This window comes from Melanostigma gelatinosum, assembly GCF_949748355.1.
Source record: "Melanostigma gelatinosum genome assembly, chromosome: 10".
Classification (NCBI taxonomy): Eukaryota; Metazoa; Chordata; class Actinopteri; order Perciformes; family Zoarcidae; genus Melanostigma; species Melanostigma gelatinosum.
This window is the reverse complement of record NC_136643.1, coordinates 16,032,869-16,169,453: the sequence shown is the minus strand read 5'-3', so window position 1 is coordinate 16,169,453 and position 136,585 is coordinate 16,032,869. Positions and strand designations below refer to the sequence as shown.

The 136,585-nt window shown below is 41.9% G+C and overlaps 10 protein-coding genes and 1 long non-coding RNA gene across 11 annotated transcripts; 7 read left to right on the top strand and 4 right to left on the bottom strand.

Annotated features, from left to right (window-relative positions):
- Nucleotides 1-6,407: 6,407 nt before the first annotated feature.
- sp5a (Sp5 transcription factor a) lies at nucleotides 6,408-8,460 on the top strand. Its single transcript, XM_079277737.1, has 2 exons — nucleotides 6,408-6,571; nucleotides 6,907-8,460. Exons 1-2 carry the CDS (start codon nucleotides 6,521-6,523, stop codon nucleotides 7,984-7,986), a joined length of 1,131 nt encoding a protein of 376 aa, XP_079133863.1. The 5' UTR covers nucleotides 6,408-6,520; the 3' UTR covers nucleotides 7,987-8,460.
- Nucleotides 8,461-14,972: 6,512 nt separating this feature from the next.
- Nucleotides 14,973-31,502, top strand: LOC306783595 (glutamate decarboxylase 1-like). Its single transcript, XM_079277303.1, has 18 exons — nucleotides 14,973-15,038; nucleotides 19,189-19,285; nucleotides 20,098-20,310; nucleotides 21,960-22,022; nucleotides 23,031-23,186; nucleotides 23,555-23,797; nucleotides 23,972-24,062; nucleotides 26,519-26,631; nucleotides 26,739-26,854; nucleotides 27,268-27,347; nucleotides 27,437-27,491; nucleotides 27,772-27,888; nucleotides 28,002-28,066; nucleotides 28,213-28,291; nucleotides 28,420-28,569; nucleotides 28,682-28,789; nucleotides 29,122-29,211; nucleotides 29,384-31,502. Exons 3-18 carry the CDS (start codon nucleotides 20,235-20,237, stop codon nucleotides 29,555-29,557), a joined length of 1,776 nt encoding a protein of 591 aa, XP_079133429.1. The 5' UTR covers nucleotides 14,973-15,038; nucleotides 19,189-19,285; nucleotides 20,098-20,234; the 3' UTR covers nucleotides 29,558-31,502.
- Nucleotides 17,080-21,389, bottom strand: LOC306783597. The gene is made up of 3 exons (XR_013772304.1): nucleotides 21,131-21,389; nucleotides 19,116-19,267; nucleotides 17,080-18,528 (listed from the first exon to the last, which is right to left on the bottom strand). It is a non-coding gene; the product is annotated as an uncharacterized lncRNA (long non-coding RNA).
- Nucleotides 31,503-36,144: 4,642 nt separating the features above from the next.
- LOC306783596 (Golgi reassembly-stacking protein 2-like) lies at nucleotides 36,145-41,854 on the top strand. The gene is made up of 10 exons (XM_079277304.1): nucleotides 36,145-36,268; nucleotides 37,454-37,534; nucleotides 38,401-38,604; nucleotides 38,756-38,842; nucleotides 38,931-39,061; nucleotides 39,614-39,746; nucleotides 39,831-39,966; nucleotides 40,094-40,177; nucleotides 40,315-40,431; nucleotides 40,878-41,854. Exons 1-10 carry the CDS (start codon nucleotides 36,206-36,208, stop codon nucleotides 41,084-41,086), a joined length of 1,245 nt encoding a protein of 414 aa, XP_079133430.1. The 5' UTR covers nucleotides 36,145-36,205; the 3' UTR covers nucleotides 41,087-41,854.
- A 185-nt stretch (nucleotides 41,855-42,039) lies between these two features.
- On the bottom strand, nucleotides 42,040-52,169 carry tlk1a (tousled-like kinase 1a). Its single transcript, XM_079277447.1, is given in 24 exon segments — nucleotides 42,040-43,090; nucleotides 43,208-43,315; nucleotides 43,408-43,519; nucleotides 44,075-44,210; nucleotides 44,324-44,493; nucleotides 44,590-44,679; nucleotides 44,879-44,970; nucleotides 45,076-45,157; nucleotides 45,314-45,411; nucleotides 45,871-45,937; nucleotides 46,043-46,231; nucleotides 46,367-46,503; nucleotides 46,611-46,721; nucleotides 46,891-46,983; nucleotides 47,109-47,195; nucleotides 47,289-47,384; nucleotides 47,562-47,605; nucleotides 47,702-47,777; nucleotides 48,076-48,114; nucleotides 48,519-48,590; nucleotides 48,694-48,815; nucleotides 51,886-51,935; nucleotides 51,937-51,962; nucleotides 51,964-52,169. Coding segments are annotated over 24 exon segments (2,310 nt in total). The 5' UTR covers nucleotides 52,006-52,169; the 3' UTR covers nucleotides 42,040-42,919.
- A 742-nt stretch (nucleotides 52,170-52,911) lies between these two features.
- On the bottom strand, nucleotides 52,912-57,967 carry mettl8 (methyltransferase 8, methylcytidine). Its single transcript, XM_079277448.1, has 10 exons — nucleotides 57,897-57,967; nucleotides 56,889-57,045; nucleotides 56,551-56,642; nucleotides 56,102-56,466; nucleotides 55,878-55,927; nucleotides 54,993-55,053; nucleotides 54,248-54,387; nucleotides 53,905-54,011; nucleotides 53,711-53,776; nucleotides 52,912-53,154 (listed from the first exon to the last, which is right to left on the bottom strand). Exons 2-10 carry the CDS (start codon nucleotides 57,038-57,040, stop codon nucleotides 53,000-53,002), a joined length of 1,188 nt encoding a protein of 395 aa, XP_079133574.1. The 5' UTR covers nucleotides 57,041-57,045; nucleotides 57,897-57,967; the 3' UTR covers nucleotides 52,912-52,999.
- On the top strand, nucleotides 57,599-62,760 carry dcaf17 (ddb1 and cul4 associated factor 17). Its single transcript, XM_079277449.1, has 14 exons — nucleotides 57,599-58,124; nucleotides 58,211-58,314; nucleotides 58,622-58,712; nucleotides 58,808-58,944; nucleotides 59,053-59,131; nucleotides 59,615-59,704; nucleotides 59,789-59,896; nucleotides 60,064-60,166; nucleotides 60,289-60,431; nucleotides 61,417-61,526; nucleotides 61,619-61,706; nucleotides 61,879-61,962; nucleotides 62,147-62,302; nucleotides 62,393-62,760. Exons 1-14 carry the CDS (start codon nucleotides 57,996-57,998, stop codon nucleotides 62,498-62,500), a joined length of 1,530 nt encoding a protein of 509 aa, XP_079133575.1. The 5' UTR covers nucleotides 57,599-57,995; the 3' UTR covers nucleotides 62,501-62,760.
- Nucleotides 62,761-63,610: 850 nt separating this feature from the next.
- On the top strand, nucleotides 63,611-72,194 carry cybrd1 (cytochrome b reductase 1). The gene is made up of 4 exons (XM_079277730.1): nucleotides 63,611-63,884; nucleotides 70,707-70,915; nucleotides 71,325-71,479; nucleotides 71,583-72,194. Exons 1-4 carry the CDS (start codon nucleotides 63,692-63,694, stop codon nucleotides 71,860-71,862), a joined length of 837 nt encoding a protein of 278 aa, XP_079133856.1. The 5' UTR covers nucleotides 63,611-63,691; the 3' UTR covers nucleotides 71,863-72,194.
- Nucleotides 72,195-72,578: 384 nt separating this feature from the next.
- Nucleotides 72,579-88,460, top strand: LOC306783360 (dynein, cytoplasmic 1, intermediate chain 2a-like). Its single transcript, XM_079276967.1, has 16 exons — nucleotides 72,579-72,639; nucleotides 73,311-73,428; nucleotides 74,505-74,619; nucleotides 75,230-75,317; nucleotides 76,736-76,851; nucleotides 81,236-81,322; nucleotides 81,514-81,676; nucleotides 81,776-81,875; nucleotides 82,699-82,824; nucleotides 84,064-84,210; nucleotides 84,295-84,408; nucleotides 84,918-85,051; nucleotides 86,067-86,211; nucleotides 87,042-87,182; nucleotides 87,343-87,468; nucleotides 87,745-88,460. Exons 2-16 carry the CDS (start codon nucleotides 73,321-73,323, stop codon nucleotides 87,856-87,858), a joined length of 1,824 nt encoding a protein of 607 aa, XP_079133093.1. The 5' UTR covers nucleotides 72,579-72,639; nucleotides 73,311-73,320; the 3' UTR covers nucleotides 87,859-88,460.
- Nucleotides 88,461-88,612: 152 nt separating this feature from the next.
- LOC306783359 (electrogenic aspartate/glutamate antiporter SLC25A12, mitochondrial-like) lies at nucleotides 88,613-106,298 on the bottom strand. The gene is made up of 18 exons (XM_079276966.1): nucleotides 106,179-106,298; nucleotides 105,673-105,726; nucleotides 104,105-104,247; nucleotides 102,460-102,575; nucleotides 101,567-101,706; nucleotides 99,935-100,081; nucleotides 99,415-99,553; nucleotides 98,255-98,348; nucleotides 97,453-97,537; nucleotides 96,129-96,210; nucleotides 94,803-94,961; nucleotides 93,791-93,843; nucleotides 93,489-93,569; nucleotides 91,476-91,616; nucleotides 89,963-90,101; nucleotides 89,520-89,678; nucleotides 89,285-89,375; nucleotides 88,613-89,203 (listed from the first exon to the last, which is right to left on the bottom strand). Exons 1-18 carry the CDS (start codon nucleotides 106,188-106,190, stop codon nucleotides 88,996-88,998), a joined length of 2,043 nt encoding a protein of 680 aa, XP_079133092.1. The 5' UTR covers nucleotides 106,191-106,298; the 3' UTR covers nucleotides 88,613-88,995.
- Nucleotides 106,299-108,979: 2,681 nt separating this feature from the next.
- On the top strand, nucleotides 108,980-120,787 carry hat1 (histone acetyltransferase 1). Its single transcript, XM_079277539.1, has 11 exons — nucleotides 108,980-109,039; nucleotides 109,573-109,644; nucleotides 109,752-109,827; nucleotides 110,877-110,997; nucleotides 114,923-115,099; nucleotides 115,258-115,379; nucleotides 115,929-116,033; nucleotides 116,397-116,503; nucleotides 117,064-117,215; nucleotides 118,210-118,326; nucleotides 120,148-120,787. The coding sequence occupies exons 1-11, from the start codon at nucleotides 109,033-109,035 to the stop codon at nucleotides 120,316-120,318; spliced, it is 1,227 nt and encodes a 408-aa protein (XP_079133665.1). The 5' UTR covers nucleotides 108,980-109,032; the 3' UTR covers nucleotides 120,319-120,787.
- The last annotated feature ends 15,798 nt before the right edge of the window (nucleotides 120,788-136,585 follow it).

Sequence of the window (136,585 nt, the reverse complement as noted above, 5' to 3'; positions counted from 1 at the left end):
TAAAGAAGCATACTTACCTCTTCACCTAATAGTGATGTCTCACTTCAAAGAGAGAGCACGATTAGGCCAACATTGTCCTGTTTCTATATCCTTTGAGTTCAAAGGGAGAGTTTGAATACCGGTATTTCATGTGCAGCCTTTTCAAATACTGTTTTAATGCAGTTTACGTGCTTTTGATATCCCGATGTGTCCGATTTTTCACCACAGTCGAATACATCACACTATATTATGATTGCATACCAACGTTTTTTTAAGTAAAGATTGAATGCGGGTTTACCTGGACCAGGTGTTGCCTCCTGTCGTGGTTGTGTCATACATTGAATGTGCTGTAATTACATTGAATGTGTTGTAATTCACTGTCCTGTTCTACACATGACATCATTGCACGTCTGTCCATCCTGGGAGAGGGATCCCTCCTCTATTGCTCTCCCACAGGTTTCTTCCTCTTTCCTCCCCGTTAAAGGGTTTTTTTTGGGGAGTTTTTCCTGTTCTGATGTGAGGGTTCCGGGACAAGAGGATGTCAAATGTGTACATATTGTAAAGCCCTCTGAGGCAAATTTGTGATTTTGGGCTATACAAAAATAAATTGAATTGAATTGAATGCCAAGTCTTGTTTTGTCATAGTTTTTGTTCCCACCAACTTCAACCACAGGGAACATACAGACACCTAGCTACAAACCTAGCATTGTGAAGCTCTTTACTGGCTAATGATTGGTGCCAAAGAAAGCGACATACATGAGCGTCAACCAGATGTCAGATGTGTGTTGAGGGCTCTGAGCAAAAGAACATTCCCAAAAGACGGCATTAATAAAGAAACTGGTTGAGCCGGGTAGAGACAGAGAGAGCGGCATAGAGGAAGAAGGAGATAAAAGAGTCTGTTGAGTAGGCTGCATACATCAAAGGTCTCCTAATGACAAGGGATGCCATTAGGGTTACAGTGGCTTTTGTTTCAGCTTCCTCACACCTGCAGTTTGTTGAGGGCACTTTATGCAGTGTTTTCTTGTAAACATTTGCATGAGTATGAACGGTATGCATGAGGGGATAAGAGTTTGTTCCCGGCTGCTAATCTTGGTGGTGACCAAGTGTTTTGGTCAGAAAGAGCTTCCTTCACATTTGCATGAAAGAAATGTTACCATTCAGTTGCTTCCTTTAACTATAAAACCAGAAAAGGTTTACAGAGAACAATATAAAACAGAAAAGGGAAAAGCTGTTATCCTCTCTATACGCCATGAAAGACACTGACATTAAAGTTTTCTCTGTGCCTCCGGTGCTGGAATGGGATTTGACAAATCAGAGCGTGAAATTGTGATTAGCCTCTCTCAGTTTGTAGACGGAGTGGGCCACTCGCAGACTTGGCATGGCCAAAGGTGTAACCTGTTTTGTTTTGCCCCGGTGCTGCTTTCCCAGATGGTGGGACCAGCTGCCATTGAATAAACGCTGGACGGGTAACAGTGTGAGAATTACCACGGCCTTGTTTCAGTTTGGGATGCATTACAAAAAGCTTGTCTTTTTACCACTGCCGGGAGGAGCCAGGACATATCACCTGGTGTTCAACCAAACAACCTTTTGATTGAGGTCAGAATACAGTAATGTCCAGTACAACAGCAAAAAAAAAAGAAAAAATGTGTTGCTATTTTTTTGTCCATGGAGACCCCCATACTGTCATAGAACAGTCATTTAATTTCATGCCTCTTAGGATCACCTGCTCCATGCATTTTAAATTCATATTTTTAGGCTAAATGAGTGGGTTGACATGAGCAACACAGTAGAGGAACAAGTTCCTTCACTGACAGATGTAAAAGGGTGATCTTATAGGCACTTATAGGCATTTGTCTATATATGTGTGTGTGTGTATGTGTGTGTGTGTGTGTGTGTGTGTGTGTGTGTGTGTGTGTGTGTGTGTGTACCGGTGTATATATATATATATGTGTGTGAATATACATATATATATATATGGATTTCCTTCATAATTTTACATGTTGTAGTGTTAAGATAAAGGTCAATTTCTCCATACACGTTATTTCCCCAAAGTAAAATCTTTAATTACTTAAATTAACACATTAATATTGATTTTTTTAGCCCACTACAACAAAGAAAGTTACAAACCTGAACAAATACCATTTACTGCTGAAGTGAAAGAATATATATTAAAACATATGTATAAAAAACCTGCAAACCACCTGTTTTAAATGCTGACAACCTCTGAATATCTGAGGATCGTTTGGTTCACGTCATCACTGTATATACGGCGATCTTATTATTGTAATAATTCCTGGGAGAGCACTGCAGGCTGTAACCTTGAACATCGCTAGAGGGGGGGGAGTTTCCCTCTTTAGGGCTGGATTAATGCATCCAGGGTGGGCTGAGAGAAGGTAAAATGACCTGTCCCGCCTTTTCGTGACCCCAGGCCAATCCTGCACATTGCCAGGGCTTTGCTCTTTGCTCTTGTATATGCAGAGATCCCCAGCTTCATAGGCTCGGAAGAGAGACAGAGAAGGAGGGGGGGGGGGGAGAGTTGTATCGCATTGCAGGGGAAATTAGTGAGACCAAAGTTGGAGTTTCTGTGTGTTGGGGGCTGCGAACAATGGCAGCTTTCTGTCTGACAGCTACTTCAAAGGTCTGCTGAGTGACTGCTCTGAGTTATACATTGTTGTAGATCACTGAGGAAATTCACAGATGTTTTCTCATACGAGACACCATTATAGCGGCTCAAGTACCCAGTAGCCTCGAGCATTTCTCCCTCTCTCTCTCTCGCTCTCCCACACATTCAAATTCAAACTCACTCTCACTCTCTCACATGCACCCTCAAACCCCCCCCCCCCCACACCAACCATCCCCATCCTCTCTGATATCTCTCGTATGAGACAGATGTGGAACCTGTTTTCTCTCCAGCTGTCCAGAGAATATGGAAAGTTTAAAAAAGGGTTCGTATTGTGACGTTGCCCCCTGACTCTGTCAAATCCACCGTTCTCGCTGTCAGTTCGGTCAAAATGTCAAGATCACAAAGCAGCTCCATTTTCTCAGATGCGTATTGGTCAAAACAATTATATCAAGTATATATGTCACTGAAATAAAATGATGTTAATTGAAAACTGGAGAATAGCGAAAAGTATTCAGAGTGTGCTGCATGTTCAGGATTGTCAATGCAGTTTTTCTCTCTCTTCTGCAGATTGCCTTTGTCAACTTTGAACTGGATCTAAACAAAACTCAGCAACACGTTTGACATCTGCTGTATATCTATATTTATTTCTAGTAAACTGACATTTTATATGAGTCAAATAAATGTGTTTAAACCGCTGACTTTTGAGCATTGTGTGTTTTTCTTCTTCACCTGTTGACCTTTTAGTAAATGCTTCATGTTGTTTTGCAGGAAATTCATATTTCTGATCCGAATACGAACACCAGAAACTGACATATGACTTTTTCTTTCATGTATGTAGAAAAATACCTGCTTCACTTTGCTGTTCTACAGCTGCAACAACTGTATGAGCTTTGTTTCCTGTAACCACTGCTTTAAATATTCTGCTAATCCCTAAATGCAGCTTCAAACACATCTACCGGTAAACAGTATTTCTATTGATCGACTCTGCTTTATGCTTTAGAGTACTGCATGAAATAGACGGATGGTACAGACTGATTCCATGTTCAAACCTTTGAGGCAAAAAGTATTTCAGTGGGGGTTCCTCCAAGTTAATTTTCCCATCAAATACGGCAGGAAAAATTTCTTTTAGCCAAACCACTGCTGAGGTGACCCTGTAAAACGTGAGGCATGGCCGTAAGGCGGTAACGGTTTGGAGCAAGGAAATTACCTCGGGGACTGGACATTGTGTCAAGCACACAGTCATGAATTTCTTACAAACTATATCAAAGTCCTGCTCAGCCAAATCCATCCCTCCGCTGAAGTCCCATTGAGATGCATTAAAATGTAAGAACTTGCATTTAGGGCTGAACCGAGTATCTCAAAGGAAGATATCAATAATTTGGTAATTCTGATGGTTTACAAAATTCATCCAGTTGTCACATATGTCTGAAATGTGCCTTTGCAGAGCATGACAGCTCACATGTAGAGCTGATTTAAGTGAAAATCCACCCTGAATCAGAATTAATATCTGCTATTTGAATATCCTCAGATCAGTGCAGCTGTTCAGGATCATAGCAAATCTTACTTCTGTTTTAGGGTGGATTTCCGCTTTACTTTAACAGTTGTCTGGTTTGACATCAGAGAGCAGATTACAACGTTTGACATTTATCTGACATTTAAACCTGGAAGTAAAAACTGACAGCACTTTTCTGCAAAAATACAAACTTTTAAAGTAGACCGTAAAAATATCTACTGCAGTGACACCAGTAATTTAATTGGTAACAGCTGGTTAACTGAGTATGCAGCATTCGGTCATTTTATAATCCTCTTTTCACCTGTTTTGAGCTCCACTGTGTCAAAATCCCAGGAGTATGTATTACTAACTTATCAGATAAACACCAGTCGAAAGAATTTTTACAACCTGGCAACCTAAAACTTGTTGTTAATGATCTGAAAAAACATTTATAATTTACAATTTATAATTCTGTTTCAACTTGTTTTGACACTGGCTGATATAATTTTGTTATAACATTAATAAATGTCCATGGAGTTTTCTATCTCTTTTTTGTGCTGGTGGAGGATAAACATCAGCATAAGGGATTTTTCACAACTTGGCAACCCGAAAGTTGTTCATCTGCTTAGAACTGATTTATAAAGCATTTATTAACCATTAAGTAATAAGTTATGAACTGCCGTATTGAAAGGTGGTACAAATATTTCTTGATCATGAAAAAACTTCCATTCAACATTTAGAATGTGACGTCTGTAAGATGGTTTTGTGTAACTTATAAAAGTATTCACACGCTCTTGTAAAAGGGCGATTTAATACAACGTGGCTCAGGATTCAAAGTAGTGACCTTCCTGTTTTCTGCATATTTTTATATGTTCTGCACAATAAACTTCATCACCTACTATAACTTGATGTAAACAAGGTAATCGCCACTACTTCTTATTTTTAATCAGTCAACACTGTGAGTACACCACTCCTGCAGCCAGTTTTGTAGTTTAACATGGCTCCAGTGCAGCCCAGCAGGACTCCCCCTTTCCCTCATGACTGTGTGTAAAGCCGTGGGAGAGGACTGGGAACATTAATCCCTTCAAAGGAACAGATCTAATTCAAAATCTGCCGCTCCAAACTAGTTGAGAGGACAGTGATTGTTTCTTCAGGGAAGCCAGATAAAGATCAGAGAGTTGAGATAGAAAACTACAACTTTCATTTTGACTGCTCTGCCACAAAAGTTTGAATATTATCTTATGAAAACTGCATACTTTTGCCCACATTAAATGTTCCGTAACATAAACAGTACAAAATATGGTATTACAGTTCAGCCTTTGTGTTAAAGCCTTACATTATAAATACCTCTGTTTAGGTTGGATGCTTCAGTGCACGAGATCCTGTGTTGAACTTCCTCCCCAGACCCAACAAAAGGACAAGTTCATAAGGAATCATAATTGAGACATCGCCATTTCAAGTGCTGTTTTTGGCACCTGATTTAAAACAGAGGTTTCCCTTTTGTATCATGTTAAGTCACATGTTATAATTTGAATTAGCTGATGGGAATTTGCCCTAAGGCTCTAAGCTTACATTTTGATGTTCAACAAAGAGAGAGGGGGGGGGAAAAAAGCTGAATAAGGTTCTGATAGAACAAATGATTAAATGAGTGAAGGAGAATTAAGTTTTTAAACAATTCTGAGAGGGTATAATTAAGTGTTTAATGCTGTGTTGTAGTTCAAAGGAACAACAAAGAAAATGTAATTCAAATTAGAAATGTAAAAGAGACGCAGATTGTTGAGAGATGAGAACTTTGTGTTGAGTCACTTGATTTGGTCTCTTTCCTCCATCAAACAGTCAGGCAACGCTCTTAGAGATCTCCAGAGATAACAATGTCACATTGTCACATAGGGTTCTGCTACAAATCCTTAATTACAAAAAGAGGATCAGATGACTACAGCGTCCAATACCGGGGTCTCCAGGCGGCATGGGGGTCTTTGATCAAGAAAATCCAATTATTTGTGTATATACATTTCCCACATAGTGATTACTTCATTAATTGTCCCGCCTTTATCTCCTCCCTTCCCATCCCCCCTAATAATCAGCTCCTTTATCCAGACCAACAAACACACCATAGGAGCTTTGTGGATTCAAAGGATTTGCTTTCCCCTCTCAAAGAGCCGCTATTCTTTGATGATTGGGCAGCGGCAAACTTCAAAGTAATAAATCTTATTTCTGACTGGCTGGCGGCCCACCAAAGTCCTTATCAAATTCTAAGAAGTGATCCCTCACTCTTCAGATAGACCAAGGATATCTCGGAGAGAGGAAGCGCTGAGGAGTGGAGACCTGCTCGACGCGATATTTTTGTACTGCGAATGCACATATTTATCTAAATTAGTGCTTTTATTTTGTATTTCTTTTCATCGAGACGGAGGAGGACGTTTGCCATGGCAGCAGTGGCTGTACTGCGGAATGAAACACTCCAGGCTTTTCTCCAGGTTTGTGCGCAAGTTTCTGGTTACTTTTGACGACTTTAGTAACTCGTAAACTTACTCGTCCGAGATGATTTACGTCCGGGTAAACGAGTCTTTTAATCGTCTAGTGTCATATCATTTTTATTCCTGACGCTTATTGTTTGCGTCTGAATGACTTCCGCTGCAACATTAAGACAACTTTAAATGTCACAGCATCGCGATTCAGGCGACATGGATCGATGTCGTACAGATGCTATTTAAAACGTACTTCATTTAGACAATGCAGATGTGTTTTTTCCCTTCGTAAAGTGTGTTGAATAATGATTGTAATATAGACAATGTGTGTCTCGGTTATGCAGGATCGCACTCCAAACTCTTCTCCAGAGAACTGTAAGCACTCTCCGCTGGCTCTCCTGGCTGCCACTTGTAACCGGATCGGGCATCACCACGGATCGAACCACGCAGATTTCCTCCAGGTCCCTTACGACCCAACTCTGGGCTCCCCATCGCGTTTATTTCACCCGTGGACTAACGAGGGAACGCCTCAGAGCAGCCTGGCCAGCAACTCAACTTTCGGACTATCCTCCAAGCCCCAGCTGTCTGCGCACATCCAGAGCTCCTTCAGCTCGCACCACCACGAACTGCCCCTCACCCCTCCGGCGGACCCCTCGTACCCCTATGACTTCTCCCCCGTGAAGATGCTACCATGCTCCATGCAGTCTCTGCAGTCCTCCTGTCCTCCCACCTACGTCCCCGCCGTCAGCTACGCGGCCCAGACTCCCATCCCGCCCGCCATGCCAAGTTTTGTGACGGGCCACTCCGGCCTTGTGCACCAGCAGCAGAGACAGTTATCCCCGAACCCTGGAGAGGATATTCCATGGTGGAGCCTTCAGCAGGGGAACCACGTCACTCACTCTTCCTCCCTCGGCCCCCATCGCTTCCAGCTGCAGAGGGGTCTGGTTCTGGGACATACGGACTTTGCGCAGTACCAGACGCAAATCGCGGCTCTGCTGCACACAAAGTCTCCTCTCGCGACCGCGCGGCGGTGCAGGAGGTGCCGGTGCCCGAACTGCCAGTCGTCCACGTCCAGCGACGAGCCCGGGAAGAAGAAACAACACATTTGTCACATACCGGGTTGTGGGAAAGTTTACGGGAAAACTTCTCACCTCAAAGCGCACCTGCGGTGGCACTCTGGGGAGCGGCCGTTTGTGTGCAACTGGCTGTTCTGTGGCAAGAGTTTCACCAGGTCGGACGAGCTGCAGAGACACCTGAGGACTCACACGGGGGAGAAGCGCTTTGTTTGCCCGGACTGCTGCAAGAGGTTCATGAGGAGTGACCACTTGGCGAAACATGTGAAAACTCACCAGAACAAAAAAACCAAGTGCCACGAGAAGACACTTGACCATGTCAAAAGGGAGGACACGAGGAATATGTTGTAACACACCTTGTAGTCATGTTAAACAGTAGAAGTCACTAGTGCAATACAGTCAGTCCCACGTTAGTTCAAGTACTCAGTGAGCTGCATTTTTAGGGTATTTTTTTTGTTTATTTTGTTGGTTTCTTACATCCTGAGAATAGTTTCTAACATTGCTGGTCTGTGTAGCACATTTTTTTTGTATATATACACATATATATATAAAGTTTCATGAGTTAATTTGGGACCATGGAGAACTTCTGGCTCGTGAGTTTGAATTCACTGTCAATATCATGTGAAGGAAGACAAGTGTTCAACTTGTGTTTTGATCATTGTCTTCGGTGGAAGAGCTCACTCCGCTGTAAATTATATTTAATAGCTTTTGTTGAATGAAAGTGTCCGTTTTTTGCTCCATTTGGGGTGTTTTTAAGCATGCTCTTGAAAAGATCTGCTATTGTTGATATGACCCAAATACTGTGTGAGAATAAAGATTATAACATTTTCCTCAACTCTAAACTCGAATAAGTCATTTGATATTAAGTCGTTATGCCTTATATGGGCGACGAGACAATCAGGTTTTATGTGGAAAGAAACTGATTCAGTGTTACCTGGATTAGTGTGCCTTGTGAATTGTAAAAACCCAGCCGTTCATTTCCAACTATTTTGTTTTTTAAAATCTAAAATATAAGTGATTTGAAGACTTTGAGGAAAAGTGTGCTAATATTTAGTTTCCAGCTGTTGGTAATTGCTAAAAAAAAGGGAGTATTTCAACCAAAATAAAACAATACTTAATAATACTGTGTCTAGTCTGGAAATAAAATACATTTTTTTTAAATCCAAACTTTTGACCTTCTTCTACTGCTGCTGCTGTTGCTGTTGTTCAACCTTTAACATAAGCAATGCGATGTAGTGACAGAAGTTGAGTTGGTCTTGACTGTATTTGAAAATCTTCACAGAAATCATTAGAAATGTACATACACTGTTTAAAAATGTACCGAACAATGTTAAACCCTCAAATACAGCCATGCGAGCCTTGGAATTTGGCCGCCAACTGAGGAAAAACTGACATAAAGCGTGAAAGAGATCCATCAACCGTAGACCTGAGCGCTTCAAAGGTGCTGGTATCTTCAAACTAAATTGAATTAAACCCCAAACTCTACCTTTTCAGTAAACTTCTGTCAATTATGAGGTGAGAGGTTTTACTAAAAATGTACTTTCCGGAGATAAAAAATGCGAACAACCCTTTAAAATAAATACAATGTCACATCAAGTTCTTTGGAGAACATCACACGTTTTCTTCACAGTTGATGTGAATTGTTCTACCATTAAACTCAACTGTGGGACTGCTGTAATTTGTTAATGCACTCTGATAGATGCGGTCTATTTGTCCTGTGCCTCTGCTTGTGCATTCTACTTTTACCTCTGAGGACTTTGCAGTGACACCGTAGGCTGAGATGAGACCCATTAGCCGAGAAACACTTTCAGCTGGAAAACCACTGTTACTCACAAGAACCTGCAGCGTGTTTAATGTCTCTCCTGTCTGACAGAGTCACTCAGAGCCTTAATGGACAGTTAACGACAGGCCAGTTTTCTGACCAAACTCATTGGCAAAGAACTCAGTCTTCTTTCTTCTTCTTTTTTTGTCCAACAGAGTGGAGAAATAATTGCATTTATAGGGCAGGTTGCACACTGACTACACCCTAACGCCTACATTAAGTGCCATGTAACATTGACTTAAAGTGCAGTAAACTAACCACTACTTGAAGATCATTATTGTATTGTGACTTCCTCCACCCAGATGTTCACATGGCGACTAGGGATTTAAAGTAACCTGCGGGGGACAAAATAACTTGATTTTCTAACCTTGAGGCAACTTCTTCCAACTAATCAACCCAGAAAAGTGTGGAACCTTTCAGTAACTAATAGATCTGACCGATAGTACAAACTCAATTCTTAGAGAGTAGCATTACTGCCTGTCAGCAGGTTTCCTGTCTTATGAGAGATCAGTGAAAATGTCAGAATGAAGAGAACAACCGCTGCCATTCATTGGCGTTTCGAGCTGTCAGTTATCTGCCTCAACAGCGCCCCCTTTTGTAAGTAGCCTCAGTGGTTCATTAGAGCAGACAAATATTATTGTGACAAATATAACCGACAACCACACAAGTCCATTTGTATTCAGAAAAAATACAACTAATATAAAACCAATTCCTACATAATAAACACAAGCAGTAGCGCTAGACGACAATTCAATGTAAGTTAGTTTTGCAGGTGTTCTTAATGTTTGTTTACATTGGATTTATACTTTTTAATTGTCATTAAATGAAAAAGACAATACAGAGTTGTCATCTACAAGTGAATTATATAAAATATAATGAATGCACATAAATATTTGTGATTGGACCTTTAAAACAAAAAAAAACTTTGTCTGCTGCAGTTATTTATCAACTATAGTTGATGGACCAGATCTGTTATGTCATACCGAACTGTATACTATACTGTTTTGTAGATGCAGCCTTGTTGTACAAGTGCTGCTACAGTAACTAACCTTATGTATCCAGTTTTACCAAATCTCAAGAACGGACAATCTGCCCCAATATTAACATACGTTCATGACAAGAAGAGGAGGATACGAAGGAAAGGCCGACAGTAATATGATGAGATGTGACCATTTGAACTGTAAAGTCTTCATCTGCAAATTTTATGATCCTATTATAAAAGGCTGCCTGTGGATGGATATGTTGAATGCAGCAGACTGGCTCCGCACAAAAGCATTGTTCGTCTCTGATTTGTCTTCATTGTCCAAGATGCAGTCACTCTGTTTTAACACCGTCGGAAGCTATAATGCATAATTAGTAATAGAAAGGACATCGTATGTCGAGGCTTATGGGTTTATTTTCTTAAAATGAAAAAGATTTGTTCACTTCAAATAATCACATTACAAATGCCTGTCCATGTATGATTTTAAATGATTTCACTTCTACTGTCAAATAGAAAGAAAAGCATCATTAATATTATATAATTATTGAAGAATAAATGATCATTCCTATTTAAATCATATTCAATTGTTTAAAACAAACTGCATTGTAGTTGTAAGCGGATACTTTTCAAAGTGTTAAATGTTGACATTTTCAACATTTACTGTAACTGCTGTGAGGCATCTATTGAACTTGTCTTTACACACTGAAAGTATGCCAACACAACGGCCAGTACCATGGGTGGACAATGGTAACAGTGATGGTATTATTCTCTATATTTATGGTAATTTACCCAAACTAAAACATGGTAGGGTTGTGAACTTTTTCTTTTTAACAAAAGTAAAAAAAAAAAAATTTTAAACGTCACGTGCATATCATTTTTGTACAATTCATTTATTTTGGTTTTAGGGTAAAACTTGAGCTTGTTGTGTCTAACACCGGGTCATATCCAGTTTGGTAATGTAAACTAAAATTCTGTGCTTTATTGACCCAAACTGGGTCAATCTCTAAAGCAATACTATTTCTAGTATGTGAACAGATATTCAATAGTCCATATAGAGAATATTATATAACATTCATACTCGTAAAAGATATGTCTTCGTGTGTACTATATTCATTATTTAAATTATATTCACTCGCTATATTGATTAAGTATTTATTTATTTGTAAATGCTTTTTCTCTCTCCACTTCTCAAACACCATCTGCTGATGAAGGCCATGGGATGCAGCGTAACAGCTGGTGTCAAATAAGTGAACCGTGTGTAAAGAATTTTTTGTCAAAGTATTTTCAGGATTGCTGAAAGGAGAGTGTAGTTTAATATTTCTCTTTCATTTTCAAATGTTAACTGCCATTTTTAGGACTCACATAGATAACTTCGAACCTCAAAATGTGAAATTGAACGATTCGTTGCAGTCAGGTGAGCTTTTGGGGATCAGGTTCAGTCAGCAGAGGGACGAACTCTTTCATCAGACGTGATCCGACTTCACTGTGTCACTGGCACTGCAGAGGCTTTTCAAAATAAAATGACTCACAAGCAGTGGCATGAATCAAATCCCTGATGTCAACAGCTGTGCTTCTCTCTGTGGAAGAGGGTTATGTACTGCTGATGTTACTTAAGGATGGCAAGTGGAAAAGGTTTGTCTGGACGTTTAGATAAATAATGATTCAATCTGTGAGTGGACTGTCTGAGAAGCGTCTCTGTAGCCCTGCAAATGCCTCTGTGTCAGTTTAAAGCCACTGGAATAGTTCAGTAATACAGTAATAGTATTTGAATATGTATCACTAACTGTGCAACAATGAATGTTAAAGTTCAGACAAGTACATAAAACACAAACCTTATTGTTAAGATGTTAACAGTGCAAAAGATCTGATTGCTGCACAGAAATAGGATGGAAATAATCACCTTTTTCCAAACCGAGCCTTTAAGTAAAATATGACACGACTGGTGAACCATCGTACTAAGATCAGTCACAAAGTCTTGAGTCATGAAACATTGAAGAGTCACTTACAAGACAATATTTGGACTTTTCAAGTGTCATATAGATAACTTTAAGAAGGAGACGAACAAAAGGGAGGCAAAATGTAAAAAACACTTAAAGGGGAGTCAACCAATCAACCAATTGACCCCTAAGGGCAGTTGGTTGTGCAACAGTGAAACAGAAATACAGCACAAAAACACATATAATACAAAATATATAGTATACAGGTTCAGCTCAGTTCTGGAGTTAAAATAATATTCAGCTAATTTTGCTTCTAAACTATGCCAAAAGTACATAGTAGCTCAGTTTCCGGCACACCACTTGGTTGATTTCGTATTACTTGTAACAAACCACAGTAAAGCTGCCTGCTTGGTAGAAAAATGTTGTCCTGTTGACCCAAAAAGGGACCTTTTAATCGTGGGGAACTGGCTCTCTGACAGGCGCGGGACAAGAGATAAATGTACGAACAAATCTTTAACACAGAATCCTACAGCTGAATAGACGATACAACGAATCCCCGCTGCGACTGAATCGGAAGCTTTTAGCTGTGACGTATACAGTACGTTACCTCCTCCATGTGAAATTCTGCAAAGAAAAACAACAACACATAAACATGGAGGCGGAGGCAATGGCCCCTTCCTCACTTTGTACCCCACTTACTTCCGGCGCCTTGCTCGGACCCCACACTTCAACCTCTGCCTTCATTTTGATCTCAACTACACACCTGTAAAGTTAGTCGACGTCTCCGAGACAACAATGTGCCATGAAGACTCACAGAGACCAACAGGGTAAAAACAACAGCAGCCACACATTGTCACTGGTAATGATGTGATGTCATTAATAAACATTGTTTCAGCAGCAAGTACCCCAAAACAACATATGTTTACCTTCAAGTGAAAGTCAGGTCATAAAGTCTGTATGGGAGCAGGTCGGGGTGGGAGGACGGATGACTTTTAACCATGTTTATTATAGTTACCATCAAATGATGTCATCCTGTCACAGAGGCGTGAGATCAGAAAACAACACATCAGCGATATGTAATGCGTTCCTTGTTTGTGTTTGAATGACGACACAATTTTTGGGCTTTGATAAAAGTGAACGAACTCGATCGTCGGTAACGACGAATCTGAGTGAACAAAGTCAGAGAACTAGGTCAGAGAAGTGATTCGTAATTTCCATCTCTGGCCCGGACTAAGGAATGATCAGTGTAGCTTCTTTCACAGGCAACCTACTCTTTAAAGTGGACTTTGTGTGAAAGATTCAAGCTCAGCTCTTCTGTGAGTTCACACAGGAGCTTTAAGGGTCTCTAGCTGTGAGAAGGCGATAGGAGGTTTTCATGTCTCACAGGAGACCAGTTTAAAGTGCACCCAGTGGTTAGGACAACACAACAGACTCGTTCTGTTAAAGACAATAAACCTTGTTTTGTAGCGAGATGACCTCGTATTGAATCCCATCTGCAAAGCCCAGCAGCAGGAGAATGAAGCAGTAAAAAAGCCCAGTTGTTCCTTAGTTCTTCTACACGTGTTACTTTACTTTAGAGATGTCATTGCTTTATAATTTCATGGAGACATGAAGGTTTATTTTCCATTGTTAAATAATTCCTCTGATTGTAAGTAGCAATTTTGAGTAATTTACATTTTTATGAGAAAATTAAAGGATTGTACTTTTGCGTATTTTAATTGGCTTTTAAGGAGAAAGGGGGTATTTGGTATTTAAACCATGAAGAATTGTTAAATTAGATTCTAACTTTGACTTGTTATATCAAGACATTGTTGGGATAAAGAGCACATTTCATGGCAGTTCTGATTTAAAATGGTTACTCTTGAATGGAGGCTGCATGTTTTATACATCAGTGCAGTGATTAAAATGGAATTAAAACATATCGTTTTTTTCATAACTGGTTTCCACCTCTTTATTGAGCAAATAAATATGTTTAGATCCAGATAAGCATTTACATATAGCTTCCCAATATGCCCAACAATGCAACGCAGTACAGGTAGCTATGTTTTTATCCCGAGCAATCAGGATCCAACCTTGTTTACTGTCTTTGAGCTTAAACCTTGGTCAAATGGAGAGGTAACATCCCTGTCGTTAAAAAAAAGGACATGTCTTCATGTTCTATAACCTCCTATACATCCATGTCCCTCTCTCTAGCCTCACTGGCTCTGGCTCAGGTAAGAAAACCCACCTACGAGCACATCTAAAGCGCTCCAATAAACACGTTATTTCAATATTTTGAGTCCTGTGTAATTATTGTCAGGTCAAAAGTAGAATATTTGAGGTATAAAGTGATGGGAAATGTAAACAAGCAAAGTGCAAGAACAGCAAAATTATACTTAAGTACCACACTTATTTGTAATGTAATTGGATTAAGTTATAGTCCACCACTGTCATCACATTCACATTACTTTGTGATTTCTGTGTCCCCTAAAAAACAGAAACAAGACATCATTGTACAAATCTTCCTTTCAGATCAGTCAGGTTGCAGCTTTTCTCTCACCATTGTCATGTGACCATGTCATGTGACTTGTACAGGAAGTAAGTGCTCAGAATCAAACAGCTTTTCAGCCACAACAATCTGTCTGTTCCTGCCTGCATCCTCAGTCCTGTGGTCGCATTGTCTGTATGTATTGCTTTATTTTCATCATGCCTATTTTTCTGACGTGTTTTTAGTACATTGTGTTAATTTCCTGAGTTTGTGTTGATTGTTTGATGTTTTCTTACCTCCTTTTGTGAATGTAATCTCATTGAGATACACTTTGTGTTGCTGTTTTAGTTTCACCCTTTCCTAACTATTACATAGGTTTATAAAAGAACTGTAAAATGTATAGTGAGCGCTGGTCAGAGCACATGTGTGTGTAGAGGACAGTACCATGAGTGATGTGAAGAGGTGAGGAGTTACTGTCCAAGTGAACAATTGACTCCAAATTACATTACGTGAGATTAACAATTAGTATACTGAACGAGTGTTGAATTGGAACAACTATTGTTGACCTTATTATACTTAAGTTGTACTAAAGTAAGACAAATGGTTCACTTTAAGTAGGTTTAGTGCACTTGACTGGACTAAAATGGGACTATTATTCAAATACATTCGATATATATTTATTATTGCACTTTGAGCATACTCAAAATGTACTGGTAATAGACAACTAATATATTAATATTAAATTAATACCAAACTCGTACCAAAATAGTACACTCTAAGGGAAATTGGTAGTGCATTTTAATGTAGTCTGCTGTACTTTGAAATATGTTACAAATACACTACGCAGAATATAATTGCAAGTAGCTAATATTTAAGTACCGGTCATTAGAAATGAGTGAGTTAATGAGACTCAGTGCTTTTACACAGGTTAAGGACCTGTGTAAAAGTACCAATACCACACTGTGATAATACTCTAACAAGTAAACGTTGCATTAAGAACCCCGACCACTAAAGTACTTGTTTTGCAGAAAATCGGCCGCTGTGACTTATGAAAAAATGATATTATTAATACAGATGCATCAGTGTGTAAGCAGAATGCTGTTGTTGTAGCTGGTCCATGTGGAGCTAGTTATACTTCATATACAGTTGGAGAGGTCATGAGATGATAATGATGCTGGAACAAAGAAAAAACAAAGTTCTGGTACATAAATCCTGATTCATTTTTTATCTTTTTAAACCTTTGGTAAAATATAGGTGAGTGTACTTCTTTAATTCTCACAACACAACAAGGGGATGTGCTAGCAAACTGTACTAACTTTGAATTAATTTGTCATAATGTTTAAGCATGTAAGGGATGATTTGTTACTCAAGTACAAGTACTTGAGTAAATGTATTTACTTTTTAATATAATGGACTCGCCCTCATGGCCCCAGCTCTTCTAAAATTCTGGCTACAGCCCTGAAACTGTCCCACATGATGACTGCTGATGTCATCACAGCTTCACCTGCTTCAACCAGATCAAACATGGCTTTTCACACAGTGCAGCGTTCGCCAATTGTATCCTTGATCCGCAGTGCTGAGCTCTGGGTTAAGAGCTGGACGTCACCAGCACATGTGCCTCCTCTCAACGGGGTTTATGAAATATAACTGATTTATGAAATATAACTTTTATCAAACATAGTTTTATAGAGTTTGTCCAAGTTGCTTTTTGGTTGAGTATAAATGGAGACAAAAGAAATACCACAGAAAACTCCAAGGCACTCTGACACGTTTTGGCATCAAGTCTTCGTCAAAGAAATCTCATGGAACAAATGGCCATTTTATAGTGGAACTTCATTTCAGTGTTTTAGTCATCTATTTGTTCTGACTCTTTATTCAAGGCAAACGCATACAGTCATATGTGTGCATGGGTGCTTCTTGAATAGGCGATAGGACTGAAAAGATGTTAAGTTTACAAGACGAGGGAAAGACCAGTCACACCAGTGAGACACCGTGTGACAGTCGAGGGAAATTCACAGACAGCTGCAGGCTCAGCAAAGACACCAGAACAGGACGAGGCAATGTTCGTCTTTCCAAGGAGTTTTCTTATTTATTTTCACTGGCTTATGTTCAGCCACAATTCAGACATCTATACTTGTTTACGTCAGATTCTACTCACAGATAGCAGTCAAATTAATGACAAACACAAATACAGGAATAGACACCCCTCCTCCCCACTCTCTCTTTCTCACTCTCTACATTTGGATTATGCCCCATCTTGTGGACAGTTTCATACAGCTAGTGGAAAAACAGCCCCACCCATTTCCCTTTGGGTTTTACATCTTTTGTTGTTGTTTTTTTACACCACTTCCTTGCAGCTGAAAAGCATAAAGACAGAAACAAATCTTGTGAGTCTTTGCTTCTGCAGGGGGGCCTCTTTACAAAGACGTCATGACAGATATTGGCTGGGGACAGTTACACAATAGATCTGTGACAAGGAAAAATGAATTTGTTGTGAAGAGCATTGATTGTACATCAAGCTGGACTATTAGACAGACGAAGGATCCCAGAGCTTCAGGCCCCAAAATCCCAGGTTCACTGTGTGTCAGTTAGTTTGTGGTAATTTCATCATTTCATCATTGGAGCTGTGGTGATAAGGGCCTTAAAGGTTATGTTCAAGTCTATTTTAATACAATACTCACATGCATTGTAGTTATTTATCTTGTCTCTTGTGAAAAGTCGAAATCCAGAGTCTTTATTCTTTGCAGAAATGCATTTATAAGTTCAGTTGAGGATAATAGGACTCATCAGCAGTCTGTCCTAGCCAAATCAAGTGGGTCTCTTTTAAAATTACAGTATGTTTATTGTAAATTTCCCTCATTTTGTGTTTCCAGAGACAATATCTCTGTGCTAAGCTGTAGTGTAGCGATAGTAGCCTAACAAGAAGGGAGGGAAGGATCTTTTTAGACAGGAGGAACAGTTGCAGCAGCTGATAACTGTTTCATATGAACATGTGAGGATTGCTTTATGATAGATTTAAGAGATGTGAACCTCGTCTTTAAGGCAGATCCTGCATTTCTACTCATTCCAGCCTGCTCACAATCTAGTCTTTATTATCTATTTTAGCATTTAATATTGGGCATATTCCTAAATTGATTTATGTTTCGTCAAATGACCAAACTGACACACAGCAATTCTGAGTGAGAACGCAATTAAGACATTAAGTCTGGCCCCAAAACTGAATTTTGCCCCCATAGAGAGGTCTGGACAGGACAGCAGCCTTTAGAAGCAGGAGCAGCCTGAGGCGCTGTCCAGTGCTGAACACACGTAATACTGTCCTTGTATGTAACGTACAGCTGTATATGCGTTTCATATCAACACGGTCACAGTGACAAAATGACCTTTAATCAGATTCACGATACAAGAGACAACCAATCTCACAACAGACGGATGATTGCTTGTGATTGTCTTGTCTCTTGTGTGTCCACTCGTGTCCCAGCGCCCATGTATGATGGTGACGTGTTCCAGATTAATGGGTCGGTGTATAATTAGATCCATGAAGTATATCTGGAGTGGCCCATTTGTGTCTCTGCTCCTGCAGCAGTCATTCTTGGTTTCTCACTGCCACCTTGTGGATTTTTTGGGGTTTTCGTCCTTTCAGCGTGTCATGTCGGATAGGTTGCATCTTCACCATTCAACAACCATCCTGTCGGCACAAGAAGTGGGGAAATAAGATGTTTATGGCAGGTGCATATTCTAGATGTAATGACAACTATAGCGTTGAGGTCATCTCCAAACGTTTTTGTTTTTCGATCTCAGTTCATAATTTCGAGATGGAACTCGTTCATAATATTGGGGTGCGGGGAATACATAGAAGCAGTTAAATGCGTATTAAGGCACGTGATTGTGTCTTTACGGTTGTCCTCTTGTTTTTTTCCACAAAGAACAAAACCAGCGACCGTCTCCCCCTCCCCTCTTCGATCCTGAACCCTCCTCACGTAATGTTGCTCATATCATCAAACTTAGAGTCCGCGTCCGTGACCAGGATTCAAACCAGAACTAGATCCGAAGACAATCAATACTTCCCAAAAAAAAGTCACATTTAAGGGGCTGAAAGCGGCGCCATTCAGTGTCAAACCTGCAGACGAGTCCGCTCCACAAATATGCAGCACCGGTGGAGGTAGTACAGGCTATACTTGCAGTGACTCATTCGTGCGCAACGACAATAAACAGACAAGGCTTGCTTTAAATGTCAGCAAATCAAACCTACTCGCAAAACAAAAGCAAGGTCACCTTGTGCGGGGTCCAACGAGGAACTGAAGCTCAGGTCTGTTTTTTTTTCTCCTCCTTCTTCTTCTCCTCGGAGTGTTTCAAAGAGTAACAGCAGTGGTCTCGCCTCCAGGACAGAGGAAATTCACTTTTTTGGGGGGACTGCACCTGTTCACCTGCACCACATAATCACGGTAAGTGGCTTTATTCGTTTGTCTGTAACAAGTCCAAACTCAACGAACTTCGTAATTGTCATTGGAGATGCTCTAACAGGTGTTTGATAAGGTTTACTCCCCACAAAAATAATCTCTTTAGGTGACAGAATCGGCCTGTAGTTTGTGAATTAATTGCGTTATGTTGCACAGGTTTGATTGTTCATTCGTTTTAAAGCCTTGAATAACCGGTTGGTGGTTTGGAACGAGGGATGCACGTCGTTTTTTTCTGGATGGGACTTAAATCTGCATCACGATCAGCAATGTAAATAATCACCTGCAGCTGATATTTGTCATGCAAGTTTATGGGTCTAAAGCTACTGATGACCATACAGGCCATATTAGGAATTTGAATAATGTAGAACATATTCTGCTCTTATAGGCTTATATTTGCATTGTATTTGCACATAGCCTTACCTCCAGATATGTGCATTTCAACGTATAGCCTTAGCTTATAACAAATAGTGCTGTGCTATTTATTATGAGGATGACAAACGTGAAGCGGTGAGGCGGCTGTTTAACCATCATCCATCCTGAGCAGGATCAAGATATATGTTGCTGAAATAACGTGCTCCTGTTACTGGCTTCAAGTGAGGATTTGTCTTTGCTCAGTGAACTGAACTCCTCTTAGATTTACGATTTTATCTCAACGTGTAAGACAGACTGTGTCCTTGTCGTCTACAGGTCTGTGTCTCTAACTTGAGCATCTCTTCATTGTGCAAAAGAAAAAAGAGCAAGAGGCAAATATTTAAAATACTGTATATTTTGTGCGGTTTTTCCTCTTTCCCTGCCAGTGAGGTCGGGCTACTTTTCATCTTGGTTGACAGGCTATAAAGAGAGATTTTGGGGGCATTAACAAAAAAAAAAAAAAGAAGGGAAAAAAAGTGACCAGGCTTTTTGAGGTGAGGACTTTGGCAAAGGGTCGGGAGTGATGGCGGCGTCTGCACCCTCCTCCTCTGGCGGCGAACCGGATCCCAACTCGACAAATTTACGACCACCGGGCTCAAGTAGGTCCATCACAGATAAAATGCTATATTCCACGTGTGCTCTTTACTTTGTGGGCACTGTCATTAATCATTTTCATCGAGGGAGAGCGGGGGAGATAAAAAAAAAAAAGAATCCGCTGCCATTTGAGAAGGCTCCCTTCGCCACAAATCATCGCTGCATTTCATTCACCATACCGACCTCCCGGCATCTGCGTGACAGACGAATGCTGCTGTCAAAACCTGATGTCCTCCACTAACGTTACACTGAAGGCAATTAGCCGGGGACACAAGCCCGAGGCTGCACCACCGGAACATCCTATCAGAAAAGCTAAAAGAATGAATAATTATTTGCAAAGATTACAAAGTAATACTTATTATCATCGTTGTTATTATAATTATGATTGGCCTATTATTAGGGGTGGTGTATTAATGCTTTCGTGCCCCCCCCCCCCCCCCCCCCCCATTGGTTTGGTTAAATGGGCTTTGGCTGAATAAAGTGCTCGCATGGAAAGATTAAAATTGCCCCTGAAGTGGCTGTTAATTCAGCCATATTAAATTGCCCCTAATGGTACACTTAAGCATAGCCTTCGAGAAGGGGCACTGTAGAAACCTTCATCCACCACAGCTCTTTCTTTGTCAGCTGATTGAAAGAAAGAAAGAAAAACAGAGCCTGATCCTTCCAGTGAATCGAGATCTAAAATCATCTTACAGGTCTAGATGTGCTCCTGACACAGGAAATACAGATATAACAGGAAATACAGATATAGAGATGTTTACATTGTTGAATATAAAATAAACAATTACATGTCTGTACAGTGCAAACATGAGCTCTGCTTCTTACCAGTTTCTGCTTATAATGTCGGAATGGCTTTGCATCGTCAATTGAGTGTGTGAAGAAAAGCAGGGATTGCATCATGTTAGGCCCATGCACAAATTGCCTGTATAGTCTCCAAGCTGCACCTCTGCAAATGTATAGTCTGGCCTGAATGGTTTTTATCAGCACATCTATTGTATATTCCCTTTTCCCTTTTTTGTTGTTGTCCCTTTTGTTGTCCATCTCATTCCGTCTGACTCTGAGAAAATCATTGTGGGGACTGAATTGAAGTGCTTCCACTGATCTGAGCAGGGCAATGATTTATCTAATGATCCAAAGCAAGGGGTTAAATTAGGATGTGGAAATAGGACTGCCCCCCTCCACCCTCCTTCTCCTCCCACTCCCACCCCTCCTCCCCTAAATTGCTGCTTTTGAAGATTTGGTCTATGCTTTCCATCCAAGGTGCCCCATCCCCTCTCTGGCTGGAAGCCCTTGATAACGCAGTAATTCTCTATCTGTCACTGACCAGCCGGCTCATGTTTACCGATGCTCGCATTTTAACCAGCATCAATTCGATCTTTAGCCTGGCGTGGTTCCAGACGGCTAATTAATTTGAAGTCCTCGCCATAGGTTGTGAACGGTGACATATACTGTGGAAATATACTGATCCAGATCCAGGGGCCCCGGGGGGTGCCGGTTTAATGTTGAAATAATCCCAAAACACCCATGCTGGCTATTTTTGTTTAATCATGCGACATCACTCGACCTCATATGTCTCTCCACATATTTTTAACATGAACGTGTTCAAGACAAAAATGACTGTGAGGCCCTCTCATTTAAAAAAAAAAATGTTTAGGCTATGATGCCTGGTGTGGAGTTGCCCATGGATGTACTAGGAAATTGGGAATGAAGATATGTGGTAAGTTACACAATTTTCTTTGTTCAGAAAATTACGCAAAATATATGAATTGTCAGGAAGAAATAAGAATACAATCTAGGGTTTTTCGTGTCCACAAGCATGACTGTAGGCTATTCGTCGCCCTGCTTATTTGCAACTCAATGGAAACGGATTCCAGGACGAACAGGATTTGGAAAAAGCATCCAAATAATGATTCATCATTTAGATGATATACGATGAGCCAATATTATTTGAATTATAAATTACCACCACACCTGATCTTGGCAATTTAACTAAAATAAAAAATGCAAGTTCTATCAACTGCAAAAAAAACATCAATTGAGTTGTAGCTGATGGAATTTAAGAAGAAAATTATGCAGAATGGATTTTCCAATTTCAACTTTGAGCGTCTATTTTAGTCTCATACCACACGAACCAAGGGCGGACTGACATCTACTATGATGGTGAATGTCATGCACCGGTGCGCAGTACAATTTTCTGGCATTTTTGACCGACACGTTCTGCTGGTTTCATTAAGGCCATGTAATTACCCAGGACCGTATGAAGCTTCGAAATACAATGGGCAGGAAAACAAACGTGTTGTCTGCTCGGATTAACATCAGGGGAAAGTGTTGCACACTTTTCATATTTCTATCAGTGATACTTGTGGACTATATTCTCCTCAGCAGGGTGTAAAGATAATTTCACACACGTTATCAAATGTGCTTTTGCACCGTGTTGTTATCGGCTATACTTGTGCTGTTTGCTCCTCACTGTCGGAGGAGCTTTTATAAGAATTTACAGCCGCTACATGACACTCGTTTGTTTGTGCTTGACTGGAGTTTGACGTTGATGTCACGCGCTCAACTTCCCACAGAGCCCCTCTCCCCAGAGAGAGAGAGCGCGAGAGAGAGAGATAAAAGTCAGAAATGGGAGAGGAGAATTATTAGTGGGCCTGTTAAAAAATATGCAGTTCTCAAAAGGATAGCAATCACCCTGCGGACTCCTCATCTTCTTGTAATCCTTTAGGGCTTTTGCAGAAGAACAACAGTTTGGAGGAGAGGAACCGGATTGTGAGTTCCTTGAAGGAGCGCGCCGCGAAGAACCTGCTGTCCTGCGATAACGCCGGCGAAGATGCGCATTTCAGACGCACGGAGACCGACTTCTCCAATATGTTCGCCAGAGGTAGGCTGAGACGAAGAAGAAGAAGAAAAACGCATGTGTATTTATCCTTTGGAATTAAAAAGTGAAACACTTTAACCTGAAATCTAACGCATACAACTTTGAAAAATCTAACATTCTGTAGACATTTTAATCTGATTTCTAATGACCAAAGCAAATAATATGCTGATGAAGTCATAATGGAACTGCATTTGTTGTATTAATTCCCCAGTGCTGCTTTTAACCCGACTGTTGAAGGATGTGCACAAAATAAATTGAATTTAATTGAAAGTTATCAACTTTCTGACAAACCCAGAGATCACAGGAAGATCAACAGTGAACCGCAATCTTTAGATTTAGGCTAACCAGAAGAGACTCTGGTTATTTTGTAGATCTGTTGCCCGCCAAAAATGGAGAGGAGCCCACCATGCAGTTCTTGCTGGAGGTTGTGGAAATCCTCACCAACTACGTGCGGAAGACATTTGACAGATCCACCAAGGTCCTGGACTTCCACCACCCCCACCAGCTACTGGAGGGCATGGAGGGCTTCAACCTGGAGCTCTCCGACCAGCCCGAGTCTCTGGAGCAGATCCTGGTGGACTGCAGGGACACCTTGAAGTATGGAGTGAGAACAGGTGAGAACAAAGAGGCGTGCAGGCGTGCAGCGAGGCCTACAGCGATCAATAACTCTCATTAGCTTACATGCCAGTGTAATGATTACAGATAAGCCATTTTCTCTCTCTCATTCTCAAGTGATTACTTCTTTTCAGGGGATTTATGTTGCTTCGTTGTCTCTTTTCCAATCGTAGGTCACCCCAGGTTCTTTAACCAGCTGTCCACTGGATTAGACATTGTTGGTTTGGCAGGAGAGTGGCTTACCTCTACAGCCAACACCAATATGTGAGTACTGTGATCGTGTTATTTATCAGTTGATTTTTAAAATACAATGTTTGCCCTCCATAAACACAGTCATGCAGATATTGTTTGAGATTCCAGCAATAACAATTAGATCCAGTTTGGAAGTCATTAGACTCCATTTCCCATTAGACATCTTTCTTCTTCTTTCTTCTTTCTTCTTCTTCTTAAGCTTTGTTGTACTCATTGTATTGAAACAGCCCATGTAGAAGAGAGTCTTTCACTTCGAGGAATATGTGAAGTGACATACAGTAATTACTGTCACAGGCTGAAGAGTGCTGCGCTTGCTCTAATAGACTGTCCATCAAGCAGGAAAATAAAAAGGCATTTGTACAGCTACTCCCCCACTTTTTTTGTGAATGTTGCCCGGTGCTCAGGCCGTGTTCACATAATTCAGCCCTGCGGGCAAACTAAATTGCGTATTGATTTGCATTCACATATGGCGTCTTTGTTTCGTCTAGTTCTTGTGACTTAACAATGCCAGGAGGAGGAAAGAGCCTCTCCCGCTCAGTCTATGCACGGACAGCCATCAGTGGGACTCAGTGATGAGTTTTGCCATTGCAACAAGAAACTGTCTAGTTTTTCATCACTCTGTGTCAGACGGGTGTGGATGCATCTCTGTTCTCGTTCTCTGAATTGTTTTGCATTTAATTGTAGTGTACCTTATGAACTGGTCGCTCAGTATATGATGATCAACTTAGGGAAGAAGACTTGATCCAGACTTTGGGACGTCCTGGTGGCCTATAGTGGTCCAAGATGCAAACCATACGTCCCAGTTTGGGTTCCAGTCAGGGTCATGTTTCCCATTCAGGGAGTGTTTTGATTATTACTGCCTGTACACTTTTGGAATCCCTTGACAATGCAGCTGAAAATATTACTTAAATAAATAGATAAGTGTAAATGGATAGAAGACTTTGTAAAAACTATTTCAGTACCACTTTTTAAAAATGTGCTCTTTGTAAAAGCTTAAGTTCTACCAAATTACTTTAGTCATGGTTAATACATCATTTATTAATGGGTTGTAGATCAGTTATAAGTCATTCATAAGAAAATATGGGTTGTCTGATTGTGAAAAGTCCCTTTCACTGATTGGTCTGTATGACAACTTACCATCTCGAAAATACATTTATAAACATCTTATTCAGCAGTTATTAATGGTTTACTAACATTTATAACCAAATTATTACCAGATAGAAAGGTTAAGCAGCAGAAAGAGGGATTTGTTCATTTTTATGCGTATAATTCGTCTACAAAGCTCTCTTTTATAAAAAGGAGCCTTATTAGAAAGTGGTACTATCATTTGTCATTTTTATCAGCACACAATGGTGAAGATTCTGAAAAACCTCTATTGTTCCCTTTTGCTTGTTCAGCCACCAGTCTGTCCTCAAATAAGCACTGTAGGCAGCTCGTGTGTTATTGGCGACATCACCGAGGATGACTCGAACCAGAGGGTGGAGGTTGCTTACATACTTGTAATTTACCTTTATTAATTACGACATCAACCCTAATTACCCCTGGCAGATATTGACTGACACTAATAGACTGACAATCACATCCAAGTCTTACATAATCAGAATGAGTTAGCGAAGTCTGCCTGAATGAATGCGGTGAAATTAATGTGCGACATCTGCGAAGTGGCATCTGACTTGTTTATTTTTTTCCCTCTCCATATTACTGTGTGTGCGTATACTGGAGATGCTGTGGGGCACAATGCGACATTCTGCAATGCATTCCACTGATTCATTTACTTTCTTTGCATGAATAGACAGATACTTATGTAATTATAAGAATATTTGTCAGGAGAGGATGGATGAGGCTTCCTGTGCGGTAATTCCAAATCGACTGTGATCTTCTCTGAGTCAGAGGGGTTTCAATGTACTTTGATAAGACGGGAACAAATTATATACATGGGAGGATAAAACATGGAAAAACATTTCTGGAATGACAAATTTAAAGGTAACCGCTTTGTTTTGTGATTTTAGCAGCAGACCATTCCTATTATTTATCCAATGTTTTTTAAAATATTAACTCATTAAAGGTGCATTGTTCATATATGGAATAGTATCAATCAATGAAGCTGAGACTGTTGGGCATTTGTTGTGTCATTCCCCTGCTGCAAAAGGCATTACTAAAACAACAAGATGGTGTTGTCATTGAAGTGTGACTGTGGACACCGTACTGTATCTGTTCCATTTCTATTGAGAGAGCAGCGTGCTCAGTATGCTGCACAATTACAGTATACAAATGCATGTTGTTAAATATGTATTTCATATTGATCCCATCAGTCTCTCCTGCAGCCTGGAGGTGATATAGAACATTTTTGTATTTATATACTACTGTTTAATGAACACCTAACAATTTTCTTCAGCTAATATTATACTACATGTGCATATGTTTAATCGCATATTCAAATATTTGTGTTTTTTTTGGGTTGGTTCAAGGTTTACCTATGAGATCGCCCCTGTCTTTGTGCTCATGGAGCAGCTGACACTGAAAAAGATGAGAGAGATCATCGGCTGGCCTGAAGGAGAGGGCGATGGGATATTTTCTCCAGGTCAGAGCCAAACCAGTGCAAATAAGCTGAATATAATACTCAGGTCAAGTATCTCAAATGTGTATTTAATGACCGTACTTACTTTGTACCACTGTTGGTCTCTACAGGAGGAGCAATCTCCAACATGTACAGTGTGATGATTGCCAGATACAAGTTCTTCCCTGAAGTTAAGACCAAAGGCATGGCAGCTGCACCTAGACTGGTCCTCTTCACCTCAGAGCATGTCAGTCTCCTCCGTCTTATCACTTCACCTTTATCACAAAGGTTGATGCTGTGGCAATTTACCATGTTGTTCTTTTTAGATGTAACTTGAACATTGTGTGCATGAACACGGCTCATGGCTGTTCAGTTGACGAGCTGTTCAGTTTGTGTGACGCATATATACTCTGTTAAACCTTTGACTTGCTGTTAGACCTCCGAACCATCCGTTGGGAAGGAGCTCTGTCCATTCAGCTAAATGATTGTGTTATTGAAAGTGTCTGTTCAATAAAATACTTTTAGACATTTCAGAGCTTTCTCATCACGTTTATTTCTCACAGGGAAACTAATAAGAATTATTTCCACCACAGTTGACAATTAGTGTCTTTTGTGTAATTCCAGCCTGAATTGTGACTGATCTAACTTCTGTTCTTGCAGAGCCACTATTCCATCAAAAAAGCCAGTGCAGCTCTGGGCTTCGGCACTGAGAACCTGATCCTTTTGAACACGGATAAGAGGTTTGTTTCATACACCGAACCCACATGCTGATCCAAAAGGTCAAAAGGTCAAATATCTGGATATTGTACGTCTTTTTCTTCTTTTCTAGAGGGAGAGTCATTCCTGCTGATTTGGAAGCCAAAGTAATAGAGGCCAAGCAAAAGGTGAATGTCAGCAACAGTGACTCAGACAACGTCCCCACTTACTTATTGATTTGCTTCTATCAGAGACTCGGTACAGAGAGAGACACTTCTCCGAGCCGGGGAGTTTACTTGTTTATTTGTGTCAGAGCAGCAAGGTTATTTCAGTAAGGTTGCTCACTTGTGATGCTGCCCCCCGTAACACTCCAGGAACACATTCTGTTCAAATGCAAAGTGATGTCCAGACGAGTAGAAACAGGACAGCAGTAGGTGCATTGTAACCAATGTCTTTTTTGGTTTGCAGGGCTACGTTCCGATGTTTGTGAATGCCACCGCTGGCACCACCGTCTATGGAGCCTTTGATCCCATCAATGAAATCGCAGACATCTGTGAAAAGTACAACTTGTGGCTTCATGTGGACGTAAGGCAATGTGGATGATCTTCTATACAGAAAAATGACACCAGCTGTACACATCGGCAACTTTAATAGATATTAGCGTCCTTACTGTTAGCAATGTGGTGTGTCCTGTACAGGGTGCATGGGGAGGAGGCTTGCTGATGTCCAGGAAGCACAGACACAAGCTGAATGGAGTGGAGAGGTAAAAGAGCGGCAAACATTTCAATGACGAATAATGCAGTCGGGAAAACATGCTTTTTAAGTGGGGTCTCCACCTATTTAGACACACACACATATAGACACACACACACCCACAGAACTATGTTTACTGTTTCAATGTCTGTGCAGGGCCAACTCAGTCACATGGAACCCTCATAAGATGATGGGAGTGCCGCTGCAGTGCTCTGCCGTTCTGGTCAGAGAGTGGGTGAGACTGTTTTTCACTTGCTTGCTGCTCACGATAACACTTCTGCACCAGCAGGATAAGATAACTGTTTTCTGCCGGTGGTCGGTATAACCTCACTGTTCCTTACCCCACGTCTGTGCCCATTGCAGGGATTATTACAAGGCTGCAACTCCATGTCTGCCGGTTACCTCTTCCAACCAGATAAACAGTATGATATTACATACGACACGGGCGACAAGGCCATTCAGTGTGGACGGCATGTCGATATCTTCAAGTTCTGGCTCATGTGGAAGGCAAAGGTGTGCATTTCATCAGCTGTTTTCTTGTTGAGCCTCTACCAACCCTGCTGCCATATCTAGAATGTGATGGAAACAATTCTTTATTCTTTCTTTTTGTTGATCGACCTAAAAGGGAACAGAAGGATTTGAACAGCATATTGACAAGTGCCTGGATCTGTCAGCGCACCTCTACAATAAAATAAAAAACAGAGAGGGCTTCGAGATGGTGTTCGACGGAGAGGTGAGATCATTATTTGCACCGTCGGCAAATATTTTTTAATTGGACGCCAAAGCATTCACTGTACTGATTTGCCAGATTAATCTCAATCTTAATATATTTGGATACTGATCAGCTGCTGCAACAAAGAAAAACGGTCGATCTGGGCTTTTCTACTTTACAGAACACCTGCTTTTTCTTTTGGGATAAACAACTGCAACAATATGTTTCATATCTTAACTCGCTTCCAGGATTGATTGGACCGTTTTGCATTGCTGACAAGTTGACACGAGAAGCAGAAATTACGTTTTTTATCGGCACTCTTTACAAATGTTGTTCCCATTTTCTGTTATCAGCCGCAGCACACTAATGTGTGTTTCTGGTATATTCCACCGAGTCTGCGCGGCTTGCCTGATGGTGACGAGAGGCGGGAGAGGTTGCACAAGGTGAGGACTCATCAATCTGTTTTTTAAGATACATTTCTAGTTCCCCTGCCCTCTTCGATTGAGTCATATCGTGCCTGCTTAGATTTAGGGATTCACACAGTAAAATCATGGACAAATAGTGTGGGCATATGCTGTTGCTGGGATGTTAACATTGTATGCTTTCCCACAACAGGTGGCCCCAAAGATCAAGGCAATGATGATGGAGTCCGGGACTACGATGGTGGGTTACCAGCCGCAAGGAGGCAAGGTCAACTTCTTCCGCATGGTCATCTCAAACCCCGCTGCTACCAGGTCAGACATCGACTTCCTGATCGAAGAGATTGAGCGACTGGGGAACGACTTGTAAGAGACACACCTCAACCATTTTCCACCAAAACATGTCCGACTCTGTAGAGCCTTGAGCTTGGCTTCATCTCCCTTTTGCCTCATAAAGACATTGAATTTTGCTTACAGATCTTCTCTGGCTATGCACAAGAAATAATACGCCGTGTGTGTCTCTTCTGTCTTTATCAGCGATGACTTATATTCAACACATCTGCACACAAGGTTATCTGAGTAATAAGGACACATCTGTGAGAGAATCACAAAAGCACACATGGTATTCTTGCTAAACCATGTTAACTGGAAATGAACCCGTATCTAATAATGTGGATGACATGAGATTTACACTGGTTACGTTCTTCTGTAAATATAGAATAGCAAGAATATCTGAGCACTTGAGTGATTCTTTCTATAGCAGCTATAAAAGAAAACTGTTGTACTATATGACGGTAAAAACAGAACGAGATCAAAATATTTTTTCACAAATATCAGAGCACAAAGTGGGGAACCTTATAGCATTATGTGTGTACTGACTGTTGGTGCTCCATGTCGTCTGTGTAATTATCAAGCCAGATGCGCCGCCACATTGTACCCTGTCTGTTATTTCCTTTTGATATTACATAGGTGGAAATATATAACACAGTCATTGTACTTGATCGCTGTGTTTTTAGAGATTTCTGTGTAGATTGTGTATAGTATTGTTACATTGCCTTTGTGCCAAATGTGTCCTAGTTTTACAGTGAGAAAATCCTATATCTGTGTAATATGTAATAGATGAATCACTTTATTTATATTCAGAGGTTATAATTGTGAATAGGTTACCTGCTGTTCGTTTCCAGTTGTAATGTATGCTTCCTATTGGGAAACCCTGCTGTACAATATCACAATGTTTTGAACAACATTGATTTCGTGTATTTGTGAACCAAAGAAGGGTTGAGGTACATTTATGAACATGGCCCTTATTCTCCCTTATGGATGGGTTCAGATGTTTGGATAAGAAAACTTAACTTACCGCCCTTAACTTTAGTGCAATCTATGTTGTGTAACTGTGCAATGTCATTGTGATTCACTGACTGAATATCGTCCAGACACTTGGCTATATGTGGGAGGAAGCATGGATGGGTTTGCGGCTGCTTTGTTCATGATAGAAAGCACAACGCTGAACCATGATCACTGGGCAGCTTTTATTCTACAGACATAATGATTGTCTGTATGATAATGTGTTAAATGGAGTAAAACTATATTATGCCAAATTTTGTTTTTTTCTTAACATGCTCACTATAGTAACATTTTTATGTTAAAAATAACGACGTGAGAAACTGGGATTATTTACCATAAAGAATTTAGCTTGAACAATGAAATGCACAGTGTTTGCTGCTGTAATGTGATTTATTGAACAATTGTACATTCCTGAATTAGTGGGATGAAATATCCCTTGTTAAATTCAATGTCGGCACTTTAACTTCATGCCATCATTTGCAGAGTGTTATTGTTGTATCCACAGCACTAATAAAGACATGAGCTGTCGAACATCTGGCTTTTTTTTGCAGTTTGCATAAGGACAAATATGTATGTATGGTGAACAACAATGTGTTAAGCTGACATTCTTACACCGCTATAGGTATAAAGATTTAAAAGACGGTAATTACAAATTCATGTTTAAAACACAAATAGGCAATTATCGAGTTGATTAGCCTCCACTTTGCCACAAACTGGGCTCGTTAGAAATGAGTATGAAGCATTGTTATTACTGTTAAATATGTATTGTTTTACATATTATGTGGACTATGCACGAGCAAATATATATTCCGTTTGTTTGCCAAAATGTCATTCACAGACAAAGAAATGTATGATATCCTACATGTTGTTCTTTGGGGTTCATTAGATGATAGGTTCTGCTCCTTGTGAACAAAGTCAAATCCAGATGCATTATCAGGGATTTGGGAGGGAAAGTGCTGCCAAAACTAAACAGTCACAGAGCATATCAAATGTCATGTCATCCGTTCAAAATCATGATTAAAGGCATGAAGTATAAAGGTGATACAACAATGCTTCTTTTTTTTTTTAACTTTATGAGCTGGTAAAGAGGGCCCGGGGTCTCCAGAACAACAGTAACAACATTGGAGTTAAATCAGTCGCCGCAAAAGACAGGTTGAGTGCAAGAAAAGTGTACTGGAATCCAACCTCGGAACAAATACATGCAAATAAAGTTAAATGTATAAAAAAGTGGGAGACAAGTTTGAGTAAATGTGCATATTTTCCTTTTTTTTTTTCTCGTACATCTTCTCAATCCACCTGGCTGTCACCAGCCATTGGTCAGATGAATCCCCCTGGAGGGATTTTTTATTGGCCGATCATCTCACAGCTGAGATTTCACGAGCACCCCCTGCCAATTCCCTTACTACTCTCATTACTCACACTTTTAAAATATTTATCATAAAACACAGACTGCGCTCTCTCCTAACATTTTTTTCCGAGGCGCCTATTCCAAGGCTCTGCCTGGCTGCCTTTTATTTCGCCACAGCCGTAGAGGGACTGGCTGTTTCACTGGCTCCCCTCCCATCCTCCACCACAGCAGACGCTGCTTCTTTGTTTCATGCTCCAGTGCAGCGATCATTACAGAGCCGGTGTCACCGGCTGCTGCGTAAAGTTACAGGGAACAGAGGATTAAAGGGATAATATAATGGGGTAATAGAAATAATAACCCCTGACTTCTTCCCACATCTAAAGGGAGAGTGCTCTTTGTTTTGTCGTTGACGGTTATACGTGCCAAAGGGTAATATCACGGCTAATTTGGAAGCAAGTGTTGGAGAATCTTATAATAATTGAATGCAAATTAAACTTGGCCTTTAGCTCCTATAGTTTGTCACATAACTCGCTAGATGACATGAATGAATGGCCACTCAAAGTATGTAAGTATACAAATATCAGTCAGTCTATTCGGTAAAATGCTAAATGTTTCAGAAACGTTGCTATATTTGGACTATAATGGTAAATCAATAAAAGGTTTAATAGACAATAAAATTGATGAGAGTAGTATTTTAAGGGGTTCATCACTTTAATCAACAATCAGTATCTCCATCAATTGTAATTATAAGCGTAATTAACTTTGATCAAGAGGAGATCAGGCCAGTAAAATAATGAAGAGCTGGAGCAGCTCTGTTTGTTGCAGAAGCCTCTGTCTCTGAATGCTGGGCGGGGAAGGCTCTGAACACCAGACTGTGAAACACTTAATGTCTGTCTGTCTCTGCACTAGTCTGTTCACCCTCCATTTCACACTTGGCACACACACCTACACCACATACACACACACATTTAAAGGATTCAAAACATGTTTGAATCCTGCAAATTAAACAAAGACCATCACATTCATTGGGCTTGTTGCATTTCCCTTTTTTTCGAGTGTATTAATTGTATTTCCATTACGGACACATTTTGTGAATATTTGTATTTAAGAGTTAGTTTAGTTCCGTCTCACACACTCAATAGCCATCTATCCTTTCTCAGCTGTGTTACTCCTCTCTCTTATATATCCATGAATCTCCTCAGTGGTTTCCTGAAGTGCCAAATATATCTCCCACCCATGGGAATCACTGCCACATTAGCTTCCTGATAGACACTGACGTTCCCATTGTGTAAGGCAAGTCTAATGAAATGATGATGATGATGATATTGACTGCGGGCTGCTTGCCAGCCCTTCCCCCTCCTCATCTCCACACACCATTAAAACACACATGCACAAATCCACAATCAGGAATATCAATGTTTTTTTAAATCTTTTCAACATTATTTATGAGCAATCCACAGCTCAACAGCATTTTTGCTCTAATACTTAAAGGCCACTGGTGTTCTGGTGTAAAAGGTGTTTACGTGCCACTGCAATCTGCTAATTTTGTTCTTAAATTCAAATAGCAAGTGCAGCTTGACATTAAAAAACAGAATCAATTGTAGCACCTTAAAGCCTCTGACTTCTAAAGTAATTATAATGGTTTACACTTATCTAAATAGCCTCCTCTTATTGACTGAGTGTCCATGGCTTGATTCATCTTGGCAGAAAGTCCATTTTAAGCAGGAGATTAATAGTCCAGAGACTGTAACTTGCCTGTCTCTGTGGCTGAGGAGCGTTCACCTAATGTGGCGCTTGTTAAAGTTGAAAGGCTGCTACTAAATGTCTCTGTTGGACATTGTTCTAGAGGAATAAGCACGAGCCCAGGAGCAATTACACTGCACCTAACCAAGTGTCTGCGTGGTGATTGCTATCACGCATGCTAAATGAACACAACAACCTCTAAGCACATGACAGTCATTTAGAGCTCTCAAGCATTTCTTTTCTTTTCTGAATAGGAACTATGGGGAAGAGCAGGACAGGAAACATGTGTCTGATGTTACTCAAATTAAAATGATAAACAACGACAATAATGACGTGATAGCTGCTTTGTCATCTTAACGCAGGCTTTTCTAATTCACTTCGCATTTTATCTCTGCTTCCCAGCACAACAGAGTACATTATGTCAGCAGGGAGCGTGTAGCAACAGCCTTTCATCCTCCAAAAAAAGGACCTCTCGCAGACATTAAGCAACTAACCCTGACAACAACAGCTCATGATGTTTGATGCTGTGACTTTGCTGACTGTGTAGAAATGCAGTGTGTGAGTGGGGGCACAAGATGGGGGGGAATAAATATTCATCAAATTATGGACGTTTTCATTTCTGGCCACTTCTTTGTTGATGTATTCTTTGCCTCCTCAGACTTGTGGTATAAATGCCTGACCAGAAGTAGTCGAGCTTTGCAGCTTTAGTTGTAAATCCCTGGGAGGACTGAAGAGGTATAAATCTGAAAGAGCTATTCCAGTGTAGTGATCGCAGGGTTTTAATGCGTCAGCAAGCTTCTGCTGAAATACAGAGTTTATTTGTCTGCTTCTTGAAAGAGCAAGTGTCACCATGTGAAGTTTATTTCTCACCGGCAGCAGATAATAGATGTGAAGATCTGTTTTGGGAACAATGAAAGATGACATGTACTGTACGTTTGAGATTTGTATGGTGTTATTTCTTTTTAATGTGTCATTTTGAAAAGTCAAATGTATTTGGGGATTTTCTAACTGTCACATTATTAACAGATGCGTTTATTTTTCCTCGTCAGTGTTTGCACGTCTTCCTGCAGGGTTAAAAAAAGAATCATTATTCTAAAGTGACTATATGAATCACAATATTGGTTCAGACCACAATGTCAAGAATAACATCTTCTTGACAAATTGTATCACACTGCTGCTTGATCTCCTCTCTTGGATGAGGACGCATTTTAAGGTTAAATATCGTCCAGCGGAGCCTGCAGAGAGACCAAATCAAGGTGAGCTCCAGCGGATGCATAGACTGACAGGATAACTGATGATTGATGAGGAGAATCACAATGTTGTGCAAGTTTATTTCAAATGATATGATAAGAGCTGCTGCACTACAGAGATATTCAACTACATTAATTGACTCCTTGAGCCCATGTTCTTTATAGCATTGATGATATATCCTTTATTATCATTGTTTGATCAAGGACACAATTTTATTCCGTCACATCTTCCCCGGCTCTCGTTTCTGCTCTATGATTGTTCGATCGAATCAAAAGCAGCTGGCGTCTGAATAAAGTAAAACTACTTTTAAAAATTAAGCTGAGGTTTTCACTGACAACGCTCAGCTATGTTAATTGTTATATAGATGGTGGCAGGAAGGTCGAAGCACGGTCCTCTGGATGTGATCATTCGCCAAACTCGCTCCGTGCTTTCTCGTCAGAGACCAAAACAAAGAGTATAGTACTGCAGTTTTTTGCCCAGAAAAACGTGGTTTTGTGGTAAAACTTGTAGTATTCTTCTAGATATGATCTTAGTTCATGTATAATTGTGTTTTGCAGTGTGTAAAATGGCTCCCGTGGTTGTTTCGCCCAGAATGTCTTTGTTACACATGGTATTTTTTTTATTTTTTATTCGTATCGCAAAAGTGAATTGTACACAAGTACACCACCCCCCAACCCCCCTCTAGCCCCCTTTAAAGGGGGCTGTCGTGTTCAAGAAGAAGTAGCCAACTCATCATGAAGAATATCACATGAATAGTGTTGAATTATTGATCGACTTTAACATTCGAATGTTTAAGCTTGTGCTGGTGATGTACATCATCGTATTTCATGAGCTTATTCTATGTTGAATTGAAGTTTGTCTGCAAAGTAATGTTCCTGAGCAACAGAGATCAGAGCTAAATGTTTTTTTTCCCTCTGAAATATTATTTATTAAGTTTTGGCCCGACTTGATAAAGCAGGTGACATCCCAGACCAGCAAGTACAAATATAACAGAGCAAACAAACATACAGAAATAACAGTCTCAGAAAGGCCGTGCCTGCCACACCCAGCATTCAGAGACCTGAAAGACTTGTATATGACCTACAATTTGCCCGTAAGGAAAAGTCTTGTGGTGCCCCTCTATTGACCCTTTAATGATTATTAATTTGATTTCAAGCTTTTGCAGTCGACATGTATGACGTCATCACACAGCAAAGGGTTGGTTGCACCAAAGCGGAAGTGTTGGGAACCAGGAAGCGCTGCACAACAAACAGCGCGCTGTTACCACGGACATGGTCCGGTGGAGAGCACGTCTGTTAGCGAACACACTATCCACGCGCGGCCAGGGGAAACATGGGAGGGTCTGAGAGCGTCGAGATACCGGGAGGAGGAACCGAAGGCTACCACGTCCTCCGAGTAAGAGCGAAATGCAGCTTATTTACTTTAAAGGCAGAGAGGGACAGAGGATGAGGGCTCTGCCTGCTCGCGCTGTAGCTACTTATGCCAAATAATGACATTTATATATTCATTCAGCGGCGGTTTTTTGAGGGGTTTCGCTAACAGCTCATCGCCAACGGTCAATATAACTGACTTTTTTATGTTTGTAATGTGTTGTTTAGGTGTATTTACTGACCATTTTATATGAGCTACGGTTAATTTGTCAGGTTGTTTTGAAACTGCTTGTATTCATATGACATGGTAAATTAGTATTCAGACATGCGCAGTAAACAACATCAGCTGATCTCTTTTTCACGTTGCATGTTGCCAGAATAACCGGTGTGGCGACTGACGGGGTAAATACCCAGCGAAGAAGGGTGTGTGCCTTCATTAAGTAAAAACACTAAAAGGCGACGAACTCGCCCATTTACCGTTTTCATACAACTATTTTTTTTAAATTAATTGTATCTATTAAATTGTGAAAAATGCCCCGAACATCTCCCTAAAGCCAAAGTTGAAATATTTCAGATACTGGTTGCTTGTTTTGACTGACCAACAGTCAAAATACTGAGAAGTCCACAAAACCTTTTTGTATTGTGAATCAACTTTATGTGAGAGCCTGATGAAGGCCACAATCTCTCACGATGAAGATGTTTTCTATACTACACGTGTTGCAGGAGTTTTGACCCGAACAGTCCAAAACCTTAATTCACATTTGAGAACCGTGGAACCTGCTCAAGATTAATAAACTAATACATTTTAGGGACCCACGTATCCGGTACACTTTAGCGGTGTCTGTGCCAATACTAACTTCATTGAGGGAAAATGCCAAAAATGCCATTTATTTTTACAAGAAACTGTATTGAAGTTACTGGAGTGGATTCTTGTTTTCAGATTAGCTTCATCCTAAAAACTACAAGATTCCCTCTGTTTTGAAAATGTTGTCCAGGATGTCAGCGGCAAAGACAGACATTCACTGCGCTCGTCATATACTCATGTTTTTGTCAGTTTACAGATTTTAAAAGCAGTAATATACAGTCGCACCATCAACCCCATCTTTCTGTGAATGAATCTCTAATGTAGGGTCTCAGCGGTGTCTCAGAAGGACAATTTACACAGTTTGCAAGGTTTCGTTGTCTTATGTCGATGATGCTTTCTTTACAGGTGCAAGATAATTCCCCCGGTCGCTGTGCAGGACTGGAGCCATTCTTTGATTTCATCATTTCCATTTGTGACACTAGACTGGTAAGTTTACTATAAATTGCAATGATGAAACTTACTTGCAGCTGTTGGACCGGCGTCAACAAGTGTTCTGACAGATGATTGCATGTTTTGATCTGCATAGTGTTAGGGTTTAAAACAGAAGGATGCGAGGCTTCGGCAGGCTGCAGGGAGAGTTCAGCTTCAAGCTTCCTACTGCGAACGCGCATCAGAAAAACGGAACTGGATCCGGTTTCAAAATGAAACAATATTTAATGTACTACACAAAGTTCACTTACAAACGGAATTAACTATCAACAGTAATGTTCTCGAGAACAGAGACCACACGCACGCATCTCACTCACAGGTCTGAATTCAGGTACTGAAAAACGAGAGCGGATGTGGTCTGAGGAATTCTCTCTAGAACAGTCTTTTATATGCCCCGACAGTTGAAAATGTCCGAAACAGTCATAAAACATCTGAATGATCCTCCGTGGCGATTAGTGATTGGCTCCATTTGACTTCTGTCCCCTCCCATTATCGATCCTTTAGCGAAACATCTTCTCTTCTCGCAAAACATCTTTGCTCCTTGCAAAACATCTGTCTTGACTCCACCTCTGGTCAGCTTGTCCTCCCCACTGACCACATCCTCCATTTGCTGCATGTCCCACTCAGAATCCCTGTCTGACCCTCAAACTATTCTCAGTGTTTTAATACCTTTAGTGACTATACTTTTATGGTTTAATACATTCAATTAGTTAATATACTGTAACACATAATATCTTCTATAAGCAAGAATATTGTAAACATATTGTGACTAACATATTATTATTGTGACACTTCTACTCATCACTAGGGGGGTTATTTAATCGTACTTATAATGTGTTTAATACTGAAATTCTCCACAATAGAACAAGGACAATGACACCCTCAAAGAGTTGCTGAAGATGAACGTGGAGAGGCCCATCAAGATGCTGTTGTATAGCAGCAAGACTCTGGCAGTGAGGGAGACAACCGTCACACCCAGCAACTTGTGGGGCGGCCAGGGGCTTCTGGGAGTCAGCATTCGCTTCTGCAGCTTTGAAGGAGCAAATGAAAATGTTTGGCATGTTTTGGTGAGTGTGCAACATGCATAACTGTAACATTTTAATTAAAAATAATCACAAAGAAGTGTAAAATAACATTCAACAATTTTTTTTTTTTTTTTAGAAAGTATTGCTGTCGATCACCTAATGTGTTTATACTATATGTGTTGTGTGAGTCCAGGAAGTGGAACCGAACTCCCCCGCAACCCTGGCTGGTTTGAGGGCCCACGCTGACTACATCATAGGAGCTGACACCGTCATGAACGAGGTACTTCCTTTTGCAGATCGGCGGTAACGTTTGACCCTCAATGTTGGCAGCAGGTTGACCTGCCGTGAATCTCTGCTTCTTTCAACAGAGTGAAGATCTGTTCTCCGTGGTCGAAACCAGTGAGGGGAAGGAGCTGAAGCTGTACGTTTACAACACGGATACGGACAACTGCCGCGAGGTGGTCATCACCCCAAACTGTGATTGGGGTGGAGACGGCAGGCATGTCTGATTTTTACTTCTGTTGCCAGGTGAAAGCCATTTTGGTTTAGTGTCTACTTCCATTTAGGAAAATGATGGTACGTACGAGACCCTTTAAGAATGCGCTGAACAGTCCTTTGTACTGGCTCATTTGACAAATACTGAACAATTCGATTCTGTAATAGTTGTATTCTACATTTAGCAGTTATTTACATACATTTATAAATTTACATTTTGGAAAAAACACCCTGAAACCAACAACAAAGGAACTAAAAACAACAGTTACTTTTATATAATATATATTTATACAAACTTGTCTTATTTTATTATGACTTATTTCAGTTTTAGATCCCCTTTTCTGAGTACATTTTGAATGGAATCTTCAAATGAAATGTAAAGAGAAAGACTGCCCTGTTTAATGACAGCTGGACTCAATAACAGCAACAGACACTGACTGGATGAAGGTCTTTAACATTTGGATCCCCCAGAGAGGAAGTTTGTCATTTCACATCATCTTTAAGGCTACTGTGAAACGTTTGGACATTCCTCCTCACAGTATTTCTGTCTCTCCAGTCTAGGGTGTGGGATTGGCTACGGCTACCTGCACAGGATACCCACACTGCCATTTATAGAGGGCAAGAATATCAGTGTCCCTGCACAGACTGCCAGTGAACCAGCCACTTCACCTAAAGATGGCTTCACAGAGGTATAGCTAAGCATCTTATACAAACAAATAATTGCTTCCAGGTGTTGTCAACATTGACGGAGATAACGTCCTTTTGGTTACCAGGTCCTCCTCTCCGCTGTCATTCCAACCGTTCCTGTGGCTGTGTCTTCTTCTTCTGCTTCGACTGGATTAGAGCAGGCTCTCTCCGGCGTGTCAGTCGGCTCTAACCCGACCACATTTGTGAGCAAACTACAGACAGGTACACGATAATATCTGACTGCTCAAAATATCCTGTTTGAATTGATGTAAGGTTGACTATTACAGATTAAGCAAAACGCATGTGAACAGTGTAAACACACACACACACAATTACATTATTGTTTCAGAAGCTCCTACCGTCCCACTGCTCAGCCACTTCCCCTCCTCACAAAGCGCCACCCTGCCTGTCAGTCCTGCTGCCACACCACCAGGTCTGTAGAAATTATTTTTAGGAGGTTATAGCTTCCCAGGTGTGGTGCCAAAGCCAGCTACTCTGAAGCCAAACATCCATGACTTTTGCCTGCTGACCTAGCATTGTCTAATATATGTGTATGTATTTATTGCACAGGTTTAATTCCCTTACCTGGAGGTCTTCCACCCTTTCCTCATTTACCAAATCTAAATATCACATTGCCAGACGTGGGCCACATATTGCCACCTGGAGTTGGTGGATTACAACGTGCAGGTATTATCATGTTCTTTGAGATGTGCTTGGGTTAGTTAATAATCTTAAAGGTTATTATAAACAGAACACACACACAGAACAGAATAACTGGTAAAGGATTCTGGTGTTATTCTAAATTTGTTTGCGCCTGCACTCGCTACAGCCTCAACATATTACCATATATTGTGACTTTTTAAACAGTTTTTATGACCTATGACATTGTGTATTTCATACTTTACTATGACATTCTTTGACATATTACTTTTTACGACATTCTATACTATATTATGACTTTTTATGCCATTTTTTTTCTTTTGGAAATATAGTGATTTATGGTTGAAATAACTTACAGGTAGGTAGCCACCACATCCAAACAGACGAGAATAAAAAATGCAAGAAAGAAAATACTCAATGTTGCACATTTAAAAGTGTTTTTCTACTCTAAGTAATGACTTTGTGTTGCGCAGGTCTTCCACCTCTCTACATGCCAGCTGGTGTCGACTTTGTTCTTCCACCAATCACTGCTCATGCATCTCCTGCTGTTACGCTGCATACCAGCACCACATATCCCTCCTCCACCATACAAATGAACAGTTCACGGACCAGCATCCCCATCCCGTCATCAGTGGCCACCTCTGAATCGATAAATATCACAATGACTGCAGACTCATCTTAGCAGAGAGCAACGATTGAGGTCGTCGGCTTGCTCTTAAGTCTTAACACAATCTAGCCCGTCCATAAGCTGCACAGCTCCGCTGACAAATAGTTCTACACACTGTTCCAGTTGTACAAGCTCGAGTTCCTCGAGGACACTGGACCCATGGGCTGGTCTTCTCCACATGAAGCGTGAATGTGTCCAGCAGCAGTTTGTTGATGGCAGAAGAAGGAAAATAACAAGAATCAAGTGTTAACTGTCGCAGAACAACTTGTTACTAAATAGTAATGTGTTAATTACACTGTGGGCTTTTTGAACTTGGTTCAAAGACAAAGTGTAAAATGTGGGGAAACAGGTTAGTATGAATGTGTGTAAGTTGCATTCTTTAGTGGTTAAATTACTACAGAGCACTTGAAGGGTCAGTGGGAATTTTGTTCCCTCATTTTTTGCAGCCCTTCTCATCCACAAGAACAGTTTGTTGGTGCAGTCCAGTTCTTACAGTAGTCTCTCAGTCAGCAGTGGTCCACTACTTAATACAACATTCATATTACAGCTCAGCCCTTTGATGGATCAGAGGAAATGCTAAAAAATATTGAAGGTACCACAAAAAGAATGAAAATCCCTGTGAACTGCTTAAAGGGGAAGAGGGTGGTAACTTATACTTCTGGGGATTTTCCTTTAGAAAAAGCAGGTTTGTCTTCTGTATCCATGAAACGATTTTGGTTTCGTACAAAATAATCATTCGTAAATTCATCTTGTTACCTTGATTAAACCGATGTATTTTTTCTATCTCAGCCTGTGGTCCCTGCTTTGTATCTTCATCTCTTACATGGTTCCTGTTAAGCATCCTGTATCACTGCAGTACCAAACAAAGCCTCAGAGTGGTGGTGTAATCTCAGACAATAGAGAGATTACCAGATGAGTGTGGATGTTAATGCAGGAATGACCGGACTCGTCCTACAGTACCATTCACTGGGAGGGAAAAACATTTCCTGGCATTTATTATTCACTCTTAGCAGAACTGTACAATTTGTACCCAAAGTGGAACATACAGCCCTTATAAAAGTAAGAGCAACAAAGCAGCAAAACGAAATACTAGTTTGCATGGGGACATTTGAACTGTTTGTACACGTTGCTGTTACAGTTAAAATCCACCTGTACAGCATATACAGTTTCCAATTTATTAATTAATATTCCTGCATAGGATTTTCTACATCGTCACGTTTCTACATTTGGTTACTTTGTGCATTAAAACGCAAGTACGCTGTCCCAACCTACGTGTCACTAGATGCCACTTGTATGCTACACATTACATTCCCATGGCTAAGTAACTCAAATTAAAGCCTAAGATTTGTGGATAAACAAAACATTTCGCCAAATCATTCGTGAAATCTTTGTAGTTCTACATACCGACGACTGTCCCCCTCCTCCCCAGTAATTTAACTTCTAGCAGCTGAATCATTCGCACCCCAGCCGGACCACGTTATCTAATCTAAACGGTGGGCTGCAAAAAAAAAAAGTGTCCATTCGGCCCTTTAAGCCTTTTTCCATCTGCAACATCTGAACAGAGCGTCCAGTCACATTTTCTTCAAGGTACGTCGTCAGTATCAGTGCTTTAAATCGGACCCTCAAAAGATCCCTTTACCCATGTCCTTTTAAAATCGTCCCCTCACTGATCAAGCCTTGGTAAACAAGTAGAAGCCTGGCGCAGGTCTGAGGAGGCCGGGTGAGATCTCCCCACCGGTGTCCTGCTCCTCCTGTTGCCGGCTGTTTCCTTCTCCCACAAGCCAGAGCCTCTGAGAAGCTCTGCGGCTGTGGGAGCAACTTTGCCTTTTTCGCCACAGTGCGATGCCGTCAGTACGGGATGATGCTGGAGGAGGCGGGTCCTGAGCCAGCAGCATTTATCTGCAGGTTTCCAGAGGAGCTCGACCTCCGCATGTGAGGGAGCAGGTACGGGTCGCTTCCCATCTGGTGAACGTCGATGCGGTCCTCCTTCCTGTACGCCAGGCACCGCCTTATGAAGGCCTGGAGGGAGGAGGAACAGTGTCCACAATGTTGTACGTCAATCACGTGTTTGAAGATGTTTTTTCCAGTGACTTATTTTAAAATGGCAGTGTCCTTTTTGTATGCAAGTTCACCTACCTTCGCTTCATTACTGGAAATGGGCTTGACAGGGAACTGGACATCTGTAGCTTTCAGTATGGTGTTCTCCTGCAGGATGTCCTGTTGGGACTGATTGTGGCCGAAAGGCTAAAAAAAGAAAGAAAAGATGAGCAGTTCTTAATAATCACGCAAGAGATTACAAAGACATTCAAGGGTAGAATCTGTATTGACCTCCTTACCTTCCTTCCATACAGACACTGAAAAAAGATAACACCCACAGACCACACGTCCACCTTGTTGGAGATCTTTGGAGGCTCTTTGCCAACCACAAAACATTCAGGAGGCAAGTACCTGGACAGAATAAATAAAAGACTTTAATTTTGGAGATACTTATCCTTTACTTGAGCATATCCATTTATTTGTACTTTGTACTCCATTAAATCGACTTAACAAATGTTAGTCATTTAGATACAAAACATGAAAGTAAAAAAAAAAAAATATGGTGTTGATTCAACTACCCCACAGTTCATGAAACAGTCAAACTTGGCCCCACCACGACCAGCAACACCACTAAATACTGCTTACACGTCAATAATTTAACACTGAAAAGGACCAATTTTCAAAACCAGTACTTTTACTTCTGATACTTGTTGGTGTAGTAGTACAAGTGACTTATATTTTGTGTTGATTTTGGTGGTCCCTGTGGACGAAGGTGGTGGTGGGCTTCTTCGTTGATGGTCGTGTTTATCAGTATTAAATTCATAACCAGTTAAAAGTTGCTCACAGTAACTTTAAGTGATTAAAGATCTTTTCCTTATAATGGAGTATTTCTATAGTGTGGTACTTCTACACTGAATGTTCTCATACTGCATGTGATATAAGTACATGTGGGACATTTAGTCTCACCAGTAGGTCCCTGCGCCCTGTGATGTCAGATCCATCCCATCCACGCCATAGTTATCATCATCCATGATTTTTGACAGCCCAAAGTCCGTGATTTTGATTTCACCGCAGGCTGTGCCATCCACCAACAAGATGTTGCCTTGAAATCAAAGGAAAAGAAATGGCATACCATTAGTTTGATGACTGCTCGACTGTCGCAGTCTGATTAGCTGTAGACCAACATGTGTTCTTGATGTGACGAGTCGTGTTTACCTGGCTTGAGGTCGTAGTGGATGATGGGGGGTTTGATTTCATTCAGGTATCTTAATGCGTTCACAATCTGCATGACTATAGAGCGCGCCTCCTTCTCAGACATTAGCTTATGCTGTTTCAAGTAGAAATCCAAGTCGTTGCCTTCGCAGTACTCCATGACAGTGCAAAACCTAATGAATGGGAGAGGAAAAAAAATAATTATGAAGACAGAAACCAACCTCAGAGTGCTGGAGATGCATTGAGAACAGTGGATCGAGTGCACTAACGTGTCTGTGTCCAGTGAGAAGTAGTCATAAAGCTTCACGATCCTGGGGTGGTCCAGCTCCTTGTGTATTCTGTACTCTCGGCATGCATGTCTGTGGAGAGGAAGATGATTATGCTTCTATTAGCATCCAAAGCATGAGGTGGTGCTGTATTCTGCACTGACAGCCCGCTGTTGGTGCTTATAGAAAGGAACAACACACCGCAAGCAAAGGACATCCGAACAGCTTGTCTAAGCATGTCACAACATTTGAAACGCTAATTATTGACGACTGCAGGTCGAGGCCAACATACTTGTGATAGTTCTCCTTCTTCTCTTCTCTCCAGTTCTTGTTAAGTTGATGGATTTTCACAGCAGCATATCGTTGCTCAATCAAGTCAAAAGCCTGCACAACATATGCACACAAAAGTTGGCTTATACTTGAAAAGAACCACCTGCGAAGAGTATTATTCCGCTTTGACACTTGTGATATAAACATGGAAGGACTTACCTTGTAAACTTCACTAAAGCCCCCTCTCCCTAGAAGGTAGAGGAGCAGATATCGTTCATTCAACGTTGGATGATCTTTAAATCTTTGGATGGAAAAACAAAAAACAATCAAAACTAAAGACGGCTGTGTCAGTGATACATTTGTCAGCATTAGCGTTGCTATGAGGACACTAGCCTTGTGTGAACATCATGTTCCAATGGCAATGCAGCAAATGTGAGAGAAATCGAGTCACACTCACTGTGAACTGTCTTCATTATTTATTCTCTTCAGCTCCCGAATGTGAAGGTTGCGCACTCTCTCCAGACGCTCCAGCTCCGCCTGGATCTCAGCTTCCTCCTATAAATGATTCAAGCACACAAACTCACAGAAGGAACTTCAGAACTCTGACAACAAGGAGACCAGCTCATCAAATCCCCTCTGGTACACTGCAGACCAGTTCTGTATGAAATATTTAACGGTTGACTTAATACAGAGTCTGTCAGGAGCTGCCTGTGATGCGTATTCATCGCAAAAAACAACAAATAGATCGACAAACTACAGGCTCGCTCCGAGAGTCACACAAAAAGAGTTCAGCTACGATCAGGCTGAATATGTTCAATTATCTTGACATTGAAGACCGATTTATTTTACATCCAATTAGGTTTTAACTTGTAAACTGCATAAAAGTGCCCTTTATTTTCCTGGTCCTGGATAAATTGTAAATCTTACATACGTTCATGTGACTGTGCTGCACAGGAGAAACATAAATGTTTTAATGTGTTTTTAGTGTCGCTGCAGGTTCAGCATTGGGCAAACCTTCTTAAGATGTCCAAGTCGCAGTTTGAAGATCTCTTCCTGTTCATGGTATTCTGCTAGTGTCAGCCTTTCCACAATGAGAGAGGGAAAAGAGAAAAAAATGTAAAATTACACTGATCTTTATACACTGCATGTGCCGGAGGATTGGCTGGTCTGACATCTGTGAACTTACAGCTGAGGTAGGCTGGGTTTGAGAAAGGGGTCGCTTTCGGCTCCGTTCACCGCCTTGGTTTTGCGTTGCTTTGGCTCAGAGTTTGTGGTTGGTGCTTGGGAGTTGCTAGAGGACGGAGGTTTCCTCTTGGCTAAAAGTTTTCTCTGCCTCTCGATGTCCTCTCTCTGTTGGTTTGAACACTCTTGCTGTCTGCAGATGGAAAGCGGTGCTTTTTGTTAGAGTATATTATGAAAAAGAGCTGTTTTTTCAAGAAAATAAGTCTAACAGCAGCTAGACAGTAACATGATCAAAGAGACAGACGGTGTCAGTAGTAAAGCTTCCTACTTCACAAGGTTTTGGAAGGCGTAGCCATCGGTCCACTGTTCCGTGAATGACGCTCCATGTCTCACTGTAGTGAAATGGCCTAAACGAAGTCTATCTTGCATGCTTTTCTCCCGACAGGCCTGCTTCTCCTGGGTGCTCTGAGGAACAACAACATGGTGTGTGTGTGTGTGTGTGTGTATATACATATATACATACATACATACATAGAGTGTTCATAAAGGGTTAAGAAAAACAAGACATTTACCTTTTCTATGAGCAACTTCTTGCTCATAGTGATGCATTTATTCAAGCGTTCCTTGTGCTTTTCAAGTAATTTTTGTTGTTCGTCTATCTGTCTCCTGAGATCACAGTTTGCCTACGATGCAAGAAAAAAAAAACACCAATTATTTAAAATATTAAAACATATTTTTGAGAATTAATGTCTGTTCTATTACCAAACATTACTTCGGCAAACATGGTGCAATTTGTTTTGCATTGAAGGAACATCACAGCGCAGGAGTAAGAGAGTAAGACTTCCTCCTTACCCGCAGCAGATCATCTATCCTCCCCTCCTTCTTCTCCAGGTCCAGATTCTTAGTGCTTTCGAGGGCGGCCAACTTCAACCCCGTGAGGTCAGTCTAGAGTGGAACACGATGAGAGAAGTAGTTTAAAAAGATGCCCAGAAAATAAACATTGAAGAGCGATTACAAAGAGCTGGTGGTGTCCCGACTATTCACAATCACCCCCCCCCCCCCCCCCTCACCTGAACAAATTTGACTGCTAGTTGCTTTGGATGTGTCATGTGGTCCCCAAAAGACAGACTGGTAGGAGGCGAGCTATTTTGTACAACCTGCAACAGAAGAGCGAGTCCTTCTTTTCAGACAGGGCAACACCAAAAAGGGGCAGCAAAGACATTTTGAGTTCAAGTGTAGGCGTTACGTACAGTGATACCCTGAGCCGAGTGGGAATGTGAGTTCTGGGGCGATCGGATCACTGGTGGGAGACCTCGCACAGGACTGGACCCGTTTCCTCCCTGGAACTAAAAAAGTTAGGAGATCAAAAGGTCACATCACAGCCAAACATTTGATAACAGCAGACCCACTGTGGCTCTTTTTTTAACTCACAGTAATGTCATTTTAGAGACAGGAAACACCTCAGTGGTGGAAAGACTTAATGTAGCACATATTATTCGCTCACCACAAAACTGAAAACTTACATCGAAATAATCACTTATTTTGGGTCCTCGCACAATTGATTTCCCTGTGAAAGGAAAAGAGACTGTTGAATATATGAGATACATAAGATGTAATGTGAGCAGGAGCAGAAATGTAAGCAGTTTAACACAGAGACACTGACCTTGGCTGCTCTCTGATTGGATCTCAGGTTTCCTTTTTCTGCCTCGGACCGTTTCTGACTGTTTCTTCTCCGGGGTCTGAAAGAGAAATAGTTTTCTTCGTGTTTTATAAACACTACAAAAAAAGGCTTTTTGACCTTTACACCTGCTTGTTTGTATCTTATCAAGTTGGCAATGAACTGAGTCTGCATTAAGCATTTATTGAAAATGACCCAGACAGATTTCAGCCATAACAATAAGAGGTTGTACTTTTCCTTGTGCGACTGCTGTCATTGCAGTTTCATGTCAGTTTCGTCCGGTCTTTATGTTGAGCAGTGTTCGGAAATACAAACAGCCCTCATCAGAATAACTTTAGTTTAAAATGTCATATACGTACCGAATAAGCAGGAGAACTGCCTCTTTTCACGTCTGACCCCTATCGAAATGAGAAACATCATCAGAAAGAGCAGCAAAAAGTGGATGTAACCTGAAGATTGTTTACCAGATAGTAGAACACCTTCAACTACATCAGTGCTTCTTTTCAAATTGACTCATTTCTACAAAATAACCTAATGCTACTGACCTCCTGATGTATACCTTTAAATTATTAATGACCTTAATGTCTGTCACTTATCCTGTAAAATGCATTTATCAGCTGTTTTTGATTACATTTATTCTTGGGTGCATCCACACCTGTACTGAGAGCCGTCGACCTGTGATCGGATCACCAGAGACTCGTGTTAACGCCAGGTCTGAACAGGGCCTCTAGTCTCACGAATAACATTTACTTAAATATTCAATCAACTTACTTATAATAATGATCTTAATAGTTTAGTGTACCTCTGACTCCTTGTCGCTTGAGGATCCAAGGCTTCCAAAACTTTGATTTGAACATTCATTGTTGGTCAATCCCTGAAAAAAAAAAGAAAAAAAAAAAAAAGAAGAAAGAATTTGGGATGAGACGTGGACACTTAATAGTATTTTGATCAGTTATGATGTACAAATTCAGACTCACTTTGGTTCCTGCACTTGTGCTGCCGGTGCTGCCTCCTGTGCTGCCGCTAACCCCGCCCATAAAGCGGGCCTCCAGCAGCTCCTGTCTCCGGGGGTCCAGACTGTGCAGCTCCTCCATGGTGCCTGGCAGGATTAGCAACAATTCACAGCATGTCTCAGTTATTCCAGGATCGGCTTAATTGAAGCCTCCGAATGCACCAAATCAAGAGCACATGACAGTCGCAACGGCATTGGGAGCAGAGTCAAAATAAAAAGGGGACTTGTTTAGTCACATATACAGTCTCAAACCCTCACAGGTGATACCAGTCTAGACCAGAATATAGGTCAGACCAACTTCATGGCCGTTCCATAGAGATATAACAAAGACCGGTTTCAGCTTAATACTACAAAGAACAGACACTTAAATAGTTTAGAGCAGAAGTAACAAGCATCTCTACCATTATCCTGAGAGTCCAGCAGCAATGTGTCGGACGCTAGGTTCTGATGAACACTGCTCCTGTGGGACTGTTACGTGAGCTTCAGTGTTGTTGCTGACTCAGAGGGGTCTGCCCACTAAACCTGTGCTTTAATGAGACAACCATTTTGAATCTACGACGGCATCAATTTAAATGGAGGAGAACCTAACACTGGATCATTTATCTAAATAGTTACTACAAAATAACAGCAGCTACGCAATGAGAAGTTGTAGAAAATCAATACTACTTGTGTATACAATAAACTACTTTGTTGACATATGCAAATGATAAAAAACACACAAGTTGCAGTGTCCTGACAGTTCATGAAACAGAACAAGCCGTAACAAGAATAGATCAACAAAAAATCCATTGATTTCATCCTCTAAAACCAAAATACTGTCTGCTAAAACTGACAAGGAGCCTCAGGGAAGCCCTAAAACACACTGGCGAGAGTACAGTATACATCTCAACTGGCCTGGGAACACCTCTGGGTCCTCGAGGAAGCTGGGGAAGGTTGCTTGGGAGAAGGAAGTCTGGAATACCCAGCTTAGCCTGCTGCCGATGTGACCATAAGATAAGGGGCAGAGAATGGACAGACGTCTGTCTGCTGTTAAGTTATACATTATAATACAGCAGCCAGCACAAAGGCCCGTTTCAGTGTGCAACATGAAGTCACTGAGAAGAGTGTCGTAACAGTAAGATACAGCCGACTCACTAAACAACACCGACTTGCAACTATTTTCCAGATCAGCAGACGTATGTGCATAACTAACCTGCTGGTCACTCGTCTGTAGTCAGTGATAACTTAAACTGTGTTACATGTGATGACAATTGTTGCCAAAATAAAAACATGTGATGAGCTTGTGATTCCCGTTCTAAAACCAGATTTATTGATAAGATTATGACTACTGTGACACTCTGTACATCATAAGAAGTAGTGCGCTGAAATGCAATGAAGTGGCAAGTCTAGCAGCACAAAAGCAAAGAATATGTCAGCCAAATCCAGCAGTTGAAATTCAATAATTAGATGCATATAATTGTCTAAAGAGTTTAAAAATGTATACTAGCTTTTGCCAACACACATTGCCCTGATAACACCTAAAGATAACTCACAAACCCTCCCACGTGAAGGATTTTTTAAAATGTGAATGGAACAAATCTTAATACAATCGGGCAAAGAGTCCATTTCCTCTTCCTAAAGCATCTCAAACGATTCAAACAAATAGCACATTTGTCACCTTTCTCCTCAACACAGTTTGGCTGTGATCAGTTAGCACTGCAATATTGGCAAAAAGCAATGTGTTCAATGTATTCTGTTAAATGATCGTACCAATGAAGAACATCATCTTTCGGAGGAGGTTGTAGCTGCTGGTTCTCAGGACAATCTCATTCTAGCTGGTGTGAGATGGCTCCATAACAATATCTCCCTTTCACCCAGATTGTTTATGCCAGTTTCACGTCATAACTACATATCAGCTGTGTGGTTTTCCCACAAGGACTTCCCTTTGTCTCAAAAAAGAAACCAAGGCCTCATGCATAACTATTATCTATATCCCAGCCCCTGCAGGAACGTGTGGTTGAACCCTTACAACTCTTGCTATGGATGTCATTTTAACTCTGTGCTGCTGAGCAGACTGACCACCTGTTTAAAAGGCAGAAAGTCATGAAAATCTCTGGCATACATTGGGTTGGATTACTAGGTTAACTCATTGGCAATTCAAGCAACAGCGCACACACAACAATAAGTCTACCACTTTTCAATATTTACCAGGTGTCACACTAATGAAGGCAGCATTTGTTAATTAATGTAAATCAATGCATATAACATTAATAGAGATAATTAGAAGCTACTTTAATGGCCAAAGCTAAGTAAAAGTCCTCAATCATTACAATATCCAGTGGAAACTACTGAGGGAACAAGTAGGTGTGATAAGCGGTCACAGTGGGTCAACAGAAACACCAAATAAGCTAATTTGATTGTGTGTGTGTGTGTGTGTGTGTGTGCGTTAGCACTCTGTCTGTATCCCATGGGGCATCTAGCGTAACATAATGGTCTTCACTCTATCGTTAAGTTAGCAATACTAAAAGGTCAAACAAGGCTACCTACCCTCCAATACGGTAGCGTTAGCATACACTTAATGTTCGTTACATACCGTCATAGATCACCGACCGATCCAATACCTATCTATTCAGTTAGGGTGATGATTAACGTTAGTGTTACTTACACATGTGAGTTAACGTTACATATTGTGTGGCCACCGTTGGTAGAGAAACACCAGTCTAACCAGTTAGACACAAAGGAGAGCTAACAGTGCGATGCACACCTAACTTATCCCCCCAAAAAATGCAGGATTTCTCTTTCTTAAACGTTACTAATCCGTTTTACATCCATCTGTGAGTTAACTAGTGTCTGCTCTTATAGCGGCAGCGGGTTTAAAGAAAGGATGCGCTGATTGCATTCGTTAACCCCACTGCTCACGTAGAGGTTTATCGCCATTATGCACGTATTTGTCAATAGGTTACTGCACTAGCCTGGTCGGAGGGAGACGGTCCTGTGTCTTCAGTGCTAAGTTACTAGCTATAGCCAAACGGGCTCCATTGACTTTGGAGCTAGCGAGCTGGTTTCGCCACCACGATTTGCTCGGTCGTTTTATTACAATTTCCTTTCGCTCTGCACAAAATGACTAAAAGGGAGCAAGTAGAAAATACACGTAGGTCTTTAATACATGTAACGATACCTTCCTGGGCCTTCACCAACGCCGTGGTATGTTGCTGAAAACACAGTCCGTGTTGGGGACGTGGAGAGCTGGGACCAAAGATGGCGTCCCCTCCAAACTTCCACTACTTTGGACACTCATCAAGCTACTTTCCGTGTGTTTGGTACCACAGCGCACACGGTTAATCGTCCACAAAGGCTGTGAAATTGACCGTCGGACATAACACTGTTCGTTCTACATGGACACGGTGACTACCACTGAGTGAAAGTGTCTAATCATGAGCTGCTTCTGGGGCACAAACCTCTTCACACACCACAGCAGAGCTCCTGGCTCCGGGGCCACCTCTCCGTATTCAAGTGGTTGCCTATGAAACGTCATAAATCGTGTGCAAATTTCTTATCGCGAGGGTGATGCATGAAGCAAGGAGATAAAGACTACTTTATCATTACACACTGCACACCTGAGCCATGCATACCTACATTTAGGTACAAGTTCAAGTTGGTGGAAAACTTGTGATGTTCAGAGAAAACTAAAAATGAATTTCATTTTTTCTTTAAATATATTAAATTACTGTTGGACGATATCAACAGGTCGTGGAATTATGACGTGCTGTATCAAAATTCTGAGATAAGTAAAATATATATGTCATAATACATGCTATATTTCATAATTAAGTACCTTAGAAGTTTGACCAATTATGTCAAAAGTTTGCCATATCTCATAATGTTGATTTGCATCAGAATTTTTACATGTCACAAGTATTTTTATCATGCAAAAACTACCATCTAGTTTTCCCCATCTGTAATATGTAGCACAACTTAAGGATGATAAAAAAAATACATTTTATTAAATTCATAATTGTAAATCAAAGTTTTCCATTTTTGAATTGTAATGCATGTTCACTGTATTTCCCTCTTGGACCTCACAAAATGATCTCAATATAGTCAATACACTCATCTCTAGATATTAATACAGTGATCTACAGTAAAAAAAAAAAAACATAACGTAGCTTTATTTTACATGTTTATTGCATACAGTGTTGTGGTAGAACACATACTCATTTGGTTATAACAGTTTTTCAGGATTGAATGAATAGAGCAAAGAATAAAACAAAAGGCCAGTGCATAGTGGGATGTTAAGATGGTGGAGGTGGATATAATTTCCTGTACTTGCTCTGCATCCAAACTCGGTGCATTGCAACTTTCTTTCCTCTGTTCACTTGGAGTCGTCTGTCCTCCAGATTCTGAATTTCTTCCAGTCCAGCACTGGAAAATAAATCATGAACCTCTTCTGTAAAAAAAAACAAAGAAAGAAAAAATGTGACATTTTCATTTTAGAATGGCCATGCTTAAAGGTACTAAATAAATAAATAGACTTTTATTGCCTCTGCATAGCCGCAAACTGGCGGCTGGCAGCTAAGGGTGCTAATGGCCCTAACAGTGCAAACATAACTGCAGCGGTGCTGACATTGCAAACCGCTCATATGGACAAACATGCACTAAAATGTAAATAAAGCAGAGAAGCTGGCATTACAACACACACAGAGGCAGAGTGACTTCATTCACTGCTCAGGTATTATTCCACGATATCTTTACAAAGCAAATACCGGTAGTTGTTTGCTGCTATACTAATGCCCTGAACCCCGTATGGAGAACCTTTAAATATACTGCCTCAACATATTCCAATACCCCAAAATACCCACCCATGTATGTTAACTCCTACAAGGTTCCTAAAACCTCAAAATCCCCTGAAAAAATACCAAGGACATCACCTCGTCCTCAAAAGTAGCTTCGGTCTTGTCAGCAACTATTAGTGATGAGATGAAGATCTCATGGTTCAGAAATACCTTTAGTGAAAAAGTACACGCAGGTTCCATCTCCTCGTGTGTAGAAATGTTCTGATAAGCACCGTCCTGATTGTAAGAGATTAAAAGGTTAAAGAAGTAAATATATATTCACTTGTCATAAACACTCCACATACACAGAAGTGTACGGTATACAGAATATTAAACAAATTAGGTTCAGTAAGTTGGAGGCTCACCTCTCTTAAACCTGAGCTGTGAGAAGTCATATCTCCCATAATCACGGAAGAGAAATGTCCCTCCGTGTTTCAGGTATGTAGATAGTCGGTTCACAATTCCTTGCATTCTGTGAGTGAAATGTCAATTAACAAACCCTCAAATGTCAACCTAACCACTGTACAGTTAATACGTTGCACTCAGTGACACAATACGGTTAGATTTATATTTAGGTTATGCGAGGACTGTCATGATTTAGACAAAGCTAATTGTGATGGTGGGTACGGGGGTGTTTTAGGGGTTGTGGAGGGGCCTGACAGCTGAGAAATGATATAGGCTCTCCTGTGTCTTTTCATTTTCACCTACCGCTTCGGATGAATGGAGGAGAGCACAAAGACTGCCAGAATAACATCCAGGCTCCGAGGAGGGAACGGAAAGGAGGCCATCTCCTCGCAAATGTCTTGGACAAAGGCGTGACACACAGAGTCATGGTAGTCTGGATGGTCCTATATGAGGAAAATAAAGTCGGCTTTTTTTCATAGATGAAAATGAGTTAACATTAGATTTGTTATTTGCCAAGCCCAAAATGAAAAGATATTTTATATTCAAACCACTTTGATTCTCTTTTCATTTTCTCCTTAACATATTGATTGATTGATTCAGCTGTAGCTACTAGGCAGAGCTTTGAGTTATTCTGCAGTACATTCAAGTGTCCCATTGTGTGAGGGAACAATGGTCGGAACTATAAAAACTAATCTGAATGCACATTTTCGAACGCTTAAAGATTGACATCAACAATAGCTTTACAATGAATGAATTAAATGTATTTTATCAAAAGTTCATGTCATCTGTCTAAATATTTTAGCCATGGAGGAACATGGAGGACTACTCATCTGATATGATGGAAATACCCTCAATATATTGTCCACATGATCACAGTTGGTACCATAAAGACACCACTGCTAGTTTGACTTCATATAGCTTTGGTGTTTAAATTATATATATAATATATATATATATATGTGATACGAGTCTGCTTTGAACAAATGTATGGACCTCAATACAGTTTATTCTGTGCATGGTCATCCCGAGCAATATTAGCAAAGCTTACCTTGACCAGCTGAATGGCACATGGGGAGAAGTCACAGCAGTATAAATATGCGTCTGTTTCTCTGTGGAACAGAACAGACAGTTTAACAACCTTTGACTGATTACAAATAGAGTGCAACTGCACTTTTCCTTTCACGGAAGCCAAGATTTCACCTTTACTTATTGCCAAACATTTTATAAATACCTTCCTGGAAAAACATATGGACAGAACATTACAGAAACAGTAAGTGAAAAGTGTTAAAGGGCCACATGGCCAATTTCAAATTAAAAACGAGCAAATTACAAACTGGCATAGAAACTCTCACGGTGTGTTACACTTCTGCACTTCTCCCCATCACTGATGATTGATTCAGCACCTCTGGCTTCAACTAAAACCTGAAGTCTTTCCCAATACCAACGAAATGCTTCCTCTTTTCCTTTCTCACCAATTTCTTTTAAAAGGCCAGTTAAAAGCATTTTGTAATGATACACAGATTAATGCCACATGTATTTTTGATTTAAGGTCCCATATTTGTTGCAGTTTGTATCTCAAATTCAGTATATAATGTTTTTCAACAGTCAAGTGTATTTTAACAGTACAAGCAATGTGGGCACATGTAATGTAGTTATACTGACTGTGTCTTGCTCCTGTGCATAGTGATGTAATACTATGATATATCATTCATGGTGAGCCACAGTTTTGTGCTGATCGAGGAGCTGGATAGTGTTGTGGTGCATGCACTTATAACAATAAAATGGTAAAGATAACTATATTTTACTGCCCAGTATTGTGTGCATTTGAATGTTTTGCTTCTGTAAACATGTGTTGCACTATAAAACTGACATGATCCACATTGATGGTGTTGAAAAGGTGAACTTCAATGAAATATATGAAATATTTACTCACTTTATGGAATTAACGATGGGAAATACGCTGTTACCAACCCCACATCCGACCTGTAGAAAAATATTTGATTGTATTTATTATTATTATTTAAGTGCTGTTATCTCATATTTTTAGTGTAGCATCTTACAGCCTGTTATTGCCACAATTGTGTAATAGTCCACATGCAACAATCTACATTTAAACAATCAGAATTCAAATCAATACATGTGAACAGTTTTGAAAACCTCCAATATCCTGAAGGATGCATGCTGGCCAGGGAAAGTAGCAGCTTGTATGGCAGCTTCATTTCTATCCGGTGCTGCTCCCTGACCGGACTCTGTCTGATGGTTGGGGGCGTCTGCATTTCTGTGATGGTGTGTGGGTCCGTTGTGTTGCCGGTGTCGAGTCTCTGTGTCTGTGCTGGATCCAGTCGGTTGCGGGTGTGACGCCTGCTGATCACCCAGACGCCCGTTTGTGGTTTGACTTTTTGCACCTGAAGGAAGCAGTTCTGGGAACTCTAAAAAAAGCCACTTGCGATCTTTAAAGAACTTTTCCTGGTGCATCTTGTAAAACTTGTCCCAGTATTGGCAAGCCTCTGTGTCAAATGTACCTGTGTGGAGAAGATGTTTTCCCAAAAGTTAACCCCATTCAAATATAACCTGGAAACCTATTTTTGCAGGGGAAACATTCTTGCCTTGTTCCTCGAAAGGAATGTGTATGCAGGAATTTTCTTTTGCCTTCTGTCGTGCGTTTTCTTTATCCTCTTCCGTCCATTGCACGTGATCCCTAACAAATGAAGAAGTGCAAATGCTATTGTTGATCTGCTAAACTATAGTAACTCACGAACAGCATCAAATAACAGAAAATATAAAACTGTAACATATAAATCCACTGTTGCGTTTTGCAGGTTGATCAGAAAGCTGTTAACTGTAACCCTAAATCTCAGTCCTGTGCTGTTCAAAGTAGGCACACCTATTCTGTAATCCTACTATCTCCATAAAAGGCAGATAATTGCTGAAGTACATCACTGACCACATGTTGTGCTTAAAGATGTCATCAGTATTGGTCAGAATCCGTGACCCAAGTGGAGCTGAAGGTCTTCCATCTGTCCTATGTAGTCTTGACGACAATCTGCTGAAAACTTCAGCCAATTTGGCGACAGAGAAACTCCGCAGTTTATGCATTTATTCTGTAAAAACACAAGAAGAGTAACATATTTTGCAATGCTTTGACAGTGCACCGACAGCTAATAAACACTCATTGGAGCTGCTGTTTCATGCAAACTACTGTAAATTATTGTTTTACTCTTCAGGAAAATATTTTTCTGCAAGTGAGGATCCCAAACTTTACACATGTAACAAATGGCAGGCAAAGTTTTAATGAAATGTTTGTATGAGGCACTATACATCTGGAATAACTTATGAAACATTGCTGCCAAAGGAGTCTTTGGTTTCAATGAAAACATCAGAGAGCTTTAATAGATGGCTGGAACAAGCCAATACAGCAAAATATAATACAGTCAAAAAGTATGAAATAATATACTTTAAATATATTTAATGTACCTTAAAGCTACTTAAGGGGAAACAAAACTAAATGTTGATGGGTGGTAATACATCGATGCTCCATGGTCAACTTAACAACGGTGGAGAGGAGGGCGCTAATGTTCCAAGATGGATGCCGTGTGCCTTAATTCCTTCACTAGAAGAAGACGCTTGAGGAAGACTACAACTATGGAGCGAGTGGAGAGATAGCATGCGTGGGCAGTTAAATGCGAGATTATTCCACCAACTTTTAACTGCTGATAACACTTCTTTGTTTCACTCCATGCACAACTCCACTGTTCAACTAACGCTCGGCCATACATAACAAACCAGGTACGACTTTCGAATCCGGAAGTAAACAAGATATCGAGGTAATCGTGCTCAACAGCTGTTCCCTTTTTGAGTTAGCTAAGCTACGCTAACAGCAAAGCTAAGGAGGCGGTTCCATAGTGGAGGTTCTCGGACAGTCAGTGAGGGGTTTGAACGGTGTCGCCCTCACCTTGCTCTGCATGTGCTCTTGGGGTCAGTTTGGGTTGTTGTCTCCGGTCATGCTACCACCAGACGGTCCTCTTGTAGAAATAATAAAACCCGCCTGCTGATGGCGCTGTACCGTAGTAAGAGAGCCGTAAACGCCGCTGAGCTGTTGAGCCGGAGGAGCAGAGGTATCAGGGATGCTGGGACTCTGATCAGACACAACATGAAGGTCCTTCGAGGTATCCTCCTCCAGGTAATGGAAAATAAATACTTAAAACTATTAACTGTATAGCTGGTTTCAATGGCTGCTTTAACATGCTATCTTGTTTATCATTGTAGGACAACAGGGATTTCATTAACGTATGGAACAAGAGCTCCAAATCTACAATAATGTATGAGAATGGTAAAATCTACTTTGAAAATTACCAGAACTGCTACAGCTGGTTAGTATGAATGTTTTTAACTTTTTATTTGTAGTCTTCAGCACACAAAATAAGACCTTAGAGCTACAGATGAATTGCAGCATCTTTAAAACTGGCATTATACATAAGTTAAGTAAAGTTAAGTATCTCTGAAGAAATTAAATATTGCATTCCTTTATTAATATGGTGGCAGGGCTTTTCCCTCTTTATACATAGCTTGTATAAATACAATTTTACCGAGTTTATTAAGGCCATCTACCAAATTAGGGACACTGACAACAGAATAATGTTTATACTCTGACACACAATGAGTGATTTCTGGTTTCAGTGTTCATGCAGAGCCTCAAGTTCTATACAAACTGCCTAAGAGATCTAAACTGGAGAAGTTTGAAGATGCCTTGCTGTGTCAGAGCCCACTTGTAAGTGACAAACCGAAGCAGATATCTATATTTTTTTAATCACCAGATTTTAACATCCCGGGTTCAGATTGTTGTTTCATTTGTCTCGTCGACAGGACAGCACACTAGCCTCCCCCTCTGATCAAAAACCCAGCCTCTTGGCTTTGACCGCCGATAACTGGCTGTATCGCCTTTCAGCTGAAACAGGAGAGGAGCTGCAGAGAGTTTACCTGTCTTCAAACCATAAGTTCAGGTATTGTCAAGGCCCTGAGTTCTCTCTTCCTATGAATAAATGTGGCCTATTTTCAGTTTTCGTTCATTTCAAAACATTTTTACCTTATTGTATGTTGTTTTTTGGCAGGTATCTCGGCTGGGATGTTTCTCAAGAGATGTTTTATGTTAAATCTGTTCAAAACAAAGAAACCTCTTTCGCCCGACAGGTAAGTTATGGTGTGTTATGTGTCAAGTTTTGTGCCTTACTGAAGAGTGTAAGGGCACTTTATTAAGGGTAATAAAGCCCATAGAGATCTCTGTACTTGGATTTTTGGTAATTTTGAGAGGCGCATTGCATAAATCTAAGAAAATATATAAAAGATCTTGTAATGATCAGTGAGGTATTTTAAGTATCACTAGTCATTTCTCAGAGCTTAAGGTGATGTCTTTGAATTGCTAATTTTGTCCTAAACCTGAAAATATTAATATTACAATAATCAAGAAGTCATAAAAAAGCAGTAAATTCTCACATTTGTGAAGCTGGAACCAGTGGAAGTTTTCTTAATAAATTACAAATATGTTTCTCTTTTTTTCCCCCCGACAAATCGACTTGCTCAACTGTTTTTACTACTGATCTTATCTTAAATGATCTCTGATGTGGAAAAGAGATGACAGAAATGTATCTTTTTAAGATTTGTTTTTAATAACAGGCGGGAATCACTCAGAATACGGTGATGCACCTGGCCATCTTTCATGTCTTTCCCTTACAAATTGTTGGCGTGTTGGAGATCAACAAAAAGGTACGCAGATTTGTTGGTGGTTTATTATTTTTTTGCTTGAGGGAGTGATGTCTTGTTATAAAAATGTAAATCTTATTCTTTCAGGTATTTGGAAATGGCGTCACCGATGTTGTTCTGTCCCAAGGTGTCCTCGTGGTGTCTTACAGCAACAAGTCGGTGAAGCTGTACAGCTTTGAGCACATTGTTCAAAGGGTGGGCATTTGAAAGAGTTTCTGAATATTTTATTTCATCAGATTTTTGCGTCATAAATACATTTTTGAAAATTGAATAGATGTGAATATTACATGTTTTCTATTCTTCTGGCTCATCTCTGCTGCTTACAGCTCTTTATATCTGATGAGCATTTTCTTTGTTTTCAGTACTTGACAGAGAAGCTCACGCTTGGAAAGCAGAGTTCACTTCTTGGTGGCAAAACTGTGGGCGATGTTCCGTTTGGCATCCCAGTAAATATACAGATCACAGGTGAGTCCATTTTGAAGTCTGGACCGGTGGCGTCTTTGTGTTAAATATTTTAGTAGATCTACTTGGTCGCTGTAAACAGAAATGTTTTTCATTACAATTGTTTTTATTGTCTTAATGCGCAGATCGGCCTCCAGTGCTGTTCGAGGTATCGTGCGCTCATAACAGTGTCCAGATCGGAGGCTACCCGTGGCATTACATCTACACACCACTGCATAAAAATCACAAGGGCACTCACCACATCTCTTCACTCAAGGACAGCACCATGGTAGGTTTTAAAGAATCCTCTTTAACCATACACTTTACCATGATGTTTCAAATCATTTTGAAAATGTAGCATATGTTTGGCTATGATGGACAAATATCCCCACTCTTCTTGTGTGATAGACCACCAAATTGTCCAGAGCTATTGAAACTGGCAGGGTAAGAAGGGCCGCAGATGTTTGTGACAGTCTTTGTATTCAGCTGCTGGACAGAACCAAACCTGTAATCACTATTCAGAACCCCATTGTGAAGATCTTTTTTGTATGTTTTATACAAGATTCTCTTCTCTAGATTATTCCAGATGCAGTGTCTTTCATGACACTGTTTTTTAAAATTCATTACCAGAGACAATTGCCAGCAACTGGGGCTGCATAATATATTATGTGGAAAAACATAAAATCCCATCTAAGCAGCCACAGTTTCCAAAACACAAACCATAGTTTTGCTTTCCCTGAAATACTGGTAAAAAATACTGCAGCTTTCGGTGTAAAACAGAAATACATTTCTGGTATCATTTTGAAATGATACGATACACACGTCATTACCAGAAACCGAATTTTCAAACTGATAATCCACCTGAAATGTTCCCAAGTATCAAACAGCTCTATAACACTCCTTAACTCTAGAAAGCTGCAGCACTTATCACAAGCACCTTCTTAAGTGTGCAGTGGTTAAGCTGTACGCAAACAACAGAGTTAAAGTGGAGTATCACTGAGATAAGTCAGGTGTTCTCTTCCACACCGTGGTGCGTGCACAGGTTGTTGATGCTTTGCAGACTGAAGTTCACAAATCCAGTTGCATATCACAGAAACAAACACGTGTTCCTGGAGTCAAAGTGAAATAAAATCACATTTGACTCTCCTGTTAGATTCCTGTTTGTTTTTTTCTCAAGAACTGTAAGAGAAAACATAATTATGTGATCATGGCAGTTTGCTATTCAATTAATTCATGTTCTAGTTAATGAGTTAAGTTTAATTGTATGACGTTAGGCATCAAATGGAATACAAAACATGAACTGCTGCTCTCTAGAGAGTGATAGGATTTTCTTCCACCCTGACGACTCAGGAAGAATCCTTCATGTTGGACCTGCCATCATAAAGTGAGTGCTACAGTCAACATTTACACATCAAAAGGAAGACAGTGGTGAGATATGTTTTGGGAGGTTTTTTTTCCTCTTTTTTTTCCTTCAAGTGTCCTGAAAATCCTTGGTGAACCGAACAATGGTTTACCATCAAAGGTAGTTGAGGATTTCTCCATGAAAATCCACCGAAACAACAATGTAAGTGTCATTATTTACCTACTATCGAACTATAAGCTGTACTCACAACATACTTGGTTTACCTTGAGGGTGACTCAGCCTCATGTGTGTATCACATGTGCACTATAACGACTTTGGTCAGACAGTTTTCGTGCGGGTAAAATTTAACATTTCGGCGTTCTGTCGACTGCAGCCTACCTCACAAATCACAGTCACCTCATCGGGCCGAACAGTGAAGAAAAGATTCCATCAGCTGGATGATGACCCAGATCAAGAGGTAAGTGATTACGCTTTTATTATTGATCCAGAAACATAGTGGTTGTGGAACATAGAAATACTCTCTTTGGCAGCCAGGAATAACATCCAGTCTCACATACTTTTGAAGGTTTCTTCATATTCTATATTTTTCTTATTGTCAACAAATGTCATGAAAAGACCAAAAGCAACAATCGCCATTACAGACTTTCCGTATAGTGGAATATGAGGACGAGCTGGACCTTTTGGCAGTGGTGGTTACTAACGGTGAGGAGGGAGAAGGAAGAGCCCAAATCCGACTGCATGACAACCAGAGTGGGCAGTTACTGCGGACCGTGGATCTGGTTGAGCCTTGGGACGAGGTGAGGGACCTGACATGACTGTACCAACCTTAGAAGAAGTTGAAGTGTCTGTATACATGGATTCATGTGTGCTCTTTTAATCTGTTTCAGACTTATCGCCATGAGTTGTTTTTTGACAAAGACACAGTTGTTCATATTGAACAGAAGAACACCAGCTTCTTCTGCCATGTTTACAAGCTCACGGTTGCCAGAAAATAAGGCTTATTTTTCAAGATAATGTAAATATTTGTTTCCAACTTGTGTTTTTCTACAGTTTTTCTGTATAACTCACATTGCTGTTTTTCACATCTGTATTACTGTGTCATGTCGATTGTGTGAATTATGTTAGATAATCATCATTGATGAATTAAATCACTGGTGTCTTTATTACTGATGAACATGTGCGGTCTCATCTCGTCGATGAACACTTTTATTGTTTTTATATATGATGATTTTAATGTAAAGTGTCTTTGAGTGTCATGAAAAGTGCTATATGAATAAAATGTATTATTATTATTTTACAATCTTTCTTTTAAATAAAATTCTTATGTTTTTCCAAGTTACTCTGTATTCCTGCATCATTCTTCTTTCCACCATGTTCATCCAAATTCATTCAAAATTGGCTTCGATGCAATGTGATCAGAACTGTGCATTATTGTGCAACTTGCTTTCACAACCCGCTGCACTAATGTGTGTGCGTGGTGAAACCTGGCCATTTGTTACAGATATAAATAAGCATTCTTGCAAGTTTACATTAATGGGTTTTTATACCGATGTTCATTAACATACAGTATGCTGTCCCTGTCAAATATGCAAATAAATACATTTGAAATTGCAGGTTCTGTATCAAGCTACAGGTGTGCCCAAATGTTGTATGTTGTAGTTTGAAGTTATTAGCAAAGGTTTGTTTTTTTACTTAACTACTAATAAGTAATACTGAAGAGGAATGAATATATAACTCAAACTTATTTAACTTACAACCTTCATTTATGCTGAAAAAAACACACATTGAGGAACTAGAGCCCTCTTTTACAAGTGTGCTGAGTTTACATTATTCAAAAATAACTGAAAGTAACAAAGATAGAAGTCTTGAAAGAAATCGGTCAAGAACATAGCTGGAGTACGAGTAAAAACATGACTTGTAAGGATTACTCAACGCATCACTGCGGAAGTCGAGAGCACTGTTGCAATAACTTGTATAGTTAAGATGAATCATCAAATAATGACAGTGCAAGCAGGGGTTTGGTTTGCCTTTAATTGCTCACCGGCTGTCCAGTAACTTCTATAACCTTCAAAGCTACAAAACCAAGTATTTGCTCAGCTCTCTGGGTCACGTGGTCGAGGTCCCTCCTCAACAGGGGTACCACTTGAAGTTGTTAAGTCGAGCTGCTCCGCTGCTGCTCAACACTGATGGCAATGGAGAACTTCAGACAGTTCGCGGTCGCTCTGTCCGCCGCCTTCGCCTTCGGGATCGCCTCCATAGTATTCGTAGGAATATGGGTTAATCACTACAGAGAAGGTTTAGCCTGGGATGGAGGACCGCAGGAGTTCAACTGGCATCCGGTCTTGGTCGTCAGCGGATTCATTTTCCTGCAGGGAATCGGTGAGAGGAGTCTTTCGCTTTACTACGTGTTGTGGGTGTTGTTTTCAAGATATGTAAACAACTGGAAGAAACAATCGCTCAACGACATGTTGCTCAAGGAGAGTGTAAATAAAAATATACATTCATTCAATGTTAAACACAGCTTATACGCGGATATGTGAGTTCTAGTACAAGAAGGTCAAAAACGCCAGGTGGGGCACTCCCGCACTCGCCTGAACAACGTGGAAATTACTAGAACTCTGAAGGATAGCTTTTGCCCCAGTTAAATGTCACATAGTCTTACAGAGAACCAGTCTCAACTGCCTGCTCCATCTTAGAGATAGAAAGAGGCGCCCTTGCATATCTAGCGCCTAGCTTATCTAGTTGGCCGAACATAACAATATGCGGCTCAATCAACATCTCACACACTGACGTTCCAGAGAAGGCGGATCCCGGACGTGAGCCAGTGTGGGCGGAGATGCTCAGTGCTCCATCAGGCTATTTGAATGCTAAAAACAAATCCGCCTCCTACTATTGCTTTGACCAATAGGCTCCAAAAGGAGGACCTAATATATGAACGCATGCGCACTCTGTCTAAGCGCCTTTTAGCTTTTCATTCACTCCTACAGAGTGAACTTTTTAGGTCCGTGCACGTTTAACTGCTGGACATAATACTTCTGTCACAAATAAACCTTATTGCTTGAATTGAGCTAAACGCCTCGACCTAAGTCTGTTCACCTGAGTTTTCTCCTCAACATGAGATTTATTCTCAACATGGTAGCAGAGAATGGTTTTAACGATCAGTAGGAGAGACATCTCGTGACGGACTTTTTCTTCTGTCAACAGACAAAACAACAGGTGTTTTCCCGAGAGGCTGGGGATTCCGGAGGCCTGCCGGAACGATTCTTATCACCTCGGGAAACTGATCAAAGCAGCTGCAATCAAAAGGTAAGAGCAGAGCCTATTTAAATGAAATCTGCAGAATTGTATGTAGGAAAAACCAAATTGAATTGATCAGAAGTACCGGGTGTGAGTATGAATTGCTTTGACTAAATTTTTAAAGATAAATTGACGAAGCATTGTGACAGGATTGTTATGACAGCAGTGGGGGTTTTTTAGCATAGAATGTACATGTGTGTGAGTGGATCTAACAGAAATTAAGGATTGTAAGTTCTATAAACTGGCATCGTGTTCACCGTGTAAGTTTTGATAACTGTTCGGAGGTTACACAGCCGTGGCGAAAGCTTCGGTTCGCTGACCAATGACGGTCTGAAAGACTGAATTCCGGGCCACACTGTTGATTTATGCGAAGTTGCAAGCTGAGATTTGGATCAAGTATATAGAAATGTTGTTGAAATACGCTGATGTGACTGTAGTGTGTCTGGAGACTGCAAAACGCCATTTCCTAGAGGGGACCACGTTCATGCAATGTTGTGCACTGTAAAACGAAGATCCATCCAGAGAATTTTAATTGAGAAAAATAAATTGATGAGGTCAAATTGATGAGGTAATTGATGAGGTTTGTGTACCAGTATTGCAGAAGTGGCAGTGTATGGGTTTGCATGCAGCATAGATGATCTCAGGGAGACATCGATTCAATTGTAGCACAAGAATTCGCCATTTCCTTAGGGACCGTGTTCGCACAAGGCGTACACTGTAAACAATAAGGTCAATAGACCTTTCCTGACGAGGTCTGTGTGCGATTATTTGTGGAATCACGGCAGTGTATGGTCGATTGAGTGTTGAGTAATGCCTATTAGGTATCCATCTCCTTCGGGACCGTGCTCGTGAAAACGCTATAAGAGCAGATCTATATGTGATTTGTGCGTATTTCAGCGACGGCAGTGTATGGTGTCAATCTGGTATGGATGTGAGTGACTGTGTGAAGCGTACAGGTGTTAGAGAGTACATGTGTAGTTGTAAAGTTGTAGTGTTTTTCACCAGGTTGGTGTGCTTTTCAGAGATTGACGGTCAGTGGAGCAGAGCACACGCATAAGACATAAGCTTTGCACTCAAACACAGAACCACAAACACTAGAATAGAAGAGGAAAGCTGAGGGTTAATATATGTAATAGATATCCATAAGAACCGTGAACAGAGTTAGGAGCGAAGACACAGCAGGCAAAGGAACAGAGGCAAGGGAGTGAACATCTTAGATAAGAAAGAGAGCTGCAGCCAAAGCAGGGAGAGATAACAACGGACAGAGGGCAGAAGAACATTTGACAGGAGCTTTGGCTCCATCTGGTGGACATTCGGGAGTACTGCATCCAAACATTTTATATTGAAAAATTTGAAAAAAGAATTTTGAAAAAAAAAAGAAAGAAGATTGGAATTGAAAAAAAAAAAAGAATTTTGAAAAAAAAAAGAAGAAGATTGGAATTGATTTAAAAAAAAAAAAAAAACAACTTGAACTGAAAAAAAGAAAAGAAGAACACAAGAAGACATGGCTGGAGCTGTGGCTCCATCTGGTGGCTACTCAGAAGCACTGCGTGCAAAACTGAAAGAAGCTGTAACAGACACAAGAGGCAAGACTGCATGGAAAAGAGACAAGACACATTGGGAAAACTGCATGAAACGATGGCAAGAGGAGGGATGGTGGAAGGCGGCCAGTCCACTACCTCCATCGATCAACGACCTCCTGCTCTTTACCAACGATTTGACAAAACGAGTGGCCTACGCACAGACTGCAGAGAGAAATCAAACGACAAATCAAACCAAGCGATGGGGGTTCGCTAACCCACTGAAGCAAGCCCGCAAAGACAGAGAAGAGGAACAGCGAGTGGCAATGATGGCACTAGGAACGGCCATGACGGATCGGATACAGGTGGACATGCCGACCGGAAAAGAACAAACCAGGCCCCATCAGGCACTCGACATCACCCCCCTCGACATCACCCCTACCACTCAAGCCCCGGTAGGTCTGGAAAAGACTGCACAGGAACCGGGCCAGGCATCTCTGGCCTCGGCCCCTCCCCCGCCCTCAACTGGCCTGTCTCCAGCACTTCCTCTGGTTCCTCCCCCACCAGTATCACCTTCGGTCCCATGGCCCGCCCCCCAAAGCCAGAAAAAGAGGAGCACCTGGAAAAAGGGGAGCATCCTATTTCTGCTACAACTGTGGGAAACCGGGACACTTCGCAAGAGACTGCATGTCAGCACTGCAGCAAGCACAGAGAGGAAGAGGACAATACTCCAGAGGAGGAGGCGGACATGGCTATGACGGACAAAGACCACAGCAAGGGGCCCATCAGGCTCCTTGGGACGAGGGACATGGTCCCCAAGGCGGGGCTCATGCCACACAGGCAAGTAGCCAACAACAATGGCCCGGAGGTTACAACAGTCCTCCCTATTGACACGCCCCTCAAGCACTGGCGTCACACACTCTACATTTCGGCCTCACCAGCAAACCCTTGATCAGGTGCTCAGTAAATGGACAGGATCACACCTTCCTCGTCGATACTGGAGCCACCTGTTCGAGTGTGATGACTACGCAACCGTTGTCGGACCGGTTTGTGTCAGTGGTGGGAGTCTCTGGTACTCCAGTTCGACAATGTTACACCACCCCTCTCCCCATCACATTTCAAGATGCAACCTTCATGCACAGCTTTCTCTCTGCTCCAAACTGCCCTGTCAACCTGCTAGGACGCGATCTGATGACTCGCCTCAATCTGATCATCTGGATGAACCAAGACGGTGTCCATGTCTCGTCCAACCCACCAACTAGTACGTTGTCATGAAATCATTCAGCTTTTCCCATACAGAACTCCCCTGGACCACGTCCACTGCACTCATGTCCCCTACCGTTCCACCTTGATGTTTCCGAAAGAGACAGCCTACTCAATGCTGTACTCTTCCAGAAAAAGGGGGGTGAGAGACAGGTACTGATGTATCACACATCAAAACTTGACACTGTGGAAAATCTCATATTGTCATGGGCCATCCACTGGAAGCCAACATCCGCCCTGAGCTCACAATCGAGCACATCAAAGAACATCAAAAGAAAGCAGGACCTTAGGAATGGTCCGAATGGACACGAAAAGGAGCCTCAAAAGACAAAGAAGGTCTGTGGAGAGCCCACGACGGCAGAGTGGTTGCCTCAGCAGAACTGTGTGCAGCACTCCTACCAGGGGCCCACGGACCTACACACGAGGGAAAGAAACGGACATTGGACAATTTAAAACAACTATGGTGGCATCCGCACATGGAAGCGATATCTTTCCTCTTCTGCGATGAATGTCAAATTTGTGGAAATCACAACCCAAGAAAACCATTCAAGACACCGATGGGATCTTATCCCGTGCCCTCTGCCTGTTTCCAAGACATCAGCATAGATTATACAGATATGGGACTAGAGAACAGAGTGCAGGGAAAGAGGTACATCTTGGTGATGGTAGACAGATTTTCAAGATGGGTGGAAGCAATTCCCACCAAGAGAGAAGACGCGCAGACAGTTGTAAGGTGGCTGCAGACAGAACTGATTCCCCGTTACGGAGTGCCGAGATGCATCCGCTCTGATAACGGATCACACTTTAGCAACACCATGCTCGCACAGGTAGAGCAATCTCTGGGAATCACACACCGATTCGGGTCAGTCTATCGCCCGCAATCTCAGGGCCTGGTGGAACGAGCGAATCAGGCCCTTGAGAATTGCGGCAGTGTATGGTTGATTGCGTGCAGCGTAATATCTCAGGGAGACATCAATTATTGTTTCAATGTATGTTTTAAATCTCCTTTACTTTTTACGACTGAATTTTATTTCTTACACTGTTTCTTTAATTGTTTTTAAATCTCCTTTTCTTTTGCCTCATGTTTTGATGCTTTTAATGGTTTTATGTGAAGCACTTTGAATTACCTTGTTGTTGGAATGTGCTATACAAATAAACTTGCCTTGCTTTAAGGCCAAAATTGCCAAAGTTTGCGCGGGCTCCAAATTAACATGGGTTGAGGCCCTGCCCCTGGCCCTTATGGCCATGAGGTCCGGAAAAGGGGGAGAAACACATCTCTCCCCACACGAGATCATGACTGGCCGGCCGATGCCAGGTCCACCCAGAGATGGAGGTCATATGCCACCTCTGGATGTACAGCAGATTGAAATGTCTGACTATATGAGTGCCCTAACTTCCCTTGCTGAAGCTCTCTCCAAGCAGATCGAGAGGACTCGAGCAGTACCTGAAGCAGCGGCAGCTGGAAAGCAGATACAAGTAGGTGATTGGGTCAGGGTCAAGGTTCACAAGCGCAAGTGGACTGACCCCAGGTGGACTGGGCCGTACGAGGTGAAGGAGGTTACTTCACACTCGGTCCAGGTCAAGGGCAAATCAGGCGCCCCTTGGCACCACCTGACACATTGTGTCCCAGCACCGGTACCAACCAGAACACTAGGAGAAATTCGCACTAATTTGGAAAATGCATCAGGAACTTAGACGCTGTCTAGGGGACCCTTATGCAAACCCCGCCGACCGAGGTCGGCAGCGCTTCACCTGGGAAGGGGTGGGAATGTGGGAAGAAAACTATAATGGGGGTGGGAATGGGCATATTAGTTGCCTTACTGATCTGGGGATTAGAAACCAAGTATCAGACACAACAGCACCCATCTAATTCAACTGCCCCCCCTCCCTCACCATCCCCGAATCAGACACACACCCGAACTAGACATAGCACCCCACCAGTTTCCGATCCAGACGATTCAGATGATAGGGACCTAAACATAGAGTTACAGCCATTGAATGAGTAGTTCCAAAACATAGAAGTTCACACCTAGCAGGTGTGAAAAGGGGGATTTGTAAATAAAAATATACATTCATTCAATGTTAAACACAGCTTATACACGGATATGTGAGTTCTAGTACAAGAAGGTCAAAAACGCCAGGTGGGGCACTCCCGCACTCGCCTGAACAACGTGGAAATTACTAGAACTCTGAAGGATAGCTTTTGCCCCAGTTAAATGTCACATAGTCTTACAGAGAACCAGTCTCAACTGCCTGCTCCATCTTAGAGATAGAAAGAGGCGCCCTTGCATATCTAGCGCCTAGCTTATCTAGTTGGCCGAACATAACAATATGCGGCTCAATCAACATCTCACACACTGACGTTCCAGAGAAGGCGGATCCCGGACGTGAGCCAGTGTGGGCGGAGATGCTCAGTGCTCCATCAGGCTATTTGAATGCTAAAAACAAATCCGCCTCCTACTATTGCTTTGACCAATAGGCTCCAAAAGGAGGACCTAATATATGAACGCATGCGCACTCTGTCTAAGCGCCTTTTAGCTTTTCATTCACTCCTACAGAGTGAACTTTTTAGGTCCGTGCACGTTTAACTGCTGGACATAATACTTCTGTCACAAATAAACCTTATTGCTTGAATTGAGCTAAACGCCTCGACCTAAGTCTGTTCACCTGAGTTTTCTCCTCAACATGAGATTTATTCTCAACAAGAGAGGCTACTACTGATTACGAGTGCGTATTTACTGAAAGCGAAGTCCACCACCCTGAGTCGTAAAGTGCAGCAACCACAAATAGGGACGTTTGAGTAAAGTACAACGTACGGTAGTCTAATAACACAGCTGAGCATCTAGCCTGCATGAGCAAAAATTAAGCTACAGTAAGCATGCACCTAACAAGTAATTTATATCATGACAATAGCAGGGCTTCTTATATTGTTTACCATCAACTACACCTTTCATAACATACTTTAATGTGTGCCTGTCATACACGAAAATCTCACTTAATAAGCAACGTAATAGCAGATGCCTATACTCTCTTAAGTGAAAATGTGTTTAATATTCTCGAAATGGACAAAATATCTATCATAGTTGCTTTGACTTTTGTCTGAATGGGACTTCTCTTGCAGCCATCGTGGTCTACAGACTCCCCTGGACCTGGCAGTACAGCAAACTGATGATGAAGTTCATCCACGCAGGCTTGCACTTACTGGCCTTCATCTTTGCGGTCATAGCTATGGTGGCTGTTTTTGACTTCCACAATGCTGCCAAAATCCCCAACATGTACAGTTTGCACAGCTGGCTGGGCTTGACAGCTTTGATACTCTACTGTCTGCAGGTAAATAAACTCTATTTCAAAAATATTTGAAGTATTGTGATAGTAAACAAAGGCCCCTGATTGTGTTTTGCAGTAGTGGTAATAAAAAGTACATAGTTTAACCATTGTGCAGCGTTATTGTTGCATATTTCAAAGCACTGTACTTTTAGCCTATTCCATCTTTGACAATATTGTATGGAACAATGGACTGGTTCAAAACAATACATTCACAACTTCAACAGAATTGCATAGCGTGGCAAATGCTTGGCTCCATGTTTACTTCTTGTCAGCTAATATGATTCACATACACTGCAACCCCAAAAAGCAGCTTACTCTTCTTTAAAACGCCAAGTCATAGTGAACAACAGTCTGGTTTAGTACAATATCTGATAAGTGGATGTTTTGGTTTTTTTCCTCCTTCAATGGGCAGCTTGTTCTTGGAGTTGGCATGTACTTGATACCATTTACACCTGCATCCTGGAGAGCAGCGTTTATGCCCCTCCATGTCTACTCTGGTCTTTTACTCTTTGGCAGTGTAATCGCTGTAGCACTCATGGGCATCACAGAGAAACTCATTTTCAGCCTGTAAGTATTAAAAACAAAAAAGGCTTATAATAGTTTATAAATAATGTGAAGGTGCTACTTCAGAGCAGGCATAACTTTTATTTGTTTGATCCTCATCACCAAGGAGCAACCCGAAGTACAAGGACTCTCCCCCAGAGGCAATTTTCGTGAATTTTCTGGGAATCCTCCTCGTGGTTTTTGGAGCTCTTATCCTCTGGATTGCCACTCGAAGTCCTTGGAAACGCCCCAGTGAGCAGATCTTGCATACTTTGCATACCAATGGGGGAAGTGATGAAAGCGGCAAAGTCGGTCCAGCCTTGTCTGAGCTATCTGATGAAGCTGATGCTGAGCCCTGTGGGGAAGTCAGGAGGAAGAGTTGCAGATTAGATGATCAGGATAACTGATTACAACATAACTGACTCGGACTCTGTACTGTTTCCAGTGTTGAATGTATGTACAGTGCACCCAGTCTACATTGGTTAGAGGAGGTCAAAATTAATAAATCGATATATGCTGATCATTCTATATATAACTTTCTCTTGTGCTCCTATATGCATTTAATTTTGTTTGTATTAGTTTTCTCTAACATTTATTGTAATCGCATGCAGATAATGTTGAGTTACTTTATAACAAGATTCACGTGATGTGGGAAGACTCTTTATTGACATACACTGTGCAAATAAGTATTTACATTTTTCTATACTCTTAATTCCTTTTGTACTGTCTTATCTGGTTTTTTTTTACATTTGTACAGAACCTACACTTTACAATAAATAATTGCAACTTCTAAATAGCGTCTTATAGTCATTGAATATTTAGAAATATATATGCAGAGAGAAGAGGAAAACTATCTACTGGTATACAAAAGAACACAGTATAAATACTAGAGCACCAGTTTGTAGTTGTTCTAATGACCACATTAATTATTAGTGCTCTAGGTTCCTAATATCTGTCAAAGGTAACATTTTACTATTCAGGTCACAATATCAACCACTAACATAAGTCTTATCCATCGAGCTCAAGACTTTCTATTTTACTCTCCATATTTGACCTGAGATGACAGCAGCGTAGCTATACATCAAAGCGAATTGCTCCTTTTTGACTCTTCCCAGCACCCGTATTTGTGTCGGCATACCATTTGTTTATAGGCATTTGGTGTCGGGTCGAAAACCTGCTTCAAGGTTCGTAATCTACACATCAATGTATTAGCTATCGTATCACACACTTGTAACATTGTGTTGTAATGCATTCTTTATTTTTTGAGTTACATTAAACTGCGCGTGGTTCAATTAGTAAGTACATATTGTACAACAAGCATCGCTAAGCTAGTTCTGTAGCCCGTGATAACAAGGAAGGCTAGCAGCGACAGAGGCCGATTGGATGCTAACGTTGAGTGTTTCCTATTACACTATGGTGCGATTAGTAAAATAAAACACCACATGAACGGTAGAGCAGGCTTGTTATTTGAACGCGTATGTATCAAGGTAATAAGGACCATAAACAAGTGACTGAAACTGACAGGATAGCCCCATGCTAAGCTAACGGTAGGGTGGGGCTCTCTGTTTGACAATGACTGGTCAGCCGGGCTGTTGTTTTAATCACGTTTATTACAGCTGAGAGTATTTATGTTGAGATGTTTAACGTTAACTCACTCAGCTGCAGAGAACACAGAAAACACTGGTGAATGGTAATGCAAGGTGGTGCTGAAGCTAAGAGCATCAACTGTCAGGAGACACTTGACTCTTCCCTTGATGCTTGTTTTTTGTCTGATATACTGAACTTTAAATGCAATATTTTCCAATGCATTCTCAATGGAACACGAGGGCAAATAAAATATGTTGTTTGTATACAGCTGTGGCATCATGTCGGACAAAAGTGAGCTGAAAGCAGAGCTTGAAAGGAAGAAACAACGCCTGGCACAAATCAGAGAGGAGAAGAAAAGGAAGGAGGAGGAGCGCAAGAAGCAAGCGGTATGATTTAAGGATCTCTGACAGTGAATGAAAAATTAATATGGAGAATAAACAGCATCAAAGCCATGGCTCAGAGTGAGCATTGCATCCTTTCACTTAATTGTTTTTTTAGTTCCGGTAGTCCAGATGGTGCAATGAATGATTAATAGGCACTATTTACATCTGAGTGAAGTGCAGTTTAGAGCTTAAGAGAACCGATGGTTGTGTTGGGAGACAGGTACCAAAGACAGGCTCCTCCTGAGAAAGTTAGCATGTTGATCGTTCAATAAGAAGCATTGTTTATCAATAATAAGTCTTTTATCAAGTTGATATTGTATTACAGAATTGGGTGAGACGTATGTATGAAATGTAAAATATGTGCATGTTGAGATGCAAGGTAACGTTAAAATGATTGATTTCATTTTTGATTTTATGCTCTCTTTTTCATAATTATATTACCAAGGGTTTCAGATTTGTGCTGTTTATAAATGTCAGTGATTTGTGCCAGTACAAACATGTGTTAGCATGAGAACATCTTTATCAATGATTGTTTTTTTTTTGTCAGTTGATTAAGTAAAGTATATACAAACGCTCAATTTGGGTGTAATCCAATAATAAAACAATCTCAGCAAAATTAGTCCCAGTTTACTGTTATGTAATATCTGACTGGGTCCATTTTTAAGTGTCTGTAGTTTTATACCGTACCAGAATGATTAGTAGTGTTTCTGCTCAAGATATGGTAATAAGTCCGTATAGCCTGTCTTGACATCTTTTTTTTGCGCAGCTATTGGCAGGAAAAATCTCTTTGAGAGGGGAAAGTGTTGTTAAACTTTTTCGCCTTGCGATCTGGTTTGGAATTCTACACCTCCAGCACAGAGCCACGGACAAATAATGTCTTTCGTGAAGAATGTAAACACTAAGTTGTCCTTCATCCAGAGGCATTAGATTAAGTCCAGCTTTTGGGCATCTTCTTTTTCCAAAAATCTCTTTTCTTAAGTTTTAAGTTGTGTAGAGTTTGTTGTCTGAGATCAAAGCAATGTATTGTGGATATTTAGAGATTTGATGAATGAATGAATGACGTGTTGCTCTGTTTTCAGGCGGACCAACTGAAAGAAGCTGCACATCACCAGGATGATACTGACCTGGAGAAAAAAAGACGTGAGGCGGAGGCTATTCTACAGAGCATGGGCATAACTGCAGAAACTCCTCTTGGTATGTTTCACATTACCAGTTAAATTATGTAACCATAGGAAAAAAAAATCATTTGTGTTCACTTGTTTTATTGCTTTCTGTACCCTAGAAATAGGATTAATGTGTATATATAAAATGTTCATCTAGTATGGATGCAAACACCCTCAGCTGAAAACAAGCATTTTAACCCCATAATCCTCGTCTGTTATACCAGTATAGACTGTATTAACATCGGGTTACAGAGTTTAGTGGGATTGTTAGGGCACTGACACATTGGTGTCAGCAGGTGGCAGAAGAGATCCATAAGAAAATCATAAGTCTCACAGGATCCAGACAAACTAGAAACACAAATGAACAAAATCCATCGATAAAGACAAAGTAAGTGTGAGTGTGTTATTAAAGCTTCTTTCCCAATACGTGCGGCTTTTGCCACAGCTCAAGTTTGTTCCTGATTTAACTTGTTTTGCTACTAATGTCGAGGCTTTGCACACATTATAGCATGCTCACTAAAACATAGCTGTCATGAAATCTACATCAGGATTGATATCATTGAGCATGGATGCATTTTGCACTTTTTGTTGTGACTGTCTTCACACTGTAACAGATGATTACTGTCTGTCTCGCAATGTAGCCCCTCCTCCCATCTCTCCGACGACCAAATCAGCGGGCACGCCAAGTGAGGCAGGGAGCCAGGACTCTGATGGTGCCGTGGGACCCAGGTACACACACACACACACACACACACACACACACACACACACACACACACACACACACACACACTCCTCAGCAACAGATTCAACAACAAAACTTCTTCCCAGCTTCTAGTACATTACAAGTGTGGAACAATATTCCTATTTATGAAGAACTAATGGCTGTTTCTCTACCTGAAGCAAAATGTTTCAATGCTTGGTGCTTTATTGCGCTTTATATGTCTTCTAAGAAAGTTACTTTTGTGTGCGCAGTTATGCCAGCAAGAATTCCAGCGTCCTTGTCCCAGCCTCTCGAGCCACTTAAACTGCCACTGTGCTGTAGAGCAAATTAGTTCTAAAGTATATATATATATATATACCATTGCTGTGAATAATGTCAAGTTTATGCCAACCGAGTGCATGTTTATTGAATTTGTGTGTCATTGAATTAGGACGATCCTAAATTACCAATAAAACAGCAGGCTGTTGTGATGCCTGGGGGACTTTTTAACCCCTAATTAGACCCCCTTCCCTGGGCTGAAATTCAAGCTCCCCCAGTGTCCCATCAGGCCCAGGGAGCTGTTCCCCCTACGTGTTGACTCATTTCCCTCGCTAGCATTGCCATTTCCTACACACATGGAGGTCATGTTTTCTCCCTGAGGGTTCTCTCTCTCTCCCTCGCTGCCTCTCTGTCTGCACAGCACTCTCAGCCTTTGGTGTGACACAGTTCAGGCTGTATCAGCCCCGCAGGCAGCACATTACACCCTGTGTCATCTCCCTCTGAGAGGCTGTGTGTCCGTGCACTTTAAGCAGATACGTTCTTCCATCTCAGCTGAAAAAACACAAAAACAACAGATCCAGTTTTAAGTTTGTTTTGATCACATGGCAATGTAATAGATTTGTGAGCTAGGATCCAATCAGCATGTTGTGTGCCATGATGCTGATGCTAACTTTATTTCCTGCTCGCTTCTCTCTCGCTCTCTCTCACTAATGCTGCCTTGTTACTGTGACACTAACCAGGACTCTGCACTGGGACTCTGACCCGTCCACTCTTCAACTTCACTCTGATTCTGAGCTGGGGTACTGGACACTCTCTTCTCTCCTTTCCTGGTCATTTTCCCTTCTCTCAATCTATGGCATGACTACTTTGTCTTCCAAAGTCCTTATTCGGTTAATGCAGTCCAGGAAAATGTTCCAAGTCATGCATGCAAGAATGGTCAGACAAAACCTTCTAATGTATTCACACTTGTTGCCACACTAATCTGAAGTCATTTGCCATCCCACGAAACACTCATTTACTTACTTGCTGTGACTTGTAAGGAGGCGAAACGTGCTACATAGACAGAAGAGGGTGATAACAGAATGACTGTTTTGTATGTTTTGTTTCTTGTTGTAATCATTACGGAAAGTTTGTTGCAAAGTTTGAGTTGTTCTGTGCTTTTTAGGCGTGGAACTCCAAAACTGGGAATGGCCAAAGTCACACAGGTGGACTTCCCTCCACGTGAGAGTGTGTCCTACACAAAAGAGACCCAGACACCTGTCATGACTCGGCAAAAAGAAGGTGATTCTCAGATTTTATTACAAAGGTTAGCCTTGAAAAATGGACAAAACCTGTCTTCACATGAACCTAACTGATATGTGGATGCGTTAAGGATGCCGTGCTCAGTTAAGATGTCGAGCTTCTTTGCCTTTTGCTGCAAGAATTGTGCACCGCTTGAAGAGAATTATTCATTACGGGTGTCGTGGGCTGTATGAGGGAACAAGCGGGTACCACAAGTGAATAACAAGTGGGGGAGATTTGAGATGAAAGAAAAACTGATGCCCAGGAAACATAAGAAGTCAAAGGAGAGATTAAATTCAGACGAGCCTCGAACCTCACAAGCAACTCCGCTTCGGCATAATTAACGAGCAGGATGAGACGACCAGTGACGGGAAGGAGAAATGCGATTCAGGGGAAAGATATGAAGCGCTGCACATACGGCTGCTTACGGCCTCTGAAGCATGTCGATATGGATGTAATTGCCGCACTGAAGCTTTCATGCGGTCGGTAAAAGAGAATATTTGGGCTGCTGCTAACACCACATGTTGAACACATGCTCCATAAAATATGCAAGACTTGTGGCTGTGCTGCTTGTTCTTGTTTGATTTGTGGAATGACAGATGGTGAATAATGTGCCCGACTGAAATCCTAATTAGTTTTGTTTTTTTATACAGATAAGAAACATCAGAACTATTCTAGAAAACCTCCCAACTCTTGGAATGTGTCTGTCTTTTTAGCCCTTTGTTCAAGTTATTTGCCTCAGCTGACACGTCCTTCTTAAGCATCTTTGAAAGCCTGGTTAGGACTTTAAACAGCGTACAGATTGTTGATTGTTGTCCCTTCAGGTGATGTGCAGGACGAAATTGTGTGATTTTGTGGAAAACTATGAGCGGAACTAGTGAAGGATGAAGAGCATCCCCCTGTTCCTCGTTGCTCTGGACTCTACTGGGCATCGTGAAACTGTGTTAAACAACGCCGGCGTCTGCCAGCTGTTCAACACGAGGCCCCCTTCCCCTCGCCGCCACTATGTAATCATTTCATCAACTCCCTCGCTTCCCTGTCTTCTCCCTTCACCGAACCGGCACACAACAAAACACACTCAGTGACATTGTGCATTTTCACACCATCACTTCTGGCACTCTGTGAGACGGCATCCCCTTCACAGCTTGCTCTCCCCTTGGTGCATTTTCTGATGTGTGGGGTGGCGTCGGGCCTGTTCTCTGATTGAGCGATTTATCGTGTTGTCAAAAGGAGGCGATGGCGGCGCACTCTCAAGGTCAGCAGGCGGTGGCATTAGAGGGGAGCGGCTGCAGACCGAGGGTCCCCCCACAGCGAGCGCAAGACACCTCGGAGAAAGGAGTGAAAGATTTAATGTCGCCTGACCCGAAGAAAAAACCTGAACACTCGAGGAGAACGCATCATCGGCTTACGTGATGTTTGCTGTTAATGCGGACAGTATTGCGTCATGAATCTTTGTTAGCCCAGTGTGCTCTGAAATCCCCTCTCGCATCTCTATGACTGATGTTAATTCGTCTTTATTTGCCAAGTTTGTGACCATGGGAAAGCGTAGAAGTATTTTTCGTTGGCCTTGAAGTCGTCTCTCTTTCATCCGTAGATGGTTTTGAGGAAATGTGTTGATGTAAGTCATCAGATTGGTGAATATCTGGAGTGTACTCAGGCTGCACCAGTAGGTAATGTGCAGCATCAGTATGCGCTCTTCAACAATAGGCTGTAATTATGGAGTAAGATACTGTTGCGGCATGTAAAAAAAGGCTGGTCAGGAATATGAAGTATGCCGAGCAGTTTACGAAATCTGATATTTAATTGAATGTGATTGTTTTAATCACTCTGAATTAAGAGGCGGGTCAAAACTTTTTTTGATCACAAAAGCCCTTGATGGGCTTCTTGTTTGAAGTGTCACTTGTCATTGTGGTCAGCGTTTATGCTCTTGATGATTAGAACCGTTAGATATCTGTTGTATCCCTCCATCAGTCGGCAGCTAGTCACTCAAATGGAACATTTGGCGTATTCTCATTTTTATCTGAGGGTGTAGTTTGAGTATTTTGCACCTTTTTACAACCATTGTAAGTCTCATTCGACAGTATTATGAGTTTGTATTTTATCTGTGATCGACATTTCCTCCTCAGGAGGAGAGTGCTGGTTTTTGGATTTTCGCTCTTTCGGCCTGTTTGTGACCTTTTAGACCTCCGCGTCATTAGAGACGTGTAACCGCGTTGTAGAAGTTGAAAACATCACACGTCTGTTTCACAGATGTCTTGAAGAGTGTTGCCAGATTGACAGAAGTCTGTTTTTCTTTGCCTTGCAGCCATTTTAAATGTGCTTCACTGCTACACGCAGCCACACATGTTGACGGTGTGCCCCCCTGAGAAGATGGCTTGATCCCAATTCTAGAAGTACATTTTGTAAACTGTGGCTAGAGTTACTCTGTTTTAGGAAACAAGAAATGATAGTGCACATATTTGTGTGTGTGTGTGTGTGTGTGTATTGGTCGTTTTGTTTGCTGTGGTTATTGGCCTTTGTACAAGCAGGCAGAGAAGGAACCATGCACGTGCTGAAGTCTGTCCCCTGTTGTCCTGTGACATATAGAAAGTGGAAAACACCTGCAGAGGGAGCAATACACTTTGTACATTGCTGGGCGCGCACACCGTGTTTGCATTAATATGTTGTCCATTGACTAAGACCCGTGAGCCACAACCACCAACCCCCCTGCCTGTCCGGCCCCCCCATCCCCCCCCCATCCCCAAAAAAAGCTTTTATTTCTTAAGTGGTACAAAAGCCATAATTGAGCCTGCTTTGAGAGAAGGTGTCAGTGTATGGGACATCGGTGATCCGGGTGAATTCTCTTAAATGCAACCCCCCACCCCTCCCCCCCCTTCCTCCACAACCCATCAGCACTACTACCCCCCCCTCCCCCTTACACTTCCCCGGCGGGGTCACCAGGATCACTAGCTTTTCTCCAAATGGCCATTTTGGCTGGCAGGTGCATTATACCCTTTATTTTCAGATTGTCTATCCGCTCCTAATGCCGGGCAGGTTGATTGCTCCGGCTGCCTCGCCGGGGAGAGGGCTGACGAGCACGGCCGGGACGAGCTGAAAGACAGTGATTACTGTTTTCCTTTAAGCCTGATTGAGGCCCTTGAAAGGAATGATTTTAACCTTCTCCTGTTGGTTGCAGAGTATGGCCGCACATGGTAACGGCTTGTGTCATCAACCCGGTTCTGTAAACTCATCAGTGTACCCAATAACCTTCTTCCCCCAAAACCTCCGTCTGAGAAAAGGGGACAAAGTGACAGATGACATTATCATTTAGATTATCTCCGTAGGAAGGAAATTCTGGCATGCGGTGCCGTCGTCTTGGATTAACTATAAGGCTCATACCAAGATAAATGCTTGTAGGAACCAGGCGAGTATTTCCCGTCTCCTCATGAATCTGTTTTGTCCTGCTTTTGCTATTATTATAATTTTATTTTTACATTGAAAGCATAGGCTGTATACCGTCTCTCTGAGATGTGTTTTGAAAAAGCGCGTTCATCTTCTTTGAGGTAGAGCCGGTGTGCAGTTTGCCAGCTGGTCCGCCCTGTATTTTGTTGTACATTCTCTGAGGTTGAATAGGAGTTGCAGGACCTCCTGCTAGGATGGTAATTGCACAGGCTTGCTGTTCAGGGGAGAAGCTTGTCTTGGGGCAGCCAGGCGGAAAACCTCTGTGCCATCCCCATGCCACCTCTGAAGAGCACAAGACAATCCCTGCATCACCATCTGCTTTTCTGCACCATGCCGTCATCTGGCCAGACCAATGGGGACGGGGCCCGGGCAGCTGCTCCACACCCTCTGCCCCCGCTGCCCCGTGGCCTAGAAGGGGGCAACCTGCCACCGGGACACAGAGGAAACGGCTACACTGACAGCAAGGCTTTCCATTGAATGGCGAGAGTCTCATTAACAGTTGGGGAAAAGACAGGGGTCCCTATGACAACACGAACACCCGCTGCGCTGTGTCCCTTTAAACACAAATGACAAACTTCCCTGCTTTAGAGGAGCAGGTTTCTTTTTTGAAAGGCGACATTGTGCTGACAAACCAAACAAATGTAAGGCAAGAGATACAAAATCAGTCTCTTGCTGTCCCCATAATCACTGGCTGGAGCTTTTATTGAAAAAAGGAAAGAATGGAGGTGAAAGACGTAGGGACCAAAAGGTATGAAACGTTTGTACAGAGGCATTACTGCTCTTTGTGTGAAAGCGGTTGCTTTGAATTCATTTGTATTCCCCCGTTTACATTTGACGCTTTGAGAAAATTGATAAAAAAACAAAATGGATTTAGACTTTCCTGCGTAGGATTATGTTGACTCAGAACCTGTGCATTTAACAATGTTTACTTTCTGATCAACAGAGGAAGAAGAAGAGGAAGAAAGTGCTCCACCTCAACCGGTAGTGGAGACTCAGACCGAGAAACCGGAGCAGAAAGTGGAGGAGGAAGGTACTTCTCCACCACTGATGATGCGTACTTGCAATACAAATGGAGCCACTTCAGTTCTTCTAGGGAGTTTTGTAATAGTTGTTAGCAGCGGAGGTTTCTATTCCTGTACAGCAGTGCATCACATGCACTATCATAAAGGCAAGGAGCAGCAGGGGTCCGCGCCACATTTCAGTTTGTGTTTCTCTGTGTAGCACCCCCCCACGAGCTGACGGAGGAGGAAAAACTCCAGATCCTGCACTCCGAAGAGTTTGTGAATTTCTTCGACCATAGCACTCGCATTATTGAGCGGGCTCTGTCGGAGCACGTGGACCTCTTCTTTGACTACAGCGGCCGTGACCTGGAGGAGAAGGAGGGGTAATAATAAAACTAGTCTTTAAAAAAAACAAAAAAAAACATGGTAATTGGTTTTTGAAGAAGTGTTTTTATTGATTTGTGGTGCTTTGTTTTCTCCAGTGAAATCCAGGCCGGAACAAAAGTCTTTCTCAACAGGCAGTTCTTGGATGAGCGCTGGTCCAAGCATCGTGTTGTCACCTGTCTGGACTGGTCCCTCCAGGTCTTTTATTTTTAAAACAACTTCCTGTAATTGAACCAACAGTCGAACACATTTCTCAGAGCAGCGTTTGGAAGTTGTTTGCAATTATCAAAATGTCAATCCTAAACCTGACTTCATTGTGTTAAAATACAAGTCATTATGTGGATAAGTGTTGCTAATTGGCTGTTGAAACAACTTAACTTTGCGCCGCCATAATGCTTTATGATTGCATAGCTTGAGTTTGACAGCATTTACTTTTTGCCACAAGTCCCTCAGGAAAAGCAAGTTATGTCCCACACATTGTCACTCAGTCAGGGGCCATAATGATTTGTTTCCTCTGGTGTCTAAGGTCATTTAATGCATGATTCTGCAATGGCGTTTGACAGTGATTGAACACCAACTCTTTGTTCACAGTATTTACCAGCTCAGAGCGATATCCAGACCCTTGTCATTTGAAATTCTGAATTCACAAACTGTCGATCTCAGATCAGGTTAATGGTGTGTTTACATCTGGGTGGTGTTTCTGTCGTGCTTCTGTAGTGGGGTTTAGGTTCTCAATGAGCTGCTTTGTTTTTGTTGACCACTGTTCCTCTGAGCGCCTTCAGAACTGTAGCTTTTGGTTAAAAGTGTGAAAGGAAATAAAAATGCAATTTGCCACAGTTCTTAAGGGGAGTAGGGCTAATTAAAGGAGCCATGCATCTTGAGAAAAGATTATTCATTCAGAAGCACCACACAGGGCAGGCGAGTCTTTTCCACATGGAGCCAAGCCTGGGGGGCATGTCTGCCTCCCCCCCAACATTCATTTGGGCTGATTTTTTTTTTTTTTTTCTTATTCTGTCCCCAGTATCCTGAACTCCTACTTGCCTCATACAACAACAATGAGGAGGCTCCTCACGAGCCGGACGGCGTGGCCTTAGTGTGGAACATGAAGTACAAGAAGGCCACACCGGAGTACGTCTTCCACTGTCAGGTACCCAAATTAAAGTCTCTCTGCTTCTTTCTCCCACCTCTCCCCCCCCCCCCACGTCCTCACGGGTGGCTTCTTCCATGACGAGCGTGGCACACCGCCAACCATCCCCCCCCCCTTTTCTGTTCCCCTCGTCTCTCCTTCGCCCTCAATTCACCGTACCGCTATCCACCTCCACCACATCTATCCGTAAACACATGTTCGTGAGGCGCAGGAGAAGAAGACCTGTGGTGCAGGAGTTGGATGGAATCCGAGCGCTGCAGCAGGATTAAGTGTGTGGGGCGGGGCTGGTTATCATGTGCATCCAAACAAGGGCCCTGTGTTCAGACGAGCTAGCAGGGTGAGCAGCACCGCTCCTCCGCTCTGCCCAGCCTTATTATAATGCCTGCCCTGAGGCTCCTTCACCAAGACAAGTTGAGTAGAACCACATGTTGGTGCCGCCAGAGCGGATGTAGATGGAGGCGTATTGCTCAGATGAATAAAACTGAACAGGAGTGTGAGTGAGTTTTTTTTTTTTTTCTTCTGTGCCTCAAAGTCGACTCATTAGGACATTTTCCTGAACCATGCGTCACAATTTTCGTCAAGAACATTCCCTATTATAACAAATGTTGAGGTAGGATTGTGTCAGAGTGTGTGTAGGCCACCTTAAAAACAAACTCAAGTGCCGTAATATGATGCACGATAAAGTCATCACCCAAAAATGTATAATAATCTTGATGACCAGCCTCGAGGTTTGTTTTGAGATGAAGAAGGAAAACTGGTTCAAGTTATTTTGACTCTAGATCTATTCGTGTTTCCATTCATCGTCGAATTTGAAATGCTCGTATTGTTTAGTGTTTGTGCTGGACTGAGTAAATGAATTAAGTTCTGCGTTATTACACTCTGCTACCAGTTTATTCGGTACACCGAGCTAAAAACCTGCATGAAGGTTACAATGTAACAATGTTTTAGAGAGATGAGGCTACCCTCGTTATTTATAAATGGCTTGGACAAAATAATAGAAACCCCTGTCAGTATAACACTACAGTTCAACAGCACCACAAACGGCATCCTCCATAATGATCATGAAGTTGAATTGCCTCCTCGCTTGGCCCTGGATGCATTCTTGCTTTTTTAAAGTGGACATGATGGTATTTCTAGAGACCTGTCGCCGGGTTGTCTCACTGTAAACGTGTACTTATTCATCACTAGAGGAGCTAAACATTGCCTATCACTTCCTCTATTCGTCCCTCTCTCTGACAGTCTGCCGTTTTGTCTGCTGCGTTTGCCAAGTTCCACCCCAACGTCGTGGTGGGGGGCACATACTCGGGGCAGATTGTGCTGTGGGACAACAGGAGCAACAAGAGGACGCCGGTGCAGAGGACTCCCCTGTCAGCAGCAGCGCACACGGTACACTGAACAACCGGCACAGTGGGCTTGTACTTTATACCGATACAGCAGAGGAGTAAAATGTCTCCCTCATTCTCTTTGCAGCACCCTGTATACTGTGTCAATGTGGTCGGCACCCAGAACGCCCACAACCTGATTAGCATCTCCACTGATGGCAAGATTTGCTCCTGGAGTCTGGACATGCTCTCCCAGCCACAGGTAACATACACACGTGTGTGTTTTTATTCTGTGGGTGGTCAGAGAAATATTTCTGAACAACATAAATGACTCGGGGTTAAAGATTTAGCCATAAAATGTAATTGCCGTGTTAATATTACATCATATTTGAAAGCTTTGAGCTCAGTTTTTACATATTGTGTACTTTCTGTCTCTTCAGTCTCACATTGCACCCCTTTCCAGCTAAATGTCAAACATGTTGGCCGGACTCCTTCGTTGTAGCATTCCAGTTTGGTATTACCCGTGTGGCTCATTTTTCACTTTTAAAGGAAATTAACTTTGCTAGCTGTGTCATTTCGTCTCCGCTGCCAAGACCTCAATGTCAAACTTCCATTTTATTTTTTTTATAGAGTGCTAGTTGAATTTAGATGATGCATTAATAAACTGTCAAGTGATTTTTATAGGTTGTGCTTGGCAGAGTGCGTGTTAACAGAAAGCCTGAGCAGGGAGCTTGTTAAAGATGTTTTTCCATGTTCGCCTCTCCTCCACAGGACAGCATGGAGCTGGTGTTCAAGCAGTCCAAAGCTGTAGCTGTCACCTCCATGTCTTTCCCTCACGGAGATGTCAACAATTTCGTGGTGGGCAGCGAGGACGGCTCCGTCTACATGTCGTGTCGTCATGGAAGGTGTGTTCACAAGCAAACCGCGGTTTCCCCCCGGCGTGCCTCACGAACACCGCCAGGAAACTGAGGCGGCTTGTTCGGCCCACCTCGGACCGAGTGTCAAATAAATATAGCCCACTCACTTCCCAGTGCAACGCAAATCCAACACTTGATCTCCTGTTGTTTGAGGTTTCACTCCTGCCCAGTTATCCTGTTTTTCTTTTCCGCTTGTCAGTTGTGTTTGTAAAGGTCGCTCAACATAAACAGGGCACACATGCGGGGGGAAACAAATCATTTTTTTCGCTGTCCTCTTTTTTTTCTTTTTCGTTCTCCTCTGTATGTTTCTCCGGGTGAGAGAGTTTGTTTACACTCGGTCTTCCCCGGGGAGAATTAAAACTGCAGTTCATCCCACAATGTTCTCATTGAAGACACCGGGGCTTCTCTCACGGCGGTTGGTCGCTGGTTAGGGAAGCAGAGAAATGTGGCTCAAATCAGAGCTGCCACCGAGAAGCGCGTGAGCCCCACACTAAATGTCCTGCAGTATGCCCAGAGACCGCAGAGAGGGGATAGCTGCTAGCTTTTGCACAGCAGCATCACCTCTGTAATTGAGGGAATAATTTTCCACCTCATTTACAATGGTATGATACTCTCATCGCAGTTAATAATGCATAAGCATCACTCATGCTGAGTATTTACCTCTCCACGTTAATTATCAGAGCCTCAGTTGGGAAACAGCTCTGCAACATGTGGTTGAGAGGTTGCAGGCACTTGTGCCATCCTGCTGGTAATCACATGATATAAGTAAATGATTCATGTAAATACGTCCGTCAGACAATTTAAGCACGGGAGTGTTAACTGTTTGGATTCGCTTAGTTTGTTCCCTTCACGCAATGTACAGAAATGAATCTTCAAACATTATCACAGCCGAAAGGTCGCTACTCAACATCTGCTGCTTTTGTAAATCAAATTTGTCACGCTCAATTTAATCCGTCAGCACGTTTGCACTCGGCCTCCACTTCATCTTCTGTGTTCTCCACAGCAAAGCGGGCATCAGCGAGATGTTTGAGGGCCACCATGGGCCCATCACAGGGATCAACTGCCACACAGCTGCGGGGCCTCTGGACTTCTCCCACCTGTTTGTCACCTCCTCTTTCGACTGGACTGTCAAGCTGTGGAGCACCAAGGTTAGAGGAGCAGGTCTAGAAAGCCTCAGGATTATTTGATTTGGCTGCAAAGACCTATCTGTGTGTCGGAACAGAAAAGGTTTCTGTGTGTTTTGTGCCCTATAATCCTGCTTTTGTTCATTTTTAACGGCGGTGTAGTTCAGGGTAATAATGTTTCTTGTTTTGTTGATTTTAGACTGTTTAGCACAAATAACTAATTTCTTCCCTCTAATTTAACAAGCGTAAGAGTCTTAACAGCCTCTACAAGCTCTGTGAGGTTGATGCCTGCAGTCGTGCTCTGGAGCACAGCCAATGCTAACATGCTAATGTTCAGCAGATAACGTTTACCATCTTAGTTAGCGATGCAAATGGCATTCAACACAAACTACAGCTGATATGAATGTTTTGACCTCATGGTGGCACTAGATTAAAGGCGAAAATTCATCCAGTGTGGAACATAGGCGTCTGTGTCAAATGTTATGCCCATTAGAGTTGTAAGGGTGTGAGATTCTCACGGTACGATAACAGTCTCAGTTATACAAATATACAGATACAAAAATCATGGTTTAATAATACAATTAGTATTTTTTTTTAAATTATTATTATTAGTAACAATGGCCCTTAAAGGAATGAGAATATAATTACAATCATATAAAGACTTGCATGTAACTGAAGCATGTTAGTTTACATGTTGGCAGCAATGTAGCATGTTAAATAACTACTGAATGAAAAATAACACCAGCTTTGAGCTTTAAAAGTTTTTTTAAATGTTATAACCTGAAAACATCATCTAAACTCTAAAATCCTGTTTGTTTGTTTGTATCTTTCTTTCCCCTCATATGTGTCTGCAGAACAACAAGCCGCTCTACTCCTTTGAAGATAACTCTGATTACGTGTATGATGTCATGTGGTCTCCGACTCACCCTGCTCTGTTTGCTTGTGTGGACGGAGTGGGTCATCTGGACCTGTGGAACCTCAACAACGACACCGAGGTATCCTACTAACAGCACACGTATATTAAGCCGCACTCAGATCTCAGACATTTATCTACTTTTGATCGCTGAATAAAATAGCCTCGAGTGGAAGCAGCATAGAGGTTGTGGACCCTGTTTCCACCCTTCTAATTGGTATTTTATGGTGGTGGTGTTCTAGGTTCCTACCGCCAGCGTCACAGTGGAGGGTAACCCGGCTCTCAACAGGGTCCGATGGGCTCATTCTGGCAGAGAAATCGCTGTGGGAGACTCTGACGGACGAGTTCTTGTGTATGACGTGGGAGAGGTGAGCAGTCGTGACTCTTGCTTTTCACCAAGTTTCTCTTGAGTTTTTTTTTCGTCATAATCACCGATGCCTGCTGCTGCAGACATGATTCAGCATTAGTCATTAATTGCACGTTGCTCGTGGACTTTTAACTCAAACGATTCTTGATAGTGTGAGAATTGAATTGAGCCATTGTCCATAAAAAAAAGAAGAAAGCATCAACTGTGACCTTGTGCCACTGAAGAAGCCTGTGTTTTCAGATTTTAGTCATGCCTCTGTTGTGCACCTCCCCCATAGCAAACTGCGGTTCCGCGAAACGACGAGTGGACCCGTTTTGTTCGCACGCTGGCGGAGATCAACGAGAACAGAGATGATGCCGAGGAGCTGGCAGCTCAGCGCCTGGCCGCCTGATCTACTCGCCACGGAGGCGACGTTCAAGGGACCAGTGGCGCGCTTGTTAATATCAGTTCTGTCTTTGATGGAAGGAAAAGATGTGAGAACATGACCTGGGGGGGGGGGGGGAAGATGAAGTTTTGATCATAAAGAAGTATGGCCATCTTTTGATTTCTTAGACCATCTTATTTGGACAAATCTGTCTTGTCACTTAGCTGGACGGTCACCAGTCTTCCTCGGGTTAACACAAGCGACACGCTATCGACCTCAGACACTAACATGAAGCCATATTCACAAAACACAAGCCAGTTGTCCTTTTTTTTCAAACAGATGCCTTAAACTTTAATTTTGATTGTATAATCCTACCTGTCTTCATTTAGGGCACGTTAACGCGAGCCTTCATTTTGAGTTCCTGAATCCAAATCGGTAACACTCATAGCGGAGTTACGATTAACTGTAGAACCATGTTGTCATCTCCGTTCCTTTTAATCTTGATGACCTGAATATTCACTTGTTTGTAAAATACTGAAGAAGTCCAAAATCCAGATGTCTTTCTACTTCTATATTGGTCTACACTGCACCGGTTTTCACTAAATCAGTGCTGCTGGTTAGACTGGAGTTGAAATATCCTCAATGCCTAAGAAGATGATCATGTGTGCTGTAAACTGCTCAGTGATGTTTGTTGACAGGACCTGAACAGAGATTGTTTGTTTGCTGAAGAATCTCAAAGCTTGGTGTCTAAACTGAGAATGTACTTTTCACACAATAGAAAAACAGTTTGATTGATTTATTTCAATAAAATACAATAAATACATTTAAATTATGTTGCGAGTTTCTTGTCATGATTTCAAAATAAACACTTGAAAACATCTGTACATCCTTGTGTCTCTTAAGTTTGACTGACACGTGCACACCAAAGCTATTGCACACCAGAAAATGCAGTTACAATCGTTCGTCATGCCATAATGTCCCTCTGTAGAGGAGTACAATGTGTACAAGTGCAAGCTATGCAAATAAAATGCAACAAAGCCAGACTCGTGCAGCATTCAAAGTAAGACAACTGCTCCAATTCATTTAAGTTAAACGTGTCTCAATAAAACCACTTTGGAGGAAACGTAATGACCGGAGGAGCATGCAGTCACAATGAGTGATGCTTTATGACGCCTGTGGCTCCGTTTTGGACTCCACTGGTTTGATTGTCGCCTCTCCGGAAGGCTTGAACTTGGGCAGGTGCAGACCAAACTTTCTCTCCACGCCAGCAAAGGTTGCGGCAGCCAGATGGTAGCCGCCCACATGGTCGGCAGTCACAGAGGGAAGGTCCTTGATTGTAGGTTGGGGAGTGGGCTCCGAGCCAGCAGGACGACTGAGGAGAGAGTCGGGTTAGCCTAAGACGCAATTCCTGACGTACGGTATGTACTGATGCAAACAGGGTTAAAGTACTTACTGTCCTCCGAAGTCCAAGTACAACCATCTCTGTAACAGTTCATAGGTCACCAGGGTTACGCCAAACTGCGGTGAGGATCTCAAGACGCGAGCTAATGGAAGATAGAATTGAAAATTACACAATGTGGGATTTCAATTCTTGCTGTGCCTTCTAGACAATTACAGCCACCACAGCGAGCCTCATTTTCCAAGTCATGGAGCCACTTATAGGAGTGTGTGTGTATGTGTGCATTTACCTCCTGTGCCCTTCCAAAATGCCTGGAAACCTTCCTCCTGGAGGATCTTCCTGAAGCAGTCGATGACTCCGCTGTATGACGTCTGGCCCGCTCGGGCCGCCACCTGGAGCCTGGTCTTGATGACATCGGCAGGGGTCACCAGCGATGCCGCCGGCACACCTTGGGAGAGGTTTCACAACAGACATAATGAGGCGCTTTCACTATGCACAGATGGGTGTCACATCCTGACATCCCTGCTGCAGCATCATGCAGGGCTTGAAATGGGAACTGTATAGTGTGTTATGACAAAAGCATGTATAAGCACCGTATATATGCAGCCAGGGCATTGTGAGATTCAACGGCTGGGAGGAAACCAAAATGCATTTCTTGGAGCAGAAAATGTGGCACATCTCTGAATTAATCTTGGATATCCACAGACGCTGAGCTTTCCAGATGTTTGTTACCTGCAATGGCTCCAGCAGTGAGCAGCTGTAATGCCCCCAGCCTTCCATCCTCGTCTGCAAATTGTGCCTTGGTGTGGGCATAAACAGGAAAGTAGATGGCGGAGAAGGGGATGTCACGCAGGAAGCATGCTTTGGCTCCCTAACAGAAAAAAAATAAATATATATATATATATATATATACATCACAGTCAGTCATGGGCAGAGGCAGTGGTTGAGGAGGTTTGTCTTAGGGATTAAGTGGTCTAGGGGCCGTCTTATTCAACCTACAGGGGGCTTTAGTGTGATGATGGAGCCAAAGAGCCCCCAGGCAGAGCTGCAGCAAAGGGCCTCCAGAGAGAGATCCATCACACACACACACACACACACACACACACACACACACACACACACACACACACACACACACACACACACAGACCCTCGCCATGGACCCAGTGTGCTAGGTTCTTCTGCCAAAAGGAAGTCAGCTTTTTTTTTTTTTTTAACAAGCCACACACTGTCTGCTACTGATTAAAGTATGGAGTATGAGCACATGACAAGTAAACCCACAAGGGTCTGGAAAAGCAGCAGTAGCAAAGCATAATCCCTCACTAATTTTCTGTTGGTTGTTGGCCACAGTTTGCATGTTCAAACGCTGTTTTAGAAAATTGCAAACAGTCAGCAAAAGGGCTGTTTGATCTTCAAATGTGTGATCCTGACCTCCATTATGTCTGTATACACACACAAATGTTTGTTCAAATGCAGTAGTATTGTCTATCATTACAGGAACAAACATTATCTTAATACACAATTGTGGAAAGTAAACAATACAACAATACAGCTAAACGTAACTCCTCTTTAACCTACTATTAAATATTCAAACAGCTTTTTAAAAGTTAAAGCATCATTATAATAATCCAACAAAGAAATATTATATATATATATCACTTACACAAACAATAAGTACTTTCACTCGTGATACTTACGTACATTATCCTACTTCTGTATTTGTTTAAGGTAGTATTTAGCATTTTTTTAATTGTGACTAAGTGCCGTCACATTTTAATATTGCAACTATTACTTAAAAGTAGAGCTGAAATGTTCAGTTGGTTCATCGCAATCAAGTTAATCTGCAGTTATTTTAATTCCATTAATTGTTTATGTATTTTTTCACCCAAAAAACAAAATGCCTCAATTCCACCTTTATTGTGAGGATTTGCTGTTGTTATTTGTTTTTTTTATATGAAAGATAATTGAATCTCTTTCTTTTAATTGAGGACAGAATAAAACATCTGAAGATGTCAACTTTGGCTAAACTGAAACTTTGATGGGCATTTTTACTTTTAATTATTGGTAGAATAATGTCTACCAAATGTCTTCCATTGTTACTACATACACTGAAGTGAACAATAACTAAACTCCCCATGTTTTCAGTGTTGTCTCTCAGGAACATAAGACCTTTCGTTGCCCTTGTACGACAGTTAACAGAGGTTGATGCTGCAGACGTCACGGTGCTGCAGAGGTGCTGACCTACCTTGTAGAGGCCAAAGAAGCCCAGTTCTCTCACAACACTCAGGGCTTTGACCCTGGGGCCTGTGGTGATCTCTCCAGCCACCTGCAGACGGATCTTAACTATCTCCAGAGGATTGGTGAAAATCACCTGGGAAGCTCCAGCCTGCAGGATGCAACAGGACAGAGAAACACTATGAGTGGTTTGTATGCAAACATGTAGGTTTCTAAGATTGACTGAGCTTACACATCCGAGGGGTGAACTTTGGGTGAAAATGTAATGCTGCGTAAGCACTTCTCCCTCGTAGGAGTTTTCTAATTATCTCAGTAAACTTCAGCACAAAAGGCACTTTTTCCCCTGATCTGATTTCATATCGTAAGAGAGTGGCCTTGACAGGAGGAGGAAAAAAGCAGGCATTGATAGAGGAACAACTGGGGTCAGAGGAGAGCAGGCATAGGGTGAGGAGAAGCCCCGGCTCATGGTTGGGAAGCTCTGACCCTGGCACCAGCCCTCTGCCCCCTCGCCTCCCCTGAGGCACCTCCTGTGGCAGGGTGAGCGGCCCAGCCTGGCCTCGCCCCGCACACTTCCCCAATTCAGCCCCATTCCCAGGGGAGAGAGCGCTGAATCACCCGGACGGCTCGGGGTCCGGGCAAGCAATGCCCTAAAGGCACGACACCCTCTGACTCGGCCACATTTATCACACTCCCCAAATCTAATCAGGCCCCAGGATGGCTGCTGGTGACATTCAGGGCAGGGGTCTTATCTGTAAACATCCGAGCTAAGGTCTAAAAAAAGCTCGGGCACATTTAGTCATTTTCAAAGAGGAGGGGGAATATCCGCTGCTCTGAAGATTGATGCATTCGTCCCATCTCCTTTATCTTCTCCAGTACTCTTCTCTGCTGGAAGCGATAATCTAACAAGCAGTCAGAGTAACTCGACTTTTAACTTTTATAAAATAACATGGGGGTGTCGTCCAATTCATATAAAAACAAATGTAAATATAAATATAATGGGCATGCTGTCCATGGATGGGATGTAACGAACATTGTGTATTCTCGTTGTCCTGTGAGGGGACCTGCACTGTGACCATACCTCAGGTATGTACTGCGTTGTCAAACTCAATCACACTGAGCTAAACCCAGCTTCATCCAGGAACCTCCAGGGCCTCTTCCTACAATTACACCCTGACAGGGGTCACGACCCCGCAGACCCCCGCTCTTCTGTGAGCAACCTGCGGCCTCTGCTGCAAGGCCGGCCTGTTTCACTCAGTGGAGGAATTACATCTTTAATCGAGTAATCTATTTAAGATGCTATTACATTGCAATATGGCCAAGATGTTAAAAAAAAAAAAAGGCCCAATTCAGAGAATTCAGGGACGAAGGTTAACTTCTGCATTCATGTATGATGCCAAACAGATTATCTGACATATGAAGCTGAATAATCATGAACTCAAAATACAACATTTTTTAATAAATTCCCCAAACTAATCGAGTAAAATCTGTCCTTGGCTAAAACACAAAACAAAAATCTGTTCACCTGACTGGTAGGATTTTATGGTGAAAACTTTTTGAAGGTCCATCATCAACATGAACACAGACCTTTTGTGTATGTAGTCAGTGGTGGAGTGGAAACCTAAACACTTCAACACTGTACTGTATATAGTCATTCGATTTCGCCTGATAACAAAGAGCTATGTAGCCCCGAAGGTCCTTCAACATGTTATAATGCTAAACATCCAATATGCAGAATCTAAAGTGCATCCATGTAGTTTGATTGCTCCTGTACTTACTGATTAACTACACTATTTATCCATCTTATAACGGAACAGGCAAGTTAGATATACACTATCAAAAATGTAGGAGTTACATTAGTAGCATTTAAATCAAACAACATCAGACAGATTACATTTCCAATATTTACGCACATTAATTACTTAAAATCATGTATATTTTTAATGTATTTTAGGTGTTCCTTTACTTGTTTTTGAGTTGATCTACAGACTGACTTTTAAAAAAAGATCACTAAAGTAATGCTTACACATCCTCCAGCGAGAATCTCTGCAGGCAGAGCGATGGTATTATCTTTGCTGGTGAACTTGTCCCTGATAAAATCATTCATCTGGGAAAAAAAACAGAGAGAAGAAGACATCAAGAACAAAAAAGGCAGATGAAACACAATCCCAATCTTGATAGCAGGGCATTAATGTTAACTTGTGGTTGCAGTCACATCTTGATTGCGACGAGTGCGCTTCTTCTGCACTCTATGCATGTTTTTCATTCTCAGCGAGTCATTTGAAGCAACTTTTTGAACACTCTGAGCTACGCGGGGGAATGACTTGCCGTGAGTTTGATAGCTTTCTCCGGGGCAACGCCGATGAGCTGCGGGAGCAGACCTGCAAAATATTATTCATAGATACCATTAGAATACCTGAGAGACAGACAAAGCCTGGCTCCAAATCTTTGGTCTTTTTTCTTTGTCAAATGGATACGTCTACTGACAGCTAGAACAATGTAAGCTGCAGGGTTCTCTTGTGCGTAAAACAAACCCATAAATATTTACAGATGTGGCTGATACATCTGATGCGCTACAACACAAAGGTCCCATTGAAAGTGAACAAAAGTGCAAAAATATGACACTGCTGGTGCGCATGGGATCAGCATTGTTGAGGCCTGATCCCACTGTTGGTGGGGAACAGAGAGAGCTGTGTGGTCACGGACAAGATCAGGGGGGGGGGGGAGGCTGGGTGCTACGGTGGCGATAACCGCCGTACTGTTTCACCGTCTGTCCTTCATCAAGCCAGATAAACTTCTGAAGGAGCTGCTGAGTGACTGCTGCTGGTATGCAGCCAGAAAACAGCCGAGCGTGTCTGTCTCCGACTCAATCACCCTCTTATCATGTGCAAAGAGAGGAGGAAGGAAGGCAGAGGGAAGCGGATCAGAGCAACAAAGAGCTGCAGTGGTGGAGGTAGCAGTAGATGGCAGTCTTGACTTCCTTCATATGAGCAGCCCGAGGGTAGAAGTGTTGTATATCACATGCCATCAGCACCATTATCACACACCCGGGCAGGGGCAGATCAGACACTGCTACTACATGAATTCTGCTGGTCACTTTCCTCGGGGAGCTCTCCCAGGTATTGAGATAATGAAAACGCGACCCCTGGGTGTTGCTTCATTCACTGCTGAACAGGGAGGGCAAAGGTTTCTGGTATCAATTAGCAAAGCATGCTGCTGATATTAGCACACTGACAAACCCCAATGCTTTCCCATCAGATGGTTTGTTTTGCACGAGAGCCATGTGTTGGCCTGCACACAGATTTTCTTTTTACGCACGGTAAAATCTGTAAAGGATTACCTCTGTAAAATCCGAAGAAGCCCTCGTAACGGAACACTTTCTTTGCACAGTCGAAGCTGTTCTTGTACATCAGTTCCCCTACAAAGGAGCCTGTGGAGCGTTGGTTCTGCATGCGCGTCTTCACCAGGTCGATGGGGTACACAGCCGTGGCACCGGTCGCTGTGAAACACACACATTTGGCACTGGTTGAAATCATTGTTCTGTTTTTCAAGAAAGACAGTTTCGGCAGAATTTGTGAGTATCTCAAAAACATGTCACAAACAATGTTAATACAAACAGCTCTAGCTATAACTGTACAGATTAGAGCTACAACTAATCATTATTTTCCTAATTGATTAAATGTCAGAAAAGAGTTTAAAATGCTCATTATATTTTCACAGAGTCCAAGGTGGCTTCTTTAAATTCCTTGCTTTGTCCGACCGACAGTACAATGCCCAAAGATGAACAATTTACTTCATATATCATTCATAAATAAACACATTTTCTGTTGATCGATTAATAGATTTGATTATCTGTTCAGCTCCTGGACCTTGTTGCATGTAAGCATCCTGTCACCCAAATTCATTTGTTATATCTTTACACAATAGGGTTGTACAACAATAATTCTTCAGATATGTTTGGAAAGGGGACGTTTAATGGTCACTGAGAAATAAACAGAAGTGTGTTTGTGTGTAAACTATAAACAAACTGTTATAAAGCTCAGAGTAGGAAGTCTGGTAACTGGGAAAACTGTTTGGGGTGGCAGCAAGCTGCACTAAACTCCTGCTCTCAGCTTTACTTGCCTTGTCTTGTCCGACATCAAAGGCTGCTGTAATGACTCTTCTCTCAAACATGCAAACAGCTCGGTCAGCACAGAGGCATCGTGAGAAACAGCTCATTAACGACAGCTTCCCCATGAGCCTTATGATATATATCTCTTTTTGACCCTGCCAGAATTGACCACTGGTGAATGAGAAGTGCGTGTTTGGGGACAGTACACACACACACACACACACACACACACACACACACACACACACACACAGGATCAGAGTGTGTTCCTATCTGAGGTGCAGTTATGTCAGACTTCCTTGTATCAGTTCCTTCCACTGTAATTAGATGGAGAATTCCAGAGAGTGCAGTTACGGAAGATTTGTGTCATTCCAAAGCTCCGACTCCAACGACAGCCTGGAGCCACTGGAGGCACGGCAGCACAATGCCGGAGCCTCACATCACAACCTCTCCCATGCAGCACAATGGCCGGCCCGGGGCCTCGGCGCGCCAGTCTGGCCGGCTAAGGTTACCCCTCGGGCGGGCCGGGTGCTCCGCCGCAGACATGTCACTCACCTCCAGCGATTGAGCCCAGAGCAAACCTGTAGGCTGACTCTGCAACCTGGAGCCAGGCGGGCCGAGACGTTTCGTGAGTGTGCTGTATGGGAGAAAAAGACACCAGTGGTCAAATGAATCTGGAGAAAGACAAGTGGGGGATCAGAACACAGACCATGAATCGGCTGGCTAGTAAACTACAGCGAACCAGATACATTGTGGAAAAAGATTGCTGTGGAGTACTCAACAACGGAGGAAGGCGATGGAATGCGGACATGTCATATAATGTCGAATTCATCATCAGCCAGTATTAAATGACACAGACTGACCAGCTCTGATACAGTAAACGACTGTTTGAACCTCAAGCTAAGTTTCCACACATGGTACATGTGGGAGGCTGAACGCTAAAGGTCTTTCTTTTATTTTTACAACCAAGTATAATTTCTCTCTTATCCACTTGATCTCTGGATTGGTGTTTGATGCTGGAAGTGGAGCCCCTTTGTTTTCTTTGTTGTGCAGGGGAACAGATTAGCCCCACAAGCCTTTTCCATGTACAGATAAGAATCTACATGAATATTACACGGTTTGAGTGAGACTCTGTTAAAGTATGTGTGTGCGCAGCACCGCAGGTTGAGGCGGTGAGTAACTTTTCCCAGACCAGATGTGAAGGGAGTAGAGCAGATCAGGCTTTTCCTCTTCCCAGATGCTTCCACCAAGGGTTGCATGCTAACAAGATGGAGGTCTTGATCAAAGGGTTTAAACAATTAGCCTACTTCCACTAAAGGGCAGGCCTGAGAAGTGCTGCATCCCCCCCAAAGGAATCAAATTCCAGACCTCTGAGTGTGAGTCCCAGGAGCATGAGTGGCCTGAAAGCTCTGACCACAGCCTGATATAGAGCCGTGTTATCCGGCGTAGGCAGGAACTATTTTCTCCCCCCCAAATCCACCTTGACTCCCACTCCCCTCCTGCCATTAGCAGACTTTTCTAAAGGCTCCGAAAACTCCTCAAGCCCCACACTGATAAAAGCCTCTTATTAGCTTCTCAGATGTGTGATTGCAGCGCATGTTCATGTGCAGCTATACTGAATAAAAGGTGGGAAGAGCCTTTCATGGAGAGGTGCAGCGCAACAATCCATTCCTCTTCTACAACTATAATTGGTGTACTTTTATCTAGGAGTTAAAGTAATGCACTTCACAAGGGAAGAAAAACATGGGCACTCTGCTAATTCAGCGAGAGAACATTCTCCCTTTTTAGCTCCTGTCTGAGAAGGAAGCCGAGTGAGAAAGGGAAAAGGCTTTGATAAAAGGCAGGATGTGAGGGGTATTAGAGGAGTCAATCAGGCTACCTGTCTCTGGGTTTCTGTTAGGTGGTATGGCATGGCTCCTTCCTCCAACGGGGCTATCCTCTCAATGTCTGCATGGTTCAGCCGCCTTAACACATAGCAGGGGAGAGATGGCGTTGGGCCGGGAAAAAGCAGAGAGCCCTGCATCTCATGGGAGCAGTCAGTGATGTAAGATTTTCCACAGACATTTTACTGGCATATAACTTGAAGTTACTGCAACTTTAATTCAAGCTAATTTAAACAAAAAGACAAACAAAGCTGGAAGAGTGCCCGTGGCCCAGCAAGTAAACGAAGGTGTAACTAAATGTGCGAGAGGCAAACATTCCCCACTGGCCCGACGCGTCATAAAGTCTGTATCCAGGTTTTATGTTTGTCTTGTAAATCAGCCACTGGAGACACTGTTGTTGAACTGATTGAGCAATAACTTTATCTTTACAGCCAATAAACAGACCTGCAACATATTTAATCCATTAATGGTGGCGGTATAAAAAACTAAAAAACAAGGTTTTGTATAAATGTTTTGAATATGAGGAAGAGCAGTACCTATCAGGGTGATTTCATGGACAAAGGTGGAAGAGATATGATAACTTAAATTTCTGTGTTGATTTTGCTTCAATTTTGCTTCAACTTTCAATGCATACATTTTTGTCTTTGTTTAATTAAAGACTTTAAAACTGTCCTTACCCCACATTTACTAAGCTACCTGGAACCACAAATATATGAAAATAAATGACACATTTACAAATCTTTAGTCACAATCACTTCAACACAACAGTTCTAGTTGTTGAAAATATTGCACCCTTACCCAGAGTGAGAGTGGAGCCCAACAAGCTGGTACAGGATGTCAATCTCCATTGGAGTGATTTGACCAAACTTATTTGCAGAATGAACAAACTCCTCTACAACGCAATAAAGAGAAGAAGAAATTAATGGATGCAAACAGGACTTTAGAAAGATAGGGGGTTAGCCACGTCGGGTATTTTCTACAGCAGGCTAGTATCAAATAGTATTTGCAAATACTGTTCCTTGTTTTAGTGGTACTGTCAACACGTCCTCATATCTACACGGCAGAATATGTTATTTGCAGTCATATGCCATTATGGGAGTCCAAAAAGACTGCCGGAGAGTACCAGCAACAGGCGCACGTTGCGTGACACAGTCAGACAACCTGTACGTACGTTTTTTGGGGTGAGGACGCTCTGGTTATTGTAGATGCTTGCTGCTAAACAGGATAATTAAGGACATTACCGAGACATATTTAAAACCATTATCTTAGCTCTGTGTCTGGAGCACACTAACTGAGCATGCATTCTCTCAGCAGCACCTTGCGTCACTCTTTTATATGTGCTTTGTATTCAGTTCTTTACCGTTGCCTGCTGAGAAGCTCCATTACCATCAGGTGGTCTTTCTAATGGTAGCTGTTAAAGGAGGGAAACGAGTTAGTTATTCACTTCCCCCACAAAGACCTTCCTGTCAGGTCCAAGGATTACAACCTTTGGTTACAAGCCTGCTCCTCTGATGTCAAGTACTGCAATGATATACTTTTCTGTGACTGACAGATGACATGTGAATTTGGCTTTGTACTCAATCTGATGTGTTTGGTTCTACAAATAAGAATTATTTGCAAATACTATTTGCCCAAAATCGTTTCATGAAGATGAAAACCATGGGGAGAAGGTAGAGGAACACCAGTCTACAGTTTGCATCTCAATGGGAAACAGAATTAGGAGTAGATGTCACTGACAGTAACGCTATAAGTTGCACAGGTCTACATGTAGGAGGTGATCTGATTACCAGGTTAAAAATGTTGATTTACCTTCGTAATTTAGTGCTACAGTAAATGTTCCCTGTGTGTTCTCTCACACCACTCTGTCAAGAAAGTTAAGACATCATCGCACAGCGACATTTCATATCACAAATGGCACATGACTCATTTCAGTGATGTAGGAAGTGTCTCAGCTGTACCTTTGGTAACTAGTGTGTCTTTGTGAGTGCCGGCGAGGGTCCTGTAAATCTTGCGGATCAGCTCCATGTCGTTAAGGAGGGCGTTGAAGGCATTGAAGTAGGAGAAGCTCACCATGTGGCAGGTGCTGCCTCCTGCAGCCTGGAGGAAGATACAGAGTTTGCCATTGCTTCAGCAGTTATTTATTTACACATCCAGCAGTTACAGAGCAGCATTATATTTCATTCATTTGAATTTGTTTCTGAATGAAAGCCTAATATTGAGCCTCCTTTTAGCTGTTTTTGGTCTCCACCAACTCCTCAGAGTCTCTTTAGCTGTTAAATTCTCCACTATGTTCTTCAGCCAGTCGCTACCTGTGTCTGTCTGCTGCTGAGCAGATACTGCACAGTGGTTTTAGCCTTTTAACAGTAAAGTTGTGCACAAGACAGCTAAACAATGGGCTGAATCGTGCTATAAAGTTCTGTGCTATAAACATATAGATTACAGCCGCTTTAAATGTTTACCAACTGGTCTTAAACTTACGGAAACTAGGTTCTCCTCTACAAATGGAGTCAGCATGTGGTGTCTGATGGTGGCCATGATGTCGCTGAAGTCCAAGGCGGTGATGGTGCCACTTTTGTTCATGTCTTTTTGTGCAAACGCCTGGCGGGCATGCTCCAACTGCAGCTCCTGCAGCAACACACACACAGAGAGGAGGTCAAGCTGTTAGCTGACAAAAGAGGCGAATAATGTGTTCCTGTGATGAGGAGCATCACATTAGAAGGTAACAGAGAAATAAACCTTTCGAGGATGGAAGTGTAATAATGTCAGTGTCGGACAGATGTGAAAGTTATCAGATGTGACATTGTCAGACATTGGCTTTGGTAATCACCAGCGTCTCTCTGGAGACTAATGGAAACCATGTCCCGAGAAGTCTGATGCCGGAGTCGAGCCTTGCGGTTGGTGAGGCGGCCGGCAGGTGTGTCCGCAGGAAGATGATTCAATATGACAACCATGCAATCAGATGGGGATGCAGGGGGAGGCCGATCCCGAGTCAGCGTCAGAGCTCATCGCATACAACCAGAGGATCACAGAGCAACGTCACTGCCATATTCAGCTGTTACTTCATCTTTACACTCTGGCTCTGATAACTTCATCCATGGATTGTTGCTGAAGATTATTTCTCACAATGTTTGCTGATTATATTGTTGAAAACTTTGTCGCCTCACAAACACTATACTATTCAAGCCTACAAACGCTCTACCTTGTCTGCCAAAGTCTGCAACAACCACAAGGTGGAAGCCAAGACTGTTTGAAAAACAATCAAATCTACACATAGATCTGTACTGTTTTGTATTTTCAGTGATGCCCAGTTACAAGAAATGAAATGTGCTTAGACATGAAAAACAAGACAATAATAATTACTGATGTAATTTAAATCCTGCGCACACAAGAGTCTTTGGTGTAGCGGAGGGAAGCCCTAGTCAAGTTTGATAAACCACAAAGTGCTCTGAGGGATCCCACACTGCAGGGCAGCCTGTCTAACTCTCGGACCACCCAGCTTCTGCCTGAGACCACAGCCCTCAACTCCAAATCAGGTTCCTCCCTGACCGTACCGATGCTGCTGCTGGTTTAACGGCACAGGGATCTCAGGGAGATACAGGCAACGGACAATAACGCAAAACAACAACGTTAAGTGTCTTAATGGCAAGCTGGGCTACCGCAAAACACCAAAGCAGCTCAAGAGATGAAACACTCAAGATGCAACTTCACACCACAAACCCCATTATCTTGAGATATCCTATATGGCATGTCGTTTACATGACGTTGTTTCCATTTGTACCGCGGCAGGATAAAAATGCCTCACCAAGGGATGAAGGTGGTCATTATGAGCGGTTTCACATTTATTGACGCGCGCTTTCAAAGATGTTGGAAAAATAACATAAAAATACATTCAGTGTGCGGTCGATGTGTTTTGTCATGTAGCATTTACATACAACACTTCTTATCTTTAGCTCCTTTTATGAGCTGCTGAGGTCAATGAATTCACAACGTACTTGTAAGCAATGAAAACAAATAAAATGTCCCTATCCTCACTTTCATCCAGTAAGTGGTTAAGCCACTAAATTCTACTTTATCTCACTTGGTCGGATGCATCCAAAATCAAACACATACCTGGAGAAACTGGGTGAACTCTGTGTAACTGAGATTCTTGGTTCTTTCATGGCCGAAGTGTAGCCTGATGAACTCACAGTCCCAGTTGAAGGGAATGTGGTGATGCACTGTGGTCTGGCTGAAGATGTCACGTACGTTCTCTGCAAGAGTGAGACATGAGTGAGCAATAAGAAGAGACAGAGGGGAAAAACATGCACGCTGCAATTGTAACATCCATCTCACGTCCTCATTCCATTTGCAGAGAACCTCGTTAAAGTAGAGAGGAAAGAGTCCATTTGGACTGCAAAGCTGAATAGGCTGCTTGACAGTCTCACTCCTTTTACATTTTGAGGGTTTTGAGTCCATCCAGGAAATTGTCTGTATAAGCACTGCCCTCAATTTCAGTCGCCTTTATGGAGGCCCATTGCACAGACAGAGTATAGCGGCAGCTTCTTTGTAAGACTCTGTACCTCTTGGTTTATGACATACTGGATTCATTTCTCTGCTTGTCAGATGGAGCTGGTTATAATGTGATGTTCACAAAGCTTGCATGCTATTGTGCACTGAGATGAGACTTGCTGCTAGCATATGGAATAAATAAAAAAAGACATTGTCAACACATGCTTTAGTAAGGATAGCACTTGCAACGCAGAACATTCAAAGGCACACGTGCCTTGAACCCTCCTCTGGCAGTACATTTCAGGACTACATTTCAGGACTTTTCCATCATCATTGTTGACTATTACTTATTAATTTAAACAACAACAAAAAACACCTTCAATATTTTTCATTACCTGATAATATCTTAAGTCAAATCATGCTAATGTTATGGAGTTTAAACTACCCACAAGATGCTTAGTCCCCTGTAGTTAAGCATGACACCCCCACACCAGTGTGTACCGCTGTGTACATACCAAATGAGATGTTTCCTGTGCCAGTCTTGTCAAACAACTGAAAGGCAACTATGAACAGGGCATCTGGGGCGCATAGAACTGATTCAAAGGCCTGAAACTCCTGGAAAGAGATCAGTCTGTTTGGATAAGAAAGACAGAGTGCTATCTGAACACAGTATCTTTGACAGAATTACCCCCCCCCAAAAAAAAGACTGGGAAAAAAATGACATTTACACAGATAAAAATAACAGCCTGACAAAAGGACAGAAAGCAAAAGCAGTCATGTGATTTTTCAGCGAAGCTTTAGAGTTGATTCTTGACCTTGGAAATAGCATTTGAGAAAACAATTTCATCATCAACAAAGTACATTCATCAGCTGTTCTGAAGCTATCAATCATATCACAAGATCTTAATCAGCAAAAGGAGTTTGCCTAGTTGTCAAGGAAGTTGTAGATTTTTATTCAGAGGACTTTCCTGTCCATGTTGAGCTTCAGCATTCATTCTAAACTACGAGTACGATTATTAACAATAAACTACAATGAAAACTTAATCTTTAACTTTTAAGGCAAGATGGATCAGAAGTCCTTAATGTGCTCAGAAAGGAAATAAGAATTTGAACATCTGGATCTTCTTTTTATATTTTTCAGCTGTTCATGAGACAAAGTGGAGTTCTATCTGCACTCTAATTAGAAGTGAATACACGTTCAGCTGGAATCAGGGACTTCAGATACAATTTTTGCTTATCTTATCGCTGTATTTTAAATCGATCAGCTGCAGGTGTAAAACTGACTGATAAAGATACTTGTTTACTCTGTAAACATTGAGTTACGGTAAATCATTTACAGTCTCTTTGGCACATGTTGGTGCAGCAGACGGGGCACTGGGAAGAAAACTGATGTCAAAATGGCCTTAAAGGTGAATTGCTGCTTGATCATGTGAAATCCAGGTGGTTTGTTGAGTCTAAAGAGCCTGGTGAAACAGAAATACATGACAATATACCCATAAAAGCTAAATGTATCTGGTTCTAAATGGATGGAAGTCAAGGGTGGCAAATAAGGTTTCGACCAATACACCAGTTTATTGGTGCAATACTTGTACAGTAATTTGTTACACTAGTTCAGGAATCAACAGAACCTATAATGGCATAATGTAAATACATTAAACACAACATAATCCTCACATGACAGCTAAAACTGCACTGCTGTGCTTTGGTCTTGTGATATAATGCCCATTCATGTACAGTAGTTATGTGCTGACAGCATGTCATCTGCAAATGCTCCCTTGAGCAACTGCTCTCAGGACAACAAACCATGACATTTACTTTTATACACATTTCGGTAGCAGTGGCTGCCTCCAACGGCAAAACCGTTGCGACTGATGGAGAAATGTCAAGATATAATGGAAAAATCATGTTGTTTACCAAAGGGGATTCAAATAATTATGACGCAGTCACTGTACAAAGGAATACCAAGAGGCTACTTTTGACCAAAACTATTTATTACAGCTGACACTGGGAATTTAAGTGTGAGGAAACCTGCACCCTGGAAATACAAAACAAGGTCTACAAAACATGTGTTGAGGAAATTCATGCATAATGTATGAACATATGTCTGCGTCAACAAAGGACTTCCACAGCAACGTTCCTTACATCTCTGGAGGCACTCACCCATCTTTAGTAGTGTCAGCCACTCCAGCTATCAGCTCCACAGTTTTGGGATTATGCTGAGGCTGTGCATGTAGACCCAGGTAACTCTGCACAAAGTCCCCTGGGGTCATGTAATGCTCTCCATCCTCCACCACGCTGGCATACTGCAGACGAGACAGAGCTGTAAACAACGTGGATGTCTCGTATGTGGGATGAGATTGGAAATACATAGGGTCGAATTTCCATAGTGTGCATCGAAAGAAAATGATGTGGAGCCCTGAGAGCGAGAAAAAACATCCGATATGTGATAAATCAACGAGTCTGTTTTTACTGCAGGTCTCTCGATCGGTTTCTCTTTTCTTTGTGACAATAAGGTGTTTGTGTACAGTTTTTTAGACCACATATGGGTCTCAGTTTAGTGCCGCTACACAGTATTTCAAATTTACACAATGCTCTACCTCATCTCATCATGAAAAATGCACTGAAAAGCATGCGTCTCTTTCAAATGATTGACACAACATAACATAAAATATAGATAGTGCAAGTTGTGCCGTACACTGTCTTATAATATATGACATGATTGGGTGATCGGGGAACCGTATGTAATCGTCATAATGCCCAAAACCAAATTCGAACTGATGAAATGAAAACACGTGTGGTGACAATAACTGAATCGATAACGATCGCCTTGCAAGCGCAGTGTTGCGACTCTGTTGCACTTGAGTGAAGCAACAACATGCACGGCCAGCACAGAGAGCATGAGACCTCATTCGTGCTTTAAGACGAAAGGTCATTTATGGAGCATGGGTTGGGTTTCAAGTTGGAACAGAGATAGCTCTGGAAACAGAAGTGCCACATGAACTGGCAACAGAAAGGCCACGCTCATGGGTCTGAGCCAAGCTCAGATAGAGGGAGCATGAGGTAAACAGAGAAAGAGTGTGGGAGGAGACCTTCACGTCAAGGGTTTTCAGGGCTACAATTCAATGCACTCTGTTAAATTAAGTGAAAATATTAATTCCAAGCAATTTATTGCCACATTACTCCATCACATGATTGTGTATCCATTTACCCTCACAGTAGGCCTCGAGTAGTTCTTAATCAAATTATACAGGCAATAAGCTTCCAGCAATTAACTCTTCCACCTGAATATGCATTAGAAATTAAGCAGCCCTCTTATTGGGGAGTCACGAGGATCATAAGGCAACTTGTACCTCAAACAGAGTCCCTACTTTAAAGAACAACTTAACACTCCAAACAAGACTTTTTAGGGTAAACAAGCCGACACACTAATGGCAGGGACTTGTTTCTTTGCAGGGGAGCAGAAAGCGTGGGATGAGAAACACAACGACATGCTGAAGATCAGAAAACACACGAAGAAAAAAGCAAGGGGGGAGATTCTCCGTTGAAGCAGATCCAAAATTAGTCTGAGCATTTGTGTGACCTTTACTGAACTGTTTATCCTGATGGACACCACACAGACACTACTCAAACACTACAACGTGTTAGTGCACTTGTGACACACAGCTTCTGTTTGTGTTGTTGCCATGTTGGTTAAAGCTCGAAATGTTTTGGGTGAGAAACACTCTTACCTTCAAAAATATAGTCTTCAAGCCATGTGGCTCGGCTCTTTTTGTTGCTTGTACCTACAACACACAAATTTGGATTTGTAATAAAGGAAATTCAGTCAGATTATCACAATGGTGGCTACAATTAATGATACTATGCAAGTGTTCAGTCTGTTAGTCGACATGCTGTCACTGTTTAGCTTTGATTTTCTTAGCAATCGATCATAGATTTATGCAAAAAAACAACTACACCACCATGCATACGAAAAGCACCGTAAATAAAACCTCCTGAAGGCAAAATCTCTCTCATATACAAATGCAACAGAGGAAATAAACAACAGCTGTCTCTGCAGGCCGGCAGAGATGCACCCATGTAAAGCTGCAGAAATACAAGCGCGGGGGAGTCCGCTGCATTTGAGAATATAGCTTTAAACCCCACGCGTCCGCACAGACATGCTGTCCTCTGTATCCGACGGTCGGTTTCTCTGCCTTTAAAATGAATATCTGATAAGAAATATTGACGTAGTCACCTTGACCGCCATGCTGGGTGTGACGTCAGCTGCAGTGTACTAGCGCAGGCGCCGGGCAGGAGGATGCAGCGGGCATGACAGGACCAGCCGAGGTCTGAGACACCAAATATATATTTAGCCAAGTGTTGTCCTCTTCTGAGTGCAGGGCGGTGCCGGAGATGCCGAGAGACAGGCTCGGGACAGAGAGACAGGCTGGTCAGGAGACGTGCGTTACAGTATTTCCGGTCTGCTCGGGTCACACGAGGACACGGTTCATTGTGCCCGCATACAATCAACAGGACAGCCCCAAAAAATCACTGGATGCATTCGCAAAATGTGTGAGGAATGACGTAATGGTAAAAAAAAATAAAATAAGAGGGTCTGTCTTTGAAACTACGAATATTAAGCTTCAGAAAACTAATTGTGTAATAGGGCTGCCACTCATATTTTCATTAATTATACCTGATATGCATAATTTTGAATGTATTGGTTGTCCATAAAATGTCGCAAAAGAAGTAACCATTCATTTAAAATAACCAAAATACACGTCATACCTTAAAGTGGTACAGTATATTTTCATTGTGTGTTGATTAAATCATTTTGTTCCTTGTCATTATGTTGGAAATCAGTTATTTTGAGTCAGGCCAGCAATATTTTAAAATTCAAAATATTTTTAATTGCACTTATAGTTGTTAAGATTTTCATGAATTCAAACCCTGTTTTTTTTATACGATTCGTGGTTTACATTTTATTTTAGTAAACAGTGCAACGCTCTGCATCGTATGTTTATTGTTAGTGGCGAGGGTCATTATTCGCTGCATGATTCAAATTGCCAGCATGCCATCCAGTTTTTAATTTTATCTCACTGCATCAGCCTCACAGTTCATTCTCCATCACATAAGTTCGTGCTGACGGGGTGTTGCCAAATTAACCAGGACTGAAATCTTAAGGAGTATAACTACAAGTAAAACATGTTTTAAACAATAAACTTAACTCAAGTAAGCAAATGTAAAGACAAAATTCAAGTGTAAAGCAGTTTAGCTAAATTATTGATGAAAGTGTATACCCACTTTTATATCCGTGATAGTGTCCTAGATGCAGCAAAATTTCCATGACTGAATCATAATTCATGAGATAATTATTGTATTTAAAACCATAATCTCTTTATTACACCCTATTTCTGTTTTAGATGTACAGTCTCACAATGTAAAATACTAAATGTCCAACAGGTGTTGAGGGAATGTTCATTATTTTCCACCTCTGCTTAGAAATGCTGGCTGTTACTTTTAACCCTTTATCACTGCATATCTCATCACATTGGATTTTTTCTGGGTTTTTCCAAGTCACTTCTTATTACACAATATAACATTCAAAACCACCAACCATATGATAAATGGCCAAAGTGATCTACCACCTGACAGCTATGCTGCATACCTGCATAACACATCTATGCCACAAATTGAGCCAATTCAGTCAAGCACTCTTGCATTTTGTAGAAAATGTCTACTAGGATTGAAGACACCAAAACTGTTTAACAATGTTGTATTTTCTTCTCTGTGGTGGGATTTTCTCATTCCCTGCATTTGCAGAGAAAAAAGTCTGACAACTGTTGGTTGAAGTTCAGAGATCAAGCAGCATGTATTGCCTCCATGCAGACACAATTTGTGGCCTTGCGGTATTGTTCAGGAAAGGGATAATCTAGTGCCGTAGTAGAGGTTAAATTACAGTGGCTTAAACATGACTGGGTAGGTCATTCATTGGTGCACCTGGAGGACAGAATAGCTGAGGCCGGGATGATAGCACAGCATTACCAGGCTCAGAGGGATGTTCACACTTCCACTTTCACCTGGAGAGTCAATTTCTGTTTTTTATTGAGATATTGCCTAGTCTAACCTAACCACAATACTTTCTGAAAAAGAGTGTCTTTATCCTAACTAACTTTGGATCTTATCCAAAATATATCGTTTTTACATTTGTAAAACAAAACTTCATACAGCCAAAAAATGTTTTATTTCACTTGGTATTTTTAATAGTATCAGGAAGAAAACATAAATTGCCCTGACCCTGCAAAAAAACATTTTCTCTATATATATTGTACTTGCTGCATTAAGTACACAATACAGTAAAATGACAGATAAAATCCCATCCAAATTTATAATTCTGTATTTTAGGCATCACAATGAACTGTATCCTTTAATGCTGCGCTGGTAGTGAATAATTGGCAGATTCTATGTATTTGCCAAGTATATTGGTCTCTTACATAGAGTAATGTATTTACCTTTAACTTGTACCAATTCAATAATTTGTCTGAGTAATGGAATTTAACTAAGCTAACATTTGTAAGGATATACAACACAACTGTGTAGTATTTGTAATTATTCAAAATTAATATTTTGTTTTAATGAATGAGTTTTCCGGTCTTTGACTTGTTGGTGTTAAGTGTTGCATGTATGTGTCGGACATTAGTCTCTTCTTTTCTGGTATTTGTTGAATAAACAGTTGATAAAGCTAATGTTACTCAATGGAAAACCTTAACGTTAATGTTATGCTGGCGTTGGCTCAATTGAAACCAATCAATTCCGAAAATAATCTTTATTTGCAGCCCTAATATCACTAATTTGTGTTTGTATACAGGGTGTTTTTTCACCTTCCTGTGTATTCAACCAGTTAGTTTTGTTCAAACTTGTAATTTCATTCACTTTACTGAGTTAATATTAGGTAAAATCACAAGATTCACAGTCGTTTTATTGAATACTACAGGAACCGTCAACAGAAAAACTACATCCTGTTTTCAACGGAAGCACAAGGACCCGGAAGTTGTCCTGATTCCGCGGGTCTTTTGGGACAACACAGCTCCGCACATCACTGTGCAGAAATGGCGGGTGAGTGGCTAAATGCTATCATGCTATTCTACTGCGTTCTTCGTTGTAATGCATATTCACTGAAATGCGGACGACGGCCCCGCTCTAAGGCCAGTTGCGTAGTATACCGCCCCGTGTTATCTGTTGAAAACATAGCTAATTGAGCTAAGCTAACGTCGCATTGCAAAGCAGCAGTAGGGGCCTGTCTGCTGGTAGCATGCTAACAGGCTGCCATAGCACACTGTGTGTTTGTGTGTTTATGTAACGCGTGGGTTGTCACGTTGTGCGTCGAGTGTATTGATGGATGCTGGCATCCTTAAGTTCGCTTTAATGCCTTTTCCCCTCATAACACACCATAACCTACCCATACCTCCTTCATCTTAAGGGATAACTGGTAACGTTAGGGCAATCTTTGTAAAGCAGCTACACCTGCAGCACTGTTATGATGCAGCAAGAAACAGATTGATGAATTAAACTCTCAAAATGAAATGGAGAAGTAGGACATAGTCCTAATGTTTAAAAACTGACAGAACTTGTGTTTTATGTGTTCTCAGGAGTAAATACCATGGAGAAGAAACTGGCTGAATACAAGTGTGACACCAATGAAGCTATATGCTTGAAACTGGGTACGTTTATGATATGGTTTGTAAATTAATATGATCATGTGTGCAGTGACGATGCATAGCTTCAATTTTCTCACATAAGCTGGTTGAACCCCGTCTTCTCCTCTCAGTTCGCTTTCCGGAGGATGTTGAGGATGATGGCACCACATTCCACCCTGAGTACAGCCACCAAATCTATGGGGACGAGTGAGTATTTGTTTCCCTACTTGTTATAAGACTGTTGTGTAGGCTGACCTAATGCAATGAAAAGCTGGTTCGAGACAGTTAATGTAGAAGGACGCTGTGTTGTAGTTATAAGTGAATATGCAACAGAGGCTTTAGGCACTGAGCTATCCTGAAAGGTTCTTTCAGGCAAAGAATCGGGGAATGAAATGGCAATCGTTGCTCTCTACTTACAACAGAACATTTGTGCTTTGTGTGTGTCGAACATGGTACAATAAAATAGTTCGATTCTTTTCTAATTTAAAAAAGCTTAACAGTGAGGGCTTTTACAGAAAGATGTGCCATTCATGTTTGTAATCCTCAGAGCAAGCACGACTACACTACAGATTTTCCGGTCATCTCCTGGTTTATTCAGATGTTGTATTTTCTCAATCCTTTGATATTGAGTACTTTCCATTACCAAGTCTGTTTCATAGTAAGTTTTTTTTAAAGAATGCAGGGAGGTTTAGTCTCAGGTATGCAAAGATAAAAACATGAACAAAGGTCTGTCTTTCATGTTGTTTTAGTCTCACAAAAAGCCTTAAAGTGTCACAGTATGAGCCTGATATGATGCACAAAGCTTCATTGCTACTTACTACATTATTGTCAGTGACACCTGTGTCTGTGTCGTTATGCTCTAAATTGCATTTCCAAATTAGTCAAAACTAGGATTGGTTATTTTTGCACTTGCTGCAATCAGCTCAAAGGGAACTCGGTAATTGGGGCATTAATCATTTCAGCGAGCGTAATTGCTAGTAAAGCTCAATCACACAGTTGCACAACGTGAATTCTATTTTGCCATAAACTGCCAGTGATGTAGTGGTGAGAGAAACAATGGCACTATGTGAAATACGTGGCCAGACCTACAGTAAGCATTTGTCACTCGCTAATGAATGTCATTAAAAAGGCATAATCAGATTGTTGTTGTCCCTGTGGTATGAATTCATCCTAGACTGCACACAATGCAGGTCACTGTGTTAAAAACACAGTATCCTTGTTAACATTTTGAATGATTCCAATCACTTTGTCTGCAGTGAGGTCGCTTTTGGATACAAAGGTCTTCAGATACAGCTCTTCTACACTGCTGGGAACTTGAGCACCCTCTTCAAAGTGAAATATTCCTCAAAAGTCACTGAGATGTTTGATTGTGTGGAGGTAGGACATGCATTTCATTGTTCCTGTTTTTTTAATTTAGAAGCTCCGGCACCCTTAAATGTGAGTGCTGTGGCAGGATCACTGCTTATTATACTCGTGTCAGCCATTCTGTTCTGTTATTGTTATGATTATTGGTAACCATGTAAGGGATGATGTACCGCGCGTCAGCTTCCTGCATCACTATGTCGCCGTTCATTTTGCAATAATAAGCCACTCCCTGTACATTATCCTGTTTATCAGATGGCTAATTTGAGACAAAGTATTGATTAAGACAAATATTGTAGTTAAAAAAAAAAGTAATCGTCCAGCAGTTAAATGTGAACTTCCAGTCATGAGGTGTCTAACACCAGGGATCCAATGGGATGATCATGTTGCTCTGTGTCTGCTGGATGCTAAAAAGGCTCCATTACACACAACTGTAAACACATCTGTGATTAGGTTAAGTAACAATCAGGGGGAAGTTGCAGGAAAAATATTAGAGATAAATAATTAAAGAATGTGAAAAAAATATGGCAAAGCTGCAGTCTGACCCAAACATGCTGTCTGCTTGAGGAAGTCACTGGTGAGGGAGGCCACCCAAAGGTCTGTGCACTCTGAAGGAGTGCCGTCCATGGATGAGAGACCAGTATACTAAATCATATCTTTAACATAAACCCAACACATCGACCCCACCATGAAGCCTGCTGCTGTCGTAGAGGTGGTGACTCCACTTTACGATCAGTATGGAGGCTGCAGTTTGTGGTGCTGTTGAATTGTATTGCATTATAGTTAATGATTTGTAATATTTACATGTATTGCCATCAAAGACTTTTCTGATGACCACTATGATTCAGCATTGTGAGATGAATAATCCAAGCGGAGGCTGTTTAAAAGTATTGCAGCATGTTTGTAAACTGAAGGGGAAAAGGGCATTTGCCGTATTTTGAGTGTAGTTGTGAAAATGTTAGTGTTGTTACCCGGTGTCGCACATCATTTGTGATTTTGGAAAACGAACAGCAGGCGACCATAAAAGTGAAAACGAAACACGATTTCGTTTTTGTCAATGTTTTTGAAAAACTCAACATCAAGCACATCAAAGTACAGCAACGGACGTCCTTAATAATCTGAAGTTTAGTGAATCGACCTGTAGGTAATGCCGCGCAGCGTTACTGAGTGGCTCCCTCCATAATTGTATGGCGGAAGGATTGCGCAATCACTTATTCTTCACGGCGAGCCGATAGACCTCTGGTGCTCTTTTGTGATGTGCCGGTGTGCTGTTTCTTCATGTACTGAAGTAACTGAAAGCCTCTCTGGGTGGTGGCATTATTCCTGTAAGAGATCTCCCGGTTTGTTAGACGAAATCTCAGCCCACCGCGGCCCCCCTGTGCCAAAACACTAATCCTACTCCTCCCTGACGGAAGAGACGGCTTTTTAAATGGTTTTGTACGTGAGGTCTAACATGAGGAATTGATTTTTTTTCTTTGTGTGTGATTGAATCAGCAGGAGGAGTAATGTGACATGGTTGGATATCTTGTACATATATTTCCAGGAGCAAATTGTTTGCTCAAGTCATCAACAATCAAAATCGTTGAGGCTGAATATCTGCAAACTAATCCTCAGTATGTTTTTTATTCTTTAATGTCAGACAACCCTTTTTATGCAATGAGGAATGACTCAAACTTTAGTTGCACTGCTTAGTATGAAAACTTTGTGCCTTTTTTTTTTTTTTTTAATTGCCAGACATAATAATTTACATATCATCAATAGCCAGTGTTTGGACAAAAAAAAAAAAATCAGTAAAGCGAAATGCTTTAACGTACTGCGAGCTCCTTCCCTGAGACTTCACAAAAGGCCGCTTTGAATATTCCCCTGAAGCTGTCAATGCAGTAAAACATGCAAAACGAACCCAAGAATTGTCCGGGGGCCCCTATTGAGGTCAGAGGATTCAGCTCCGGGACATCTGTCCTGTCTGGAAGCAGCAGGGGCTCCCTCACTGGACAATGTAGCCTTCAACTGGTGGGAGCGGCAGCAACTTGTAAACTCCCCGGGTTTCCTTGTTTCTTGGGGACGCACTCAAATTCCAACGTGACCCCGTGTGACCGCGACGGTTCCTTCCGATAGACATTCACCGTTACTTTCATCTCTGGTAAAGCGATTGGCTGTTTTTAAACCTGAAGAGAGCCATTCGACTTTTTTTGGGGGGGGGAACATAGTTTGGAGCTGATATTCAAACTCGATGGCTGGCTCGCTGTCAATGTGCGCCACTGCTTTAGTGTTGGGTGTTGACCCCCTGAGTGTTCACCTTGTTAAGGGTTTGAGTGCAGCTGGTGTAGAGGTAGAGTGAGGGGAGCACCAGAGTTCAGGCTGCTTCTGAAGAGTGTTTGTCTCTGAGTGCGTGTGGACGGTCGGGGTGCGGTGCAGCTGGTGAGGGGAGAGAGAGAGAGAGACGAGGGGAGGCAGAGATTGGAGTTTATGCAGCTGCCGCGTTGATACAAGACTCTCATCACCACATCACCTTCTCCCCTTTAAATCCGCCAAAAACGCAGCGCTGGACCTCTCGCGCAAAAACCGCTGATTTACAGCGCCAGACCTTTTGTGCACACGGGCTGGAAACTACAGAGTACTCGTAATGTCATTATTTCCTTTACGGTCATAATCAACGTGGATGTGTAAATATCCATTAAGACAAAACAAATTAAATAAGCCCCCGTTTTACAGGTTACTCTAAACATTTAAAAAATGACTGCAGATTGAGGTTGTGGTGTGGTCTTTGGAGTAGATTAAAGAGATGGAATAACACCAATGCAACAAATTAGATAGTTTGTACTCCCTTTGTGGTTATTGTTATCAATCAAAGACATTAACACAATGTTCTAAAGGTACTTTGCTAAGTTATATTCATGCCAAACTAAGGCATCTATTCTTGGAAGGCTGTGCAATTTAGTGTCTAGTATGCAGGAGAGTGCTCGGGACAAAGGGACTTGTTTGTCCATGGCCTTTTTAAGTATTGTCCTTGTTCCTTAGAAATGTGGCTGAACAATCACAATGGTTAAGAGGCATTCAGCTGCAGGTGCATTACTTCCAGTTAGATATTAGCTGATGTCTGAAAGGGGGGTGGGGGGGAATTAGCAGTATGTTGTATTAGCCTTTTGTAGTGCATTTTGCTCAGACCTTCTTCATTTCCCCGTTTTCAATGCTGAGCAGCGAGGGCCTCTGTGCTGCCATAATGCCCATCACACATGTAAATGGTGTGAAAGGGCTGCTCAGCAAAGTGTTCTCATGTCAATCCTTGTGGAAATGGATACAATGCAAACATTACAGCTGAACTAACCACAGGTTGCACTGAGTAAAAAAAGTCCAAGGGTAGGGCCCCTTTGTCTCCGGGGCTCTTTGAAAAAAAACACGCAGGGGCCAATTCATTTGATTGGGTTCACTTGGCAGGATTAGAGGAGAGGCCTCTATTATGGATGCCCCCAAAGGTTTGTTAAGTTGAGATCAATTCATAAGATTTCATTTCCCAGTGAGAAGCAGAAATGTGTTTATTGTGGCAACTTCATCACATATTCATGGTTTAACGTAAGTACTAAATGTACCTCTTTAAGTGGTCTTTTCACCGGGGTGGGGGGGTGATCTCTGCTCAGCTGACAGTTTTAATTGCCCAATGGTTTTCTTTTCACTGGCACAAAACCTGTATTCTCCCAGTTTTATTATATATGATTAACTGCCCTTTCCCCCCTCTTGCCTAGTTTGAGAACAACAGCTTATATGAACATACGATCTGTGTGCAAAACAAGAATTTGAGTTTGTCAGAAAATGCCTCACTGGTCCCATTCATGGAAATAAGTCTTTCAAATGTATACATGGATGATTGTCCTTTTTATTTAAATGATTTTACATCCTGATTTGTTGGTTGAATGATTAAATGTATGCACATCCTGTTATCTAGCCAGATGATGTCGAGGGAAAGATCCGGGGAATCGTTCCCGCTGGGTTCACCTGCAACTCCGACGATTTCATCTCACTGCTGGAGAAAGAGGCCAACTTCAAGCCCTTCGGCACGCTGCTCCACACGTACACCATCCACAGCGAGGAGGCCGGAGACCTCACGTACCAGATCCACAAGGTACAAACGCCCCTTACTGCCTCACCACAGATTTCAGGATCAGTTTGTAACTTTTTATTTTATACGTAATTGCTGTTGCTTCTAAGGTTTTAACGTCGGGGACGGGATTTTAACTCTAAACCGTATCAGACTTTTGTTTCTGCCGTATTCGCCCCCAGGCTGATGTCACCGGCCCCGGATTCCAAGAGTACCACGAGCGCCTGCAGACCTTCCTCATGTGGTTCATAGAGACGGCCAGTTTCATCGACGCAGACGACGATCGTTGGGACTTCTTTCTTGTGTGAGTGCCCTCCTTAATTGACATCATCCCCCCCCCCCCCCCCCCCCCCCCCCCTCATTGAAAAACAAAGATCCCCTTTGTGGCGCTTGTGACCAATTACCAGGCCAGTTTGATTATATTTCCCCTGTAGGAGAATTGTTGATCAGGCAAGAGCTCCCTTTGTGCCCAAAGGCCCTTTTCAAAATGTTCAGGGGCAAGAGCTGAATTGAATACTGTTGTCTTTTGAAACACTGAACAATGTCTTAACAGTAAAAAGAGCCTCTGCCAGTGTTTTCTTTACCCTGGCAACTATTAATACTGACAATGGGCAAAATGGACTGAAGTGATTTTGAGGAGCTCAGTCCCTCCTCCAACTCCTTCTCTTCCTCTAAGTTGCAGTACTCCAATTAAGTGCATAATGTATTCAGGTTGTAGCAGGTGTACCAATCGGGGCCTGGCTGCTCTAACATGCTGATGTCGAGGAGGGGGGGGGGGGGGGGGGGGTAAAATGGACACTGCATGGGAGTGTGCCTGTAATTGACCTGTTTGCCTTTTGTGTTTTATCTGCAGATTTGAAAAGTACAATAAAGATGGGGAGACTCTCTACGCAACTGTTGGCTACATGACAGTTTATAATTACTACGTGTACCCAGACAAAACCCGACCACGTGTAAGGTAATTGCCGGGGCAGCACGTGCCTTCCCATTCTTTTGTGCGGAAAAGGAGTGGAAAATTATACATTTCTTTATCCTCTTCCCAAAAGAGCCCAAATTACTGGCTTATATAGCCAACCATTCAAGCCGATTTTGTTTCATTACCAATCCAGGGTGATTTGTATCTGAAAACAACTTTATAGATCAGCCTGTGATGGATCAGGATAACAATCTATTAATTCCTGCTTTTGAATCAAAGAATTTCAGTTTCTGCTCAGAATCGCCACATAAACCAGTTTTGTGACTTATTTTAAACAAACCAGTTTTGCTCATTGGCCCTGTGTGTGTGTGTGTGTGTGTGTGTGTGTCCCTTTTAACTAAACAGCCAAATGTTGATCCTGCCTCCGTTCCAAGGAGAAGGTCACGGAGCTCAGCTTCTGGAGGCGGTGCACAGGTTTTACTGCAGCCTGCCCAAAGTGCAAGACATCACCGGTGAGCCTCGTGGGTTTTTTTTAGCATCGATAAACATTTCCTCTGAAATAGTCGCGTCTCCCACAAACCGTTGGAATGATTTGTCGCTGCAGTGTGGTGGATCCAGGGGTTGAGTTAATTTGGGGTGCTGGCGTGTTCACTAAAATGTGCCGAGGCTCTCTTGAAACTAGTTGGATCGAAATAGTTCCTTTGCATGGAGACGGAGGATGAATACTAAAGAGGCATCCTTTGCGATAGAAAGCCTGTTTAAGGCAGAACTTAACATTTAGCAAGTGAATAGGCCGAGCGCTCCTGCTGACAGTTTTTCTGGACTCGAGTCATTTCTTCATTCTTAAATATAATTGGCTTCTTGAAAAAGTTTTGAAAACATTTGTCCGTTTTTGCCTCCTTTTTTTAAATTTTTTTTTAAATGCCCAACAAATTGTTTCCCCCACTCCTCCAACACAAACATGTATATACACTGACGACTATATTAACAAGTTATATGTGTCTAGTTTATTGTGACTGGTTGGGAAACCTCTGTTGACTCATTTGAATTGTGTGACGGTGTTTGTGATCAGCTGAGGACCCGTCCGAGAGCTACGTGAAGCTGAGAGACTACGTGCTGGTCAAGTTCTGTCAAGGCCTGCCGTCCTTCGCTGTGGACAAGCTGCACCTCGGCTTCTCGGCCGACATGGCCAAAGAGGCGCAAGACAAGTTGAAAATTAACAAGGTGACGTGTGAGGCTTTTCTGTGTTCGGGGAATAGGTTTGTCTATAAAAGCCCATTGCAGTTTTGTAGATCCCCCAACGTCTTTATAATTAGAGTTTGTGGATAAGGGTCCCAAACCCCCAAAATAGTAATTTATAAAACAAAGAAATGCAGCAGACCGTCACATTTAAGATGTTGGAACTAGATTAACCGGATTATCAAAATAGTTGTCAGTTCTATAATTAATTGATGCACAATTAATCCAAATTGCGCTGTACATGCACCTGCTCCAACATGAAGTCTTTAGCTTTAAGCTTCACCGTAACGCCAGCTGGACACGAGGTCTGTAGCTGATGGAGGCCTTCACTCATTGTTTCACTCGCATGTATTAATGACATATCACATCTCTGAACTAAAATGCAGCCTTTTGAGACGAGAGAAGCGTGCTCGTAACCACAGTATTGCTAGAACTACAACATTATTTAAATCAAATTATAACTTTGAAAGAGCGTTTCCCTTTCGTGTACTTTAACACTAAGATGAATTCACACCTTTTCTTGTCATTTGGTGAAATACGAATTTATTAAAGTTCTTTCATTCAAAATGCCTTTTTATGTAATTCAGTTTTAATAGAAAGTCAGATTCCAACTGGTATGATCCCCTTTTCTCCACCGTTTCAATCGCTATGTAACACTCCAGACATGCAGAACGCTCAGCATTGATATGTTTACCGTCCCAGTTTGCTGCTTTGCCTTAAATACTACTTGAGTGTATTCTGTTGTTGTCACTGGTTATCAAAGTGAGGACTCGTCATGTAAAACGACTGCTGGGTGGCTTTTCTTGAGAAAACTTTGCTCTTGCTGGAACAGATAACTAGAGGTCTGATTTATTATGAGCCCTGGGAAGCTTATGACTTCCTGTAGCCATTGTGCTGGAAAGCGTGTTAGTGAGGCACACTTGTGTTTTGCACATTTCAAAATAAAATAAATTAACAACGCGTTTTCCCCTTTCTACAGAAACATGCGAGGCGAGTGTATGAAATCCTGCGCCTGAGAGCAACGGACATGAGTGATGAAGACAAAGCCCGAGCGTATCGTTTGGAGGTGAAGAAGAGGCTATTTGGACCATACAGGGTGAGGCTTTACGTTACATGCCAGTGCAGAGTCAGCATTTTTTTCCCCGATACAGTGATTTTCTGATTTATTATATTAAACAATTCAGATTGTCAACTCTGTTGCTATCGAGCAGGAATCCGGTGTGCCGTCTTCTAGCTTTTGTTAGCATGACATTACAGCCGTTCAATGTGGGAAGCAAAGGGTCCCGTGTGTGGCACACAGAGCTTACAGCTCTACATTGTCACAGTTTATTGTGTTACCTTTTTAGAACAGCGGAAAAATTGATCTTCAATCCCGTTAAAATTGATAGATTGCTGCTGCTGCATTGTTCCAGCCACAATAGGCCGCACCGGGCGTCTGTGCTTTTGCTGCTGCTGCAGCGTTTCTCTATTCAGGCACATGTCATTACTTAGGATTTGCATTTCTTTGGGGGAAATATTTTTTTCCGTGAAAGTGTGTTTGAAGCACTTTGTCAAAAAATGCCGTCTCTATTCAGAGTTCTGTAGCTTTACTTTCGCAGCACTTTTCAAACTGCATTGGAAAACGGTGCAATTTCATAAAAGTAGCTTTTGTTATTCTTCTCATGTTCTCCTCGGCAGGTTTTATTTGAGTTTCAGATAATTAGTGTAACCGGCTTCAGCCTAGTGAGGAGAATATCATACGCTTCTCTCATTGTGTTTCTCCAGACCTGCCAGTGAGTAGATCAGTGTGCACCAACATATAACACCCAACATCCTGTTTGCTTGTGACATTTTATGTTTGAGCTGCTCACTGAGACTTTGCATACCAGCCATTAGAGGATTTTCTGTCAGCAGGGTAACCACAAAAAAAAAAAGAGGCAGCTCTTGACGTGGAAATGTGGTGAAGCGGGAAGTAGGAATTCCTTGGGAGAACGGCACGGAAAGATCTGGTGGCCAGATGCAGAGCCTCTTTCCTTCCCTGAGGAGATTTAGCATGTAGTTAGTCGAATGCCGCGGCTCTGTGAATGTGAGGATTATATAGTTCTGCCTGATTCCCCAGTGACCACATCTGCTTGCAGGATTTTGTTTTTAAGCAGCAGATTGCACTCAACTAAGTGAATATGTACTTTGTTTGTCAATATCCAAAACATTTCAGCCTTTCTGATTTCACTGCAGACGTTTAGCACTTAATAACTGAATAAGGCCTTCTGTACAAATCGATCTATTAATAGATTATACATAAGTATTCTCATCTTGCATAACATACTTTGTCTTGTTTAATTAGCTCTCAACCACTTGGATAGCAACATGACAGTGTGGGGAAAAACATTTTGTTATTAAAGGATAACACTGGTGATAATCGATTCTTTGCTTATTGTCAACAAATCCCATGAAAACACCAAAACCTGCAGTAAATTGATCCGAGATCTTGCTGTTAAAGGCATCCAAACCTATTGTGTAGTGTGTGTGTGTATACACCAGACAAAAGGATCTCTCACAACAACATGAGGCTGGTGGTCATACCTGGAATGACGTACGGACATGTTTTTCAGTGCAGAATCCATATTGTCCCTTTTGTAACTAGCGAAATAGGATTCAATGCTGACGTTTGGGATCAGATACAAAATCCGCTGTTAATGATGATTGTTCTCATCATAACCTCTATTAACGTTGTACAATATACATCAATCTCAGTTCTGACATCGTATTTGTTTCTCCAAGTAGCTTATAAATCCTTTATGGCGGTCCTCATGAGGAAGTTGTTCCTAGCTGCTGATTAATAACTGAATTACTAAGCACCTTTATTTGCCTTTGGAGTAAGCGACGGAACTGATTTAACGCCTCGCCTGTATGTGTTTGTGCTGTTCATGTTGTGCAGAAGAATCAGAGGGAGCTGACGAAGATGAGGAAGTGCCTGCGGCCGGAGGAGCTGGTGTCCCACATGGATCAGATGGACACTCAGACGCAGCACGAGGAGCTGGAGAAGAGTTATCAGGTTGTCGTGGAAGACTACAGGAGAATCATTGAGAGGATTGCGACGCAGGCCTGATCAGACTCTGAAACGCTGCTGGCCTGGAGCTCACCCCTCTCGAACGTACAGGTGGTCTGCCCTGTCTGTACAAAGCCCACATCGCCACAGACGTTGGCTGCAACCGAGAAGAAACTCTCCTGATGTAACAAAATCGCTGTTTTAATTAAAGAGTGTTGCAGATTTATTGTGGCTGAGTCGGTGGATAGATCGCAGTGGAGAAGACCTGTCTCTCTCTCCCAGCTGATGTTGATGCAGTAGAGGAGACTGGTGCAGCTGGAGGGTTTTGACTTACTGTTTATCCCATGATCACATTGTGTGGGATTAACTGATGTGTAATATTTCACAGGTTATTGGAGGTCCACTACCCTGCAGAGAAATCCTGCTTCTTCATTCTAGACAATTTTTTAAGATCTTTTGTCAAAACAATTCCAAATGTGTGTTTTGAAGCACTTCATACTGAAAATAAAAAATAATGTTTTGTATGTTGCTGAAATGGTGTGAGTCTTATTGCAGATAAGAAAATAAAAAATAGCAACTATCTTTTTCATTTCGATTTTTATTTGAAAATTGACACTTGACGACTTTTCTTGCATTTAATGGAAACAAAAGGAAGACAAACGGAGAAAAGACAGCTATGGAAACATAAAACGCAGTCAAGTATTCAAAGTGTTAGTGTTGCATGCTTTAGAGCACTCCACCACACCTATATCATTTTTCAGGTTCACAATGGACCGTTAAAAACAAGATTTACGGTTATGCCGCCACGCTAGCGTCTTTCTGAGGCTGTGCATACAAAGGCACAGCAAAATGCTCAGATAAGCCTGCTAGTCGCTCACAATACACATGCTAGTAGTTTGATGTTTAGCAGGTATAATGGTGTATGTAGAGCATTCAAATATGAAGATGATGGGAATGTCATTGGTTTTTTTAGGTGTCATGAACTCAAGTATTGGGCAATATTGGAAAGTTTGACCTGATGATGGCTCTAGACGGGTCATGTGATCCAATTTTCACAAATCCTCGGAACCAAGAACTTCGAACAAAATACATTCGTCCATTAGTTCAGATATTTAAATAACCTCGTGACAACCTAAAATAGTGACAACCTAATGAGAGGAAATGTAAGTGGATCACAAATGTGAGGAGAGAACTAATTTCTCCCAAATTTCACATCAATCTGTCCGGACAATTCACTCCGACCCGGCGGCGGCGCCAGGGAAAACTCTGAGGAAGACCAAAGTTGTGAAAACTCTGACTTTAAGAAAAATCGGGGATCAAGAAAAGTCAATAGGATTGATCCTCTTGGGACCATGAAGGTTTGTACGAGATTCCAGGACAATCCATCAAACTGATATTTCAGTTTAGACCAATGTGATGGTAGCTAACATTGCTAACAATCAAATGAATGCAGCAGAACCAGAGATAGGTTTTTTTCTATTGTTTTATTCCATGCATTCAGCTCACTTCTTTCTGACTGACACTGGTTTTTACATGTATTCTTAAACTTGTAGTCTTCGTCCAGCTCCTTCTGGAGCAACCAGCAACTTTTGACGTAGACAGTAGGCTAGTAACGTTAATTATGTACAACGAGCCTGTTCTGCTGCAGTGAAACCTGTTACTGCCAGCCCAAAGTCTACTTTTGTTTACTTTACAGGGACTCCACAGGAATTAGAGTAGAGGTTGTTGAAGTACCCTCCAACTTTTTCCAAAATGGCGGTACCCTATATGGGACAATCATACGTGTTACAATCAACCTTGTTGCGTTTCTTGCATTGATTTAGTTGAGTTAGGCCCATTTGAAACAGTCCGAGAGATGTTAAATTAGTAGACAGACCACACAAAAAAAAGTCCCCTTTATCAGTTAAATATGTTCCTCAGCTCCTCAAGTGCTTCAGTATATTTGATATTTTGCTCTATTATTGCTTGAAAACCATGATGTTGTATTCATATTTGTATTATTTTACTTATGTCCTATATTATGTGTTGAGGCAGAACAGTAGCTGTATTTTTCGTTCTTCCTCTCATCAATAACTGATAAATAACGTGAAATTGCAGAAAAAACGTTATCGAATTTTGAATGGATAATCTAGTCAGGGCTGTAGTTTGACACTCGAAGGCCTAATATATTAAGGAGATATAGGATTTGAAATATTAGTGCACAATCCCTTGCTATAAAGCTGGCCTGATTAATGCATTTTCCAGTATGTGTTTTATATATTTGAACCGTTTTAGGGATGTCATTTTGTCCAGGCACCCTCTCGTGGCTAATGCAACTTCTGATTGCTGCTGATGTTGAGTGTTACACCAATGAGTATTGTGGTTTTCAATTGAAAACCTTTGTGCCACTGTATTGTCCGCGCTTGTGCAGATCACTGTGATGAACACCCATCATACTTTATGATACTTTAGCACATTGTCACTAAATGAAGGCTTGCCGGGTCAATTTTCAATTTTTCCCCCCTCTTCACATGAAACAAGACAAAACCTTGGAACCCTTCACATCTCTAATTCAGATTGATTGAATCCACTCGTGGCCACAAGGGGCCTCATCTCACTGTAGTTTTCAGTTTTTTTTCTGCTGTGAGTGCACATTTCACATTGCACTGCACAAGCTCAGCCGACTGACCTGCTTGTGGGGAATTACATTTTTGTTTAGTCGGCACATGTGCTGTCTCATTAATTCCACCAGCAGTACGCGGCCGTTTAACAGAGTCATCGTCAGGTTGCAGGATGTTGATGCGCCTCACGTATCAGGTGCAGTAGGAGCTGGTGTGGAGGTGGATCGTTTGGACGATCTGCAGGCCTCTGTGCAGCAGTCAGAAGGTTGTGAAACCCCTTTTGCGCCTTCAGACCACACAGTTGAGTTTCCAGAAGCTAATTATTCAAACACTAAGTCTATCTTGGGCCCTCATTTCCCATTGCACCTGTCTGCATATACTCACAAGTATGAAATCAATTGTTTTATTTAAATGAAAAGCATGAAATTATGGGAAACAGGCCCACACGCTTCCTTGCACAGAGTTAGACGAGTGGCCCAACAAAGAAACAGTCACATGACCCTTTGTAAAGAAGCAATTTTACTGTCGCAACCACACTGCACATAATATTGAGTACATTTTTACAACCTGCAGAATAAACTTTTATTGCAAGATTCAAATGTGAATATTTGCTGCTTTTTTTGTCATTGCATTACAGTTAACTGAATATCTTTGGGTTTGTAAGTATTGGTCGTCGTTTGGCGGATTAACCGTCGATTAAATGGATTGTTGCAGCACTACTTCTGATATGATGCACAATCATATCAGTTTACAATCAGATTACAATCATGAAATACATTTCTGCATTCAAATTAGCCTCTTCTAATGTTTGATGTGTCATATAGGTATATTTGAAAAACATAAACAAAGCTAAATCCAGGCTGAAAAGTGCAATATTCAACACATCTGTTTCAGAATGTTCCCCCTCTGCAGTCGATCAGCCATTACCGAGCAGTGGATTGAAATCCAAAGAAGGCAGTGCGCTTTCTTCTGCAGTCGAGGCTATTACAGTGCATCCAGCAGTCCTCAGTCGCTGTGCTTTTGTAAGGGGGACACAGTCTGTCTATGATGTTGTGTCAGAGTGGAGATGTGGGAGGTTGATTTATGTCTGAAACTGTCACGGGTTTCAATCTACCCTCTCTCATTTATTTGTAATTTCACAAGAAAAAAGGGGAGGAACATCCACGAATGCTTCTATTTCCTCGCCATTTTCCTACCATGTTCGAGAGAGTTAAATCATGCAAATAATTCCATGTAACCTACGTTAAAGCAGGCAGAAAGGCTTAATGTCATTTTTTTCCGTGAAATGACAACAACAGTATCAAGCTTGTCCTGAATATTTGGTTTCACCTGTTGGCGTTTGTGCTACTGTTACCTTTATGGCGCCTCCACAACTCTGCACTGAGACAGACATGGGAGGGAGTTTTGGACCACAGCCCAGCTGTACTGGGGGACCTGTTGAATATGATACCTGTGTGGAGGAGCTCCAGCTTCTTAGCCCCCAGGTTCCCAGGAGAGAGTCAGGCAGGAACGTTTGAGTCCCCCCCCATCCCTCCCTCCCTCCCACCATCGCTGCTTGTCTTATCGTGTTCACATTTCTTTTGTGCTCCTTGGGTATACCCCAAGGCTACTGAGCCCCCTCTTCACCATCAGTGAACCTGGCCGGTCCCTTTTATCTGATAAATGAGTCCTCTTTAAGATAATGTTTAATGCGCTGACAGCCAGAACCAAAACAGTGTAAAAGAAACCGAGTTTGACATCTTTTAATTGTGCGTTAGAAAGCAGAGATTGTGGTTCCTTGGACTGCTTTCAGATCATGCTGCTGATATGGTAATTTGCTCAAGTGAACGATGTGATGAAAGTGGTGGTGTTGATAGTTTAGTGGTAGAAGTCCCTCGTCCTGTCTGCTGGTTTCCCTCTCCGTATATGACACAATTCCTGTCAGTGTGTATTTCAACAGTATTCATTTAAATCACCTTTAGTGTCAGCAAATACAAAAAATAGCAAATATTTGAATGCATTTTTCAACAGAATGTTTTTGCATAGGGGATGTTTAATCTCCTGCAATAAACATACACAAGTGTTCACCATGATTTAGAATAAACAGCAGTTGTGCATGAAATTAATTCATCCTGAACAAGCCAGTGTCTTTTCTTTCTTCTTCTTTTCAACATTCAGGGTAATTGATTTCCATCTGTGTACGACCAGAGCTTGTGGTTTTAATTGCATCTGTCGATTGAATGATTTGGGATCGCGGTGCCATCGAGCGTGTATTTAGCCAGATTTCTATTTAGATGACATGAAAATAGATCAGTTCGTGCACATGAAGAACGGGATTTTGTTACGGTGATTGACAGTCAGCGAACAGCCGAGTGACAAGACTTGTTATTTTTGCTGCATGTTTGTGGAAATAATCCTGTCCTTCATTACAGATAAAGATGATGTAGCTCATTGGAAACGTTATTACGCTGCCTTCTTTCTTTCTGTTGTGCTTTTTTTAATTGGCTTAAACAAATGCAAATGGGCCTATGCGAGGTTTGAGTCATCGTACGACGTATAATCATCAATGACCTGCTGTGGCATTTGGTTTTCATTTACTCCATGTGCAGTGCCAGAAAATGACATAAAAACATCTACCAGGAAGTTTTTTAGAAATCCACAGAGGACAAATTTTCAGTGTGTGCTTTAAAATAAAATGAGCTGATAGTGATTATTAGTTGAAAGAACGTGAAACATTCACGTGTCAATGTGCTGCACAGCACGGGGGATTTAATTGTGACGTTATTTCTGTGAAGAATCAACAGAATATATTTCGAGTGGGCTATTTGTTTTGATCACATGAATTGACTAGCTGTTATTTCTCAACGCTGACTTTTCCTGTACTGCATGACCTGCCTGCGTATTAATCTCTTCAATGAGCCATGCTGCTGAGTTGGAAGAACATGTGCTTTCCTAGATGCAGTTTTCTAATTTAAATTGTGCCATTAGGCCGTAATTGGTGCTATCTGAGGTTGGGACGGAGCCACATGGGAGGGGAACGAGAAGTCAGACTGAGATGGTATCGGGCCGAGCAGACAGGAAGCCTCTGTGTAATCTTGTCAGCTTGGAGATTGAGGCTGCGATCAAACCGACTGGACTGAACTTTGCTTTGCTGCTGTACTGTAGCTTCAGAACGAGGGCACCGAACTGCTGAGAACTCTTATCTTGGGCCGGGGTTTCGACTGTTTGTTTTTTTACATGAGTATATCTGAAGGGATATGTGGTTAGTTTATGTCAAAATAACACCAGTAGAAGTATGAGAAGACAGGTTGTTTCTCTGCTGCATTTATAGGAAGTCCAGTCAGATTATGTGCAATTTTATATGTTCTCAGTTTCAGCTGTGATTTAAAATGTTATTTAGCTGCAGGGTAAACAGACAGGGATCATGCTGAAGGTTGAAGTAACAGATATGGATCTGCTAATGAGTGTTTTGATCATAACTCCACCGATGACTAAATCTAATTCAGTATAGCGAAGGTCCCCTCAGAAGATTTGAACTACTCCACACAGGCTGTTTTTACCAAGCTAACACAACATGTTGGTGGGGGCGTGTACCTGACCTACAGTAGAATGAGAAATGCTCAGTAAGCTTTAACTGTACACAAGAATCAGGGGATAGTGAGAAGACTGCCATTAAATTACACATATGTCACTCACAATATGGTGACAACACACTCCCAGGGCCCCGAACTGAAACGCTGCGACGCTCTCACAGTTTTCTTTTTTTCCCAGCGAGCTTACGAAGTAAATAGGAATGCTGCACACAGACACACACTGACATTTGCCAGATGCTCGGTGCTAATTAGGGCCAAGCATTCCCCGTCGTATGGAGTGTGTGAGAAACCACAAGTGCACCGCTGGCCGACCTGTAGGACCTGACAGGGGCGGAGCTCTGTGTTTGCACTCTGAACACTTGAACATAACAAACTCAGGATTGTTTTACAGAGCAGGAATTTGTTGTTTCAGTTGCCATACACAGAGAAGCACCTGAGTTCCTTCTTTGACACAAGGTACAATATTTGACTCAGATCTCTGTTAACGTAAACAATTTACAATCTATTTAACTTATAAACACGAGGGCTAAATCCAGCCACGCCCGGTGTCTCTCACCAGTTGGATGCATGAGCAGATATTGCTCTGCCTCTCGACTCATTTAAGATACTTATGTTCCTGCTGCTCTGTGTGGGTTAGCCACAGCAACACGCAGGTGCTGAGAAGCGAAATGCTTTTACCTGGGTGTTATTTTCAGCAGTTTGCCATCGGCACATTATCCTTTTCAGGTATGACATTCATCATTTATCATCTAGCCTCCACGTTTTCAAATCTAAGCCACCATACCGCCTACAAGCTTCCCAATATAATCAACCCATATCCAAAGACCTGTCCCTCCCTCCTGCATAATGACCCACTCTGCAAACCATCCTCCACCCCCAAAATGGTGGTGGTGGTGGTGGGGCATTAAGTAGGAAGTGAAAGGAGACCTGAAAGCTGCAGCCACCCACAGACCCACCCCACCCCTCCCCCCACCTCACCTCACCTCACCCCTCCTCACCCTGCCCTCCCATGCTGCGGCGTGGCTCTGTGTCCTGGCTCCTGTCCAGTTTCTGCTGCTGTGATGGGGAGGGTCACGCTTTGCGTCTGACCCCGGGCCTGCATGTTGGATGTTGTTATTATTGGTGCTCCGTGCCCCCCGGGCAGGCGGTCCCCAAAGCAGGAGGAACTGTCGGGCTCTGGAGAGGCTCGAGACCTGGAGAACAGCTGCGCGGGTTAGAGGCTGCTGGGGCCCCCACAGTCCACTGAGAGCACCGCTGCACCGGCCCTCCAGGAGGTACACTGTTTCTTATACAGACTCACTCACTGCACAGCTCATCCCACACTGCTGCACAGCAGGAGCAAGTCAGGTTATTAGAAACACTTTTTAATGTACAGCGGGCGTGATAACTGGAAGCTTACAATATTACACAACACATGCTTCGTCATGAACGGACAAGTCAGAATCAATGTAATTAACACACAAGAACACAATGAAGAACGGCAAACGGCGAACACCGGCCAGCGAAATGGCTGAGTCAGCCATTGAGTGTTAAAAAACAAAGCTAGGTAAAAAGATATATAATCTACACCAAGCAAAACACTAAAATTTGTATTTCTTCCATGTCTTTCAATTTGAATTCTTACTACTCCAACTAACTTCGACCAGCTTCCTTAAATTTCACATTAGTCACGTGCTCGCCCACTGACCAATCACGGCGCACGTTAATGCTGACGTACTTAGCAGGCTACCTGGATAGCATCAGCACGTCAAAGAATACGCCCAACATGTCAAACTAAATATCTGATTGGTTGAAGACGATGACAATCAACAATATCGTCCCCATTCACTGACACTGCAAAGTCTACCTGGAGGACCTCGGGCCTCTCTCCTTACATAGAGCCATAGGGGCTGAATCTGATTGGATAAAAGCTCTCCTTAAAACAAGCTGTGCTGGAAGCAGAGCAACAGAGGAAGACAGGAGCTGTGCAATGAGAAAATAAGCTAATGGGAAAAAAATGACAATACATGTCGTGTATTTGTGAAAAATGATAAAATAGCTGTAACTTTGTGATTGTGTTTAGGCCAGCAGAGAAGGCTTAGCTGGCCCTAACGGCCCCCACTAGCCACTGATCACAAGTTATTCTTTTGTTATATTGTTATTTTTTTCATCTGGTCAGTTATGTCCAGATGGAACTACTGTATTATGACACTGTGCGCAATGTGGAAAATCAATTAGCATGATAGTTTTCAGGCAATATTGCATTTTTTACAATATGATTTCTGTATCAGTGTGATGAAGTATGATTTGATTTACCTCATGAGCCAAAAACAAACATTTCTGGCTTTTTTTTTTTAAATCCATTGTCAATTTCGACATGGATTTTCAGGAGATTTTTTTGTATCACTTCATATATTATATATATTGTTTTATTTAAACAATGGTTTGTATTATATATATATATATATATTGTGTTTTTTATTCATATTATCCAACCCCTACAACTATAAGCTAATACAATAGTTTAAGCTTCACAGAGGTGCATTAAAGCATTTATTTGAGCCCTGTTATATTGTAACAGGTGCTCCTGTCAGAACACTGAATTTGTAAATGTTGACAATGTATATCTGTATTCTATATATGCTGCATATCTCACGTGTTGCACACATATTATTTTGTTCGTATAAGCCATCTGTTTCTTTGTGAATGAACCGTCTTAATTCTGCCTATTCTTGGCCGTTCTGGAGCAGGGCATTCTAACTGTGTAAATAGCTCTGGAAATTGCGTGTGGCCTTTGACTGTCTCTGTAATTGCGAGACTCTTGCAGTATTTTGCTTGGCAGTCTGAGAGGTTAACCCCTGAGGGCTGGAGGCCTGGAGCTCTACGTCTGACTGGCAGAGGGCTCCTCAAAGCCCCACTTGTTCACCTCCCAGCCCGGGCAGCTATAAAGCCGCCGCTGATCCTCTACCAGACAAGAGGGAGAGTGGGCAGGCTGTTAGCCGGGGCTGAGGTTCTGCAGGATGAAGCCTGAGTGGTACAGGGCAACACAGACACGCCCAGCTCTCCCTGGTTGAACCTAGGCAGTCGGTAACGCTTGTAGCCTCGTCACCAGCACTAAACTCGGGTTTGCGCCGTAATCAGATTATATGGAGACTGCTGCAGTAAGTGGTTGGTCAGTTAACCCACAAAACTTTTTCCCATATTCCCATGAAACTGTGGACTTTTCCTGAAGTTAATGATGTGCAGATGGATGCACTTAGTATGGTTGTATTGGACGGGTGTTTAATGCAATTGTGCACTTAAATGTCAATTTGGCAATTTATACAATGCATCACTGTTCATTTACAAAAATGCTCATTGCAAAGCCACAAAATGCACTTGGCAGCATGGAAAATAAAAGAGTGTCAGATTAGAAAAATAAATGTTGAGTGTAACATTTCCAAAAGCAATGTCTTGTGTAGTTGATTTGATTATAATTCTGCACATTAATCCCATATTTTGAAGGGTTTCACATCCACGGCACTGTTGATCTTGAACGTCTTCACATCAGAATAATTCAGGGGTCATGTTGGGGACTTGTGCAGAAGGTGCAGTCAAACCTGTCTGCAGTGATGAATGATGGTGCCGTATGAAATGGTCTGTAAAGATGCAGCCTCTTTTGGAGTCGCGGCAGAAATTGTGGAGAAAAGACAACATGTGCAGTTTCCTCCTTGGGTTCCCATATTGTTCTCGCCAGCTCTGCTCCCCCTGGGCCTCGAGAGCGGCTCTGTACACCCAAGACAAAAGTATGCCGGCAGAAAAGAAATATCAAGGCACAAAAGCTCTTTATGTAATGCTGTCAAGTTGCATTGATTTTTGTTCCCGTATATTTGACAGACAACATAAAATCGTTGCTTCACGTCATGTCAAGCTGGGCCTCGGAGATCGCATCGGCTCTGCTAGCATCAATCAATTCTTTGGTCCAAGTGTTTCTTGGACTAGACGTTGTGGAAAGACATTGACTGTGAGTAATTCGTTCGTGTGAACTCTGAAACGTTTGTTGCCTTTACACAGTGACACAAAAACAAACTCTTCCCCAGAAAGTCAACCTAAGTTAGTGTTTTCTGACTAAACTCTGTGTCCCACACTACGCGGTGGAGTGAGTGGATGGATGGATTCAAGGACTGGAGCAGGAATGGGGTGCTGGTTTGTCTCTGGGTCTTTGTGGAAGCTTAGCAGCTGTGTAATCAGACCTGGCTCTGACCCTATACCTGTCCGGACGTTCCTCCGCACTGCCCGGACGTTCCCCTACACCCTCCATCATGTCCATGTGTCGGGCACACGCTGATGAACCGCTGGTCGCATGTAAACTCTGAGTCTACAGTCTCATTTAGTGAGGATGTGCCAGTACTGTAGGAACTACAGTACATTAATCAGGGCTTTATTTAAACTCCCAATGATTTGCTGTTGATCCGTGGCCCCTTGAGCAAATGGACAGAACTTCATAAGAACACACTTCACTAAAATGTTGAGATACTTGGATTTTACTTGAGTATACTTTCACTTTATTTCTCACAGGGCAATATCTCTTCTCAACTTCTTATTCCACTGCATTTATCTGACAGCTGTAGTTACTGGTTACTTTACTTGGCAGACTTAACATACTGCTGATCAATAAAAGAAATAGAATGCGTTGTTGTAGCAGCTGCTACTGTGTTACGCGGTTAGCTCATTTTTTCTCATTCATAACTGGATGTAACCTCATTTAGTGATGTGGAATAAACAACTAAACGATGAAGATGTTGGTTTATTTCAATGAATATTGTTCAACTTGAGATAACAGTTCCGGTAAAGTATGTACATTTTTGTTTTAGCTTTAGCTAACCCTAGCGCACCAACTAGCATTGACATTGTTTAGCACTGTTGCTTTGAAGAGCTGTCTAGTTTCCTGTTTCTCTGTGACAAAGTTACTTCTCCTGCTTTAAGATCAGTTGGCCTACTGCAAATTGTACATGCTGTTTTCATGGAAATGATACATTTCTATCGTGTAATGCTTTGTTGTAAGGTAAAACAGATGCCAAAAAGTCAGATTAGGGTGTTAACTTAGTTTTGACCAAACATGGAGGCCTAACTATACGTTTTGGCTTTCTCGTGCAATATACTGCTGTATCTGTTGCACAAAGAATGAAATGACTATTCACACACACAATATATAAGTTACCCAACATCTGCAAGATCTAGCAAAAGCCATTTATCAGAATAAACCTTGGGCTTGTGGCTTTTCTTTCTTCTTCTTTTTGGTGAGTAACATCTGTATTTTTATTAGAAATATTGCACATAAACATATCATGTTATAATTGAGGGTTAACGTTTTTTAATACGTGTTATCTAAAAGTGTCTTTTACCTCCGATGTTTGATAAAGGCCTACTGCGGTGTCTTGCGATCACATGCACGGATGGACCAACGATTTTATTTTTATTTTACTTTTATTTCTCTGTGTCATGCGTTAGTTACAGAAACTAACTTTACTAATATTACATTAAATGCAAAACGTTCACTTCTATTTTTACACTGCTACTTTTACTTGAGTAAAGGATCGGCACATGTCTTCCACCCCTGCTGTCTGATAAAGAAGCACATTATCTGCTGACATTATTTAGCCCATCTGACGATGGATTTGAATGTGACACAATAGGGGAAGCTTCAGAGTCAGACATGTGGATGCTCTGTGGTCCCTGTTGAGAACACTAAGCTCTGTATTTGCACTCCTCTTGTTGAGGATAACAGCCTCTCCAGCCCAGGTTAGGAGTGGGGCTCCCTGCAGCTGCTGTCTCTGAGGCTGATTAGTGCAGTGATGAGCGAACGAGGGCCAGGGGAGCCGCGCGCACACACACACTCTGAAAGGGTTAAGCAGCCGGTTAGGGAGGAGACCTGCTCTGTGTCCAGGATGTTGAGTGCTGCAGAGCGATGGTGTGCTGTTACACTGCATGAGGCCTCGGCTCCACTTGGGTTCTGATTGGGCCTGTAAGATCACAGCCACCCCCCCCCCCCCCCCGCCTCCTCTCTGCCAACCCCCTCCTCCCTGAGGGTTTCTCTCTCCACATCCTCCCTGCTGATTATCACCACTGCCAGAGCTGACTCTTGCACTCCAGCTGCTGTCCACACTCTGGCTCTGGGGCTAATTTAACCAGGCTGCATGGAGGGAGAAAACTTTCTCACACAGCCTGAAGAAGCGGAGCTGCTGCAGAGTAAAACTCCTCCCAGGCTTTAGCTTGTTGCCCTCCATCAAGCCGCTGCCGCTCACTACAAAAAGAGCTGCTCCGCTAACACCACATGCCTCTCCGTCAGGCTTTCCCTAGTGGTGCGTTTAAACAATATCCAGAGCTACAAATGATCAGAACAGGATCACAGTCCTCTTTACTCGGGGATATTTCATCAGTGCAAAAATAGGCCGTGAAGGGTTCCCTGCAGACCAACGTGTGTTGCTCTCTGCAGGTGTTTCCTCTGAACAAAGCCAGAGCAGAGTGCTGCCTTCACTGTCCAAAAGGTGACTCTCAACAGTCTTCTTCAATTTGAAAATCAACCCTTAAGCTCTTAATGTAAAACACACATGCAACATCTTCCTAGCTACTGTTTATCAAAGCATTGTGTGCGTCCGTCACAATAACAGAGGTGAATGATGTTTGAATGGCATGAATTGTTATTTCTGTTTTAGGGTATTTCAAGTTATTGTTATTTGGAAAAAAAGAAGAAGCAAAAGCTGAATAATTCACACAAATGTCGTCATAAGAAGGAGCTGCAAAAACATCTATTTGACTTAGTGAGGCTGTGAGGGAGAAAAACACAATAATTGACCAGTCAAACAAAAGACTGTGGAGCAGGACAAATCTCAGAGAAGACCGGAATCAGAATCGAGTGTGGCCTTTCTCAACAGAGAATTTGAATTTGAAATGTAGCTGGCTAAAAATGTTCTCTCATATGGAAACTGGCTTGTCAAAGATGTTCACCCGATATATTATGCCAAATATGATGGTTTACATTTGTATTTAATTCCAACAATATGCACACTATAAACATTAGGTGTATCCTCTGCCCGAGCAAATATCCGTAAGCCACTTGGACCTCAGCCAGCAGCTCTGCAGTAAAGCCTTGTCTTACTTGTGTGCCAAAGCAGCATTATGTGAGTGTTGATGGGGAGAGTCCTCTGTCAGCCTCCGGGGCTCCGGTGTCTCTCTGTTGGGCCGTCCTGGGTCGCACGATTGGACTGAGTGGGCAAGACGCTGCTCCATTCCCCCCCCCCACCAACTCGCCATGTTAAATGGGAGCATTGTGACTGCAGACCTGCTCTCATCTTCATGTACACTTTCTTTTTTTCTCCTTCTCCCAGTACATAATGACCCCAGACTATGTGACGACAGGCATTGTATCCGACCGGGCCGACCGCGTAGAAATTAAAGACGAGGATCTGATTCAGAGGCAGCTGCAGGTCTTTTTCTGCCATATACCGTTGGACATACTGTGTCCCAACGATATTTAAGATGTGTGGGTATATGTATGTGCGTCTGTTGTTTGGTTTAATCAAATTACTTTTCATATTCTGATTCTGTGTGTGGTCTCCCGTGTTGTTGCAAACATCGAGCCAGGTGGTAACAATTGATTAAATCACATTTCTGCCCAGGGGAAGAATTCAATTATGGCATTAGACCTGTAATCTGATGCATTCGTGCCTTCACATGTAGACCGTGTAAATTGCCGTTGTGATATATTTATAGCATGAATCCCTGTAATTAAACTTATTTCTGTCATTTTCGACATGTTAGGAGGAGGTGCAGTGGTTTCACATGTAAACGATTTTCAATATCAGATGTGTTATCAGGGTGCATGGTTTGAATATAGATGCATATTTTCTGAACAGGTGATCACACACATGACACACATGCATACATTAAATACACTGTAGAAAACAACCTGCATCTTTCATTAAGTTTGAAGTTCAGATAAACTGTTTATCTCTTTTGTGTTCCTTCTCTGCAGAAATGTCCCTTCCGTCAGACTGAACAGTGAACAATGCAGTCACACTACAACTGGCAGGTATTTAATCTCTTGTAGCCATTTTATCTGGGAATTCCCCTCTCTTACAATTATGAAGTGCAATTTAGAAATCAAACCCAGGAGCAGTGTTCGCTGGCACAGGAGTTATGTGAAGATCCCTTTCCCCCTCCCAAGTGAAGCGCTTCAATAACTCGCACAGCGAAAACACAACCTTTTTTGTTCTCTTTTCAAAAAGGTGATTGCGTCATGATGAGAAACAATACAAATGACAGAGAGGCAGGTTATGGGTGAGTAATACGCAAATATTGTATGAATTTGTCATGTTTTCTCTTTCTAAAATGTAGTCTTGGCAGCTTTAATGTGACTGTGGACGTGCACTAGATGATGTTGAACTTTTATTTACATTTTGGAAAATGATTTACATGTTTTGCAGCTACTTCATGAATGACTTCAACACTTTGTTGCAAAGTAAAACTCACCACCGAGATAGCGTCTTCGGTCTCAGAAGGCAATTAAAAAGAAATGAACTCTAATGTTGTGTTGTCTGCGATTTTTCCTTGTTTATTTTGAGGTTTCTTGGAAAACACCCACTTTTCAGTTACACCAAATGCTTGTTGTAGATTTCTGTTTTAATCCAGTTTCCACTGGTCTGCAAAATGCTAGATGCTATCAACAATGATGTCACTGTGGCTATGTCTGCCTTATACACACACACACACACACACACACACACACACACACACACACACACACACACACCCACACACACACACACACACACACACACATATATATATATATACACGCTGATCTGCATGTATAAATAATTCACATAAGATCAAGCTTTGATCCTCTGATACAGCCTTTGGGATTGCCAGCAGGAAAACCAGTAGATTGAAAATGAGGAATGCATCAAGGGGTGTCCTGTTTACTTGTAGCGCGGGCAGCTGGTTAGCCACCCCTCTGCCGTTTACACCCCCCCCCCCCCCCCCCCCCCCCCCCTCACTTTTCAATTCCAGCCAGACCCCAGGCTCGGCCACTAACTGGGGGCTGGAATATTGTGCACTGGGGATCAATGCGGCCCTGAGTGAAATGTCAACTGCGACCCTGCGATGTGTCAGGCTGTGAGGGAGTTGTAATGGCTATTGATCCACTGTGCGCTTAATGCAGAGCTGCCCCGCCACGACGCGAGCCAGCTGCCGCAGAAAGATATATGTATGAGATGAGCTAAAACTGAGAAAATAGAAAAGAAAGAGCCCACAGTTTTGTCCTCCTCCTCACATCCCTCCCTCTCTGGCTGCAGATTGATCTTCCTCTTCCTGCTGATTCTAACTGGGGTCTGTCATTATCTTACTCTGTCATTAGGGGCTCCATTGACAGCCTTGGCCTGTCTGTGTCACTCTATTGAGACAGCAACACTTTTCCCATGCAGGGTTCCCTACATTTATTAAAATCTCTGACAGCCTTGTCTTAGCTTTCTCCATAGATGGCTGAGCTTCAGGCAGCGGTGCAGCGGTGTAATTGGAAGACGAGGCTCTCTGTTCCTGGCTAGTAATATCGGTGAGGTCAGACTGGTTTATAGCAGACTGCTGGCGATGAAGAACAAAATCCGGCATTTTCTGTCTGAGGGTCGGAGTGTGAGCAACAGTATAGAACCTACATTTATGCCTATATCTGTGAATCACGTGTGTATGATCAGGAGTTACCATGCTGTCTCTGTTGGGGAAAACATGTTATTTCCAAACCGTGAGGTAAGGGACAGTATGAAAATGATGAGACGTTTTTTCGTCTTTGCTGAAGGGTACTTTTGAGGGGAACAAGGGGAGGACCCTTTGTTTTTGTCAAGAGTTCCATTATGTTTTGCTCAAAGAAATAAAATGTTAAAAGATCAAAGATTTGCATTAGAAAGATTGATTTAGTGTGCACCATATAAAGGTAATTTTGCCATATGAGGACAACAATCATGTCTCTGCATTAGGGGTTTATACTCCTCATCAAACTCAACTACAAGCCAACAGGATGATTAAGTCAGCGACTGAATGGATGTGGATCTTTTGTATTGGTGACTGAACGCGAGGTTCAGTCCCCCAGCCCCGACCTAGTCATTTAGTCCCTAAGTAAAGATGCCACCTTTCACTTTTGGC

Excerpts from the sequence above, each read along its gene's own strand:
- dcaf17 (XM_079277449.1), top strand. The coding sequence starts at position 57,996 with ATGGCGCTGTACCGTAGTAAGAGAGCCGTAAACGCCGCTGAGCTGTTG. Across the intron at positions 61,707-61,878 it reads AAATCCACCGAAACAACAAT|CCTACCTCACAAATCACAGT; the intron begins GTAAGTGTCATT and ends TGTCGACTGCAG. Across the intron at positions 62,303-62,392 it reads TGGTTGAGCCTTGGGACGAG|ACTTATCGCCATGAGTTGTT; the intron begins GTGAGGGACCTG and ends AATCTGTTTCAG.
- LOC306783359 (XM_079276966.1), bottom strand. Across the intron at positions 89,679-89,962 it reads CACTGCTGGAGCCATTGCAG|GTGTGCCGGCGGCATCGCTG; the intron begins GTAACAAACATC and ends ACCTCTCCCAAG. Across the intron at positions 89,204-89,284 it reads TACTTGGACTTCGGAGGACA|TCGTCCTGCTGGCTCGGAGC; the intron begins GTAAGTACTTTA and ends CTCTCTCCTCAG.
- LOC306783595 (XM_079277303.1), top strand. The coding sequence starts at position 20,235 with ATGGCGGCGTCTGCACCCTCCTCCTCTGGCGGCGAACCGGATCCCAAC. Across the intron at positions 20,311-21,959 it reads TTTACGACCACCGGGCTCAA|GCTATGATGCCTGGTGTGGA; the intron begins GTAGGTCCATCA and ends AAAAATGTTTAG. Across the intron at positions 28,067-28,212 it reads AAGCTGAATGGAGTGGAGAG|GGCCAACTCAGTCACATGGA; the intron begins GTAAAAGAGCGG and ends ATGTCTGTGCAG.
- cybrd1 (XM_079277730.1), top strand. The coding sequence starts at position 63,692 with ATGGCAATGGAGAACTTCAGACAGTTCGCGGTCGCTCTGTCCGCCGCC. Across the intron at positions 63,885-70,706 it reads CATTTTCCTGCAGGGAATCG|CCATCGTGGTCTACAGACTC; the intron begins GTGAGAGGAGTC and ends CTTCTCTTGCAG. Across the intron at positions 70,916-71,324 it reads TGATACTCTACTGTCTGCAG|CTTGTTCTTGGAGTTGGCAT; the intron begins GTAAATAAACTC and ends TTCAATGGGCAG.
- sp5a (XM_079277737.1), top strand. The coding sequence starts at position 6,521 with ATGGCAGCAGTGGCTGTACTGCGGAATGAAACACTCCAGGCTTTTCTC. Across the intron at positions 6,572-6,906 it reads CACTCCAGGCTTTTCTCCAG|GATCGCACTCCAAACTCTTC; the intron begins GTTTGTGCGCAA and ends TCGGTTATGCAG.
- hat1 (XM_079277539.1), top strand. Across the intron at positions 110,998-114,922 it reads AGATGTTTGATTGTGTGGAG|CCAGATGATGTCGAGGGAAA; the intron begins GTAGGACATGCA and ends CCTGTTATCTAG. Across the intron at positions 118,327-120,147 it reads GGCTATTTGGACCATACAGG|AAGAATCAGAGGGAGCTGAC; the intron begins GTGAGGCTTTAC and ends CATGTTGTGCAG.
- LOC306783360 (XM_079276967.1), top strand. The coding sequence starts at position 73,321 with ATGTCGGACAAAAGTGAGCTGAAAGCAGAGCTTGAAAGGAAGAAACAA. Across the intron at positions 81,323-81,513 it reads GCAGAAAGTGGAGGAGGAAG|CACCCCCCCACGAGCTGACG; the intron begins GTACTTCTCCAC and ends TTCTCTGTGTAG. Across the intron at positions 87,183-87,342 it reads ACCTCAACAACGACACCGAG|GTTCCTACCGCCAGCGTCAC; the intron begins GTATCCTACTAA and ends GTGGTGTTCTAG.
- LOC306783596 (XM_079277304.1), top strand. The coding sequence starts at position 36,206 with ATGGGAGGGTCTGAGAGCGTCGAGATACCGGGAGGAGGAACCGAAGGC. Across the intron at positions 38,605-38,755 it reads AAAATGTTTGGCATGTTTTG|GAAGTGGAACCGAACTCCCC; the intron begins GTGAGTGTGCAA and ends GTGTGAGTCCAG. Across the intron at positions 39,747-39,830 it reads CTAAAGATGGCTTCACAGAG|GTCCTCCTCTCCGCTGTCAT; the intron begins GTATAGCTAAGC and ends TTTGGTTACCAG.
- mettl8 (XM_079277448.1), bottom strand. The coding sequence starts at position 57,040 with ATGCATAAACTGCGGAGTTTCTCTGTCGCCAAATTGGCTGAAGTTTTC. Across the intron at positions 53,777-53,904 it reads ACAGCTCAGGTTTAAGAGAG|GACGGTGCTTATCAGAACAT; the intron begins GTGAGCCTCCAA and ends TCTTACAATCAG. Across the intron at positions 53,155-53,710 it reads CGTGTACTTTTTCACTAAAG|AAGAGGTTCATGATTTATTT; the intron begins GTATTTCTGAAC and ends TTTTTTTTACAG.